The sequence below is a fragment of the Thamnophis elegans genome, chromosome 6, assembly GCF_009769535.1.
Source record: "Thamnophis elegans isolate rThaEle1 chromosome 6, rThaEle1.pri, whole genome shotgun sequence".
Classification (NCBI taxonomy): domain Eukaryota; kingdom Metazoa; phylum Chordata; class Lepidosauria; order Squamata; family Colubridae; genus Thamnophis; species Thamnophis elegans.
Window position 1 is genome coordinate 35168411 of NC_045546.1, and position 144179 is coordinate 35312589.

At 38.6% G+C, this 144179-nt stretch overlaps 1 protein-coding gene across 4 annotated transcripts; it reads right to left on the reverse strand.

The window, feature by feature from the left end:
• Positions 1-11386: 11386 nt before the first annotated feature.
• Positions 11387-95496, reverse strand: CD47 (CD47 molecule). Of its 4 annotated transcripts, XM_032220019.1 has the most exons (12): positions 95086-95496; positions 76308-76661; positions 62087-62113; positions 48793-48882; positions 32715-32816; positions 31404-31496; positions 30209-30304; positions 28579-28671; positions 24009-24040; positions 20183-20207; positions 19555-19585; positions 11387-12358 (listed from the first exon to the last, which is right to left on the reverse strand). In XM_032220019.1, exons 1-11 carry the CDS (start codon positions 95132-95134, stop codon positions 19560-19562), a joined length of 987 nt encoding a protein of 328 aa, XP_032075910.1. In that variant the 5' UTR covers positions 95135-95496; the 3' UTR covers positions 11387-12358; positions 19555-19559. The 4 variants fall into 4 exon arrangements, with proteins under 4 accessions (XP_032075910.1, XP_032075911.1, XP_032075912.1 ...); XM_032220020.1 differs by lacking the exon at positions 19555-19585 and having other exon boundaries at positions 95086-95495; XM_032220021.1 differs by lacking the exon at positions 62087-62113 and having other exon boundaries at positions 95086-95492.
• Positions 95497-144179: the final 48683 nt, after the last annotated feature.

Here is a 144179-nt window from a genome sequence, read left to right on the forward strand (position 1 = left end):
TGGGCATGGCCAATTTGTAAAATGTGGTGAAACTCACTAACAACGCTCTTGCTTAGCAACCAAAATGTTGGCTCTGAAACTCTGGCATTTGAAGCACGCAAGTCTTAAAGCTGTCAAGTTACAAGACCCTTGCAACCCTAACCCTTTCGGAAAAAACCCCCAGGGGTGTTCAAATTTGACAGCTTTAAGACTTGTGGACTTCAACTCCCAGAATTCCTCCTCTCCCTCTTCATCTTGATAATGTGCAGATGGGCGGGAGGAGGGAGCTGGAACCAGTTCTAAACAGCACTGTAGATTTGTGGAACCTCTTCTATAGGTTAGAACTGGCAGGAACCCACCCCTGCTTCAGAGAGGTTGAAACTGTTCCATTCAGAGTCTCTTATATGATGTCCACTCTTCTCTGTCCAATTACTTCCAAAGTTGAGAACCGTACAGTTAAATCTTAAACTCATTATTGTTTTAAAGAATGTTAAGTCTTCATTCAATCTTAGTTGCCAAAAAGCTTTGTTGAGTCATACAATTGCACAAGATATGTTTACTTAACTGTTTAATGATTTTTTTTTTAATACTGGGTTTTCTGTAGTCATTTTTTCTTTATTTCTAATGTTGGTTAAAGAACAAAAAAATTGATTTAGTCAAAAAGTGAAGACATGGGGCAAAATAGCTTGAGTGTAAATGGTGAAATTATAAATGTTTAGAAACTTTTCTTCATTTAAGTTCCTCCCATTTCTAATATTGATGCTATAGTACACAGCATAGTACATAGTTCATTAAAACAATTTAAATTAAAAGACACCAGATGCAAGCTTAAAATTACTGGCCAAAGCTCTTAGTTAAAATTTAACGTAGAATAGTTTTGTTCCCAGACTGCCATTGAATTTAATAGGTATACAGAAGGTGCATACTGTATGTATACAATTTAGTTATGATATATTCAACCATAAACTGCAATTGCATAAATCTAGTCTTATTAAGAAGAAATCAGTGAATGTTAAATTATTCATTATATGCTTAAGTCCTTTAATTTTCAATACATTTTAGAATTAAACTATAAATACATGTTTTTTATGCTCTGCCTGGGCAAACTATCTGAAAAGCCAAGCATGTGTTCCTGTTAAAGCTGCACCTTTGCATGTGTAAGCCCAATTCCTATTAAATACACTTCAATCTTTCCTTCTCTGGCAGCCAGAGCAGGAAAAATATATGTTTGGCTTAGCCATAATATATACAAAAAATTAACATCCAGTTCTCATGAACCAGACTTACATATATTTTACATGTAAGAGTTTCCCAAATTTCCTCCCATTGTTCATTTCTGAGTATATGCAGATGCATCTTTGGTGTCCTACTTAAAAATACTGCCCACGTCTTTTTCCTGGGAATTTCTATCTATGGGATTCTGTCTAGTGTTTCTCTATGCTTGCTGGAATCACCTTTTATGAAATCTACTATCCATACACATTAAATTCTCCAATTTCTCTTTCAATAGTACTTTGAATTTCAAAATGACATGGTTACTACCTAGTTCCAAAGTTTCTTCTACTTTCCCCCCTGGAATCAGCTCTTCTCTATTTAGATCACATGTAGGAAAATCAATCCTTCCTCTCGTTCACCTTTTTGAAAATGAAACATTACAGAACTTTAGGGAAGTTGGCTGAATTGGTCTGAGGAGTCCCACATTATCACAACATTTCTCCTCCTTGCATTTATGATTTGATCGATAAGAAATTTATCCATCTCTTATGATGTGGTTGGTTATCTCTAGCACATTAAATTGGTCTACCTTAGGTGACTAAAGGACCCAAATGGGATCCATAGAGAGTTGGAGATTACTTTTGAGAATCTGCTGCATGGTTCAACAGAGGCTTTGGCCATTATGCAGTTGAGGCTTGGACTGGATCACATCTTGCATCCTCACTCTTCCTATGAATCCCTGTGGAACTCTCTGTGGAAGAACTGAGGGAAATGAAATGGGATATGCCTAGAGCAGGGGTCTCCAACCTTGGCTGGGGAATTCTGGGAGTTGAAGTCCACCAGGCTTAAAATTGCCAAGGTTGGAGATCCCTGCTGTAGAATGCTGCTTAGGTTAATGAAAGATGAACTCAACCAAACATAAGTACGAACTATTAGGATCTACCTTGTGGTGGTAAGAGTGGCAAAGTGTCAATATCTCTTCACCCTTATTGCATCTAGAAAGCCATTCAATGGCCATGTTTCAAGCCCTTCTAGGCAGGGGGACCTTCTAGATTTATCCACATTACTGTGCAATGAATGAATGTTCAAATTCATTTCCAGATACTGTATGACAGGCTTGATTCAGATTCTGTGTAGTTGCCTGAGGCACAGTCTTATTCTGTTATCTGGGAATGGTTTGAGCCTGTTGGGCCTGAGAAAATGGACAGGTTTTTATGATTGTGAGTTCGGCCACCTGCCCATTAGATCCAGGCCTGTCCTGTTTGGCTGAGGCTGCCTCTGTGCATGTGTGTGTGCCAGTGTAACATGTAGTTGGGCTTTAGTTCTCTTCCTCATAAGGAGGCATTGGTTCACCCTTCCTCAAGAAACCATTTCTGGATTTCACCATGCTGGACAATTTTTATCCAGAACCCAACCTCCCTTTTTTAGGGATGGTCGGGGGAGAAAGTAATTGCACAAACTGTTTCAAGGGACTCTGGATTATATGAATGACTTTCAGTTAGTATTCAGGCTTGGACATAAGACAGAAATGGCACTGGTCATGCTTTTGGGTAATGTCTGGAAAGAGCAGGATGAGGGTAGTGCATCACTCCTGACTCTGGCTGATTTCTTCCAAATGTATCTTTCAAATACATTCATCCTAGCACAACACATTTTGGGCAGCACACCTTAGCTACATACATAATCCAAAAAGCTTTCCTTGGTATGATCTTTGTAACCAATTGTTCATTTCCAGTATTGTTTTTCTTTCACCAGAAATGGGTGAAGACAAATCACCTGTGATCCAGCATCTTCACCCTTCTGCCCATCGCTTCACATCCCCTTGCAGTTTCTTTAAGTTTGAGTCTTCTTGTTCATGTAAAAAAAAGTCTTTTGTATCACTTCTTCTCATTGGATAAGACTGATAAGTGAAACTCATCATCCTATCTCCCCATCCAGTTTCCTAATTAATAATACAGTGCTATTGGGCAACCATGGACCAGTGTGGTCTTTAAAAAAAAAGAATAGAAAAGTAGCAGCTCCTGTACAGCATAAACCCAATGGCGAACCTATGGCACGGGTGCCACAGGTGGCACGTGGAGCCATTTGTTAGGGCATGCAAGGTGCTGCCCTGTTCAGTGGCCAGTGCGCATGTGTGCGTTGGCCAGCTGACTTCGGCCTTTTTTAAGGCCATTTTTCTTTTGAGATCATTTTTTGAGGACTTGAAGCCTCTGGAGTGTAAAAAAACGGCCCTACAGGCAAACCGAAAGTTCAGGGATGGACTTCTGGTTTGGCCGTATGGCCATTTTTTGCTCTCTGGAGCCTTCAGGAGGCTTCCTTGAAGCTTCCGGAGCACAAAAAACAGACCTATGGACAAAGGCTCATAGGGCTGATTTTTGGCCCCCGGAGCCTTCAAGGAAGCCTCCTGAAGGCTCCGGAGGTCAAAAATTGGCCCTACAGACAAACCAGAGGTCACAATTCCCAAACCTCCAGGTTCCCTGCAGGTCCACTTTTCGCCCTCTGGAGCCTTCAGGGACGCTCCTGAGGCCTCTGGGTGGGGGCTGTTTTCACCCTCCCCAGGGTCCTAAAAAACCTCTGGAGGGCAAAAAAAAACAGTGCCAAAAGTGGGGGGAGGTTTGCTGGTCACACGCATGGGGGGTGTTGTTGCACACATAGCATTATGGGTATGGCACACCTCCACATGACCCCCCTGCACTCTCCCCGCTTTTAGCATGGGAGTAAAAAAGGTTCGCTGGTATAAACCAATCTAGCGAGGAGAGTGCATTTTGTTGTATCACATCCCATTTAAAAATTTAATGGGTTATGAAGGTCATTGGATGATCTTATATTGCTTAATGTGAAGGATACCATGTTGAGAAAAGTGCTGAATTTATTTATAAAGGGAAGGCCATTTTCTATGGTGGCACCCAAATTTTGGAATGCCAAGCTTGGTGCATTATTTTTAATGCCGTGTTAAAATGTTCCTGTCTGCAGTCACATTTTAAGAAATTGAAAATGAATATGCAGTATAATTAATCATCCTTGATTTTAGTTGCTTTGGAATATAAATAGTGATTATGTCAGATTTCATTTTATAGTTATACTGTTTTGTAGTTTTCATCTGAACTGCTATGGGAGAATTTGAAGGACACAGACATAAATTACAATGCAAAATAATCCTATGAACATTCTGTAAAGTTAAAAGAATTCCAAAACAATACTTTTTGATTCCTTGAAATCAAAGGTCACCACAACACTGTTTGTAAATTTTGACATTGCTCCTTTTGTGGTCTCAAGCACTTCTTCTGAGTAATTAGTTTCACTGCTGCTCTTACAAAATGATTTGTCTATTCACAAAATGATATTTTTTTTAAAAAAAAACAAAAAACACCACAGACATTTAATGAGAAGGAACCCCTTTCCAGCATCTAGATTTTCCAATTTGATATTGTTAATAGAAGAATTAAAAATGGAATCAGCCAAAGGGAGATGGTAGCATCAAGGCCCTGGACACAACATGGACACAACATGGCAAAGTTATACAGGCTGTTGCACAAATAAGTTATTGCATCCTTAGTGACTGATGGGGTTTTTTTGATGCCCATTTGCTTATGGAACTCTATTATTTAAAAACTGTTGTAAAAGATATCTATTTACTGTTTTAAGGTGTTTTTTTTTAAAATAATTAATGCATGAAAAATATTGTATTATAAAGATCTGCATTAAAGGGCTCGACCTGACAAACATCACATCAAATAAATTTATTCCTTGCATAAACTCCACATTGGACATATAATTAAAACCAATTTTTAAAAATAAGAAAGTTTCATAACATGAGGTGAAACATTAATATACATGGCATTAGAAAGCTTTCAATAACTTAAAACACATAATAGCATTCTCCTCATGATGTGGCAAACAGGATATCGTACTTCACATTTGGAATAATTCATTTTCATGATCTCTGCCCTGTTGCCCATAACGCCAAGGAATTTGCTTCTTATGCGTGATTTGAAATAAATTCAAACAGGTAATGTTACACAATATTTTACAATAGTACTGAATTGTTTTAGTTTTAAACAAGGAATTAATCATCACATTAATGACTGTGTTTTAATGATTCTGAATAAAAAATACGGACTGTTATGTATGCCAACTTTCAAGAAGTTTTTGTTTTAATTGCTAGACTGAATAGTTAATCCAGATGAGGTAGGAGATACATGGAATGGTAGGAGATACAATAGTTTTAGCTATTTGGGTTTTATACACTCTGCCATCTTTTTCTTTTTCCATTTGTACAAGGATAAAAGGAGGAATGCAGAATATTAGGAAAATGTTCAACTAAATTAAAATAAAGCAGACACTATACCTTTCTTGTATGAAACACAATTTATTGATAAGGGGGAAAAGTAGCAAGAGTCTGTTCTGAAAACTTATAAGGAAATAGAGCAAATTTCCACTAAACATTAAAACAAATAGAAGTAGATTCAGTATACTGATCTGGATTTACATAAGGGAGGTAACTGAAAACTAACTACAGGTAGTCCTTGATATACAACCACAATTGAGCACAGAATTTATGTTGCTAAATGAAAAATTTGTTAAGTGAGTTTTGCCCCATTTTATGACTTTTCTTGCTACATTCATTAAGTGAATCATTGTAGTTGTTAAGTTAGTAACACAGTTGTTAAGTGAATTTGGCTCCTCCATTGACTTTGCTTGTCAGAAAGTCACAAAAGGTAAATCACAGTGACCCCGGGACACTGCAACTGTCATAAATATGAAAAAGGTGCTTCCAAATATAAATCACGTGACCATGAGGATACTGCAATGGTCGTAAGGGTGAAAAATGGTCTTAAGTCACTTTTTTTAGTGCAGTTGTAACTTTGAATTGACCATTGACTAAAGGAACTGTTGTAAGCCGAGGATTACCTGCAGTTGGTAAAATAGGGTATTTATCGAAATAAAGCAGTTGCTTTTTGTAGTGAATTTATGGTAGGTGAATTCTCAGTGAGAGAGACACAGAGGGCCAGAAAGTCTTTTTTTATGCACCGTGTCGTGGAATGAATGTATTAGAGAACACTTTAAAGTACATGAAGACTAGAGATACATAGTTCCCTGAATCCTCTTGCATAAAGCCTTTATAAAATCACATAAATCATAATATGAGTTTATGAATTTGCAGTCTAATCTGGAATGCTTGGCAACTTGTAGTAAAAATGAGAACACTACATATTTCAAATCATACATTTGCATGACCACAGCAGTGGTGGGTTACGACCGGTACGCCTGCCGGGAGCACTAGGCATCGTTCTGGTACGGTGCTATGGAGGGCCCACCTGTCCGCACTCCTTACCGGTATTTGAATTTTTGGGGGCTTCCACACAGGTGCAGAGCGCACGGCACCTGAACAATGATCCGCCAAGCAGCTGGAGCGTCGCAGGCAGTCAGTATGCATGTATGCACGTTGTGTGTGCACACACACTGTTTGTGTTCATGTGGTGGGTTGCACCAGGATCAGGAACCCACCACTGGACCACAGGCTGTAAAAATGGGGGAAGGGGGGAGGATGATTTATCAAAACTGCTATAGGTTGATTCCTAGCTTTATGAATATTAAAGGACTACATTCAACAGTGTAGAAGTTGGGACTTATGCAACTAATATTCAGCTTGGCCCTTGCATTTAAAAGTATTTTAAAGAAGAGGAAAAGATACGTGGACTACAATACTGATCAGCAAAGAACACAAAGAATTACAATATATACAGCAGATTTACTAACAGCAAGTGGGTCAACGGGACTTTTGTGACAATCTGAATTTGTTGAAAATCAACCTTGTATTTAGGAATAAAAACTAATTTTTATTTTAAAAGAAAAAAGAATGTTATACTAAGAATATCTGTTCACTTAAGACCACATCCACTCATATTTATACTATATAGGCATAAATAAAGCTTATACAAATTGTTCCTTTTAATATATTTGTGTATTTATCATAAAAAATCTCAAAATACAGTCATGCAAAAAGTAAGTACACCCGATTTATTTATTATTTTTAACTTTTTTCAACATATTTCCATATACATTCAGTATATTTCATTTTCACTTCAACAATATTGATAAAGGGGATATCCTACAACAAATATCAAACCTAATTTACATTTTGTAGTTCAATGTGTAAGTTAAATAAATATAAACCCAAATTTTACATGTGGAGAAAATAAAAGCTCCCCTACATTTAGTACTACCTCAAATATTTAAAGTTAAAAATGGCAAATGATTAGAAAATAATTGGAGAGGACTGGGAGGAGCCTCTCCTATTTAAATCCCAGATATTCCGTTTGATTTGCTTTTCGTTACTGAAGTATATGGTATCATCACACTTATGAGGCATTCATAAAGATGGCTAAAGATGCCTGCAATTTGGTAGTTCAAATCTTACCAGGCTCAAGGTTGACTCAACCTTCCATCCTTCCAAGGTGGGTAAAATGAGGACCCAGATTGTTGGGGGCAATATGCTGACTCTGTAAACAGCTTAGAGAGGGCTGTAAAACATTGTAAAGCAATATATAAGTTTAAGTGCTATTGCTATTATGTGTCTGGAAATGGATTTGAAAAGATCACAAACAATAATTTTATTGTTCAGAAGATTTGTAGGTGGAACAGTTTTTAAATAACTGGCAACTTAGCCAGACCAGGCTGTTTCCACAAGTTCAGCCTGACAACAGAATTCAAGATGCTGAAAGAAACTTCTTAGAACCCCAGAATTTCATTGTATGACATACATGTACCTCTTGGCATGATTGATGTCAAAGTACATGAGGGTACTATTATTTATTAAATTTGTTTGCTGATTATTTCACCATGAGGTGATTCTGGGTGGCTTACAAGGTTAAAAAGAATAAAACTATACAAAAACATGTATGTAACAAAGAATAAAATATTATAAAAATACAAATTATCAGCTCTAATTAAAAGATAGGGGGGAAAGTAGTAGGATGAACAAGGGTGGTGGTGGGATATTTTGTTAATCTGTCAACCACCTCCGGTATGAATTTCCCCCATTGGAACCCCAGGCGAACTGGCAGAATCAGATCTTCAAGCTCTTATGGAAAGTCAGAGCGGTAGAAGCTGACCTCATTCTGGGCCACACAATGTTCCAAAGGGAAGGAGTTAGAGCAGAGAAGGATCTTCTCCTGGACCTTCCCAGGTGAAATATCCTGGCTGACAGGGACTGCAGCATGCCTCTTCTGCTGGCGTTGCAGGGTGGAATGGGGAAGGTGTAGCCAGTGCAGTTCACAGAACATCAGTGCAACATGGACCACTCTGGGGGTCCCAAAAGCTGCCTGTGTCACTACATTGTACACCAGATGTAGCTTCAGAATGCTCTTTATGGGTAGTTCCATGTAGAGCAGGTTGTAATAGTCCAAATGTGAAAAGATGAGGGCTTGAATGATTTGAGCACAAGGACTCCTGCTCCAGGAAAGGCTGAAGCTGTGCTAAGTTTCTTCTAGCTGTGACTGCTACCTGCTCTTTGAGCAGCAGTCAGGAGTCTAAGAGAACTGGAGAATTGCAGACCGGGTCTTTCTAGGATAGTGCCACCCCAACCTAAGGATGTCAAAGTCCCGGATCAATACAATACAATAGCAGCGTTGAAAGGGACCTTGGAGGTCTTCTAGTCCAAACCCCTGCCTAGGCAGGAAACCCTATACTGTTTCAGACAAATGGCTATCCAACATCTTAAAGACTTCCAGTGTTGGGGCATTCACATCTTCTGGAGGCAAGCTGTTCCACTGATTAATTGTTCTAACTGTCAGGAAATTTCTCCTCAGTTCTAAGTTGCTTCTCTCCTTGATTAGTTTCCACCTGTTGCTTCTTGGGGCTCCAGGCACCCATTCAGTCTTCCCAGGGTTCAGCTGAAGCCTATTGTCTCATCCAGCACCCAAAGTCTCCAGGCACTGCAAGACAGCAGCAACAGCATCACTTGGGTCACTAGGTGTGGAGACAGAGTATCATCAGTGTACTGATGCTACCTCAATCCATGGTGATGGATGACCTCACCCAGCAGCTTCATGTAGATGTTAAAAAGGAGTGGGGACATACTGAGCCCTGTGGCATATCCCAACAAAGTAGTCATGGGCTGGAACTCTTACTCCTCAGTATCACCAATTGTGACTGGCTTTGAGAAAGGAGCCAAACCAGGGCAATATTTTGCTATCCAGCTTCAACCCCCACAGCCAGCCCAAAAAGATAGCATAGTTAATGATAACGAATATTGCTGAGTGGTCAAGGAGAGCAAAGATGGTTGTATTACTATTAGAAAGAAGCAAATTAGATCTACACGTGAGATGTGCTACATAGGAAATCTTTACTGTCCAGAAAGAACATTAAGTCAAGACTAAAGTTTGCTCACAAACACTTGGTAGGCAAAGGTAAGGATTTATGGAACAATGTGCTCTGGACACATACAAGCCAAAGATACTTTTATTCTATTACCATAACAAAAAAAAAATATTTGGCACGAACCAAAGATAGCATTTCACCAGAAGAACCTAATAAGGAACTATAAACGGTGCATGAGGCTGCAAATCAGGACCTGGGCAGCTCATCACCACAAAATCCACTATGAATTCTTCATTGTAACAAAAGGTGTTTGAGAATAATGTGATATCATCTTGCAGAAGACTGAAAGTCAAGCATAAGAGAAAGAAAGAAAAAGAGAAAGAAATAAAGAAAGAAAGAAAGAGAAGGAGGGAAGGAAGGAAAAGAAAGAAAGATAGATAGATGGATGAATACTGGAATGGCCAAGTCAAAGCATAGATCTAAATTCCACTGAGATGCTATCAGTTTTGAGTTTTGAGTTTTATTAGAATTTGTAGGCCGCCCTTTTCCCTGAGGGGACTCAGGGCAGCTCACATAAAACTGGGAAGGGGGGAACACAAACATCAAGATAGAAGACATGTAATAAAATGGTAGGCAACATACATTCATCATTCGGGAGGGGTAACTATCCTTATCCCCAGGCCTGACGGGCGAGCCAGTTCTTCAAGGCTATGCGGAAGGCTTGGACGGTGGAGAGGGTACGAATCTCCACGGGGAGCTCGTTCCAAAGGGCCGGGGCTACTGCTGAGAAGGCCCTCCTCCTTGTGGTTGCCAGCCGACACTGGCTGGCCGATGGAATACGGAGGAGGCCTAGTCTATGGGATCTTATTGGTCGCAGGGAGGTAATTGGCAGAAGGCGGTCTCTCAAGTATCCAGATCCACTGCCATGTAGGGCTTTATGGGTGATTAATAGCACCTTGAAGCGCATCCGGAGATCGACAGGCAGCCAGCGCAGCTCGCGGAGGATGGGTGTTATGCGGGTGAATCGAGGTGCACCCGCAATCACTCGCGCGGCTGCGTTCTGAACTAGCTGAAGCCGCCGGATGCTCTTCAAGGGCAGCCCCATGTAGAGCACATTGCAGTATTCCAGCCTAGAGATCACAAGGGCCCGAGTGACTGTTGTGAGAGCCTCCCGATTCAGGTAGGGTCGCAACTGGCGCACCAGGCGAACCTGGGCGAATGCCCCCCTGGTCACAGCCGTTAGGTGGTGGTCAAATGACAGCTGTGGATCCAGGAGGACTCCCAAGTTGCGAACCTTGGTATCAGGTGATTTGAAATTTGAAACAGACCAAACACGGCACAGGTGAAAAGAAAATCTGCAAAAAAGTAGGGAAAAAATTCCTCACAGTGCCAAGCCTGAAAGCCATCTTTTCCTTTTTGGACTTTAGGCCCGCCACACTTTTTATTATTCTATTATGCATTTTCTATTATGGGACAATGGGAGGTGGGATTATACAGAGTTGGGTGATATGTAGCCATAACAAAATTCTTTCTAGAAAGCCACGGTCATCCTTTGTCTCTACACCTAGCCGGAACTGGATGGGTGGAAGCTGCCAGCATGGCAGGAGAAGATTGGACCATATGATGGACTTGTGGGTGTAGGGGGAGGATCTTGGACTTTCAAGTGGGTGGGAAAACCTGGAAGCTTTCAGATTCGGGTTTTCCCAGATGTGCCAACATGGCTCTCTTAATAAATTGGAACTTTGAGGAATTATTGGTCTCGGACTCTGATTTACTTTTGGATGCTATTTGGAACCCTGACACCCAGGCAATGTCAGGCAATAGTAAATGATTGATTGAAAAAAGGTTAAATTGAGGTTGTTTCTGTCAAAGGGCTCTACCAGGTGCAGTATTAGAGCCACAGATGTACATAATCTTTTTCATAGAAGAAAATGGCATATCTTTTAATTTTCTGGTGAAAAAATGGTTGCAAAATCATTTTTTTTCTTTTTAAAGTTCATTTAAGTCACCTTTATATATTATTTAAATAAGAAAAATATTGATATTTCCATATATATATATCTTAGAGAAAACTTTACATGGGGTGTACTTACTTTTTCACATGACAGTATAGATTGAGAAAGCAGTTGTTTTTAGAGAACAGTGAACAAAAATTCAAGAAAGAAAATCATACAATCTATCATGCATTACAAATATTCGTTTAAGTGGTCTCCTAGAAATCTCTTCTGTGACCTTGAGATACTTTCAAACATTCCAGTGCTGGCTTGGCTAAACTTTTTTTTAAAAAGTGGGGCTAGAGTTCATCACTTTTTAAGGTGTGGGCGAGAGGATTGGCAAATAAATACATACATACATTTTTCTGGAAGGAAAGGAGAACCTTTGAGCAATCCCCACTTTAGCAAAACTGAAACAAACAAACAAAAACCCTGGCCCAGAGGTGACGACAGCCAATGTATCAAGATTGTGATGTCCAAAAGTAGTCCCTCGTGATGTTTGGTCTCTATGCAAAACAGCATTTTCAAGATCCTCTGAGAAGTGCAGCACTAAAGAGAAAGTGGACCAAGAGTGTTGTGGTTTTTGCTCTCATCCATCTGTAAGGAAGGGAAAGGGGGGAACCTCACGTGCATACACTTACTTCTCTTTTAAAATTACTACAGCTGCTGTGACTATAAAGTTACATCAGGTGAGCCATTACAGCACTTTTCCAAACATGCAAAACAACTAATTTCCTGATTTTATTTCTCTTTGAGTAGTGCATCTTCAAGGCCACGGTGTATCAACAAAAGTCTCTCTCCACTTGTTTCCATGTCCATAATTGGATTCAATTACCGTATAACCAGTGCTGGAAAATAAAAAAACAAAATCCTTATTCAAAACATGAGTTTTCTTCTTTTCTTTCTTTTTACAACTCCGTTGAGCATCTTGCTCATGAATTACTTTTATACCTCCAGAATAAAAGGGAAGGCGAAAGGACAACTGTAACATTGTCATTTCATAGATAACTCTCTATGTAAAATTGCACAAAATTTTCACAATTATTTTCAGTTTCCCCAACATTTATTTAAGTACATTTCTCATGTGTGACAAGATAAAAACATACTGGATCATCTTGAACAATAAAAGGAAGAAAGGCTCTTTGTTTACATTTAAGGAAGGTTTTTGCATCTAATGCTGAGTCATGAGGCTCCTTTTTCAACCAGATTAAATGTTTGTCAACTTTCAGAGACAGCATTCAGCAACCTCAATAGATTATTATAGGAATTTAAAACCCAATGGGCATATACGTTATTGCATGACTCTTTAGACTCACCAAATGTATTAAAATTAACTATAAAATTTGAGTAAATAAATTTATTTTTTGACTGAATCTAAAATAAGAATTTGCATGTGGAACAAACTGATGAAACACTCATCATTATCCAATTGATTAATTGCTTGACTGCATAAGACCTAATTACTTACTAGTTAGGACGCAGTGAAAGATTAATTAATCTCGATCCCCATGTAATGGCTTTAGTATAAAATAAAAATCAATGAAGTCTGAAGTAAATAGCAAGTCAGAGTGAAATGCTGCACACACAATATGAACATTTATTCAATAATTTTCCCTTTCAGCTGATTGATGGCAAATATGGCATTCGCTACTACTATTAAGCCAAAAAATACATTTTACAGACTGCGTGCTTGAGTCACTGCAGTCAGCTTCACAGCTATAAATTAGTGAAATGTATCTATGTTACACAGATCTTACATACATAAAAAACAAAGAAGGATACAGTCATTTTGATTTATATAGCTTTGTTTTTTATGTCTCTATATTTCCATAGTACATAGGTTTGTCTCGCAAACATGACTGGTTAAGTTACTGAATTTAGTAATCAAAATGGCAGGTTACACCAAGTAGAACCCACAACTTAAAATTAAAATGTAAAAGGCTCTTATTCCATATACAACTACCTAGTCAGGTTCTTTAACCTATGATATTCCTTCCGCCTCTGTACCAGTCATCATATACATTCAATCCTTATTATTATGTGTTGGAAATCCCTGTTCTCCCAAACCCTATAGGTTTTCAAACTTCTTCAAAAGTTGGAGTAAGTCTATTGACATTTCTCCCTTTAAATATAGGTAGCTCAATTTTGGCCTTGAAAGGAATAATATTCAGAGAGTTAGTTTCTTCTAAAATAAATAACTTTATTTGCTTTAGACAGTGTTCCTTATCCTTTGCAACTTTAAGAAGACCAGACATCTTAAAGTTGTTAAAGTTCAGAAACATTGTTGTAAGACATCAAATCTGATTTCAAGTTTTAAAAATATAATGAAAATATTGCAGAGGAGAGATTAATGTTTTCTTTTATACATACAACTGTATTATTATAAATAACTTTGAGGATTATGACAAGAAGTAACAATGAGCACTGCAATATTTACTAGTACGAAGAATTAACTTCATACAAATAATTATACAGTTTAAGTTTTGGACAAATCTTTTCCCCAGTGCAGAATTTCCCCAGATACCAACTTCACATTTTTTTTCTATTGATCAAAACATACTAAATCTTTAAAAATTGCAAAATCTCTGAAGTTGTGATGTTCTGACTAAAATTCTTTCAAATCCTTTGGAGGGGGATTCAAAATTTTGCACTATTTGGTGCTATATTGAGATCTTAGCTATTTTAAAATGACTTTATTTTATTTTGGTGCCTCTTTCCTGCTTGACCATGGATAGAAGTAGCATTGTTAACCAAATATTATATCTAATGTGATACAGCCTGGAATACTTCAATATATCTAAGAATTTATATTAAACCTAAGAACATAAATTTTCTCTATCCAAAATGGCAGTAAACATCCCATCAAACTGAACCATTCGCCTCAAATTCCTTATATATTCTAAAGACTTGGGAAATTTTTTTTCTTTACACTAGTTTAGGAATAAACATGAGCTCTTCAGCATTATTTTCATGTGGAGTTTTGAAATTCAACAGTTTACAGACATTTGGGGAGGTAATTATGTTTTCTTGATATGCCAGAGGGACAACAGGAACACTTACTTTAACAAATATATTTCTGGAGCAATTGTGTCAAAAATAACACTGAACAACAAAGATTTTGCTTCCTGAACACTTTTGGGCATATCTAAGATTTTTGGCAGCTAATCATATACAGGTGAAACTCAAAAAATTAGAAAATCGTGCAAAAGTTCTTTTTTTTCAGTAATGCAACTTAAAAGGTAAAACTAATATATGAGATAGAATCATTACATGCAAAGCAAGATAGTTCAAGCCATCATTTGTCATAATTGTGATGATTATGGCTTACAGCTCATGAAAACCCCAAATCCACAATCTCAGAAAATTAGAATATTACATGCAATCAATAAATCAAGGATTCTACATAGAACAATATCAGACCTCTGAAGAGTATAAGCATGCATATGTACTCAGTACTTGGTTTGGGCCCCTTTTGCAGCAATTACTGCCTCAATGCGGCATGGCATGGAAGCCATCAGCCTGTGGCACTGCTGAGGTGTTATGGAAGACCAGGATGCTTCAATAGCAGCCTTCAGATCTTCTGCATTGTTCGGTCTCATGTCTTTCATCTTTCTCTTGGCAATGTCCCATAGATTTTCTATGGGGTTCATGTCAGGCGAGTTTGCTGGCCAATCAAGCACAGTAATCCCACGGCCATTGAACCAGGTTTTGGTGCTTTTGACAGTGTGGGCAGGTGCCAAGTCCTGCTGGAAAATGAAGTCAGCATCCTCATAAAGCTCATCTGCGGAAGGAAGCATGAAGTGCTCCAAAATCTCCTGGTAGACGGTTACGTTGACCCTGGACTTAATGAAGCACAGTGGACCAACACCAGCAGATGACATGACTCCCCAAATCAACAGAGACTGTGGACACTTCACACTGGACTTCAAGCATCTTGCAGTGTGTGCCTCTCCAGACGTGATGAACCGAGGCCTTGAGGCCGTTATGGACTGGATGAGGGCTAACAAGCTTGTACTCAACCCAGAAAAGACCGAGTGGCTGTTGTGCTTCCCTCCCAAAGATTCGACCAATATTCCATCACTCAGGCTGGGGGGTCAAATTTTACACCCCTCAGAGAGGGTTCGCAACTTGGGAGTCCTCCTGGATCCACAGCTATCTTTTGACCACCACCTGACGGCTGTGACCAGGGGGGCATTCGCCCAGGTTCGCCTGGTGCGCCAGTTGCGACCCTACCTGAATCGGGAGGCTCTCACAACAGTCACTCGGGCCCTTGTGACCTCTAGGCTGGAATACTGCAATGTGCTCTACATGGGGCTGCCCTTGAAGAGCATCCGGCGACTTCAGCTAGTCCAGAACGCGGCCGCGCGAGTGATTGTGGGTGCACCTCGGTTCACCCACATAACACCTATCCTCCGCGAGCTGCGCTGGCTACCTGTCGATCTCCGGATGCGCTTCAAGGTGCTACTAGTCACCCATAAAGCCCTGCATGGTAGTGGATCTGCGTACTTGAGAGACCGCCTTCTGCCAATTACCTCCCTGAGACCAATTAGATCTCATAGATTGGGCCTCCTCCGAATTCCATCGGCCAGCCAGTGCCGGCTGGCAACTACAAGGAGGAGGGCCTTCTCAGTAGTAGCCCCGACCCTTTGGAACGAGCTCCCCATGGAGATTCGTACCCTCACCACCGTCCAGGCCTTCCGCACAGCCCTTAAGAACTGGCTAGCCCGTCAGGCCTGGGGACAAAGATAGCTGCCCCTCCCGGATGATGAATGAATGTTGCTTATTATTTTTTACTATATGTGTCTACGTCATTGTTTGTATTCCCCTTCCTGATTTTTATGTGAGCCGCCCTGAGTCCCCTCAGGGAAAAGGGCGGCCTACAAATGTTAATAAACATTCAAACATTCAAACATCCATTCTTCCATACTCTGGGTCCTTGGTTTCCAAATGAGATGCAAAAGTTGCTCTCATCAGAAAAGAGAACTTTGGACCACTGAGCAACAGGCCAGGTCTGTTTTTCTTTAGCCCAGGTAAGATGCCTCTGACGTTGTTTGTTGTTCAGGAGCGGCTTGAGAAGAGGAATATGACATTTGAAGCCCATGTCCAGGATCCATCTGTGTGTGGTGGCTCTTGATGCACTGACTCCAGTCTCAGTCCACTCCTTGTGAAAGTCCCCAACACTTTTGAACGGCCTTTTCCTGACAATCCTCTCCAGGCTGCAGTCATCCCTGCTGCTTCTGCACCTTCTTCTTCCACACTTTTCCCTTTCAGATAACTTTCTATTAATGTGCTTTGATACAGCACTTTGGGAACATCCAACTTCGTTTGCAATTACCTTTTGAGGCATTCCCTCCTTATGGACGGTGTCAATAATGGTTTTCTGCACAACTGTCAGGTCAGCAGTCTTTCCCATGATTGTGATTCCTACTGAACCAGACTGAGAGACCATTTAAAGGCTCAGGAACCCTTTGCAGATATTATGGCTTAATTCGCTGATTAGAGTGGGACACTTTGAGCCTAGAATATTGCACCTTTTCACAATATTCTAATTTTCTGAGATTGTGGATTTGGGGTTTTCATGAGCTGTAAGCCACAATCATCACAATTATGACAAATAGAGGCTTGAACTATCTTGCTTTGCATATAATGAGTCTATCTCATATATTAGTTTCACCTTTCAAGTTGCATTGCTGAAATAAATGAACTTTTGCACAATATTCTAATTTTTCGAGTTTCACCTGTATTTATAACATTGCACCAAAAGAGCCATGGTGGCGCAGTAGTTACAATGCAGTATTGCAGGCTAACTCTGCCAACTACAGTTTGATCCTGACCATCTCAAGACTGACTCAGCCTTCCATTATTCCGAGCTCAGTAAGAGGAGGACCCAGACAGTTGGGGGCAATATGCTGACTCTGAAAACAGCTTAGAGAGAGCTGTAAAGCACTGTGAAGTGGTATATAAGTCCAAGTGATATTGCTATTTCTGGAAGAGGTACAGTTTGGGCATACCTAGACATACTTAGGGTGGCTGGATGCTGCCTGCAAAGCTTGCATGCATAGATGCTGCTCATTTTATTGATACCAGTTTCCATGTATTTTGATATAACTGTTTTAACACATAGGATAGTCTAGGCACATGTAATTTACATAACAAGTAAGCCAGTTATAGACTTGCTATGGGACAACTAGTGATAGCAGAAATGTCTCACTCATGTTGGAACAGTGGTGATATGTTTTACATTTGTATCAAGTACAGCTTAAGCCTCAAAGATGCACCACAACCGTACTTGTTAAGGAAGCATATGAACTTATTCTGGTTATGAGATTGGTGATCAAAACAACTGGGTTCCTCCTATTTGCTATGCAAGATGTACTGTTTATCTTAGATCTTGACTCAGGTGAACTTGGAACTCAATGTCATTTGTTATCCCAATGATAGAACAGAATGATCACATGAAAGTCTGTAACTTCTGTCTGATGAATGTCACTTGCACCTCTGCTAAAAATAAGAAATAAATTAAATACTCCAATCTGCCTTTAGCCATAAGACAAGGGTCACATGATAACAATCTGCCAGTACTGAAGCTATCAAAGAAATGAAGCTTAGACGAAATAGACGAAGATGCTGCAATGCACCAACCAGGAAGGAACAGTGACGATGATCTGGATTTTGAAGTGTGCTTGTCTGGTGACAACTGAAATTAAACGATGAAAAGCTGGGTTCAAAACTGCTAGAACGGTGTTTGCTATCACCAGTACGAAGCTTTATGTCTTTCAAAGCCGCCAAGATGATTTAACAAATTTCTTTGCACAGGTTAAAACCTTGGTTTTTGTACTGACATTGATGATTTGTTCAAAATTTTGGGTTGTGAGCATGACCCACTAGAATGGCATCTCTTTATTGATTCATCAGTGTTAAGCCTCAAAGCTGCCTTGCTACACAATGGCAATGTACATCCTTCAGTTCCTATTGTCTATGCTAAACACATGAAAGAAACGAATGTAAACAAGGAACTGCCGTTGAAGCATATCCAATACACCAAGTGCAACTGGAATATCTGTGGATATCTAAAAGTACTCACTCTGCTGCTTGCAGAGTACTGTTGTTACAAAAGAATGTGCAAAAGAATCACATTACATGAAAGAAATGGCTACTCCAAAAGAATTTGGTTCCAGGCCAGAAAAACATGAACCACTTGTTGACCCAAAAAAATATTTTGGCCTCCACTTCATATAAAATGTGGACTGAAGAAAAAAAAATTGTGAAAGTAATGAAGAAGGAAGGTGCAGGTTTTCATTATTTGAAACAGATGTTTCCATGAATATAATGCTAAGATTAAGGAAAGTATTTTTTGTTGATCCACAGATCTCTAATGGAAAACAGTTCGAAGATCTGTCAGTAGCGTGAGCTGAAATCACCTGGAAATCATTCAAAGATGTTGTTGAGAATTTTCTTGGCAACTGCAGGGCACCAGATTATATTCAATTGGTTGACAAGTTTCTTACAGCACACAAGATTGTAAAGTGTAACATGTCACTGAAGATTCATTTTCTGCAACTGAAATTCATCAATGCTGGCTGACTATTGTTGGATACTGCAGTGAAATGCATCAGACACTTAGTACAAGTGAAAATTAGCAGCAAAACACTTTTAGGCTGTTAAACTCGTGCAGTATGTTGGAAACATTATGCAATTAAATAAATTATAGCCAATAAAAGAATTTCATATTTGTCAAAATTACTATGATTTTGAAATCATATTTGTGTTCAGTCTGAAGGGGGTCTAATCCTAATCATCAAAAGGTTTTCAGGAAGCAAAACTTTTGAAAAAAAATGTGCAGTGTACCAGTAATATGCACCAAGATTCTGAAAAATAAGAAGAGCAATAGTTTGCAGCACGTTGCTGCTGCACATTAGAAAAGAAACAAGGCCTACGGTTGTGAGATATAGGAGCGTAAGTCATAATGTAAAGTCCATATCATAACCAAGCTGTATGCCATGTTGACAAAAATGCACCCCAAATACAGACAATGGCTACTCACCATCATCATTCTAACATTACTCCTTTTGCATCTTTTGAAAAAGCAAGCAAAGAGTTAGTAATTTGTCAAACAAACAACAGAATAGTTCAAGCATGCCATAGTTCCATGTAACATGAAAGGAATGGGAGCACCAGCGTTAACAAAAATACCCCTGGATAATCCAAAAACAATTAGCATTCCTCTTGATTTTACTTCAGCAGAAGTGCTTTCAAATCAGCTGAACCAAATCACCAAATAAGAAATTGGATATCCAATAGGAAACAAAGCAAAAGAAAAAAGAAAAAAGCACAGCACAATCCCAGAAATGCATGCACCCCATGCAAAAGGCAGGGTAACATCTACCTTTAAGAAGAAATCTGCTTTCACATTAAGAGACTGATTCTTTTGGCCAAGCAATATATACGGTCACTATCCCATTTATCCTAAAAAAATACCATCCAGACATACCAAAAACTACTGCATCGCAAAGCATTTAGTAACACCAGAAGACCACCAGTGATTTGATGCCATGATTCATGTTACATTATCCTGCATACATGTCTATTTCTAAATGGCACCAACAATCGTTCTCTGATGTCAATCAAACCACCAAGATCAAATCTCCCAACTAGACAAAATTACCACCTACCATTAAGTGAGTCTTCAACAGCTTTCTGTAAAATATTTAAAATACGTAAAGCTTTCAAGCCTAGTTTGGAGGTCCAAAATTTAAACAACTCTAATTGATATATACAATAAATAGTGATTCTATAAAAGAAATAAAAGAGGTAGCAAAACATTAGCAAGATTAGTGACAGGTTTGGTTATTTCCAGGTTATAAATGATGATGACATGCCTACTTCAGAAGTACTTCAGTGGCAATAGCTTCTCTTTGCAAGTTAGCAGTAATGCAGAAAACAAACACTACAAAGAACAAGTAGCTGTATTCAGCAAGATCGTGTCAGCAATGACAACTGTGGAATACATTTCATTAAATTGGCAGCAAACTGCAAATCACAGAAACAAGCTGAACAACCAAATCTTTCAAACACATCATCAAAACTTTAACAAAGATAGTAATCAGTTAAATTTATGTCAAAATATTGGAATACAACAGCATTACTGCTTTAACAGTGTCCCCTCCCCCCAAAAAAGTACAGTTAAGGAAAGGGATGTGATGACCTCATCAGGAATATACAAATGCTGTAGCTGAAAACTACCAATATGCACCCCTTTTCTTTTTATTTCAATTAATTTCAATATGTTCATTATTTTTTTAATGACATCACTAAAATGCCCCAAAAATAACCTAGATACTAAAATAATAATCTTGGGAATGCTTTATTTAACCACATTCATTTTGGCCAGGCACTAACTATTTAAACTGGACTAAAGTTTGTCTATGTATGTTGCATGAGACACAAAGCATAGATCTCAGTACCTAATTTCTATTTCTGTATTTTTTTTTCAGCCTGAATCAATCCACTGGCCTGTTTGTTCATCTAGTCCAGTAAAGATTGGTAGATATGTATTTTCTACTTTCCAGTCTAAGGCTGAGAGTGAGTGACTGGCCCAAAATCACTCAGTTGGTTTGTCTGGCTAAGGGAGGACTAAGAACCTGGGTCTCCCAATCTTAGTCCCATATTTCCCACTGTACCACACTGGCTCTCAGAGAGATAATAAGTTATGTTGGTACATTGATGGACAAGACATGCACAAACACACATGCTTTATGTACACAGAGAAAAAACTGAGTCTTTGCCAGGTAATGATTGTATTTAAATGTTTTTTTGTTTTTTTGTTTTTCTGATTACTGAATTGTACAGATAATTTAAGAACTTTCCAGAAAAAGGGCACACAATAGAATAAGATATAAATCATTTAAGAAAATCTGGTTAGCCTAAACCAGGATGCCCACAAAAGCTGTATTAACAGGATTTGTATTGCAGATTATGTTTTCATGTATTGTTAGAAAACTAGTAACAATAGACTAGAAATCAGGTTTAGGAATTATTTCAAACTTATCAAATCTAAAGATTTGGCCAATGCCATTGCAGACGTAATGCCATGCTATGGTTAAAGCAAGCCAGAAGAGATGGAGTCACAAATAGGACAGGTGTAAGAAATGTGAAACCCAATTTCTGCTCTGCTATTTTAAAGTTAACTTCTCCAACATGTCTGAGTGCAAAACCTGACACACCCACAACAGTGCACTGCACATTACACACCTGCTTTAAAGAAAAGAAAATTTCATTTGTTGCCAGACTAATAAAAAAACCAAGCCAAAGAGTGGCTGAAGTTTGATGACTGAATTTCAAGTAGTCCTTGACTTACAACCATCATGAAATCTGCCCATTTACATTTGTAAGTTGTGAACTTGTAAACTCTTGTGACCAACCCAATTTTGCATTATTATTATTTTTTTGCAGTGCTCTTAAAGCGGATGTTGTGATCACAAACCAACTGCCAGGGTTGGTAAGCAAATGCCACTGTTGTTAAGCAAACCAATGATTTGTTATAGGTTGGTTTTGGTGGAAACCAGCGGTAAATGCTGTTTTTCAAAACTCAGTTTATATGACTGCAGGATGCTGCAACTGGCTATAAATACAGAATGGTTTTCAAGTGCCTGACATGCAGTCACATGTTCATCGGCGAGACTGGCGGCCATCGGAATGTTGGAGTCATAAATATCCGAGGAAGCCCACTGTAACCTCAAATGGTTAAGTGACCAGTCATAAGTCAAGCACTACCAATATTAAAAGGATTTGTAATACAGCTTATTTTTCATGTACTGTTGGAAAACTAGTAACAATAAACTCAAGTAGTACACTGAGTTACAGCAAAGGCCTAGAACACCCTATCTATATTTTATTAGACACGGATTTGCACCAATGTTCACAGGTTCTTCCTACTTTCCATGCATATCTAAAGTGACAATCTTCCTACTTTCCATGCGTATCAAAGGGAAAGGAGCATAATAAAGGCAGCATCAATGAAAGACAGTAGAGATGGCATCTCTAATCATCTCAGGCAGCAGGTACTTTTGGGAAATTTTGCATCGTAATTAATTAATTTTTATAGCCACCCATCTCAATTAATAACTCTGGATGGCTTACAATTCCAAATCTTGTGATTTTATGAGGTCTCATTAATAACCGATGTTATTATATTTCAGACGTATCTTTTTGTCTCTGGATGGCCAGTTTAGCACACCTTCTGAAGCTGTCCATAGATTTGCATTACCCATCACTATTGTGCAGTCTGTGATTTCTAATCACTTCATAGTATGATACTGGCTTTCTTCAATCATTCAAGAATTTATAGGGGATCACGAAAGACAATAATTCACACATAACATATTTGCATTGCCTGTACCAGTTATCCAAAACTTAGCAAAATATCTATCTAAAAAATGCAAATGTTCATCCAAATCAACATAGCAGCGAATCTTTTTAATGTGTTTAATAATTAAATTATGAAGTAGAGATAGACAGCAGAAAAAAAGAAATATAGGGAATTAACCCAGAAATTAATTTAATTGTTAAATTCTATTTTAGTCAGATGGACATTTCACTAAGCTTTTACTTTGTCCAACTTCTTTGTATTAGTTTAGCTACTTTTTTGATTTGGCCACTGACATGCCACCCAAAATTGGCCTCCAGTTAGACTGGGATGGAGTGGGGGATTACAGTAGGCAGCACTCTTAGAGAATACATATTAGTTTAGCTATTCTTTCATAACTAAGCATGAATAAGTCAACTGCAATTCAATTTATTTCAAACCCTAAATTAATTAGCATGACTGTATTTTTCCAACATTTTTGGATTTTGTTTTCTAAATGGCATTTCCTCCATAAATGGTATTTTAGTTTTTTATTGTTTTAATATAAAAATGAAGAGGAAGAAAAGACTGTAAAGAGACTGTATAATGGCACACGGAGGAAAAAGAGACCAACTCAAATGAGTCCACTGGACTTGGATAGCTTATAGATTCAAATAAAATTGAATGAATGAATGAATGAAATGTAACTAATCTATTACATGCAGATAATAATTCAACCTAATTTTAAATTCCTCATTAAATCTTCACCATATGGAATAATATAATAATACTGATCACCCATTGACAGAACATCCTTATTCCAGTGGATAACTGTTTAAGCTGCAAGTCAAGTTTGCTTTTTGCAGTTTCAATATGAAACAGGGTAAGAAAAGATATTGCCAGAAAGACTTCTTACAGTGTAGAAAGAAAAATGTGGAAACCCAGGTTTAATGATTTCCAAGATAGCTGATACTGACTTGATGGCACAAAATCAGTAAAGATCCTTGAAGAAAGTATAGATAGCCAGTTGCTGACAACCCATAGTTTTCTGTGGGTTTTGCTAACTACCAACCTGCAATTATGAAAGCTCAGCATCTCATTACAAATTTCCCCAAGCCATGTAGACACCCCAAATACATTAATGGTAAGCTTACCCTTGGAGGCTGATGATCTTTCAAGTTGCAACCTAGGTTAAAAATATAGAACACATTTTCTAATTAGATAACCAAAGCACAAATATCTAATCACTTTGCATGGGTGATATCATCAGAATTTAAACCTAGTGTCTCATTAATTATTTTTAAATGAGAGATTATTTCTATCTTTCAGTTATTACAATATGACATCCTTCATAAGCTAAATTAAGGGGGGAAAGTAAGAAAAAAGCCACTGCAATGTTAAGGAAAACTCTAAATAGTTGAATTCCCTAAGACAGGAATGAAAACTTAACTGAAAACTAACAAACTTTCCTTCTACGATCATTTTTCTAAAACAGGGTTTGTTGTTGTTAGTTGTGAACTTGCATCTGACCCACTGCAACCCCTGAACAATGTTCCGCCAGGCCTTCCTGTCCTCTACCATACTCTGGAATCTATTTAAGCTCACACCTTCTGTTCATTTTCTTGTATCTGGAGCATAAACACTGGGACACCCACCTATGTTACCTTAGATAAGACATAGGAAGAAAATTGGGTAACTGAAACAATTCTAATAATGGAAGAAATGATACTGGGATACAGGAATTGAGGATGATCCTGGAATTACCATCTAATCTGACCACATGAAAGAATTATTTCCTGGTACAGACCATAGTAAATCTATAATATCCTTTACCTCCGATCTCCTAGAATTCTAAGCATGCAGGTAGAAAATTAATGTTGTGTTAAAATAGTCTCAACATTCTAAGATCACCCCACATATTTTTGTTCCTTTTTGGTGTTTGCATGAAGGGGAAAAGAAGAATTTTTGGAAGAAAATATAAAGTTGCTTTTTAGGTATGAGAAATCTATTAATACAGTAAATACTAATTACAGACACTGTATGATGAAACTGCATGTGTGAACTGGTTTTCAGGAATACACCAAACAATGCTTATTGTAGACTGTCATTCTTGATTTTTTTTTCTCTCTGTTGAATGAAGTTTGTTTTCTCATGCTATAATTTAATCATATGATTTATATTTTCCATTAGGTGCAGCTATTTGTAACAAAACAACAGGATATAAATATTTTTAAACTAACCATGACTTCATTCCAGCTGGCACTACATATAAGGGCAATAACTCTCCACATCAAAGCTGACTCAAATCATTTATTATTTAATGCAGTTTTAGATTGCTTTATTTGTTATTTCAAAGCAGTCTTTTATCAGCACCTTTGTACACTGAAATTTTGCTGTTTAAATTAAGAAATAATAATAGGACAACAAAATTCTAATTCTACTACAGAACAAAAGGCCACGTAAAGCGAACCTCTGGGATTTGCATGCAAGATAATCAGATGTGAGCCATCAATTTGAGTTCTCTGAAGCTCCTTTAAACTGTGCCGCTGAAATTCAATAGCAAAATGACAATTTTATTGGATTTTTAACTAACTGCATTTAGTTTAAACTGTTTTAAACTAAAACAGTTTATTTATTGATTATTTATTTATTTATTTATTCTGTGCTGCCCATCTCAATAGTAAGTGACTGTAGCCAGTTTACAATATAATAAAAGTTAAAAAGTGCAAAAAGCAATTTTAAAAAAGAGTAAAAATTAATGAAAAATAAAAATTAAAACCAAAATTATACACAACCTCGGGGAAAGAATCTTCTCTATCCTATCAGGCACCCCTCAATGTAGAGGACCCCAGGAGGGCCACAGGCCAAGCAGCAGAGCCAGGTTTTTAAGTTCTTCTGGAAGGCCAGGAGTATGGGAGCGGATCTCACCTCTGACAGGGGAATATTCCAGAGGGCAATTATATCATGGATTATATCATGGGTAGAATTATTTCATGCATGAGCAACCTTGCCCTACATCTAAGGCTCCAGAGTACCTATGGATTGCACTGTAGAAATTTCCTGATAACTCTACCAACATTATTTGATGTAATTTTCTCAAAAATGGCAAAACAGGTTTTGTATCTTAAGCCTTTCAACCTTGAACATTGAGTATGGTCTCCTTCTAGAAAAAAATGTTTGGATTTCATTTGATTATTCTTCTGGTTTAATATTAGTACTCTAAATACCACACTGTCCTTCCTTCTTCTCTGATCACTATTCTATTCCCTCTAGCCTTAGGAGGCCAACATGAGGGAAACTGATCATCTGCAACAGTACTCACTGCAACAGAGAGTACTAAGATAGAAAAGATCAAGTGGCTTGAACAAAAATAAAGCAAGTTGCAGTACTTCTGTCTGCTAACTGAATGCACAAATGTATTATAATTATAATTAAGTTCCTAATGGGAAATATATAACTTATAAATTGTGGGGTTACTATTAACCCAATATAGTACACCTTTTTCTCTTTGTACTATAATAGAAATAAAATTAGGTACCTGATACACCTTTGGAAGATTGTAGCATACCAATCATATATGATGAGATATGCCTTTCACTGAAAAACATGCATAACAACGCAATGCCTGAATAAATTAATGCAAAACATATACTAAAAAGTAACTCTAAATGTAACGCTTGAGTAGATAATTCTGGACTCAAATACTTCTCTGTATTTGATATAACTCAGGATTAAACAGCCACTATTGAATAGGGTTTGTTTGACTTTTACTTGTTTAAATAGTCACAGTCATGCCTTTGCTTATATTTCTACCTAGTATGATCAGTTCTCTATCTATGCAGCAGTGAAGATTTATGCACAACGAAAATCATCATTGTCTGAAGTAACTATTGAGGATGAAAGCTCCAGTCACAGCAGGTTCTTCATCATACATATTACAAACATTTTCTATAGGCACAAATTTAAATTTCTATGAACAGAAACAGAATGGTTGAAATTCACACACTAATCCAATATTTTAAATATGGTTTGCTAAACAGGCCAGGGTCCCGGTCTACACAAACTACTATGATGTTATCTCATGATAAAACATAGGCTAATAGCACATTATGCTTAGCACTGTATCTGAATCAATTAAAAATAGTAATTCCATGCAAAGTAAAGAAATAATTTATGGCATTGAATACAATGATAATACAGCAGTCATCTTCAATTTTTTAAGATACTGATTATTAGACTATTGGATAAATGTCCACAATCAGCTGATCATCTATACTCCTCTTAATGATGTTGAACGCTCCTTTAATTTTGGCAGCTTTTAATTAATTTAAGTCATAAATTAATACCATAAATGTCATAATTTTTACTCTTTCACTCTAATCTATTATAAAGTTTCCTAATTTTGCCCTAATTGCTTGAGGCTTCAAATATTCAAATGTAAAAGTATGGCATAAGTAATTAAAAAAAATGAAATGTTCCTGATCAAGGGTATATTAAAGTATATTCCAGTTGTGGATCATATGAAATATATCACATAACTGTTAATTCAGCTAAAGGTCTTAAGTGCTGTTGTAGTGTTATTATTGAGTCTATAACCAACCAAACAGTGCTATACCAACTTTCCCAACAACCAAGGCTACATTTTCTAACTGCATGTTCATTAAGCGATATCTTTTGTCAGAAGAAACTTAGATAAGTAGTAGAAAAAGCATAAGTGTGATTCATTCAGATATTTATATGCCTAAGCATAGATATATGATAATTATTTAAACTAAACTTAAAAAAAAACCATGACCCCAGATGATTGACTGGATTTAATTGCTGTATATGTGAATTGCATACAGGAGGGGAAAAAGTATGGTCTGTGGACATTGATTAAAAACAATAACCTTGTAAATGTAACCTATGACTGATGTGCCATGATAGGAAAGGCCACACATCGTATTAACTTTCTTCATTCGCAAACAATACTATGATCCAAATATTTGTTTTGTTAAAAAAAAGATTGAATAAGAATTTCTTTTTAAAAATCGATAATTTTTTTAACTGAATACTTATATCTTAAGCCTGTTGTGCCTGTTCTTGACTGTTCAGACAATCACTCACACCCTAGTCACCTCATAAATGGGTAACTACATTGTGCTCCACATCAGGCTTTCTGTAAAGGCCACGCAGAAGCTACAGCTGCCTCAGAATACAAGAACACCCACAATTATAAGCATCTTCTATTATGCCCATGTGATGACAGAACTCAAGTGCAATTCCAGGTGACAGTTATTATATAAAAAGTCTATTATGACACATAGCCTGGATATTGATACTGAATGTACTATATTGGGTTATAGCTGAATGTTTCTGCCCAATGTGATTGGGCAGAGTGGGATGCCTTCAATGAAACAATATCATCTATTGGGACCTAAGAAGTGCGTTCTTCTCTAACACCACCTGCCTTCTGGAATAGCATCCCACCAGCTGCCACCCTGATGACATTCAGAAAATCTCTGAAAATGTGGCTACACATCCAGGTATAGAAGTAATTGAGTTGGATATTGTGCCATTACACAGTTTGCCTTCTGGATGCTGATCATCTGTTTCTTTTTCTTTTTTCTTTTGTCATAATTGGTTTGTTTTTTTTAAAGAAAAGTAACCTACCCAGAATAATCTGGGAGCAAATAATCTTAGTATGAAATAAATGAGCAAACATTTTCTACAGAAATTACTTACCAATAATAATAATGTAAATTAAGCCAATTGCTGCTACAGCACTAATAATTGCTAAGCCTGCAATCAGAACAGCTCCTTTTGTCGGCTGGCATGCTGTTGAGAGAAAAAAGGAGGTCATTTAAGTTAGCAGTGAAAGATGATGAGAGAAGAGGCTGGTACTTTCACCAGCTCTGAACAATACTGTATAGATGTTTGAGTGTCCACATACTTTACATTTTTCAGACATAATAGTAAAACATGCATGTTGAAATTATATACACAAATGAGGCTTGCTTTTTTTCATGGCTTTGCTATATAAAAGTTAGGACTAACAGAATTTTTTTATTATTATTTTCATAGCAGAATAGTTTGTGCATGAGTCTGCTTAACCTGTATAGGGAAGGTTGTATCAGTTAAAACAGTTACATAACAATTAAACATTTTCAGTTGTAAGAAGCCACCCACAACCCAGAGGCCTGACAGGCATATCTGGAATTTTAAGAGACCGCAAACTCTTACAAATATATGCCATGAAGGAAGCCTGACCTGCATGCCAAAATGTCTGTCAAGGTAACATATCTGTTCTCACAAACACTAATTCATCAGATAGCAGGATATAGTAGAGAAATAGTGGAGAAAACTGTAAGCTCGAAAATGATACTATTTAAATTGTATCAAAATGCTTCACAGTTCATATTATACAGAACTTCCATATCTGGGCTTCCAAAAAAAGTGCAATAATCACTAGGTGGCAGCAAAGAGAGTTTTATCTGTTATTTGGAATTTTACAGCTCTGATATGGTAGCCCCATATTAAGGTAGTATCTTCATTTATAGCTTTATGTGTTATATTTGTATATCCCACCTGTTACACAGGCATTCAAGGTGGGAAACATGAAAGCAATGCAAAAGATACAAAATACTAATCTTGGTCAAAAGAAACAAATCGTCAAATGTAATATTTTTGTCCTCTTTGGCAGCTCCTTAAAGCATCCATGTCTTTTCCCAGAGTTGAGTATTAGCTGCTGCAGCAAAACCCCAGGAAAATCTATGCTTGGCTTTAGAAGATGCAATGGATGCTTACATGCAGGCCACTGTGCAAAATGCCTTTTCCCTCTTGAAACTGAAGCCATGCACAACCATAGCACGTAGCAACTAAAAGAAAGGGAGGAAGGGACCATACTGAAATGGGTTAAGAAGATAGGAAGGAAAGCAAAAGGGGGAGCGGGGGAATAAAATGAATAAAGAGAAGGTAAAGGGGGAACATTGGGCAAGGAAGTGGAAAAAAACAGAGACAGCAAGCTACAGAAATTAAGCTACAGCTAAGCTAATCTTCAAAGATATTCATTCTTTTCAGCAGTGATGCTTGCGATAATTTGCACTTTTGATTTATTACCTTCTTTTCAAGACCCTGTAAGATGATGCTGAGCTGCAAGGGCCAGCATTCTTTCCCATGCTAACTAGGACACTGGAAGTCCAGAAGCATTTGATATGGGTTGATAATATCTGAAAAGTATTGAATTTGATATAGACATATAGCTATGCTTTGTTGTCATTTTGTTTTAGTTTGTGACAGTCACAGTAGAAAAGTTAAGTAACTTCTTCAGAACCAAGCTGTAACACATATTACTTTGATAAAGTACATAGTTTACCTGTCACGCACAAAGCAAATCCAGCCACAGCAATTACATATCCAAGTGCTTTCAGAGCTAGCAAAATAACTGCAAAAAGTGGTTGCTTCTCAAAAACTAGGGAAAGAACAATAATGTTACTGAGAAAAGAACATATTCAGAAACAAATGAGAAATAGAACAAGTCAGGATCTTTTAAAAATAATTTAAACTTGTACAAATATGTCTCTGGCATCAGGTATGAAGCAGATAATGATATCAAGATGGACGAATGAAATAATCCCAGGGTAACTTTTTTTATGTGCAACTCCCAATTATTTTTGCTTGTGTTCCAATTGTATCCAATTCTCAAAGAGTGCCAGGAGAAGTCCCTAAGTTTTCTTGGCAAGATTTTTCAGAAGAGGCTTGCCATTGCCACCTTCTTAAAGCTGAGAGAAAGTGACTTGCCCAAGATCACCCAGGTAATTTTGTGCCTAAGGCAGAACTACAACTTCTGGTCTCCTGGTTTCCACCCTGATGCAATCACTACACCAAGGAGGCTCTCACAACTCTCAGTATAATGTAGTAGAACAAAATTTGGATACTAAAGGCCAACAAACAATGCTGGCTGGCACAAGACTATATGGAACTCCTAGGCCACAATGACTTATGGCTCCATCTTCTACTGATGCAAATATTTCTATATTTAGAAAGATTGGTATTGGTACTTTCTAAGCTTTGGTGCTCTAAGCTAGTGCCTACTTGGCCTTAACCTAATGCCAATCCCAACCACAAGTACAGTCCATAAACAGCCCATCAGTTATAGTACATCTACTTATAAGCAAACGTTTTGTACATTTTTCCCCAGTGGGTATTTTTAGCTCAAATTCTTCTCTCCCAAAGGACAGTAAAAGATCATCACTTCAAGAAAAGTTATACTTTGATAGATCAAAGGAATCTCTAACTGATGCTTTGACCTATCAACGAAAAACAAAAAAAAATCTCCTTGGCAATGTCACAAATTGGTACTTTGGTACCAATTCAAAATTCTGAATTCTTTCCTCCTTCTCCCCAAATGTTGTCTAAAACTCAATGAGAATACTGTTGTTCAGTACCAATAGATCTCTACTAATTCTATGATTTATTTCCCTTCTGCATTCCCCCTGCCCCTTCAGAATTACATTTAACTTAGTCTCTAAAAAGAAATACAGTGATGAAATAAATTAGAAGATTCTTACCTGATGTGAACAGGAAGTATAAAAGAGGCACTACGATGATTGCAGGGATGACAATGAGGCCAATACCAGTTTTAGTCAATGTTGTATATCCATCTGGATGAGGTCAATTTTTTTTAAAAAAATCAATTCAGTCTTTACTGTCAAACTATTATGTAAGAATACTATTTATATTAAGAATAACTGCAATGGGAATCACAATAAATAGACCATCAAGTTTAAGCCAAAGGATATTTCTACTTTTTCCAAGTTTTTATTTTATTTTATTCCTATCTTTCCCCACCATTAGCCATACTGGCTAGGAATAAAATTGCTACATCTGAAGAAAAAAGTTGTTTCTTAGCTCTGAAATGTGCAACTAATAAAGCTACAGTTGGAAAGTAAGAGAGGGAACAAATTTGAGTTATGACTAAATATATACCTTCATCAATTCATATTTAATCCATAGAATTTTTGGATATGTCCACTAATTATTAGTTCTTAGCTAGGATGCAATATTAACATTGGAAGAGAACATGTAAAATAGCTTATTATAAGAGTTTCATTCTTGGAAATAATTGTGATGATTGTATTCTAAAATTAGCAGAAAATTATGAAGGTGACCTACTTAAGTGCCTCCTGAGGGGAAGAACGGCACAAAGGAAATACCATTTTCCTGTTAAATGTTTACCCAATAGTAAGGGGAATGTATCCTACTAATACAGGATGAAAATATTCATGCAAATATTTTTATGTGACAAGAATTAATACTGGACATGCTTCATCTATTTGAACAATTCTATATTTTAATAAAGGATTTCTACTCTTTCTAGTCTCAATTTTGGCTGTTTATGACTGCAAATTAGCTGAACAAATAACAATGCATTCAAGATTCCATTTATTTTATATCTGTGGTGATTTATTAAACAAGAAAAAAAAGTATGTTTTATATAGTAAGGTAAAAATCAGCAAGGACAGGGAGAGGTACCATGACCAAATATTACATGTGCTCTGAGATACCTGTTTTTATAATATTTTTAATAAATAAATATTTAATATTTAGCAAGAATAATATATACCCAATATATTCAAAAGATATGTTGAACATATAAAACTAGGGCAGTTACAATAATAGAATTAGAAGTAGTAATTTAATCAGGGTTAGGAATAATATCTTTAATTCACTTGGTGACATTTTGAATCTTTCATACATTAAATTGCCTGTTTTTATATAAAAATTATCACATATTGGCTATTATCAAATTCAGTCTTGCTATATGTAACTTAAGGCCCAATTTAACTTGATGGAATACATTTATTTATTAAAATTCTTACCTTTGGCATAAAAAATGGCACCAATCACAGAAAAAAGTGATAGTAATACTCCTGTAACACTTAAGCCAATTTTCTTTTTTAATGGGATGTCAAACTTTGTAGCTAAAAGAAAAATAAAAGATAAAAACAACAATTAGAGACTAAACGCTTAAATAAATACATGGCTTTCAAATTATGCTTTTGAACAGCATCAACTGAATATGAATGATGTATGTATGTATGTATATATAACTTGGTTTAGATTACATTCCCATATTATTTATTTATTTGGACCCAATGCTCCTGTGGTTTTACAAACTACAGGAAAAAACATGAGAGCCCACACAAAAATCAATGTACACTTCCAATGTGTTTATTTTCCTCTAATGAAATGATTTTAATCTAGTACACAATATATTTTTGCACAATATGCTTTGATTTAAAATTTAAGTCAATTTAGAAATTTATCCAGAGGTGTGGAGGAGGAGGAGGGATCTTTCTTTTCCTTGAAATGCTCTAATGTAGGGTTATTACAGTAAATCATCTGGATGGTGCTTAGAACTGTGGTTACACGTGTAAGTACAAACTGCAGCAATCTGCAACTATTCTTTACTTGTCAGCTATTCTTTGCTGTTGCAGTGCCCAGGCATGAACAAGGACACGGGATGATACAATGTAATGAATCTGTAACATTCACTCATTTGAATGTATAACACTTGATTCTTTCAGTGTGTGAGAACATGCACATTCTCACAAACACCAATGATGTAATAACTAACCAATTATTGTGCCTTGGAGACTTGTTAACCAATAATGTAATAACACGTAAAGTAAGTGAGAACTAAGAAGCTGCAAATGCTATAAAAATGATGTCTCATGATTAATAAGCTGCTGTTGATTCTGTTGTTTCTGATATCCATGGAATGCTTAATGATGTTGATTCTTATGTCAATTCTGGATGCTCAATAAACTTCTGTTGGTTCAGCTATCTGGATTGGATTATTTTCATTTCATCGTCAGCCTCAGGACCCTAATGCAAAAAAATGGAGCAGCTGGACAGGCATCTGATAGGGTTGCTGTGACCTGAATTTCTGCACTGAGCAAGGGCTTTGGACTCAATGGCATGTATGGCCTCTTCCAACTTTATTTTTCATCCGCTTTGTAAAATTCTGAAAAGCATGGATTTAAATGAAATCCAGGTCACACGTAGGTTTGGGAGGTGCAAATTGTGTATCTCCAGCTTTAAAACAATCCAGAATGAATTTTGTAAGGCAAAATAACTCTTACACTTCCAGAGATCTAATCTTAAAAGATCACACATAAGGAAGATTAACAAGAAAACAATTAAGACAACTACCTAAAAGGAAAGACAGACAGGGGGGGGGGACACCACACCCAAAAAACAAACGTACAATTCTTAGGCATGCCTGCTTTTTGGAAGAGTACGCCCCCCCCCAAAAAAATCTCTTACGATCCCAATCTTGCTGTCTGTTGGGAGACTACTTAAACCATCCTAACTAAAGCTCTCACAGGTTCTGCTGTGACATTAATCACTGAACAATTGCTATGTAACTATTTAATTGTTCCACATTTTATCTTTTTTCTTCCTTGGTGTGGTTATCTTTTACACTATTCTTTCCATTGATTTTTTTAAAAGTCTCTGGCAGAAGTCTTGGCAAGTGGGCAAGCTTTAGAAATTGATTAAACAATAAAAAATAAATACATTCAGCTTCCCCATTTATTATCCAACACTTAGCATTTCCAACTGAAATTGTCACATAACAGGTAGCAGTCATGGAAAAACTTAAAACAAAAAATACAATTAAAAGCCAATTATCTAGGAAAATAGAAAAATCATGGAAAATAGAAAGGCTTTGACCCAGCACTGAACAATGCCAATGTGCATGCTAATGAAAGCTTTCTGGAGAACATCAATGATATGTTGCCTCAAAAAAATCCTAGGTTCTAAAGACCGTTAGAATTACATAAGATTCCAATACCACTGTACTTGCCATTAAATTATACCTCTCTTGTCTAAATCTAGGTAAGGCTTATCTGCTAGCTAACACTTGTTTTGGTTCTTATAATCCAGCAAGATGCAGTGTATCAAAGCTTGAAAGAAAGACAAGGAGAGTCAGTCTTAATGTAGGCATCAAGCTGTTAAGTATGTTAAACTAAAAAAAAATTAAACAAACAAGTTTGCAAACAATTTATTGAGAAATTAATGCAAATATAATGATCTTGTTTATTATTTGTATGGAATGATAGCAATTGCAGTAAATATAATGAGCAACTATGACTGATATAATGAAAACATAATAGCAATAGCAATAGCAGTAGACTTATATACCGCTTCATAGGCCTTTCAGGCCTCTCTAAGCGGTTTACAGAGAGTCAGCATATTGCCCCCAACAATCTGGGTCCTCATTTTACCCACCTCGGAAGGATGGAAGGCTGAGTCAACCCTGAGCCGGTGAGATTTGAACCGCTGACCTGCTGATCTAGCAGTAGCCTGCAGTGCTGCATTTAACCACTGCGCCATTATGAATAATAATAATAATAATAATAATAATAATAATAATAATAATAATAATAGAACTCCCAGAAGAAGCTCTCGGGGAGGAAATAATATCACCACCACTAGAACCAGTTATCACTGAACCAACTGATGAACTAACTCAAAAACAAAAAGAATTGAAGGATAAGATCATGGAGCATTTTCTGCTTAATGAGGAAAGGCAACGTTTACCATCACTAAAAACTGTGCCTAAGAAAATTTTGGCCCCTATTATGAAAATGGTTAATGCAGTGTTTTCAACAATTGAACCGGGATCCATCTTGGAAACAAACCAGTTAATGTACAGCGCAGCTGTAATAGTCACTAATGAACTAGGCATTAAAATTAAAGTACCTAGTCACACAACAGAAAAAGCATCAAAGCCAAAGTGGAAAATCCGTCTAGAACAAAAAATCAAAAAATTAAGGGCAGATGCTAGTAACTTAAAGAACATGCATGAGCAACGGCTTAAAAACAACAAAATCATAGATCGGCTAATCAGAAGATATAGATTGGATACAAGAAACATCAATGAAGCTGTAGAGATTGTAAAACAGCAGATAACAGCAACAGCTAGAAAAATTGAAAGATATGAGGCACGAATCATCCAATATAAACAAAATCAGCAATTTAGATCAGACCAACGGTGTTTTTATCAAAGTCTTAATGTGAATGGTGACACCAAAAGTGAAAAACCAGAAAAGCAGGCCACAGTTGAATTCTGGAAAGAATTGTGGGAAAATGCAAAGGACTACAACAAGGAAGCAAAGTGGATACATGACTTTGAGAAAAGCATTGGCAACAAACAAATGCAAGTATTAGAAATAACAACTGAGATGATCAAAAATCGAGTTAAAAAGATAAAGAATTGGACATCACCTGGAAAGGACCAATTACATGGTTTCTGGCTCAAATATCTGACCAGTTTACATGCAATATTGGCCAGGCAACTGAATGAAATTTTACAAAAGGGCCAAACTGATGAATGGTTGACAACTGGAAAAACATACTTGATTCAGAAAGATCGAACTAAAGGAACAACACCTGAAAACTATAGACCAATAACATGCTTGCCAACAACCTTCAAATTACTCACAGGCATTATTGCAGATAACATGATGGATTATTTGGAAACAAACAACATCTTGCCAGTAGAGCAAAAAGGCAACAAAAGAAGGAGCAGGGGCACAAAAGATCAGCTTCTAATTGATAAAATGATATTAGAAAATTGTAAGAACAGAAAAACGAACTTGAATATGGTCTGGATTGATTACAAAAAGGCATTTGACTCACTGCCACATAGTTGGATCATAAAATGCTTAGAAACAACTGGCATTAGCAAAAATATTACATCCTTTACTGAAAAGGCAATGAAACAATGGAGAACTGAGTTGGCAGTAGGGAACGAGAGCTACGGAATGGTTAATATCAAGCGAGGAATTTTCCAGGGTGATTCACTTTCACCTCTTCTCTTCATCATCGCAATGATCCCACTATCAGTAATCTTAAAAAAAATGAAATTAGGCTACCAAACAGCCAAAAAAGCTGAAAAAATTTCGCATTTACTATATATGGATGATTTGAAACTCTATGGAAAGTCAGAAATAGAAATCCAATCATTGACAAATACAGTCCGAGTATTCAGCACCGATATTTCAATGCAGTTTGGCATGGAAAAATGCGCCACTGTATCCATAAAAAGGGGCAAAATCACTGCATCTGAGGGAATTGAAATGCCCAATGGCCAACTAATTAAATGCAAAGAAAATGAAGCCTACAAATACTTAGGCATTCTGCAGTTGGATAACATCAAGCATGGAGAAGTAAAAACTATTGTCAGGCGAGAGTACACCAACAGAGTGTACTCTTAGATTTTAAAATCTAAATTGAATGGTGGAAATACAATCAAGGCCATAAATACCTGGGCAATACCAGTTATAAGATACACAGCTGGCATAGTTAACTGGACACAAGCTGATTTGGACCTTTTGGACCGAAAAACCAGGAAACTAATGACAATGCACTACAGTTTACATCCACGTGGTGATACTGATAGACTATATCTGCCCCGAAAATCAGGTGGCAGAGGATTATTACAAGTGAAGCAAACAGTTGAAGAAGAAAAACATGGACTGGCTGATTATTTAAAAGAAAGTCAAGAACATCTATTAATCGAAGTAAAGAACAAAAATCTACTGAAGGCCCAACAGACAAAACAAGAATACAGAAAAGATGTGATAAAATCAAGAATGGAGAGTTGGCAGAACAAAGCACTGCATGGTCAATTTCTGGAAAAAATAAAAGATAAAGTGGACACTGAACAAACTTGGTTATGGTTAAAAACAGGTACATTAAAGAAAGAAACAGAGTCACTAATCCTGGCTGCGCAAGAACAAGCTATCCGCACAAATGCCATTAAGGCCAAAATCGAAAAATCCTCTGATGATGCCAAATGCAGACTTTGCAAAGAAGCTGATGAAACTGTTGATCACATACTCAGCTGCTGTAAAAAAATCGCGCAGACTGATTATAAATTGCGGCACAATTCAGTAGCACAAATGATCCATTGGAATTTGTGCAAAAATTATAATATTAAAACAGCAACAAACTGGTGGGAACATCAGCCTGAAAAAGTCACCGCAAATCAGATGGTCAAGATCTTGTGGGATTTCCGTATACAAACCGACAAAATACTGGCGCATAATACACCAGACATCACACTGGTTGAGAAAAATAAGGTCACAATCATAGACATCGCAATACCAGGTGATAGCAGGGTCGCCGAGAAGGAACATGAAAAAATCGCAAGATACCAGGACTTAAAAATCGAAATTCAACGACTATGGCACAAACCAGCAGTGGTAATTCCAGTGGTAATTGGCACACTGGGTGCTATTCCAAAAGCACTGGAATTACATTTAAAACAGTTAAAAATTGACAAAATCACCATCAGTCAAATGCAAAAAGCCGCACTGCTTGGATCTGCACGCATATTATGAAAATACGTTACGACGTCCTAGGCCCCTGGGTGGGGCCCGACTAGTAACCAATGCCAAATCCAGCGAAACAACTGGCCGCTGTGATACAATTGTACAATAATAATAGACAATGCACTACAGTTTACATCCACGTGGTGATACTGATAGACTGTACCTGCCACGAAAATCAGGTGGCAGAGGATTATTACAAGTGAAGCAAACAGTTGAAGAAGAAAAACATGCACTGGCTAATTATTTAAAAGAAAGTCAAGAACATCTATTAATTGAAGTAAAGAACAAAAAACTACTGAAGACCCAACAGACGAAACAAGAATACAGAAAACGTGATAAAATCAAGAATGGAGAGTTGGCAGAACAAAGCACTGCATGGCCAATTTCTGGAAAAAATAAAAGATAAAGTGGACAGTGAACAAACTTGGTTATGGTTAACAACAGGTACATTAAAGAAAGAAACAGAGTCACTAATCCTGGCTGCGCAAGAACAAGCTATCCGCACAAATGCCATTAAGGCCAAAATCGAAAAATCCTCTGATGATGCCAAATGCAGACTTTGCAAAGAAGCTGATGAAACTGTTAATCACATACTCAGCTGCTGTAAAAAAAATCGCGCAGACTGATTATAAATTGCGGCACAATTCACTAGCACAAATGATGCATTGGAATTTGTGCAAAAATTATAATATTAAAACAGCAACAAACTGGTGGGAACATCAGCCTGAAAAAGTCACCGCAAATCAGATGGTCAAGATCTTGTGGGATTTTCGCATACAAACAGACAAAATACTGGCGGATAATACACCAGACATCACACTGGTTGAGAAAAATAAGGTCACAATCATAGACATCGCAATACCAGGTGATAGCAGGGTCGCCGAGAAGGAACATGAAAAAATTGCAAAATACCAGGACTTAAAAATCGAAATCCAATGACTGTGGCACAAACCAGCAGTGGTAATTCCAGTGGCAATTGGCACACTGGGTGCTATTCCAAAAGCACTGGAATTACATTTAAAACAGTTAAAAATTGACAAAATCACCATCAGTCAAATGCAAAAAGCCGCACTGCTTGGATCTGCACGCATATTACGAAAATACGTTACGATGTCCTAGGCCCCTGGGTGGGACCCGACTAGTAACCAATGCCAAATCCGGCAAAACAACTGGCCACTGTGATACAATTGTATAATAATAATAATAATAATAATAATAATATAATAAATCTACAGATACACTCATGATTTGTGACTGATAATTTGTGGCTGTAACTCTTTAAGTAGTTTATAACTCTTGTATAAATGGAGGATATGAAAATAACAAACGAAATGGTGCAAAGACAGTGAAGAAAAGTGAAGAACTGGAGGGCACCTGGACCAGATGGTTAAAGGCACTTACAATTGTGCACAACAGCCCAAATGAACCAGATCTTAAAAACACCTGGAAATGATGAATGGATGACAACTGGAAGGACATTTTTGATCCAAAAAGATAAAGAAAAAGGAAAGGATCCTGGAAACTATAGGCCAATCACCTGTTTGCCAACAATATACAAGCTCCTTACTGGTATCATTGCAAACCAAATTTATGGATACTTGGAAAGAAATAACTTGCTTCCTGTAGAACAGAAAGGATGCTGCAAAAATTCAAGAGGAACAAAGGACCAACTGCTGATTGACAAACTAATCCTAAAGAATTCAAAGAAAAGACGAACCAACCTGTTCGTGGCTTGGATAGACTATAAGAAAGCATTTGATTCCGTTCCCCATAGCTGGATCAAGAAATGCCTGAAAATCTTTGGCATCAGCAGCAACATACAAAAATTCATGGAAACTTCAATGAACCTCTGGAAAACGAAGCTTATAGCTAATGAAGAAGTACTGGGCGAAGTTGAAATTAAACGAGGCATTTTCCCAGGTGATTCCCTTTCACCCCTACTTTTTATACTCTCAATGCTACCACTGACAATCATTTTAAAGATGAACTATGGATATGAATTTGTAAAGAAAGGACTGAAAATTTCGCACTTGGTGCACATGGATGATTTGAAGCTGTTTGGTAAAACAAAAGCTGAACTGAATTTATTAATTGAAAGCACAAAAGAATTTAGCCAAGACATTGGTATGCAGTTTGGAATTGACAAATGTGCAACAATGGCAACCAAAGCAGGCAAGGTCATAGAAGATGATGGAATAGAACTTGAGAATGAAGAAATGATAAAGGCAGTAAAATCAGAAGAAGGCTACAAAATACTTGGGAATTTTAGAGGCCTCTGACTTAATGCATAATAAAGTCAAGGAATTAACTTCAGCCAAGTACATTCGACGAATTTGCAAGATATTAAAAGTCCAAATTGAGTGGAGGAAACATCATAAAAGCCATAAATACCTGGGCTATACCCGTGATTCGATACTCTGCAGGAATAATTGACTGGACCCAGATGAAGTTGGACAATTTGGACAGAAAAACAAGGACGCTTATGACAATGAATCATGCTTTGCACCCTAAAAGTGATGTTGACCGATTATATCTACCAAGAGCAGAGGGTGGTTGAGGACTTCTACAAGTAAAACAGACTGTGGAAGAAGAAAGACACACCTTGAATGATTACATCCAGAAAAGTGAAGAACTAATGATTAAGGAAGTAAATAAAGGACGCCTTTTAAAGACAACTAAGTCAAAAGCTGAATATAAGAAAGAAATAATTGAGAAGCGAACTGAAAATTGGAAAAACAAAGCTATGCACAGCCAATACTTGAAAAGTATTGAAGGCAAAGCTGACCAAAAGCTAACTTGGAAGTGGTTAAGATCAGGAGCACTGAAAAAAGAAATGAAGGCTTTATTTTGGCAGCTCAAGAACAAGCCTTAGCCACAAACTGCATGAAGGCAAACATTCAACATGTTACCAGCAACAGCAAATGTTGCCTCTGTAATGAGAAAGACGAGACAGTCGACCACTTGATCAATGGGTGCAGGAAAAATTCACAAACTGACTACCTACAATGCCATGACCACGTTGCTAAGATCATTCACTAGAAATTGTGTCAAAAGTTTGGATTTGAGTGCAGCAAAAACCACTGGAAACATCAGGTTCAGAAGGTTTTAAAGAATGAGAAAGTCAAGATCTTGTGGGACTTCAGAATTCAGACTGACAGGCACTTGGCCCACAACACACCTGACATAACAATAGTTGAAAAGAAAAAAGTATGGTTCATTGACATTGCAATACCTGGAGATGCACGAATTGAAGATAAAACAGCAAGAAAAAATCACAAAGTACCGAGGCTTGCAAATTGAAATTGAGCGACTATGGAAAAAGAAATTGTGCTTTCTCCTGATTGTAATTGGAGCCCTTGGAGCAATACCCAAAGGGCTACCTCGCTTTTTGGAAATTTTAAATTTATCAAACTTGAACATTCTGATTCTACAAAAAACCACCCTACTTATATCCTCCGATGTTACCCTAGCAGTTCCTAGGTCCTTGGTGAGGATTTGAGCTATTGAGCTACCAACCAGCCCCAAAGGCTGTGAATCTCACCAAAGATTAACCACATAATAATAGATCTACAGACACACTCATGATTTGTGACTGATACAGCTGGAAAGGCTGTAACTCTTTAAGTAGTTCATAATTCTTGAACTTTAAATAGTATATAAGCCACTGTGCTATTCCATTAAAGGCAGGAACTGAGATCTAGGTTGGGAAAAGAGAGTCCCTCCTCCCATCTTCATCCAGTCCAAACTATCCTGGGATACTGTAGAAGTTTATTGGTTTGACTCGGGATTTGGATTTTCCGCCTAAAAGCCTTGGGAGAACTGGAATCACTACAATAAAGCTGTCAAAGATACAAAGTCATGGGTGCTTTCCTATTTTTAAACAGTTTCCTCCACCTCACTTAGCTTTATCTTTGCTTCCTTTCCTTGTCTTTCTGTTTAATTGTCTGATCTGTTTAACGTTTAAAGATTTCTAGGTCAAAATATAATACAAAGTTCCTATAAATGGAGCCACAATGGAGCTTGTTTCATCACTGGTATTTACTTAATTTCCTGTAAACTGCTTCTGGTACATGAGTCACTTGCTCTTTGCAAGCAAGTCTGGACTTTTTATGTTGTCATGGTTATGATTACAGGATCAAAGCTACAATACCTTGTACTTCCCTCAAATAAAGGCAGCTTGAGTTACAAGATGTTAATATTGTGAAATTTACTTCAACTGAATTTGGTTGGAACTGTTAATGTTAATAAATACATCAGACTAATTTACGCTGGTTTGAATGAAATATTGCATAAGGCAGACATACAGTAGTACAGGTTAATTTAAAATATTTATTTTCTAAAATATAAGATTCGTATCACTGATTTAAACAAAGATTCTAATTTGAAAGAAAGACATAGGGAAATCAATATTGCCACTATATGGCGTTCACGTTTTTTTTTTTTTTGCAATGTACTTCAAATTATGAAACATGTTTTTTCCTATATTTTATACTAGCAAATTATTGCTTACTAGAGATAACCTATCCAAACTCCCTTGACTAACAAGATTTCCCCAACAGCAATGCAAGTCTGCCTTTTTTACCAGCAAAAGCAAGGCTTTTTAAATGGACTATTTCAACTAGTGGTTATTAAGGTCATGTAGCTCCTAAAGAGAGGTATTTGGAATTACCGAACACTATTACCAACCATTCTTATTTTTGCCAGAGGCACTTTTAACAAACTGGCCATTTCTATTCTAGACACTACAATTTCAGATATTGCATGAACCAGGAAACTCAGCACGATTTTTGATATGTACGAGAAAATACACCTTATAAATCAATATTATCGCTGTAGCTGTTGCACAAGGCGAAAAAACACAGCATGGTTTTTGATATATAGAAAGCAATCAGTTCTAAAGAACAACTTTTAACAAATGAAAAGCTACTAATAATTTCTTTCTACAACCTATTTTTTTGATGTTTTTCTTGCCTTTATAAATTCTTATAAATGACTCAAGGTGGCAAACATAACTAATGCTCTTTCCTCTTCCTATTTTCTCCGCAACAGCCCAGTGAGGTAAGATGTGACTGGCCCAGAATCATCTTTTATGCCTACGACAGTCTCCTGATTTCTAGCCTGGTATCTTAACCATTGGAACTGGATTTTTTTTTGAAGAAATGTTTGAAAATTAAAGTCATATGGATGTGGTACATAACACCACGTAAATTAAATCAAATAGATGACAAATATACAAATATTTGTTGGAGGTGCAAGAAAGAGGTCGGAACATATAAACATATGTGGTGGATTTTGATAGTGCACAAAAAATATGAGACATAGTATTTAGAGAAATTAGAGCACTTTTGAATGTAAATGTAGATATGTCACTGAGGATTGCATTACTGTTGCTGGTGGAAAAACCGGATATAAATGAAACAAAAAAGGAATTAATTGTAAATTTGATAATGGCAGCTAGATTAGTGATGGGTAAATATTGGGGACGAAATTGGAATATTCAAAGAAATCAGTGGTGTAATGAAATTTGGAGTATGGTAACAAATGATAAATTAACAATAGAAATTAAATTTAAAAAAGGGATGATTAAAGCAAACAATATAATGAAATATGAGGGGATTTTATAAAAATAATATTAGTGAAAGGCAAAGGGAATAAACCTACTCAAGAATTGTGCCCTTGGAGGGCACAAGGGCACAATTGGAATATATTGTATATCTTTTAGTTGTTATAGAAGAAGAAATATAAGGAAAAATTGTCTCGGGGAAGGGTGAACTATAATATTTGTATTTTCCCCCTTTTTTGAATTTAGCTTCATATGTACTATGTTTGCATTATTTGTATTTAAAATAAAAAAAATATTTTTAAAAAAGAAATGTTTGAAAACAGTTTTATATTGATTTACATAATCAGTGTGCCATGAAGTAAGGCCAGTAGGTATAGAGTTAGCATCTTCAAGAAAGATTATACCGCACAGATATAAGAAAAATATAAAGCAATTAAGATATTATACAGTTAACATCATAATTAATAAACCTAAATATTATAGCAAAATAATTTGCTACTGCCTTGGATATAAAGATTTGTGAGTCACATTTTAAATTTCTTTAATGTCTACAAAGGACTGTATTAGTGTGTTAAGATATTTTAAACGATAAAAGTATTATAAATACAGTAGCTTTTTAAGAGCTCCGCTTACTGTATGAACCAAAAGCAAACCGTATCTTTTTATTTTAGATTTATGTTTTATAATATTCTTAACACGCTGTTTTCTGTACCATTTGGTGCTCCTAGTGCAGTACAGCGTACTTACTACAGTGCAAATAAAAATGGTAAAATAGCCAGCACAGAAAAATGTATTTATTATTTAATTTGTGTGCCACCCATCTCACCACAAAGTTTACAAATATTTCTAAGTAAATTGGAGAAGAATATTATTTAGTAAGTAAAATAAAAAACTTGTTCTTTCTCATATATGCTACCAATTAGAAATATGATTCAGTATAGAATGAAAAGTATATTAAGATTGGCCATAAAATTTTCACTCAGAGAACTAAGTGAACATTTCCAACAACTGGGATTGAAGATTAGCTTTATTTTTTCTTTTTTTTCATCAGCAACCTGATTTAAATGATACCTTTCATTTTGATATTTGGAGTTAATGCCACATCATTCTACTTAATCTCTATTGATTCCATATAGATAGGAAGGATTACTATGATTTTTGCCATCAAATCAGATTTGACGCATAGGGATTAGGTAGACAAATCTATGCAGTTTTTAGACAACATTTTTGGAAGTGCCATTGGTATCTATCTAAGGCTGAGAGAGAGTGACTGGCCCCAAAGTTAACCAGTTTCTAGTTTCTCTGCCTATGACAAGACTAGAACTCTGGCTTCTGCACTCCTATTAACCCTTTAACTGCTGAACCAACTGAGCTCTCATGAATATGCTTATTCCATCTTTAATAAAAATTACCACAGGATTTACAATATAAATCTATTTACAAAATAAGCAAAAATTATATTAAGGAAGACATTCTTACTTAATGTTGATAAAATGATAACATAAACATAAAAATGTATCCAAGATTAAAACAAAAGAGGTTCAAAGTAAGTTCTCTTAAAGAAAGCATTAAGCATTAGATTGCCCCCACCCAAAACTCTTTCAGAAGGCACTGAAGACGTGGTTCTGCCAGCAGACCAGGGGAACCCAAAGCAGGATGGAGCACATTAAATGGTTTGTATGAATGTGTGTTGTTGCTGGGGTGGGGGTTATTATTTTACTAATCTATTATTTTATTATTATACTTTTTATTTCTTTCATATAATTTTTATATTAGTGTTAAGTCGTGTTAAGAGTGGGGAACGACTAGCACATGTGTGCACAGAGAACTTTTACCTTACCTTAAGCCCCCCTTGAGTCGCCATGTGTGAGTAGGGGGCAATATAAATTTTCTTAAATAACCAAATAAAGAAATCTTATCCTCCCCTGATATGATGTGATGATGGAATTCTGTTGGTTATACTTTTTCTGTTTTAATGGAATTTTTTGTGAACCACCCAGGATTAGCATGTATAAGACAGGCAGCTAAATAAATAATTGCTCAGCTTGTTTATAACATCAAATATAAATCGTATGATACAAAAATACTGAAACACATTAATCTGATCTAATAAGAGAGCCCTCGTATTCACAAAACAATCTGTAGTCCCAATGATAGAGTAGGAAAATCCTCAGACTATGAACCTTCATTTAACTGTAAATGAACAGCTCCTTCAATCCCTACAAATTCAAAGTAATTATGATGGCTTTATGATCATTATTTACTGACTAAACTCTATTTCTTTCCCATAAGGTAAAGGTAAAGGTTCCCCCACACATGTGTGCTAGTTGTTTCTGGCTCTAGGGGGCAGTGCTCATCTCTGTTTCAAAGCCAAAAAGCCATCGCTGTCTGAAGTCACCTCCATGATCATGTGGCCGGCCTGACTAAATACCGAAGGTGCACGGACCATTGTTACCTTCCCACCAAAGATGGTCCCTATTTTTCTACTTGCATTTTTACATGCTTTCGAACTGCTAGGTTGGTAGAAGCTGGGACAAATAATGGGAGCTCACTCCGTTATGTGGCGCTTAGGGATTTGAATTGCCAAACTGCCGACCTTTCTGATTGTCTTAGCCACTGAGCCACCACGTCTTATCTTTCCCATATCTCTCCCATAGAAAGATATAAATGTAGTATTTACTTAAATTGGAGGAAAATATACAGTAAATAAAGCAAAATCTATGTTTGGATGATATCATTTTATAAGTATGACATGAAAATATAAACTAAATGGCATAGCTAAAAACCTTGTAGAATAGATTTTTATCGAATATCAGAATTTTTTTAAAAAAATAAATGAACAATAGTCTCCTCACACTATGTTTTGAAGCTAGATATGAAACAATTTTTCCAGTTCCCAATCTAAAGAAACAAGTTATATCATTAATAACATTAAAAGCCATTAAGATATGAAGCTGAAGCAAGGGAATTACAGTTGGTCCTTCCTTCTTGCCTACTTTTTTGCCTGCCTATTAAAGTACCATGTTTCCCAGAAAATAAGAGAGGGTCTTATTTTCTTTTGACCCCCAAAATAAGTGCTTGGCCTTATTTTCGGGGAGGCCTTATTATTTTTGAGGTGCAGGAGGCAGCGAACATGGTCACCTAAAGGCTGCTGCTGTGTTGCAATATTTTCAGGGAGGGCTTATTTTAGCGCATCCGCTCAAAAGCCCAATTGGGCTTATTACCTGGGGAGGTCTTATTTTCGGGGAAACAGGGTAGTCAAAGTTCTAGCATACATCTCAATTTCATCCATAAATCCTTAGAAATGTATATCATAGGATACTTTGTAGCATATAAGTAAGTTATATTACATCAGGTAATAGTACCACTGCTTTCAGTGAAACAGTAGTTACTTATTAGATCTTCGTGATCACACCCTTTTATATGTTATTAGAAGCCTGAAAATTCAGGATTGCAAAAGAATATATACATCTGGATGCAAAAGAATATATCTGTCTGGATGATTGCAAATTTGAAATAATATTGTATAAAATATTACATAAATATAAAAATAAATAATAAAAATAAAATTTGCCCAGACTTATGTGTAAATATTATCATATTAAAATATGAAGCCTATTTTGAATTATGTTCCAAAATATTCCATGTTTTATGGGGATTTTAATACCTCAGGAAAATGGATGCTATCTATACCTCTGGTTGGGGGCTGTGACAAAGAAACTACCATGCTTCCTGGGTCCCACACAATGGCAACATTTAATAGAAGGGACCTAGAGAGAAGGGGCAGTAGTAGCAAGCATATTAGGTAGGCAGAAACAATGGGAGACCTGCAGTACCTGAGGTGATCTCCAGTTATCTCAGGCATGGGGCATAGCAAAAAGAATTATTTTAAGAAACTAACAAGACTCCCAGAGTGCACTAGACTATCTATGACAGTGTTTCTCAACCTTGGTGACTTTAAGTCCTGTGGACTTCAACTCCCAGAATCCCCCAGCCAGCATAGCTGGCTGGGGAATTCTGGGAGTTGAAGTCCACAGGACTTAAAGTCACCAAGGTTGAGAAACACTGATCTATGACAAATGATTATTAAACCTTTAAAGAACTCTACTAACTTCTTCACTTCAGGTGGCAACCTGTTCACATAGCTCATACAGTTAGGCAATTCCTACTGAACGTAGCCTGAAGTGCTTTTCATTGGTTCTGGTTTTGCCTTGTGCACAAAGTACGGTAAGTCTACTCTCTTTTCAATATGACATTCAGTTCTTCAAACAGAAGTAGAACCATTCATTAGCATTATTTGGGCATGATCACTCAACCAAGTCTTTTTAACAATAGGACCATCTTGTCCACATTTTACCATTTTATTAAGGAAAATTTCATTCAAGATACTGTTGAAGACCAAGAACTGAGGTCCAAGTACTCTCAACAAAATTCTCCTAATCTCCTAATCTAGTAATTCTATAAAGTAAATGGATTTGCTCTGGCATTGCAGAAGACACATACTGATTCCTTCTCATTGTAGCATATCTATCAAAGTTCAGAAACATATTGCTTTTATATTATTAATATAAAACTTAATTTATAGAAATAATGACATTAAAAAGAAATGACATTTTCTACAGAATGATAGTTGTTTGTATTCAACTTGTGTCACTCTATGGCCAAATGCTGAACACCCACAGCCAAGTACAAACTTTTTTTTAGTGCAGAGTGTTATAGAAGGTATTAATAAATACTCATAGATGTCACAAATGAAAGGGTAGCAGTTTTTAATTAATTACAGTGTCACCTTTTATTCTGTTATTTCCGCAGTCAAAAAAACATTAGTAAGCAATTACAAACTGCTCAAAATGAAGATGCTTACATAAGTTTTTAATTATGTAAAGCATAAACTTCTTTTGCATTATTCCACACATATTCCAAACATACAAACATTAACAAACTTTATTGATATCAGTATTAATAAAGAAAAAGGAATTTAGTACTTACCTACTGTAGCGAACTGGCACCAGTACAAAATAACAATCACTATTATGATGGAAATGATAGAGTACCGCTCCATAGGCTGAAACCAAGGTTCTATAAACAAAACAAACACAGTACAGCTTCAGGAATGAGTGCATATTTATAATATCTTTCACATTATTTTTGTGCTGACCATTTGGACATTTCTTTATCATTATAGCAAAAAAAAGCCAAATTATTTACAGTACAATTGTTATAGTTTCCACATTAAAAGCATAGTACGATTGAGTATTTCTTGATATCTTAAATAACTTCTGTTAGCAGATTCTTCATCTAACTAGCAGTGCCCTATATTTAGAGGGCAAGGGTTCTTCAAATCATTCATCCTGAAATGTGCCACTCCTCTACTATTGTCTGCCTATCCACGACAATAAACACACTTAAATCTAATAAACTTGTGTTTATTACATTCAATTTACAACTTCTGTGATTTCCAGCATAATGTAAGTAAGAGCAGTTACTAAAAATGTGAGCAATACTGAAGGACTGGCAGCACGTAACAATACCTTTGGCATCTGCAAGTGGCATTTGAAAAATATTCTCAGAATAAGTCACAACGAAACCAAGATGAGCAAGCTCATAAAACAAAGTGGACCTTTGTCCTAACATGCAATCTATTGCAGACAAAAGCAAGGCTTAATAAAACAACTCAATTTGTCATTTCTATTGCCTTAGTTCAAACCATGGAACAACTCAGTCTTTTGGTTGTGTTTCAAATTATCATGCTAGCAGTATCATCAGAGGTGGGTTGCTCCTGGTTTGGCACAGATCAGGCAAATCAGTAGTGGCGGTGGTGGGAGGCTCCACTCACCCGCTTCTGCACATGTGCAGAAGCATTGTGCGTGCACACAAGCATGGGCGAACTGGGAGTGCAGGGACTTGCAACCCACTTCTGACTATCATCCTGAAGTTTTGGAAATCTGTCCCCAACATTCTTGCACATTTTTATTTCCTTCACTTTCCTGCCCAGTCACAGACTTTTCTTATGAGAATTAGCATACTACATTCTATTAATTGCAACTTTTGCATCCCAGAGGCTTTGTAATTTTCCACTTGTGACCTTAAACTGTAACTGTAGTCTTTTGTCATGGCTTTAAAAAGCACTTTCAATAAATATTTGGATGTAAATATAAAAACACCAGTCACATTCTTTTTGGCTGCAAACTGTGGTCTGCAGAAAGGGATTCTTCTTAGATTCTTATTTAAAATCTAAAAATTATGGGGGTACCCAATAGTGTTACTTTTTGCTATTTTCTATAGCATTAGTGAGACTGTACTCTTTATTTCAAAGGCTCTTTCGAAGACTGTAGAAATAAAACTTACTATAAGCATGTCCTATTTTTTTTATCTATTTGTATATTAGTTTATATAGTTGATATGGTCAAATGACTTAATCAATAAAGACTATATTCCCTTCCCTTCCCTTCTACAATTTTAACAAGGGAATGAAAACATACGTTCTTACCTGAACGTTGTTTCTCATGGATCAGCAGGACGGCTCAGAAGTGGGTATTCTCATGCCCTGATTGGTCCAGAGACTGAGTCAATAATTCTGAAGCCACACCTATGACTCTCCTCTTCCTTGGCCCCAGTTTAACAAAGACGTAGCTTCAAGGATCTCAAACAAATAAGGGAAGACAAACAAGGGAGCTCCTCCCCACCAACTAGCTAACAACCAGCTCCAACCATTGGGAGGGACCTGAGCCATCCTGCTGATCCATGAGAAATAACGTTCAGGTAAGACAACGTATGTTCTCCATAGATGTAGCAGGATGGCTCAAGAGTGGGACGTACCAGAGTTAACATCCTGATGGGTGGGTCACTAAGACTGTTCTGTCCATCTGGATGAGTGTACTTGCTGAAGCACTCTGCGGCCAAACGACACATCCGCCGATGCAAATGCATCCAGCCGATAGTGCCAAATAAATGGAGACGGTGATGTCCAGGGCGCTGCTCTGCAGATATCCTCTATGGGGACACTGGCACTCCAGGCAGCCGAGGTGGCAGCACTCCTTGTGGAATGCACCGTTATTCCTTCTGGGACTGGAGGTGGCGTGCCTTGTAGACCCTCACAATTGCACCTCTTAACCACCTTCCAATTGTGGACGGGGATAGAAGGAAAGCTGGAAGGAGACAAAAGAGCCTCCGATCTTCGGAACAGGGCTGTCCTTTTCAGGTATATTTGTAGAGACCTACGGACATCGAATCTAAGCCACTGACATTCCCTCTCCCCAGATGACCCCAGGCAGAGGTCCGGGAGGACCACCTCCTGAGATCTGTGGAAAATAGAATTGACCTTTGAGAGGAAAGTTTGGTCCAATCGAAAAACCACTCTGTTCTCGTAGAAGATGCATAGGTGAGGTTGTGAGGAAAGTGCCCTAAGTTCCGAGATATGCCTAGCTGAGGTGACCGCCACCATTAAAGCATTAGGAACTGGAGTGAGACTGTTCTAATGTGCTCAAACGGTTCGCCCACTAGGGCTTGTAGAACTGTGGGGAGATCCCATGAGGAGAACCTGTGGACCACCGGGGGCCACAGATTGGAGGCCCCTTTCAGGAAATGACAGTTGATCAGCTGTTGGGTTAAGGGTGGAAGATGACCATCTCCCAGAACTGTGGATAGTGCGGCCACCTGGCGATGGAGCGTGTTATGCGATAGGCCTCTCTCAAGGCCATCCTGCAGAAACTCCAGGACCTGTGGTGGGGATGCTACAATGGGATCGATGACCTTCCCCACGCACCACCTAGCAAACACCGACCAAATTGCGTTGTAGATGTGAGTTGTTGAGTCCTGGAGGCCTCGATGGTCGAGATCATCTTATCTGAAATGTTGGCCGCCCTCAGGATCTGCCTTCCATGTGCCAGGTGGTCAGCTGGAACCACTGGGGCTCCGGGTGGAGCAGGACCCCCTGACACAAGACAATTTGAGCCCGAGGAATCCTCCATGGGGGGAGACTGACAGGCGGAAGAAGTCCACAAACCAGGCCCTCCTGGGCCAGTGTGGAGCCACTAGTAACACCTCTGGCCCTTCTACCTCCAGCTTCCTGATAACCCCTGGGAGGAGTGGGAGGGGAAGGAAGGCATAGAGAAGGCCTGCCAGCCAGCGGCAACAGAATACATCTATGTCCTCTGCTCCGTGTATCAGGAACTGGGAAAAGAATCGTGGGAGCTGAGTGTTCACCAGTATCGCAAAAAGGTCGACCTCTGGCGTCCCAACTTCCCATGGTCTACCATGGTCCTGCTGAGCCAATCGGCCTGTATGTTCGCCATTCCCGAGATGTATTCCGCCACAATCGACGCCAGGTGTCTCTCCGCCCACGTGCTCAGCTTCAGGGCCTTCACCCATAAGGCTTTGGAGTGGGTGCCCCAATGTTGATGTACATGGGCCTTCGCCACCACGATGTCTGTTAGAAGGAGCACATGTTGGCCCCTGAGCCGGGCCTGGAAGTGGAGGAGTGCTAGATATGCTTCTTTGAGCTTCAGCCAGTTTATATTGTGCGGGAGGTCGGCCTCCATCCACCGTCCCTGCGCGAACTGGTTTTCTAGCACTGCTCCCCAACCATAAAGGATGGCATCTGTAGTGAGCATTAGGTGAGGCGACTCCCAAATCTCAGACTCCACATTCAGGGCTGGGGACAGCCACCATCTGGAATGTAATTAGCATCCACTGCAAGGTCCAGACATGCAAGCAGGCCCAAGGCACAATGCTAATACAAGAAATCATATTTCCTAGGAGGCTGGACTACGTGAATACAGACACCGACCGAGCCTGATGTACCTGGCATATTAGTTGGACGAGGCTGTCTCTTTGGTCTGGCGACAGGAAGACCTGCCCCGCACCTGTCGATAATAGCCCCCAGATGCTGAAGTCTCATGATGGGTTGCAGGTGGCTCTTTTGAAAGTTCACAGAGAACCCCAGATTTTGCAATGTCTGTACCGTCAACTGCAGGTCATACCGTGCCCAGGCCACAGATGTTGAACCAACCAGGATGTTGTCCAGGTAGCACTGGATCCTCAATGAACTGCCCAAAGATAAGCCACCACTGCCAACACCTTTGTGAAAGTTATGGGCGCCAACGCTAAACCAAACAGGAGTGCTCTGTATTGGTAATGTATGTCTGCATATGAAAATCTGAAAAATTTCCTATGATCTGAAAAAATCAGGACGTGCAGGTACACCTCTATTAGGTCAATGGACGCCAAATAGTCTCTCTCCCTTAATGCCCGCTAGGATTAATTTCAATGATGACATATTGAATCTGCAATACACCAGATGACGGTTGAGGGATTTTAGGTCTAGGGTAGCTCTCCAACCCCCTGATGCTTTAGGGACCACAAAGACATTGGAGTAGAACCCCAACCCTTTTTTTGCTTCCGGGACCTGTTCTATTGCCTGAATGTCAGGGAGATGAGAGATGGCCGTTCTCATGAGCTTACTCTTTTCCTTGACCTTGGACATAGGGAATATTCTAAAGCAATTGGGAAAAAAGGAAACGAACTTGAGCCTAAGACCCTGACATACTGTGCTAAGTACCCAGGCATCTGTGGTGACTGCCTCCCAAGTACCCACAAAGATGGCAAGGTGACCGCCATTTGGAGGATCCCCGAAGGAATTACTTCCCCCTGCAGAAGGAACGGCCACTTTCCCTTCGAAAGGGCCTTCTGTTCTGGGACTGATAGTGGGACTGATATTGAGGGTGGTACCTCTGTTTGTCCCTGTTAAATCCTCTATCCGCCTGTCTATCCAAGTGAGGCTGGTAATACCTATGAGATGGTGTTTCCTGGGCCGGCAGTGGTAGGCCAGTCTGTGGTAGTAAAGCGCTGTCCCTTGTTCCAAATGCTTGGAGGCTGATGTGGGAAGGACTTTCTTCTTATCCTTATTCTTGACCAGTATTGGTTCGGGGGACTCCCCGAATAAGGAAACCCGAGTGGATTTAGCATCCACCTGCCATTTGCACAACCACACCAATCTTCTGGTAGCAATTGACGAAGCCAAAGCTGGGGATGTGAACTTCACCACTGTAAGGGTGGCGTCCGCTCAGAACTGAGTCACAGCCAGCAGTTTATTGAAATCCTGCTGAAGGCGGACATCCTGGGGGCGAGATCCTTTCCTGGATATGTTGTAACCACAATAAGGAAGTTCTATTAAAAAATAGAGGCAGCTGAGGCAGCTTTAATTGCCCAGGCAGCCGATTGGAAGTTCTTCCAAAGGGTGAGTTCTGCCTTTGTCCTCCGGTTTAAGATTGTCTGCAATGTCCCCTGCCACTAGGGCGGAAGATGTGGCCAGGGTCGTCACTGGTGCATCGACTGTTGGGACCTGAAGGATCTTAGAGAATGCTTGGTCCATGTTATAGAACTGGCGGTCATTGCTCCCTGGTTCTTTACTACTTCGGAAAAAGGACGTTGGTCTTACCTGAACGTCTATTTTCTGATGGGAGGAGGGAATGGTCACACGTGGGTTTTATCACAGCCTGATTGGTCCAAGACTGAGAGGAATCTATAAATACCGGTGCCTGTCCATTGCTAGCCCAGATTCTCGAACATGAACGGTACAACTGAAAAACAAGAAACAACAACACAACAACCCCGGGAAACACCCCCCGGGCCCTCCCCTTGGCCCCAACAGACAGAACTCAGGGCGGGTTGTGACCATTCCCTCCTCCCATCAGAAAATAGACGTTCAGGTAAGACCAACGTCCTTTTTCCAGAGTGGGAGGAGGGAATGGTCACACGTGGGACATACCCAAGCTAAAGTCCCAGGGAGGGAGAACAGAAACTCTAGGGCCCAAGGGGAGCCTCAGCTGCCACCCCCTGTAGTACCCTACAACCGAAGGACGCGTCTGCAGACGCAAAAGCATCCAGACGATAGTGTCGGATGAACGAGGTTGGAGTGGCCCAGGTAGCCGCCCGGCAGATGTCTTCAAACGGGGCCCTCGTGGCCCACGCTGCCGAGGTCGCCGCGCTCCTGGTAGAGTGCGCCGTGATGCCCGACGGAACCGGCCGCCCTGAGGCCACGTAGGCCTCTGAGATGGCCTGACGCAGCCAACGGCCGATGGTAGCCGAGGACACCCTCGAACCCAGAGCTCCAGGTAGGAAGGAGACAAACAAGGCCTCCGACTTGCGGAAATCCTTGGACCGTCGGAGGTAGATCCGCAAGGCACGGCGGACATCCAGACGATGCCAGAGACGCTCCCTGTCAGTGGACGGACTCGGGCAGAAGTCGGGCAGGACGATCTCCTGAGCCCTGTGAAAGGGGGTGTTTACTTTGGGGATGAATGCCGGGTCAAGGCGAAGGACCACTCTGTCCTGGTGAAAATGACAGAGGTCGTCCTTACAAGACAGGGCGCCCAGCTCGGATATACGCCGGGCGGAAGTGATGGCCACCAGGAAGACCACCTTCAGTGATAAGAAGCGCAAGTGCACCGAGCGGAGAGGTTCAAACGGAGCTCCCGTCAAGGCCTTGAGGACAAGCGGAAGATCCCACGTGGGGAATCTATGAACGGGGGGAGGCCTGAGATTTGCCGCCCCCTTGAGGAACAGCTTGACCAGAGGAGACTGGGAAAGAAAAGAAGATCCCGCCCCCCCCCAAGACCGAGGACAGAGCCGCCACTTGGCGTCGCAAGGTGTTTTGCGAGAGCCCGTCCTCCAGGCCCTTCTGAAGGAAATCCAAGACGTTGGGGATGGTGGCTCTGTCGGGAGAGATGCCCTTGGGGGAGCAGCAGCGGACGAACGCTGCCCAGGTGGAGTTATAAATGCGGGTCGTTGAGGGACGACGGGCCGCCTCGATGGTGCGAATGACCCTGGAAGACAGATGAGCCCCCCTTAGAAGCCGCCGTTCAAGAGCCAAACGGTCAGCTGAAGCCACTGAGGCTCTGGGTGAATCAGGGCCCCCTGCCGTAAGACCACCTCCCCTTGCGGAATCCTCCACGGGGAAGTCACTGACAGCTGAACCAGGTCCGCAAACCAGGGTCTCCTGGGCCAAAACGGGGCCACCAGAATGACCAGGGCCCTTTCCGTCACCACCTTCCTGACGGTCCCCGGGATGAGCGGAATGGGGGGAAAGGCATAGAGAAGGCCCGGGGGCCACCGGCTCCTGAGGGCATCCGTGCCCTCCGCCGAGCTGGATTGGAAACGGGAGAAGAAACGCGGGAGTTGTGTGTTCCCGGGAGACGCAAACAGGTCCACCCGGGGGGACCCGAACCGACGACAGATCTCCCGGAACAGCGACGGGTGGAGTTGCCACTCACCGTTGTCCAGAGTTGCTCGACTGAGCCAGTCCGCCTGGACGTTGGAGAGTCCCAAGATGTGCTCCGTCACCAGAGACTGCAGGTGTTTCTCCGCCCATGACCCCAATCGCAGAGCCTCCAGGCAGAGGGCCCTCGAGTGGGTCCCGCCCTGACGATTGATGTGCGCCTTGGTGGCCACATTGTCCGTCAGGAGGAGAACATGACTCCCTTCCACCGAGGAGCGAAAGTGACTCAGTGCCAGACGCGCGGCCTTCAGTTCCAGCCAATTGATGTTGTGACGGAGGTCCGAGGCCGTCCATCTGCCCTGAGCCATCCGAGAGCCCACCAGGGCCCCCCACCCGAACAGACTTGCGTCCGTGGTGACGGTCACCCTGCTCGGCTCCCAGAACAAACACCCCCTCCGGATGGCCGGGGAGAGCCACCACGCCAGGGATGCACGGACTCCCGCCGAGATGCGGAGAGTCTGAAGGGAATTGCTCATTCGTCCCCTCTGATAGGGGATAAGCTCCCATTGAAGGGGCCGAAGATGGAGCCTGGCCCACGGGACAATCCCTATGCAAGAGACCATCTTGCCCAATAACTGCGATAGAGAGAGGATGGAAACGGAGCTCTTTGTGCGAACGCTCTCCGCCAGCCGACGAAGGCTTACCTGCCTCTCCTGAGACAGACGCACCTCCCCCAACTTGGAATCTATGACTGTCCCCAGATGCAGGATGCGAGTGGAAGGAGTGAGATGGCTCTTTTCGAAGTTTACCGAGAACCCCAGGGCCTGGAGGCTCCGAATGGTAAGCCGAAGATCTGAAACGGCCTGAGACAGGGAGCCCGCCTGAAGCAAGACATCGTCTAAATAACATTGGAGGCGGACCGGGACTGATCTCAGATGGGCCGCCAGAGCAGCCAGGACCTTTGTGAAGGTCCGCGGGGCCGAGGCCAGGCCGAAGGGAAGAGCCCTGTACTGGTAATGGTGGGACCCGTGGGAGAACCTCAAGAACCGGCGATGAGCGGGCAGGATGGGAATGTGAAGATAGGCCTCCGTGAGATCCACGGAGGCCAGGAAATCGCCTTTTCTGATGCCCTGAAGGATGGACTTGAGCGATGACATTTTGAACCGCCTGTAGACCAGAAACCTGTTCAGGCGCTTGAGGTCTAGAATTGCTCTCCAACCCCCCGTGCTCTTCGGGACCACAAAGAGATTTGAGTAGTGGCCCAGGCCCCGTTCCCCTGCGGGAACCGCCTCCACCGCTTGGATTTCGAGGAGGTGGGCGATCGCCTGACTCATCAGGCGGCGGCGCTCTCGACTCCGGGATGGAGGGAACGACCGAAAGAGATTTGGAGGAGTGGAGAGAAATTCTAACCTGAGCCTGTAACGAACCGTGGCTCGGACCCAGGCATCCGACGTGATGTCGTCCCACCGGTCCGCATAAAGAGCGAGGCGGCCGCCGATGGGATGACTCGGGTTCGAGTCACTTCCCCCTGCGGAAGGGACGGCCGCCTCCCCCACGAAAGGGCCGCCGAGCCTGGCCCTGGAATCGGCTCCTGTCCTGGAAGGGCTGCCCCAAGAACTGCCTGTCAGAAGAGAAAGAAGAGAAGCGCTGGTTATAGCCGAAGCTAGGGGCCCTATACCGTTGCCTATGGAAAGGACGTGACTTGCTCTCGGCCTTCTTAGCCGTGGAGGGGAGGACCTTCTTTTTGTCCTTATCCTCCACTAGGATGCGAGTAAGGGCCTCCCCGAAGAGATCGGGCCCCTTGAAGGGGGCAGCCGCCAAATCCCATTTCGCCTTGTCCATTTGCCAATGGCGTAACCACAGGAGCCTACGGGAGGTGACCGAGGTGGCCAGGGCGCTAGATGCAAACTTGACCGTGTCCAAGGTCGCGTCAGCTGAGAACTGACACACTGCCAGAATCTTGACCAGATCCTGATGGATCCGGTCCTCCTGTATGGGAATGCATGCCTGCAGCTTCTTGAGCCACATGACCGTGGCACGATTAAAGTACGAAGCTGAGGCCGCCGCCTTAATGGCCCACGCTGTGGCGTTGAAGTTCTTCCGCAAAGTAAGCTCTGCGCGCTTATCCTCCGGCTTCATCTTATCTGCCGCATCACCCGACACCACCGGGGAGGAGGACACCAATGCGGCCACAGGGGTGTCAACCGTCGGGAGCTGAATGGCCTGAGCAAAGGTTTGCTCCACGTTATAATGCCGACGGTCGGTACTACCTGGAGAAGAGAAATTGGAAGGTTTAGCCCACTGGTCGGTCAGAACCTCAAGGAACAAGGGAGGGGCAGGGATCTCTTCCTTGTTGGTGGCCGTGGCAGAGAACATGACCATGTCGGGATCCCTTGGGGGGGGCACAGAGGGATCCCCAGTTCCGACCTTGGTGGTGTGCCTCGCCTTATCCAAGAGAACTTTAAACAAGGCGGGCACAAATAGGACCTTGGAAGAAGGCTCCTCCGAAACAGTGGTATTCTCATCATCTGAGAATCCCATCTCCTGGGGTAACTCCCCCCCACCCAGGAAGGAAGCCTCACTGATCATGGAAGGGGAGGAAGCCCGACACTGAGCCCTGTTCAGCCCCCCATGCCTAGAGTAAAGGGAGCCTTTGTCCCGCTGGGCAATGCCCCGAGTGATGGCTGCAGAAATAAGCCTTTTAATCCCTTCAGGGAGATTATCCAGATCCTCCACATCCCCAAAAGTGGAAGCCGGGCCCTGGGGGGCCAACCTTTGGGGGGAACAGGGGCCTCTGGACGTGCCCTCCAGAGGATCATCTATGGGGGATGGAGAACGCCCCCTCCTGGAAAAGGCCCGCGACCTACCTGGGGAGCTGCCTGAAGAAGCCGGGCTAAAACCCCTAAGGGGTGACCTCTCTGAAATGGGCCTAAGAGGGGACCTGGATCTGTCCCTAGATAAAGGCTTGGAGGGCTGGGCCTGCCTTTCTGCCCTGGCAAAAGTCCTTTCCAGCGCCCTATGGCGAGCTGCCTCATCCCTGGAGACAGAACTGGAGGGGCGCTTGAAGAAAGGGATCTTCGAGAGGGAGCCCCCCTCCCCACCTCCTGATCCAAGGCCTCCTCACGCCCAGTAGGGCCTGCACCCTGCCCCTGGGGAATCTCCGCTCCCTCGTCCATGCCCCACTCACGTGCCTGACGAAAGGAGCAGGAATCGGCCTCCAAAGTCCCACCTGAGACCAGGGCCTGAAGCCTGTGGGGAGACCTAGGCTCAAGGCCTCTCACTAGGCCGCACTAGGCCCGTCGATAAAGGCAAGGCCTCACGCACGTGGCAGCCTCCAAAATGGCCGCCGGAACTCCGTGCGCGGGAGAAAAGGGCTGGAAATAATCACCAGCAGCCCAGCCAGGCTTTCTAGCCGGCTTTACTTTAAAATTAGCAGGGAGAGTCACACGGCACACACACACGCTCTCCTCCCCCTGCTCTTTTGTCCCCAGGCAACACAAACAAAGGAGCCTGCAGCGAGGCCCCCTACGGAGCAATCAGCTGTAAGGCGGGCCGCTCGCTCCTCGAGGCTCGAAGCCACCTGTAACTTTTCTGCTGCAAAAAAACTGCTTTTAAGCAGCTTAAAGGAGCCGCACCCCCGTACCCGGGGACAGGCGAAGGCTCCTGGCCTGCGTGGGGGGGAGACTAGTGCCCCACTGGGCCCTCCCCAAGCCGCCCGAGGCAGAGATCTGTCCCTTGGGGCCACAGCAGATCAATTTAGAATTTAAAAGGATTTAAAGTGCCCAATTAGCCAAATAGGAATCAGATTGCATAGAACTCACCCAAAAGGAGAAAACGAAACAGAATCCTAACAAACTACTCTACAGAACTTGGACCAGACTGAGAGAATCTGGGGTAGCAATGGACAGGCACCGGTATTTATAGATTCCTCTCAGTCTTGGACCAATCAGGCTGTGATAAAACCCACGTGTGACCATTCCCTCTTCCCACTCTGGAAAATAACTGTGAGGCAGGAATTTCCTCCTTGTCCAGTTGGGCCTGAGTAAAGAGGGCATCGCCCCAAGCCAACTGGGAAGGCTGAGTCACTGGTGTCTGGGCATGTGGGACCTGGGAAGGTATCTCTAAATCAACTGTTCCCCAGGCCTTGTGAAGGAGGGACTTAAGCAACAAAGGAGGAAAGCAACCCGAAATGTAGAGGATCTGGTTTGGATGAATCCTCATCCTCCGATATATGTAAGTCCCTCTGAGGCTCCTCCCCCAACAGAAAACTTCACTAGCCACTCAAGGTGAAGCAGGCCTGGCCTCCATGGGAGCCCTGGCCTCCCTGCTGTGGATGGAGTTATGCCCTTTGTTCCCAAGTTGCTTGGCTGGGGCCTTATCCTTCTGGCGTAAGCCAGACACAATCTCATGGGAAATGGCCTGTGCAATGATTTTCTGCATGCGCTCAGGAATGTCCTTCATGAAGTCCTTGGGGGAGGGATTCATGCCTGGGAGGAAAATCATCTCTAAGGATTGAAGATCCCTGTGGGCCAAGGGAGCATGTGGGATCATGTTGGACACAGAGCAACCAAATGGATCCCCCTGGAGTTTCCCCACATCTCTCCCAGACAAGGGAGGAGACAATGAAATTTCCCTTCCACTCCTGAAACGTTGGGGGGAAGGACAAAGGGAAAGAACCGCCCTTCCCCTATCAGTAGATCTGGATCTTTGGACAGGTGGGCTAACCCTGTGGTTTGCAGAGGCTATTTGTCTCTCTGCTCTAGCTATCCTCTTTTCTAGGGCCCTCTGCCTGTGTTGTTATCCCTCTCCACTGCTTTGGATTGGTGTTGAACCACAGGTGCCCTGCCTTGTTTGGACTTGGACGTGGCCTTCCTGGGAGGGCTGCCCTGGCTCTGGGCGCTGGAAGTGCCTGCCTGCCTATTGGGGCTGTTGTTGGCCACGGCTGTGGCTGGCTCTCCACTCATGGTCCTTTGTGTTAACAGCGGTGCTCCAATTATGTCCTTGGCTCTGGCAGCCTTCTGCGGCTCTATCTTGCCTCTCTGCTTGTTGCCGCCGCAATTTCAAAGCAATCAGCTTATCTCTAAGCCAATCGCAGCACTTTCCACGTGGCAGAGCTTAAAATGGCCACCGTGATGTGGTCCGGCTGTCAGAGCTCCAAAATGGCCACTGTGCATTGCTGTGAAATTTGCTGAGGCTCCGCTGCTCGCTCCTGCTGCTTGTTTAAAGGAGCCACGCAACCTCCGCTAGTCTAGAGAATTCCTCTGCTCCCTAATGCCAGTAAGGTGAGGGTTTTCCCCTTTTGTGGTAAGGCAACCACATAGAATAGGGGGCTGTGTTAGAATGCTCCTCTAGTAACTCCCAATATTGTTAGAAGTTAGTTTTACACATTGATGTAATTTAAGCTTTAATCCAAAGACTGAGGAATAATTCAGAAGTGGAGCCAAGGAAAATAAATCCTCTCTTAGATCAGACTGAGTTAAACTGGGGCCAAGGAAGAGTAGAGTCATAGGCGTGGCTTCAGAATAATTGACTCAGTCTCTGGACCAATCAGGGCATGAGAATAACCAATCCTGCTGCATCCATGGAGAAAAGGGTAGACTCTTTGGACATCCTTTTCAAACATAGTGCTACGTCCTTCCACAGAACATAGCAGTGCTTGAGCTAAATCTACTGTGCTGCCCAAGGGCTGACAAAGTAAACCTCACCAATTCTCTGCTGGCACAGGGATCAGGGGATACCAGGCACTTCCTGCAGGAACCAAGGCTTCTGCATTTCCTCAATTGCAGATTTTGACCCAGTTAATGTGGTAGTATTTATACCACAAACTATGATTGGATCAAATATGCTTTTTGAATTAAAGAAGTAATATGTTGATCACCCAATTCTGCCATGACAATATTGAGTACATTATGATCCCATTCTTAATTTCTTTTTAACAGCAGCTGTGAAAGAAGAAAGGCTGATGCAGTTGCCAGGCTAACTGAAGTGGGAGGACTAATTCAGAAAAATTGTCAGAAAGAGTGAACAAGCCTTTGTGCAGCTTCATTTTCCAGATATTCTTCTTACCGATTTCTGATGACTTATTTAGGAAGGCTGTAAGGGGGGAAAAAAAAACAGGGACAACTCTAATTTCTATGTTTGGATATGGTTAATATAAGGTACAATTCATTAGCCCACTGAGTTTCCCACCGCACTTTGTTGCTAGAAAAACATGGCCAGTCTTAGGCACAGATAAATGTCTAATCTTCAACTTGTCAAACTAGTTCCGACTTCAAATCTACTTTTTTTTTAAAAAAAAAAAAGCAAAATAATATTTGGAAGTGGGCTACTATTACATTAACTGAAGCTATCTCCATTTAAATCCTTTTAGTTTTTCACTTCACTTACCCTATTTGTTGATCTAAACCTACCACCAAGTTAATCTTTGCATAATTCTGGATCAATATATAGATTCAGGCTCAATTAATGACAACGTTCTAAATTCATCTCAAATACTTACAGAATTGATGTTACCACAGTTTTCTTACCATCTGATACTTTCTCTATAATATCACTTATTCCATGAAAAAGCAAGACCTTAAATAAACTACAATAGATGAAAGATATGAAAGGGAAGTGGAAGAGGGGACCAGCTTCTGTCTATTTATTATGATATAAGAAGAATATACCGCATAGAACCTAATGACAATTCATAAAGTTTCACATATTACTTCTATCTGTTTGGGTGGATGGATGTAACATTTTTATTGAAGTTTTGTCCGTGTAAGCTGCCTGGAATCACCAAGAGTAAGTTGGATGGCCATTTATTTTTTCTTTTAACAACTCTAAATCCCTTGCATTGGGGTGGAGTTGGGGTGACTGAATGGAACTAAGAGTTTAAATGGCCTGATGTCTATGTGGAGCTCACAGCAGATATATTCTCATTATGACCAGAGAGAGAAATATCTGCTGCTACCTGGGACCGAACTCACGGCCTACTGATTGTGAGGCGAGAGCTCCACCTCTAGGGGGTGGCCCATACATGTTCTTAAATAAAATAAAATGTCAGCAAATAATTCTAGCATGCAAATAAGTAAGATGGAATGTAGATACCTCCAGACAAGACTTCAACTGAATAGTCATTGTATCCTCCTGTCTTTTTTTAAACTGAAAGTGTACTGTTTTTCAGGGACACAACCAATCCAGAAAAAACAGGACAGTGGAGGCTTTTATGCTTTTCACTATACAGCAGTTATCACTTAATAACTGTTTGAGACAATGACCCTTCACCATTGTGATGGTGTTAAAGAAATAACTTCACCACCAATGCCTCCATCAATGAGCTTTGCGGGTCTGTAAAGCAGAGGAAAGATAAATAAAATCATAAGTACATAAGTCACATAATATCTCACTTAGTGACTGCATTGCTTAATGAACGTTACCAATCCCACCTTTGGTAGCTAAAAAGGACTACCTGTATATAATGGGGTTATTTACAGCAGGCACTTACAAAAGATATATACTATACAATACTGGTGTTCACTTGGTGTCAATTTCCTTCTACTCTACCTCAAGAGTTTCTATTGTATTCTGATTTTTTAAAGACTACTTTAAGTGGTGTTTCGAACTTAATGTATCCCAATCACAACCAAATTGGTGCAAAATAGAAAACGTTTGGTCCTTCCAATATTCAAGTGTTGGGATGAGGAGGGCAAGAAATCTGCTAATTAGAACCATGCCGAGATGAAAACTCTGAAAATATACTGTCCAGTGTCCCCCAGGTAGTGTACATATGCCTAACTTTACTCTTTTATTCATGGCATAGCACTATACTTTTTTTAAAGGAGGACAATTGTTTTGTATGTAGAGTTTTTTATGATACATTTTTTCATTATTCCGAAGCACAGCTGGCTGCCCACACTTCTCAGTATAAAAAAAGCTCAATGGAAGATGCTCCTTCACGGTGGTGTTTAAATGAAGTATGGAAAGACAGAGATGCCGTACACCTTGGACAATGGAGCAGGATATTTTCAACTCTCCCCTACCATCTCCTACATGTTAAATAAAAATATAACACATTAAATTCTTAACACTCAATATTTCAAAGAAATGTATTTATTTAGGTAAAGGTAAAGGTTTCCCTCGCACATGCATGCTAGTCGTTCCCGACTCTAGAAGGCGGTGTTCATCACTGTTTCAAAGCCGAAGAGCCAGCACTGTCAAAAGACGTCTCCGTGGTCAAGTGGCCAGCATGACTAAATGCCGAAGGTGCACGGAATGGTGTTACCTGTCCATCAAAGGTAGTGCCTATTTTTCTCCTTGTATTTTTACATGCTTTCAAACTGCTAGGTTGGCAGAAGCTGGGACCAGTAATGGGAGCTCACTCCGTTACGCAGCGCTAGGGATTCGAATCGCTGAACTGCCGACCTTTCTGATCGACAAGCTAAGCGTCTTAGCCACTGAGCCACCAAATGTATTCATTTAATCCTAAAATACCCATGCTGCTCCATTCCAGACTAGCCAAATTAAATTGTTTCAATTTACATCAGAACTGATTTTAAAAGAAATATTTTTTTCCTGCAGAGTACCAGGTTTTATATTACTAAAACAAAAACTAATGAAAAAACAATTAGAAGACTCAAACAAGGACCTAATCTCTTGCCTCTCTCAAGATTAGCAACTATCAGCTCTAGACAGGTGGTCTCTGATTTGAATGAATCAAGAAAACCATAGAGGAATAAAAAATATCCTATCCACATGAAAAAATTATTCCTGGGATAAAACTGGGATAAAAATGTTACACTACAGATGATTGCAGAAAAGCGGTTTAAGAACAATCATCTGAGTTTGCTTTCTTGCTTTCCTTTCCCTTTTAAGCCTTTTTCCTCTTTTCTGCCTCATCTTTACATTGCAAGCCTTCAGGCAGAGAATGTCGTCGTCTTCTTTTTTTTTTTACTGACTTTATGTAAGCTCTCTTAGAGCCTTTTGAACTGAAGAAGATATAAATACTTTAAACCAGAGGTAAGTGCAATCTGTGCTCTTAATTTAATTTCAAATTTCTGGCCCATTACACAGAATAGGGAGGACGTATTAGGACAAAAATCAAGATGGGAATGTTGTGTTCAGCAGAGCTTCTTAAAGACTGTTCAGTAAACAACTATCAGTAAAATACCTATACTGATATAATATATATACTGATATATTTTACTGATCAGCATATAGTTTATTTGCAAGCCTGGAAGGGGCCTGTGAATATTGTTGTTCTTTAAACTACTAACTTTATTTTTACAGTATTACATCTCATAGGACACACTTGAAAGTCTTTGCAACAATAGCATGAATTCCAGGTGTCCAGCATTTTAACATTTCATGTCTTTCGCTTGTCTGAACCTGTTCTTCACCAAATCATGAAACAAACTCCTTGTCCCGAAAAAAAAACACTTTTTATTTGGCTAATGTGAATTCCTAGCATTCACATCCAGCAAAGTCTTGGCAAACAGTCTTTCAAGGGTGAATTGCAAATACAGACATTATCAGTCCTTGGATAGCTTCCAGCAGGGGTGGGTTTCTCGCCCCGTTCCAACCGGTTTGGTTGGAACGGGGCTGGCGGCGTCCTCGTGCACGTGCGCAGTGCATGCATGCGTACTAGCATCTGTGCGATGCTCCAGCTGCTCCTGGAGGATCGCGCAGGCACTGTATGCGTCCTGCGCATGCGTGGAAGCGCAGAACTTGTCAAAACCGGGTAAGAAACGCGGGCAGGCGGGTGGACCCTTCGGCGTTCCCGGAAGTTACTTACTTCCGGGTTCGCCGACCAACCGGTTCGCGGGGACCGCTGCGAACCGCCTGAAACCCACCCCTGGCTTCCAGGCACAACTTTGAAAAATGAAATACTTGAAACACAGAAAGTCTTTCTGTGAGGCACAGACTCAGATAAGCAAATCTTCACACTAATAAACGAATTAAGTGTCTCCTGCAAACGCCACTCCTTTTTTGCTTCTATTTGTTTCCTATGGGAGGCATCATTTAGCATCCACTTGTGCCTTTACTCCCGAGTCGACCCCTGTTCCTTAATTGTTCCCTTTCCCTGACAGCTCTGAGCATGCACACATCCAGGAACAAGTTCCAGCTGTTCTTCTGTCCCACTTATCTCTGACTCTGATAACTGCCAGATGGCCCTGGCCCCATCTCTGCCTCCAACACAGAGCACTCCTCAGAGCCTTCCCCACACTCCAGGACTGCCCCATGTCTCTCCCCAACCCCCTCACTGTCTAAATCTGCCACCAGCTCTGCTGGCTGCTAGAGGGCCACAATAGAACCGCAGACTATATAGGAAGCAAGAAAGGACTTCGGGAAAGAGCTAGCTTTGAAATGCCTAGGTGTTTCTAAATATCCGAAGCATCCTGTGGCCAACCTGCTTCTTACCTTCTCAAATGTTGGAAGAAGAGGCCAAAGACTGAACCAGACACACAGTAACATGGATGAAGTTTTATAAATGAAAACTTATTTGCATTGGGCCCAGAAAGCACATTGCTGATCTGCTGCATCAGCCCATTCATTAGCAGGAAGGCCAGAAAGTGCAGATATTCTGACAACTGCCAAAGGAGCGGGCAAGATGAGAGATTCCATTAGTCGGCAATAAGAGCCTCATGTTTAATACGAGTGCCAGCGGAAGCTAAGAATTTCCACTGTTTCTACAATTGATCAAAATCATGTAAAACCTCAAACACAGATCTAGTATCAATATATATACTGGCCCAGTATATATACTGGTATCAGTATATATACAATCTTCAGCAATTTCACAAGCCCTATTAAAAGCAAAGATGTCTGCAAATTAGACAGCCAGGCTAGCTACATCAAAGTTCTCCCCATACTTTAAAAATTGCTGGAAAGTGATTAACTGCAACCCTTTAACTCAGGCAATAAAAAGCCAATAGGTCCTCAGCAAAAACTCTCACCTTACTGAGAGAAAGTCTTTCAGAAAGCCTTTTCTTGTTTCATTCCCCCAGTGTCTTTTCTTTTCCTGATAAATCAAACAGTTGGGTAAACATTCAAAGTGTGTGTGTGCACACTGCCTGTCTTGAGTGCTAAAAGAGAATGGGTGAAAAGGGGCAGGAAGAAGGGAAGTGTATAAAAAAAGCTGAATTGATTTTGGAGGTTTGACTTAACCATCTCTTCTTTCTCAATGTATTGTAGTTTTAAATTAGTATGTTTGCTTATTGTTTTTCAATTGGCAATGGCCTTTTTGCTTGCGACACTGAGGATATTTTTTCAGATAAATAAGTTTTTGAACCATTTTTCTCCTTCGTGCACCTTTCATTTAATAAATTAAAAATCAATATAAGTTCCTTGCAGCTATATATGTACAGATTCATTTTTCAATGTTTCTATCATTTGGTTGAGTTTATGTGAGTTGTTTATATTGTATCATAAACAAAGTTTAATGATTAATAAAGTTGATGCGAAAAGAAGCTTTAAACCTTCGCCTTGGTAACTGGAAATTTGCACATGCTCAGCTATTATAATAGGGATTTTATAAATGCCCCTCTCCTCCAACCCTTGCACAATTAAACCTTTTAAACCTGTGAAACCTCCTAAGAGGGATTTACTGCATACAATTGGATTTAATTTTGTTTTATTCTTGTGGGAGATATACTTAATTTTTTAAATTCATGCTCTCACTAAGAAAAAACAATGGATTCTCCCAATGGATTCTTCCAGTGGTCACAGGAAGATTTCTTTCTGACCCCACATTTGTAGAGATCCTCTTTTTTATATGGTAGCCATGAGATTCCAACAAAGAGGAAGATAATACAAGAAAAGATTTCATCTCAGGAAACATTTTTAGTGTGCTCTTTCTCCCTACAAACTTCTGGCACAGAGAAATCTTAATATTTACTGTTTTATCTTGTAATACGTTCCTTCCTTCCCTAGCCTAGATGGGTGGAAAAGAGGGATACAATTTCAGGTTTGTATTTATTCATTGGATAAAATAATTTTAAAGTGGGTTTTCATCAAAGATTCTTTTATTACATTTTCATTTTCCTTTATACAATCACTTAAATGCTGTGCAGTTAAAAAAAAAAAAAGAAACAATAAACAACTCATAACACTTCTATCCTACATACACCCTTCCTTCTACCCCTCCAACTTTCATTTCCCCCTTCCAACAATCCCCTCTTCTACTTCCCTTCCCCCTCAGCCATTCCTTTCTCCCCTTCCCACCATCTCACCCTCCTTACATTCCCTTCTCACTCCCTCTTAATTCCCCCCTCTTCTTTCCCTCTACACCTCGCTTCGGTGTATTTCTAGTATTCATTGGTCTATTTGTTTTATACTAAAACAAAAGAAAAATAAAAGGAAAAGAACGAAGAAAAGAAAAAAAAAGGAAAAAAAAGCAACAGTATCCAAGTGCATTCATTGTTCTGAAAATTGAGTCTATATTTCCACCCTCCCCCCCCCACCCCCTGAACCCCCCTACCTGACCCCCTTCCGACTTCCCAGGTCCCATTCCCGGCATCATTCTTTATCAAGCAAAGTCTGGAGTATATTGAAACCAAATAGATTAGAAGTTACAAAATAAAAAAATAAAAAAAATAAAGAACAAAAAAGAAAAGAATAATAAAAAGAAAAAAAAGGGGGGAAACCCCCCCCCCAAGAAAGAGAAGTCAATATACTCTCTAACATTAACCTCAGCTTCTCATTATTTTTAAAATCTTAAACAATATCTTTACCTGCTTCCGCATATAAATTCTATACCTCCCATCCTGCCTTTACCCGTGTCCGCATATATATTTTATCCTCATCCATTGCTCCTCTCATATTTACTCCACCCTCGTGTAGACTCTCCAGATAATCTTTCTTAACCTTGTATTCAAATAACAATTTATACAAAAATCAGCTTACATTCTGGATCAAGGTAATCTAATTGAACTTTCACTACCCTTCCATCTACCCCACGCCACCCGACTCCATTCATCCCAAACCACAATCCAAAAAAAACTACGATCTCCGCTCTCCTCGCCCCAAAGAATAGATCATGCGCAGTTTAAATTAAGATTCAAACAAGTCTTATATAAGTCCCATACAATATTTGTCCAAATTCAGCACCGCTTCTTTCAGTCTCAATATCTCTTCATCGGTATACAGCTTTGTCATTTTATACCAGACAGGAGTCCTGAAATTTTATTCAAATTAAAAATTTAAGAAGTATTTTAAAGGCATAGCTGGATCTTTATTCTTTACTCTTCTGCCCTTCCGGAAGGGGAAAGCAACACCCTCCGCCTTGTAGCCACATGTCCCGCTACTTATCTTCTCCTTCTCCTTGTCTTTCTCCAAGTCCGGGTGAGTCAGGAAGTCCCGCCTTCAGAGTTTTGTAGTAAAAATCTCGGGCTTCGCAAACAGAATTGAGACGATATTTTTGGTTCTCAAATGTGACTGTGATACCAGATGGCACTTCCCATTTATATTGTATCTGAGAATCTCTGAGTTTTTCAGTTAAGAAAGTGTAGTCTCTCCTTGCTCTTAATATTTGAGATGGTATTTCTTTAAAAACAATCAAGTCCTGTCCATCGATTCGCAGCCTGTTATTGTAGAACTTCTGTATTATCGCATTTCTGGATTCTCTTGTGGTGAAATATATAATTATGTCCCTCGGAAGCTGTCGTTGTTTTGCTACACACGAGTTCTGGCGATAAATTTTTTGAATCTGCCAATCAAAGTTAAATCCCGGACTTCCCACCGAACGTCTGAAAGCCTCAAAAAAGGTCTGTTTCAAGTTCTCCTGTTCCTTTTCACGCAATCCTCTGACTCTTATTGCAAACGCAGTCTTATTGTAATTTATCATAACGAGTTGTTTTTGAGCATTTTCAACTTCCTGTTGTAACGTTTGAATTTTAGATGTCAAATTAGAATTAGTTTTTTCCAAAAGTTCCAATTTGTCCTCCATTTCAGAAACATAATCTGTCATAACAGTCATAACTCTGATCGTATCTTCCCTTGTTTGAGCAATCTTGGCGTCCAGTTTATCATATAAGTCCGATAAAAGTTGTTTAATTTCCTGTCTGAACTCTTTAAGGGTTTCAAAAAGAAATTCTTGCGTTAAGAGATCTCCAGTAGAGGGCGTGGGAGGCAAGGGACAAAGCACTGCATGGCCAATTTCTGGGGGGGGAAAAGATAAAGTGGACAGTGAACAAACCTGGTTATGGTTAACAACAGGTACATTAAAGAAAGAAACAGAGTCACTAATCCTGGCTGCGCAAGAACAAGGTATCCGCACAAATGCCATTAAGGCCAAAATCGAAAAATCCTCTGATGATGCCAAATGAAGACTTTGCAAAGAAGCTGATGAAACTGTTGATCACATACTCAGCTGCTGTAAAAAAAATCGTGCAGACTGATTATAAATTGCGGCACAATTCAGTAGCGCAAATGATCCATTGGAATTTGTGCAAAAATTTTAATATTAAAACAGCAACAAACTGGTGAGAACATCAGCCTGAAAAAGTCACCGAAAATCAGATGGTCAAGATCTTGTGGGATTTCTGTATACAAACGGACAAAATACTGGTGCATAATACACCAGACATCACACAGGTTGAGAAAAATAAGGTTACAATCATAGACATTGCAATACCAGGTGATAGCAGGGTCGCCAAGAAGGAACATGAAAAAATCACAAAATACCAGGACTTAAAAATTGAAATTCAACGACTATGGCATAAAACAGCAGTGGTAATTCCAGTGGTAATTGGCACACTGGGTGCTATTCCAAAAGCACTGGAATTATATTTAAAACAGTTAAAAATTGACAAAATCACCATCAGTCAAATGCAAAAAGCCGCACTACTTGGATCTGCACGCATATTACGAAAATACGTTACGACGTCCTAGGCCCCTGGGTGGGGCCCGACTAGTAACCAATGCCAAATCCGGCGAAACAACTGGCTGCTGTGATACATTTGTATAATAATAATAATAATAATGTTTATGTTTATGTTTATTATAATTTATAGGCCGCCCTTTTACCTGAGGGGACTCAGGGCGGCTTACAAAACACGGGAAAGGGGGTACAAAGACAAAAAACATAAGACAATACATAATATTAAAAAATAGGGCACAACATTCATTCATCATTCGGGAGGGGACGAACTAAGATTTTTTATCCCCAGGCCTGACGGGATAGCCAGATCTTAAGGGCCGTGCGGAAGGCCTGGGCGGTGGTGAGGGTGCGGATCTCCACGGGGAGATTGTTCCATAGCGTCGGAGCTGCAACTGAGAAGGCTCTCCTCCGCGTAGTCGCCAGTCGGCACTGACTGGCGGATGGAATTCGGAGGAGGCCTACCCTGTGCGATCTGATGGGACGCAGGGAGGTAATTACTACTACTGCTGCTGCTGCTGCTATATTTGATAAAATTCAGATTTCTTCCCAAAGAAGTTCACCCCTCACAAAATAACTTTTACACAAAATGGTGAACACATTATCTAATGTCCAGAATTATTAAAATGTTACTATATCATTTTTATAATTATGCATTCATATTTCTAAATGCTACATTTGGTACAAAATAAAATAAAATAAAAATAAAGATGTTCACAGTCATGTAATTTTAAAAGACTGCACATTTTAATCATGGGTGGGTTCTAGCCAGTGTTATGGCTGGTTCGCTCGTGTGCAAACTTCATGCACATGCGTGTGCTGGATGCATGCTGCATGAGCATGCACATTCAATGGAAATTTAAAAAGGTGATGACAGTGACCGATGAACCGGTTCGGGGGTGTGGCCAGCCTGGGTTGCTGCCAGTTCTGAGACCCAGGCAGGCATATCACTACCAGTTTGGCCGAACTGGGCCGAACCGGAAGGAACCCACCTCTGATTTTAATCTAATAATCCAGATACAACCATAGTTTGAATGTGAAAGAAAGTCAAAAATCTAAGTTTTGCTCTTATCAATTTATTCATCCATAAAACTTATTTTTCTGTGTCCTGATTTTCAGATAGGCAAAAGGAGGCGACACAGCATGCATTAAAATCTCAAAAGACTTGGGGAAGTTCAAGCTTTGCAGAAATATAAAAGGACTTTTAAAATGAACTGGAATAAACAGCCAGCAGCTGCTGAAACACTTGCTTTATTGCTTCAAACTCCATAAAAATCATATTTTTCCATTTTAGAAAAAGTAAGGGGGAAGAGAGAGAGACAGAATTAAGGAATTTATTTCAAGTTCATTTAAATATCTCTAAAAACCAAAGATGAAACATACTTTAAGTTGCTCCTGGCTGCAAGATTATTACCTGCTTCCTTTTCCATTGAAGGTAAAAGTAGAGACTAGTTTGATTTAAAGTTGACTCTTAGTGACAACGTGGAACTATTCATGTAATTTTTTTGACAAATATTCTGAAGCACTGTAGTTTTTGGCTACTTTCAATAGGATGTTTTATAATCTTTAGATTCTATCCTATACCCCAGAATTAATGATAATCCTTCACATAAATAATTTGACTCTCTTAAAATTCTGGAAACTAAGCCATCTAGGTTCTGAAGCCTACTTTAAGCCTCAAATTCCAACTAGAGTTGGTTAATTAAAAAAAATTAGTATAATGAATGTAGATGGGAAAAAATCTTGTTGGCTGTTATCAGAAAAAGAACTGGAACAGGAACTGAGCAAAAAGGAAGTTTGGCCCATATAGTGTAATCTGCAGCTACCATCCTTAAGATAATTGTTTCTCTTAGGACTGGAGGAATATACTATCACTTCCACTTCCACCTTCTATATATTATGTGTAATTTATTAATCTCAAACGACTTACTTAGCATATTTTGTCTAATATGTGGTTTTATTTTAAGGAACTTTTAAATTTTGCTCACTAGCTACAGTTCTTTGCAGTATCCAAAGTAATTGCAACATGATATTTACTGAATGGTATTACAGTTCTTTGAATCAAATATATTCAGTTGCTATGATGTGTCAAAACACAGATAGTCCTTGACATATGACCACAATTGAGCCCAAAATTTATGTTACTAAGCGAGACAATTGTTAAGTGAATTTTCCCCCGTTTTACAACATTTTTGCAGTTGTTAAGTTTGTAACACGGTGAATCCCATTGGTTTTGCTTGTCAGAAGTTTGCAAAAGGTGATCACAAAATCCCAGGACACTGCAGCCATCATAAACATGAGTCAATTGCCAACTGTTTGAATTTTGATTATGTGACTCTGGAGATGCTGCAATGGTCGTAAGTGTGAAAAATAGTCATAATCACTTTTTTCAGTGATATAACTTTGGAGAGTTACTAAATGAATTGTAAATCGAGGATTACCTGTAGTGCAAACAACAGTACTCCTTGTGACACTCTATGGAACATTGGACTTTAAAGAACCAGAAAAGAAATAATAGTGATGTTTGGAACTTTGATGTTGGAAAAAACAATCCCTAAGAATTACATAGACAGCTAAGGAAAAATCCACCCACAAATGACCAGACTCAAATTATCTGACTTTGGACACATTATGCAAGAACTTAATTCTCTACCGAATGCTGAGAAAGATGGAAGAAAGAAAAGAAAAGGCTGACCAGCAGCAAGCTGGACAGACTCAGTTACAGTACTATTAGGCGCACCATGGGAAGACTTGAAAGATCAGATTAGGGAATGATCATTCAGTATTGCACAATTATAATCTGAAAAACTGGCTAACATTTTATGTTTTTTTACATATTTCTATAATATGAAATTAACTTGTACCAAGCAAGCTTGTGGGTCTATCTAGTCTAAGGGGGTCAAACTTGCATCATCACATGAAATATCATGACTTTTTCCCCCTTCATTAAACTGGACGTGGCCAGCACGTGACGCATCAGGGCCGTGGGCTGTGTGTTTGACAGCCCTGATCTAGTTGAAGTACAGCCAGAGGAACAGTAGCAGTAGTAGTACAAGGTTCCACAGAGACAGAAAATCTTTGCACCAGCAGCTTTTGATCCAAATGCACTAGGAGAAACCTTTCTGGCATACTATTACAAGAAACATTTGACTTTTTACAGGCTTTCCTTCCTTGGACATGCATATATTATAGATAAATCACAAGTGCACTCGAAAATATTAGAAATGGTTTTAAGAAACATCCAGCTATAGGTCATTTATTTCTGGTCTTAGATACAGTTAGGATTAGATGCTAACATTAAGATTATTTAAGGTGTTCCTTAACACAGATTGTACCGCATGTAAATTAGATAATATTCCAACATTATGCTAAAATCATATAATGACAAAGAGTCAAAGTTAGCTAAAAGATGAAAAGACTAAATGGAGCAAATGGATGATCAGATAAAGAAACAAATTTATGAACAAAGAGCTTTTATTTCTTATGATTATTAATCATAATTGGTGGACTGGTTCTCTCAAAAGTTAGCCTAACCATTTTCATAACTATTCCAATGATAATTACACTATTGTGCAGAACTGCATTTGATCACATAATTAAGTATCATTAGCTACCATTTCCCTTCATTCTGATTCTTCTCTACTCATTCAATATATTCCAATCTTTTAGGAAAAATACATGTCTCTACATATTTTCTTCATGTAAAAATACTTATTTTTAAAACAACTGACTTTATTACTCTCAAAAATATTGATTTGCTTGGGAAATACATTGAAAATATTGTTCAGTTTCAAACCTGCAAAAATTTTCATTTAATTCCGTTCTTCTCCTTTCGGTCTTAAGGAGCACATTCATCCTGTATGTCCAACGTACTATGTCTAATACAATATTTCCTGGAGTAATTTCATCTTACCTTTATCATTAAAGAACTGAACCTCATTCATTCATTCAATTATGTGTATACCTCGTCTACAATCATTTCACCTTTAGGCTCAGAGAAACTGAAAACAATATCTGGAGAATATTGTGTCTATGATGGGTTTATCTTCATCTCCCTAATCCTGGTTGAATATTTTTATCAAAGTTTTCTACAGAGAAGAATTTGTATTTGCTGGGCATTTTAATTGACTTTTCTTTGCATTTCTGAAGTATGGCTGCAAAATTATATGGCTGAGAATAACAGCATGGCATTTAACCACACTATTTTCCCCATCCAACAGATTTACCGGGTACTTCAACATTTACCAAAAAGTTTTCTTCCTAAGTAAATAAAGAAATAATCCTATTGACTTGTGGGAGAAAATGTTTTTTTAGTCTTATTGGAAAATGGCATGGGATAGTCTTAGCTAACAATTAGATTTTACGTCTATTTTCAAGCCTTCGTAGCATGTGTCAAAAATCACCTTACTCTGCCTATTTTATATACTTCTCATATTACTTGCTACAAACAGGCTTCAGGGAAATGGATATTATGATTGATAAACCCAAATTAGGACAAGCTATATTAAGCCATAGCCATTGTTCAGTTAAAGTTTTCATGGTTCTTTACAGTTCCAAAGGGACTCAGGACAGCTAAAGTTTGGCAAACCAAATACTTGAAGATGGAGGAGAAGTGGAGAAACCTTATATGAGAGTATTCTAATTTCAATTATTTGCTAATGATTCATTTCCAGTCAATTTTCCACTCTGAACAAATCTCCAAGGAGAGAAGATCATTTCAAAACCAACCAATCTATATTTTTGGGTTAGAGTTTTTGTTCACCATTGTTAGTTTACCTGTTTATATTAAATGCAAATCTTTATTCCATTGATCTATTATTAGATGACATGACTCAGGCCACGGAAAGTAGAAGATTAAGCCTGCAAAGTCAGACTTTTCAAGCAGAGTGTAGTGATGTCCTCTGAAAGGACAGGATAAAGACAGTGCATATGCACAAAACAGTCTGCATGCCCTTCCTTTACAGCAAAAAGTCCTTCCTTTAGCAACATTATTTGGCATAGGAACACATACAGGAGGGCAATGAAAACTATTTCTCAAACACCACCTGAAAAGTAAATTGCATTCTGCTGTGAAACTACCAAATTTGCCCTAAGTGGGGAAATTTTTAGATTCTTTAATTCACATTTCTTTATTTCCCTGTCCTACTCATGGATATGGAGTGGTAGAATTTCTGAGATTTGAAAGAGAGAAAAAAAATCACCTTACTCTGCCTATTTTATATACCTCTATTACTTGATACAAACAGGCTTCAGGGAAATGGATATTATGATTGATAAACCCAAATTAGGACAAGCTATATTAAGCCAAGCCTAACATCTGTATTCTTCTGATGATCGCATGATCTTCTCCAACATCTGAATAGTTCATGGATAGATTTTAAAAATCAAAGTTTCAATGGATTCCACAGAAAATTTAAACAAGTAACTTACGTGAACTCGTTATCAGTTCAACTCTTGTTTTTCCTTCTCTGTTTCCTTCTACTACTTCACAAGTATAATTTCCAAGAGCAGCCTGGTTTGTTGATATATTAAGTGAAGCAATGCCATAGGGTACCATCGAGCGGTTGAGAAAAGTTGCAGTATCGAAACTACTGTTTTTGGTAATGTTACCCGAAGCTCCATCATAAGTGAAAAAATGATTTCCTTGATATTGCCATGACAGAAACATTGAATTTTTGTCATGGTCTTTCAGATTAGTTACCACACAAGGGAGGATGACATGGGGTCCATTGCAGTAGTTTATTTCAAGAAATGGGACACTCTCAAAGAACAGCTGGGCTGAACCTAAAAGAAAGAGAAATAAAAATATTAATGTTTGTGTTTTAAGAAGGAAATGTAGCTAATGCAGGAATACATGCATTTTATCTTAGCTGAAGATGAGCCAAAAGTCTTTTGCTGGAAGAGGCCATTCTCAAAGCTTGAATCTTTGCTTTATCTCAGCAAAGTTTTTTTTCCCCAAAGGTTTTATTTCTTTTAAAACACAAATATTTCATCATTCGTCAATCATTAAAACATCGAAGTACAATTTTTTTATATGCCCCTCCCTCCCTCCCCCCTCCCCCCTCCTTCTTCCCCCCCCCCGACTTCCCAGAACCCGTACACGGTATGGATTTTTAACAAACACAGTCTAAAATCTATTGAGAAAAAAGAAATAAAGAAATTAATGACATTCTACATTGACCTTAGCTTCTTCTTGCTGAACTAACTTTAAACAATTTAAATCATTCCTGATCTTAAGCATAGGCTAACTGGAGTTTCTTGGTCCCGTATTTATTTTGTATATAGTCAATCCATTTTTTCCAGTCTCGTTTATATCTCTCATTTGAGTGATCTTTAAGATATGCCGATATTTTAGCCATCTTGGCTAAGTTTGTGACTTTCAATGTCCATTCTTGAATTGTAGGCAGGTCTTCCTTCTTCCAGTGTTGCGCCACCAAAAGTCTTGCTGCCATTATTAGGAGCAGAATCAAGTTAGTCTCTACCACTGTAAAGTCAGTACATATACCTAGTAAAAATAACTGACGAGTAAACTTTATCCTTCTTTTAAAGATATTTTGCATAATCCACCATATTTTTATCCAGAATGCTTTAACCTTTTGGCAGGTCCACCATATATGATAATATGTAGCATCAAGAGAACCACACCTCCAACATTTAGGCTGTACATTCGGATACATAGAAGCCAACTTTTTAGGATCTAAATGCCATCTATAGAACATTTTGTAAAAATTTTCTCTCAGATTTTGAGCTTGTGTAAATTTCACATTTCTTACCCAGATTCTTTCCCATGTATCCAATATTGGTTCTTCAATATTTTGAGCCCATTTTATCATACAATCTTTAACTAATTCTGTTTCCGAATCCATCTGTATTAATACATTATATATCCTCTTTATATGCATTAAGCTTTGATCTCTTATTTGTTTAAACAAATTATCCTCAACTTGGATAAAACCAATTTTTTGATCTATTTTCCACCTAGCCTGTAATTGCCCATACTGGAACCATGTTTGAACTACCTTCTCCTCTTTTAATACCTCTAAAGATTTTAATTGTAATACCCCCCCTTTCCAAGGTAAGAAGCTGTCTGTAAGTAATTCTGTCCCGTTTTTGTGCTATATTCATATTTTCAATTGCATGTCTAGGAATTGCCCACATGGGTATCTTGTCATTTAATTTATATTGATATTTTTTCCAGACCCACAGTAAAGCATTTCTTAAAATATGACTTTTAAAATTCTTATCCAATTTTTTGTTGAATAACAGGTAAGCATGCCAACCATATACCAGATCGTGTCCCTCAATATTCAATATTCTATCATTAGTTAAATGAGTCCAATCACTAATTACAGATAATGCCACTGTATCATAATATAGTTTTAAATTAGGTAGTTTCAAACCTCCTCTCTCACGTACATCTTGCATTATTTTCATCTTTCCCCTCGGCTTCTTTCCTGCCCATACAAATTTGTTGATACCCTTCTGCCATTCTAGAAGATTCGCATCTTTTTTAAGTATAGGTAACATTTGGAAAAGAAATAAAAATTTTGGTAAGATGTTCATTTTCACTGCCACTATCCTACCCAACAAAGATAAGTGCAATTTCTCCCATTTTTTCATCTCTGTCTGTATACTATGCCAAAGTGGTTCATAATTATGCTTATATAATTTCCCATTTAAAGTTAAGATGTTAACTCCAAGATATTTGACTTTTTTAACTACCTCACATCCTAGCATCACTCCTAATTCTTCCTTTTGTTTAGTATTCATATTTATAACTAATATTTTTGTTTTTCCTAAATTTATTTTAAAACCAGACACTTGACCATATTGATTAATCGTATTCATTAAGACCATACTGGATTCCTACGGTTGTTCCAATATTATGACTAAATCATCCGCAAAAGTGCGTACTCTATATTCTTGCTGCCTAATCTTGATCCCTTTTAAACCATCCAAGCCCCGTATTTTATTCAACAATACTTCCAAAGTTATAATAAACAATAATGGGGACAAAGGACAGCCCTGTCTTGTACCTTTTCCAATTTGAAAAGTGTCTGTTAAACTTCCATTGACTATGATTTGTGCTGGTTGCTGTTGGTATATTGCTTTAATTGACTGTAAAAAATTATCTCCCATCTGCATTTTTTGCAATATCTTCAACAGAAATTGCCAGTTAACTCGATCAAAGGCCTTCTCAGCATCCAAAAATATAAACGCAGCAGGGATCTGGTTGTTCTTTCCCAAATATTCTAATGCATTAATAATTAATCTGACATTACTTTTCATCTGTCTCCCCTGTATAAAACCTGTTTGGTCCGTGTGTATCAATTGTTGAATTACCAACATTAACCTGTTTGCTAATATTTTAGTAAAAATTTTATAATCTACATTCAGTAATGAAATAGGTCTATAATTTTTGGGTTGGGTAGCATCTTGATCTTCTTTGGGTATCAAAGATATAAACGCTGTCTTCCAAGATGGAGGCACTTTACCTTCCATTTGAATCATATTAAATAATTCTCTAAGAGGTTCTACCATTTCTAACTGTAAGTTTTTTTAGTAAACTGCTGTCAAGCCATCTATACCCGGTGCTTTCCCTAACTTTAATTGCTTAATTGCCTGCAAGATTTCCCCCGAGGTTATTGGTTGATTCAATTTTTGCCTGTGCTCTTCTCTAACTGAAGGTATTTTCTCTTTATCTAAATATTTGTCTATATCTAAACCATTAATTTTATCCCCTTTATACAGTTCTGTAAAAAATTCCCGAAATGCCTTTTGAATCTCTTCCTGTTGAAACACCTCCTTCCCTCTGTAAATCAGTTTAGATATATTTCGAGTTTTCCTTTTTTTCCTAATCTGATAAGCTAACCATCTGCCAGGTTTGTTTGCATTACAAAAAGTATTGTGTTTTGCATATAATAAATTAGTGGCTACCTGGTCAGAGATCAACATGTCAAATTGAGATTTTAATATGTTAATAGCTTCCTTAACTTTTGTATCGCCTGGGTTCATTGTTAACTCCAACTCTTTTCTCTTAATTTCCTCTTCCAGTTCTGTTCACCCGAATGCTGAATGAATGTTGTGTTTTATTGTTTTATTTTATTATATTCCACATTTTCTTTTTGTGTTTTGTCTTGCACTCCCTTCCTACAAATTGTAAGCCGCCCTGAGTCCCCTCAGGGAAAAGGGCGGCCTATAAATGTCAAATAAATGAAAATGAAAAAAAAATGTTCGTTTTAACCCTTGTTTATTTCTATGTGTTTTATTTATATTCATCAGCACTCCTCTCATATACGCTTTGCTTGCATCCCATACGAATTCCATAGATGTACCCTTATTCATATTCAAAACAAAATATTCAGATAGCAATTTTTTACAATCATTAATATACTTTTCATATCTAAATAAGTTTTCATTCAATCTCCAAGACCTTCTTGCCTGCACTACCCTTCCCAACTCCATCCAAACTGGGTTATGGTCCGAAAGGACCCTAGCCGCAATCTTTGTCTTCTTAACCCTAGAAAGCAAATCATTAGTGGTTAGTATAAAATCAATCCTTGAAAAGGATTGATGCCTGTCAGAGAAGAAAGTGAAGTCATATTTCTCTGCATTTCTTTCTCGCCAAATATCTCTCAATTCAAAGTCATCCATGATGTCAAAGAAAGGTTTGGGTAACTTTGCTCGCATCTTAGTATTTAGGCGGGAAGTCTTCTTATCTCTCTTAGTGTCTATCACTCCATTCCAATCACCCAATAGTAAACAGGAACTATAGTCCCACTGTACTAATTTAGCATGAAGATTTCTATAGAATCTATCTTGCTGTTGATTGGGGGCATAAATTCCCAAAAGTAATGTCTTTTTCCCTTCTAGGATTAGGTCTAAAGCAATATATCTTCCGAAGGGATCTGCTTCTATTAATTCAGCTTTCATATCTTTTCTTAAGTATACAACTATACCATTCTTCTTTTCCATAGCGGAAGCTACAAAATGTTGACCAAGTTTTGAGTTAATCAAATATTTTTAATCAGTTGACTTGATATGAGTTTCTTGCAAACAAATTACATCATTCTTAAACTGTTTGAGATAGTGAAATATTTTCTTTCTCTTCTGTGGAGAATTCAGTCCATTGACATTCCATTTTAAAATCTTAGTTGTCATCTTTGGTTGGCTGAAGCATTTTTAGAGCTTCCTGCATGGCCTGTTTAACCTTAGGTCTAGCTCCTCCCACTGCTTCCAGACTTGTTATTGTAGTTCCTTGATCGATGGCCGGTGATTGTTGATATTGTTGCTTTTTAGCTTGTTTCTCCATTCGTCTAGTAATCATGCGGCTAGGTCTTTGTTCCATAACACCTTGCGCTTCTAGAAGAGAGAGATGCTCCATCTTATCTGGTGGTTGTGTAGTTTGCTGTCTATCCTGTCCTTCTTGAGGTCTTTCTCCAGGTCCAGATGGTGCAGGATGTCCAGCCTTCAATATATTATAATAAAAATCTTGGGCTTTCCATACAGAGTTGAGGTGATATCTTTGCCTATCAAATGTAAATATAATGCCAAATGATGCATCCCATCTATACTGTATCTGACAATTTCTGAGTTCTTCGACCAAAAAAGCGTAGTCTCTCCTGGCTCTTAACATTTGAGGTGGTATCTCTTTCAAAACAATCAGGTCTTGACTGCCAATTTGAAGCTTAGTGTTATAAGACGCTTGTAGTACCATATTTCTAAGCTCTCTTGTAGTGAAGCATATAACGATGTCTCGAGGAAGCTGCTTCTGCTTTGCCAGCCAAGAGTTAACGCGATAAGCTTTGTCGATTTGCCAGTCAAGGTTGGTCCCTGGTCTTCCCATCAGGCGGTCAAAAGCTTCTGATAGGATCTGTTTCAGGTTCTCCTGTTTCTCCTCACGCAGCCCCCTTACTCTTAATGCGAACTCCATTTGTCGATACTGTATCATAATAATTTCTTTTTCAGCATTTTCCACTTTTTGTTCCACCACCTCTGTTTTCAATGTCAAGTTGGTATTGGCGTCATTAAGATCCTCTAGACTATCTTCAATTCCAGAAACATGTTCTGTCAATACAGTTACAAGTCTCAGCATTTCTTCTTTAATTTTAACAACCCTGGCATCGATTTTCTCATACAACTCCTGTTTAAGTCCTTTTATTTCACTTTTGATTTCTTCTTTCATTTGTTTTATTTCCTCTTTTCTCTCCTGCTTTATCACCTCTCTATGATCTCTAAGCTTATCTTCCATTTTAATTGTCTGTGCATTAAGAGCCACGCTTAGTTCGCTCAGGAAAAATTCTTTCGTTAACACATCCCCAGCAGGGGGCGTAGGAAGCGGAGGCTGCAGCCTTGTGCCAGGCACTGGGGATGTGCCCCTGGGAATAGAGGGTGGCGACTTCAAATTAATATTTAGTTTTGAAGCCATTTCAAAATTTATCTTCCTGCAATTAATAAAACTCTACTGCTTGACTATGCAGCTTTAAGCAGCTTTAAGTAAAGAAGCTGAATTTGTGAGGCTTGGCAAAACTTTCAGTGAGTAAACATTGTAACAAGACAGTTCAGCAGATTCATCACCATTTAACTTCCAGATAAGCAAGATTAATGAGGGAGTGAAAGTCATGTAAAAATGAAACTAGTTAAAAAGCTTCTGCTGGCCAATTGTAAAACAAGTGATAAGCATGCTCCTTTGAAGTTTTGAGTTCTTGTGATAATTAGCAAAAAGTATTCATTATTACCGGAGAAACCAGCCTGCTCGGCGCCATTTTAAAAGCCTCTAAGTAAATAGATTTTCAGAGGAGAAAAAGAAAAGAAGCTAAAATCTTGATAAACAATTATTGTGCACGCAAACGGATCCAGCTCGTGATAAGATTAAATCAATCAAAACTTTGAACTGAGTGGGGGAGACCTACTTTGTTCCGCACAAGGCAGTTTGAAGTTCCCAGCACGGAGGTCGTTCTGCTTTGGGCTAGCCCCCCTCTCTCTGCAAGCACAAAAGCTGCAAAAATCGAAGAGCATTTGCCAGCAAAACTATTTCTTCTTTCCTTCTTGCCTGAAGGGTAAGAAAACCTGTTAAGACATCAGATGGAAGATCCTCTAAACAGGTACGTAGCCAGGAATTCAGAGGAAGCTGGTTTTTTGCTGCCACCAGCAGCAGGCTCCACCCAGGAAGTCGCTTTATCTCAGCAAAGTTTTTGAGATTTCAACGATCCACCCACTCCCACTTTGGTGAAGGAACCAATTAGAAGGCAAAATTGTCAAATAGAAAATGAATTTAAGAGTTTTAAAAGGAAGGGAAGATGCTGCAAGCAGAAAGGATAGTTTTCTTCTCTTTCATCAAACCATATCTTTGAACACATCAACTACAAGCCACAGGAGACATTTGCTTCCTGTTTGACAAAAGAAGCTTCCCTTTCCTTAAGCTTCCTTCTTAAGCTTTTTTTAAAGGAGGAATTTCTTGACAGTGAGAACAATTAATCAATGAAACAGCTTGCCTCCAAGAGTTGTGGGTGAAGAGAAATTCCTCCATTGCTGGAGGTTTTCAAACAAAGATTGGACAACCATTTGCCTGGAATGGAATAAGGACCCCTCCCTCCAAGGTCCCTTCCAGCCCTATGATTCCCCCCACCCTTTTGCCTCTCTTCTCCCTTTACTATGCAGTCTTCTCTTTCCTCTCCTTTCCCACTGATATGTATAGAGCAATTAATAACCATTAGTTGACCTTCAGGCAGAGATAGAAATAATTCACTGTATGAAAAACATTTCTGAGCTTCAGAAAAGAAACAAAAGATTAATCCTGGTTTGGTTCTTGAAAAAGAACAAATGGGAATATAATTTAAATGTACACAAATTGGATTGCCAGAGTGATAAAATGTAGCATACATATGTACAGTTGGGTGCATGTATGAATAAGTCATTGTTCCCAAGGGAAGGAAATGTTAGCTCCATGCAACAGGCAGAAGATGATCAGTACCTCACTGTGACAATAACACCCAAATGTGAGAAACTGACAATCTCCAGTTAGAGGGTAGAAGACTATCAGTCCCCTGGTGGCAAGGCCTATTCAGAGAGCTTGAAAGTGACAGATCTCAATAAGAATCCAGAAGATCATTAGTTCCTTGAGAGTAGAAAGCTGGTAGTCAGCACTTCTTGGCACCTTAAGAAGTGGGCAGAGGGTGGAGTGTCCACATATAACCTGAGCCTTTTTAAGGTTTTCGGAGCTGTATTGGGCATAGCAATGTAACAAAATCTGAATGTTTTTAAAATCATTTTTCTTAAAATCCTAAAGCAAAAAATGTAAGGCACCTGGCATACCTGTTCTCAATTTGTTTTATAAAAAGAAAAGAAAATTTTTACATGCAAAGTACCTCTTATCCATTCCTGTTGAAGTGTCTGTAACAGAAAAAGAAGAGTGTTCTGTACAAATACATTAAACATGATTTAAGAACAAATCAGGGCATGTTATGCTATTTATTTTATAAATGTTCAACCTGGCCTTCAGTCAAAAATATGCTTAAGTAAATTATCTACAGGTCAGGGAATGGCAGACTAATACTATGGCTGGGTGAGAAACCCAGGCCAAAAGAGCCTCTCCTCACAATGAAAAAACAAGAATCAACAAGAAAAAACAAGATCATTCACATGCTTCAGACAGCTTCTCCTTGGAACCCAGAATCTGAGAGATGGGAGTAAGAGAGAAGTCAATAAACTCACACCTGCAGTGTAGTCTGTAAGGAAACTAGCTCCCCTAAAATTCTCACTTTCTTAAGCATGTTTGGATTATAGCTATTTTACAGCTAAAAGAGATCTCTGAGACACGGGAAAAACAAAAGCACTCTTTATTCCAGATTAAAGATTAAAGAAAAGGTTGCAAAATGTATGTTGCCTCACTTAGCAACATAAATTTTGGGCACAATTGTGGTCGTAAGTTGAGTACTACCTATTTTGAGAAGTTATTTTAGCTTTAACTAAAGAAGGCTTACAATAGGCTCATTTGAACTTTGGAGGCTACATAAGATTAAGCATTCGATTACTCTATTCAGGCTCCAAATTGAGTTTGGTATAAAGTGGGATAGGTGTCATATGGTTGTTATATGCAGCTGCTAACAAGCTAATGTCATATTATTCTACATGAAAATGGGAGAGAATATTTCATAAAAGAAAAGTACTGGGAGTTCAAATAAGGAAGTGTCCTTTGGATGGAAGAGCCAAGGAAAAAGAGAGCAGGAATAATTATTCTGCCAATAATTGGCAGAATTATTCCTGCCAAAAGATGGATTGAGTAAAATGCCCTCAGGGGTAGCTAGATTTGTCAAAATAGGGACTGGACTATTCAACAGCATGACTGTCAGGTTTACAGTTAGGTGCAAAAGTTTAGGCACCCCTGGTCAAACTGTACACTTCAATGAATCCTTAAGTGAATAGAAGCTGACAGAACTCCTACATAATACAAAATGAAGATAATTCACTCTTACAAAGCAGGGTGAGGGTATAAACAATTTTCTAAAGACTTCTGGCTACCAATTTCAGCTGTGACAAACAGAGTTAAGAAATGGAAGTTATACTGAACTGTTGAAATCAAGACAAGAGAAAATTTGGAAAATCAAGAGAAATCTTCACTAAAGCTACCTGAAATCTAGTTAGATCTACAAAGCAGAATCTCACAGATCATGTCAACAACCTGCTCAAAAGTGTAATTGCACTGTAGTACATGTCTGTAGATACACAGTACAACACTGCCTATACACAATGAACTGCATGAGAGAATCTCAACCTTTCCCTCTCCTTCTCTCTCTCTCTCTCTCCTTCTCCATCTCTGACGTCATTACAGAAGTTGTTTAAAATATAGAGGGGGGGACTTCAATAAGTCTGAAATAATTTTATCTGATTAAATTCAAATTGAAATGTTTGCCTACATCAAATAAGTTTGAAGAAAACACCATCTTTCCAATTGAAAGAACTACCAAGGAGAATCGCATCAACTCTGGAAGGCCAAGCTACTATATATAAATAGAAAGCAAATCCTACCCTCATTAGCAGTGATGGTGTTACCTAGTTAGGTAGTCTGCAAGCATACAACCCAGCTCAGAAAGCATCAAGGACTCAACAAAAGTTCTATTATGCTTTGGGGTTGTGTGACATCTAGTGTCAAGGAAATGTGCTGGTAAAAGGAAGAAATACATTCATCTTGGTATCAATGTATCCTAGAAGTCCTGCAGGCAGGGAAGATACTGAAAAAAAAAGGTTGACTAGTTCAACAAGATAAAAATGTGAAACACATTTCCGAATCAATTGTGAAATAGGAAGGAGAGATAAAAGATTTTTGGATGTCCTTCACAGTTCTCGCAGTTGAATACTATTGAAAAATCTGGAGAGAAATATCAAATGTATAACATAATCAAATAGAAGAACATTTCTGAACTAGAAAGTTCTCCAAGGAAGAATGGACGAAAAACCCTAAAAGCAAGAATAGAAGGATTCTTCTTTCACTACAGATATTGTTTGAAATCCATTAATTGTGCCAATGAAGAGTTGGAATTTAGTAAGTGAAAAAATGTCCAATATTCTGCACCTGCCATTTTACTTTTTCTTATCTGTAAACAACTGCACATAAATAGGAAGTACCAGTATATACTCATATTTGCATAGAGACGTCATGTTTAATCTTGTACCATATAGAGGTTATGTCAGCTTCTATTAATTTAGGGATTTAGGGATTTCAAATGCTTTGAAATAAGCATTTCAAAGACATATCTAAACTTTTGCATACAACTATATCTTTTTTTGTTTGTTTGAGCTGAGTTGGAATGATACTTCTTTACATTTTCTTGTTGTCTGGTTTGAGTTTTTTTTTTCATAGTATTCATAGATCTGTGTTTAGGTAGGAAGTAGATTCTTCTTTAAATATCCAAATCACCCACATCCATCCTTTTCCTAATACTTTCTTTCACTGGGATTCTTATATTGTGGTAAAGTGATTTTAGATGTTCATTTGTTCGTAATATTAAGTTTTAAACCCAGAATGCTGGCTGGGGAATTCTGGTAGTTGAAGTCTGGACATCTTCAAGTTGCCAAGGTTGAGAAATACTGGTTTAAACCATTTGTTCCAAATTGAATAGCTGAATGTGCATAACTCAAGTCGTAAACTAAAAAAAACCCTCAATTTGGCAGAATATTGAAATCCAGTTTTTGCCTGTATTATATAGTGCACAACAACTGTCCTCCTTCTTTGTTACTCTTCTGCCATATTGTTCTGTATATTTACAGTGATGAGAGACAGTTTGTGAATGTTTGTGGCCTGCAAAATTCAATATTGTATTGAATGCTTAGGGCAAGTTTGTTAGACAAACAATCCTGGAAAGAGTAACAGTGGCGCCACGTTTCTCCATTTATACACACTCTATTAGCTGATAGAGCACTTTCTATGGCAATGATTTTGTAGGCTTTTTCAGCAAATTGAAACCTTTTTTCTGAGCTCCACAGAAATATTTTTGATTGGGGCATGAATTATTTTTATAGAAATATACATCCAGAAACTCATGTTGTGAATAGTAGATTGCAATGGTAGAAACCAATATGTTTTGTTTTATTTAATAAGAGAGAGTTCTCCAAATCACAGATATGTCAGAACATCTATAAGTAGTTCTCAACTGATGACCATAGTAACATTTAAACAGTTATAGTTGTAAGTACCGTGTTTCCCCGAAACTACAACATGTCTTGATAATAAGGCCATGCCATATTTTTCCTGTGGGCAAAACTATGTGCCCTCCCCCAATAATAAGCCCCCTGGATAATCCCCCCTCCAGCCAGGCAGAGCGCCACTCACCAACCTAGCAATATCCTGAAGGCGCCAAGCTGCAGGAGCCGGTGGGGGCAAAGGCACTCACATTGCTTGCCGCCTTTGGGATACCGCTAGGTTGGTGAGTGGCGCTGTGCCCATCTGCAGCGTGGGGTTGCCGGGCAGCTACTCTCGTGAGCAGCCACCTGGCAATGCCCCTTTCCAGCCAGGGCAGAGCGCCACTCACTGACCCAGTAATATCCCAAAGGTGCTAAGCTGCCCGGCTGGAAAGAGAGGTTGCGCAAGCACCTGTTCTGCCCCCAGCTTGCGTGCCTTCCAGCGTCACCATACCCTTGCCCAGCTCTCCCTGCAGGGCCAGGCCGCTGCCACCGTGCTCCAAGCATAATCGGCTTCCAAACTCTAAGACCCGCTGCCAAGTCTTCCAGCAGTGGCCACTCTGGGACTACGCTCTATGGTTGTGGGCTGGCTGTTGGAAGACTCTGGTGGGACAGAGAGTCTTCCAGCAGCCAGCCCACAATCATAGAGTGTAGTCCTAGAGGGGCCACTGTCAGAAGACTCGGCAGCGGATCTCCGGAGTTTGGAAGCCGGTTATGCTCGGAGTACGGCGGCGGTGGCAGCAGCACGGCGGTGGCGGTGCCCTGGCCCTGCAGGGAGAGCTGGGACAGGGCATGGTGAGGCTGGGAGGCATGTGAGCTAGAGCAGATTTCCAGACGGGCAGAGCACCACGCAGCTTAGTGCCTTTGGGATATTACTGGGTTTGTGAGTGGTGCTCTGCTCGGCTAGAAAGGGTGGTTGCCGGACGGCTGTTCATAAGCATGGTCACCTCATGGCAGCTTTGTTGAGCTGCTGTGACAGTGCAACACAGCCGTTTGCCCCTGAGGCTGTGCCCGGCTCTTTGGGTGCCTGCTCCCAAGAGAGCAGCCACCCGGCAACCCAAAACCAACCCTCCCCAATAATAAGGCCCAAGCAACATTTGGGGGGGGGGGGAAACATGGTAGTGATGGTTATTAAGAGGATCATCATATTCCAGCATTCATTAAGAAAAAACAGCTGTTACTCAGCAAATGTGGAAGTTGTTAAACCAACCCGTAGTTTGTTATGGGGCATTTTTTGCCAGAAACCAAAAATAAATTCTGGTTTTCAACAAAAACAATACAAATCATAGTTACATGATTTCAGGATGCTGCAAAGAGTTGTAAATATGGGTGAGTTAACAAATGCCCAAAATGCAATATATAACTGCAGGGTTGGGGTGGGCAGGTCAGTTTTTGGAATCTCACAACTTTGTTGTAAGTAGCTTTTTCAGGATCTATCATAACTTCAAAAGCTCACTAAGCAATCAGTCATAAGTTGAGGGCTACCTGTATCTCAATTGATCTCCTGCTGATTATCCCTGGGTTAGGGTTTCTAATAATAACATAGTGAAAGTTGGCTCAGTTTCAATACAGAGATGGCACAATACATTGCTTGGGACATTGTTTACTTTAACAAGAATATCTTGATGTATTTGACTTTTTTTGATGTTTGTATCAACTTGCAGGGCACACTACTACACAATAGTTTACCATTATTTCCTCCATGCTATATTAACTTGCTCTTTAGGGCTAATTTTTTAATAACCTTCTCCCAAATACTGCTTGGCTTTTATCAAAAATATCAGAAGAAAAGTATCTTTTTAATTCAATGCAGTTTAAAAAGGTGGGTAAATATGTGATCTATGTAATCAAGAGTGTTACTATCACATTTATAGTAGAAAATAAATTCACTTTTTAGGCATTTTATACCAATTCTTCACTTCAAGGAATCACCACATCAGCAATTCTCAATTCAGACCCAAAAACTCATCAACATAATAATTAACTTTTCAAGCTATTAAGTTGTAATTGTGTCCTGGCACTGTACACATTTAGAATTCATGTCCCAAACTTCCTTCATAGTTCAACTATGTATTTACAGCATACATTGTCATGGCCTGGAATCAGAGTTTGATTATGCTACAGCTGAAACAGTGGAATATCAGCCCCAGGAGACACCAAACAAGGAATAAACTTTGATTGTTTAAACACAAGGACCATCAGAAAAGCTGGATCAGTGGGATGCTGAGGCATGTTCTTCCACTCCTTTGGACTGGCAAGCAGAATGAAGATGCTCAATGAGACTCCTTGCCATATAAGGGAATAATTGTCTTAGTTAAGGATAACTGGCTGCACTCTGATTTAGGAACACTCCTGACCAGAGGTGAAATCCAGCAGGTTCTGACAGGTTCTGGAGAACCGGTAGTGGAAATTTTGAGTAGTTTGGAGAACCAGGAGCGGAAATTTTGAGTACGGTAGTTCGGAGAACCGGCAAATGCCACCTCTGGCTGGCTCCAGAGTGGGAAGGGAATGGAGATTTTGCAGTATCCTTCCCCTACCACGCCCACCAAGCCACACCACACCCAAGCCATACCAACAGAAGCTGTAGTAAAAAAAATGAATTTCACCACTGCTCCTGACCCATGTTTCTCTATTGAAACAACTGACTTATCTCCTATTTCAATATCTTGTTCTTATAAAAAGTTCCCGAAACTCTGATCTTTGGACTGGCTGATAAACTGACTTGGAGGTTGGACTTTTAGCTTGGATTTTTATTTTTCTGTGTGTTCCTGTTAAAAACGAAACTGCTCAGGCAAGCTTCCTTTCCAAAAGACTCTGTTTTGATATAAATCCCTTTACTTAGTACTGTTTATCTAACCAGCCTAAGTACTAAATTGCTATTAGCAACAGCAATAGCACTTAGACATATACCCCTTTACAGCCCTCTCTAAACAGTTACAGAGTCAGCATATTGCCCCCAACAATTTGGGCCTTCATTTTACCTATCTTGGAAGGATGGAAGACTGAGTCAACCTTGAGCCTGGTGAGATTTGAACTGCCAAATTGCAGTAAGCTGGCAGTCAGCAGAAGTAGCTTGCAATACTGCACTCTAACCACTGTGCCACCATGGCTCATTATCACTAACAACAGTGTCTGAAAGTTTAAAACCTAAAACAGGCCACCCATCCACCCTGGAATCCATTCAACTAAATACAAGAGAATCATGTCTCATGCTTTCCCTATAATGACATTTCTCCTGCAGCAGTTAAATTGTGCTCCGATAAAGGCAGAATGAGAAATTATTGGCTGAAATAAGTCTACAAGCATGTTTTTAGCTCAGTTTATCCTAGTTGAGAAATTCATCTGTTCTTGGAAGAGGCAAATAACCGTTGAGTTGGCTAACAAGGACTCTCACCTCAACTTCTGCTTATGATAGCAGTAGAAAAAGAATGGCTGAAGGCAAGCAAAGGATATTCAACTCAGATCTGTTAGCCAATAAAACCAGTTCCTCACATTGCTGCTACTTTACTTTCATTGATGCGCTATATGCCACTCCAAAATACCTCTACAATGTCCTCCCTGCCAAACAAGGACAGGCATTCACCCTGGCAATAGTTGATATCTTACCTTCACAAATAATAGAGGCACGGTTTAACAATATCCCTTTTCAAAAATGCATTTGTATCTATGCACAGTGCATCTTTTTTCTAAGCTACCCCGTATCATTGTTTGCAATTAGAGTTAATGACCCCACATATTAGCTGATGCTTCAAATGGCTTCCCTCTGAAACTCTGCTCTTTCCACTAAGGGATCAGTCCAGGGCAATCACCACAAAGATCATAAAATTCAGCACTATTGAAATTAGAAGACAGTAAGTTTAGCTTGGAGCCCAACTGTAGGTATTTGACTGACCCTTCACAGGTAGTCCTCGACTTACAACCACAATTGAGCCTCAAAATTCTGTTGTTAAGTGGGACAACTGTTGTGAATTTTTCCCCATTTTATGACATTTCTTGCATAGTGAATCACTGCGGTTGTAAGTTAGTAACCCAATTGTTAAGTGAATCTGGTTTCCCCGTTGACTGTTTTTGTCAGGTCACAAAAAGTGAATACATGATCCCGGGACCCAGCAATCGTCTGTTGTAACTTTGAACGGTCACTAAATGAACTCTTGTAAGTTGTAAGTTGAGGACTACCTGTATGAAGTCAAGCTGGGGTGAAGTATGTATATAGGTAGTCCTCAGCTTATGACTGGTCACTCAGTGACTGTTCAAAATTATGATGGACTTACCCAGAACGACCCAGTTCTGACATTCCAAAGTCTGCCTCCCCAAGGTCACATGACCACATCTGAAGCACTTGGCAATCGGCCCACTCTTACAGCTGTTTGCAGCGTCCCATGATCATGTGATTGTATTTTATATTTTTGCTGAAAAATGACATTTACTACCATTCTTTGGCAAAACTGCCCCATAGCCAATCAGTTTCCTTAACAACTGTGGCATTCACTTAACCACCACTACAAAAAAGATCATAAATTAAGTCAGTTACATGACTTAATGTGTCACCCTTTATGACCTCAGGACTTACAGCCATAACGGGCAGGCTCCATATATCATAGGGCTTGACTCAATATATATGTAAATGACATGAATGGCCAGAAAACATGATTTTCAAATTTGCAGATAATATCTTAAAGCAGGGGTTTCAATCTCGACCACTGCGGACCGGGATAGCAGAATCAGGGTTTTGTTTGCCCTTGAGAGGCCGGGGTGGGCATGGCCTGGTTGTTGCAGCCAACTGGGTGGACATGGCCAGGGTGGGCCAGGGCCAAGGCGGCAAGGGCTGGACCTGTCACAGGCCAGATCCGGCCTAAGGCCGCATGTTTGACATGTCTACCTGAAAGGATATGAACAAGGTTGTAAGTTGTAAGTTTGACAAGCTGAAAAATTAGCCCCCAAAATAGCAGAATGAATCTCAGTTCAACAGGGACAGTGTACAATATCCTAAATTTGTATAGGAAAAATCAAAGACATGGGAATAAAATGAGAGAGATGTAATACTTCGCCATGCAAAAAGGTTCTGAATATCTCAGTGCATAATATGAGCCAATAGTGTATAATGCAGCTGCATAACTAATTAAATGTGATCCTGGTTGAACCTGCAATTCAGGAAGAACAGCAGACAGGCAGAACATGTCCAGAGAAAAACAGTCAAAATAATAAGAGGCTAGAAGAAAAATTAATTTTATGAACTATTTAATCTTAATATCTACAAGAACCTGAGGAGGCATCATGCAGCCCCTGGTACTCTCCAGTTATACTGTAGATCCATTATCACAATTAGTTTTGTTTGGAGACTTTGAAACTGTAAAGTTATAGAATTGGTATGGGTAGTCCTTGACTTACAACTATTTGTTTAGTGATCATTTGGCACTAAAAAAAAGTGACTTAAGGCCATTTTCACCCTTATGACCATTGCTGCTACATCCCTATGATCAAAATTCAAATGCTTGGCAAGAGGAGTGAATTTATGGCAATTGCAGTGTTCCAGGGTCATGTGATTTTTGCTATCTTCTGACAAGCAAAGTCAATGGGGGCACCATATTCACGTAAGAACTGTGTTACTAACCTAACAACTGCAGCACTTCACTTAAGATCATAAAATGTGGCAAAACTCACTTTACGCCTGTCTTGCTTAGCAATGGAAATTTTGGGCTCAATTGCGCTCATAAGTCAATGGAAACAAGGTGTCTACCACCTTGTACTATTTTTCAAGGTGTATATATATACCTGTAGCATATTTCAGTAGCAAGTCCTATCCTGTTCAGACCAGAAATTCAAATTAAGGCAACCAAGAGAAATAGCTCACTAGACTCTGCTTGAATATATCTAGTAAAGATCACTACCCTACTGATTTATTGGTTCCACTGTCAAACTACTGTAGTCTTAGTTGTGTTCAACATATCTGACAGGAGTACCAAGCTCTGGAAATCAATTCCTAAGGTGACAATCTGGTGGTCACCTTGCATTAGAAGGAAAAAAGCTCATTAGCATTTCCAAATGATAGAAATAATTTTTGGGGGAATCTGAAACTGATTTGTCCAATAAATGAAGCCAGGTTGTCAATAAATCTTTAAAGATAAATGTTAAAATTACCGCAGAACGCTTACCAATTTCAGTTATTCTCAAAAACCTGGAAAGTGTCAAAGATAATTTATTACTTCCATTTCCTACAGAAGAGCTGTGTGAAATGCATAACTTGAGCTTTCATAATCCCCACACATCTCAACAATCTGTTTGCAACAAAAATCTTCATTAACAGTCTGATTAAAAAGTATGCTAGCGCAATGTTGTCACTCTGCATGATTCATTTAATCTCAAAAGCTAGGTTTGGGGATTACATTAGTCGCATCCTGTGTTGCTGGAAATGTGCTGTGTACATGCAATACTGCAAGCCTGAACTAGATTATTCAGTTTTTCTGCTCTCTTTCCCGCAACGATATATGGCAGGGGTCCAGGTGAAACAAAATACTGGTTACTTTCACCCACCAGGTTACTCTCCCTTTGCTACGTGTATATCAGAGTGTGTGGGAAGTTGCTGTGCACACGTGCTCCGAAGTTTTAACGTCAAAAAGAAGAGGCGGCTTCTACACTATCACAATCCTTGAGCAGGGTTCTTCCAAGGGCAGCACAAGCAGCCATCAACAGTAGCCATTAACCCGAAGGAAAGGGAGAAAAAACAAAACAAAACCAGGACTGTCTCGCAAGCCAAACCAACCAGAAGGTGGGAAAGCGTCACCCCAGAAAGGTTTTCTGCATATTCCGAAGCAGGGCGAATGCCGGAGTCACATTCAACACCTCCCCCCCCCACCCAACACACACACGCATACACCCGCCAGCCTGCTGTCACTTCTGCCACCGCACATTCGGAGCAGCAGGACTCCTGAAGCGAAGCGTATGGGAAGCATCAGGCTTTAAAAGAGGTAGCCAATCCCAGAGCTCAGCACCCTACGCCTGTCGAAATAATTGGGCTCGCTCGGGGGGACGGGGAGGGAAGAGAGGGGAGAGGAGGACGTGTGGTGCAAGGCAGCGGCACACTCCAGCCAAACAAACCGAAAAGCCTCAGCTTCGTGGCGCAGTCAGTGGATAGGACGGGAAGCTAAAAGTCTCACCAGCTCCCCGGGTGGGTGGCTGGGGATAAGGGAGGAGGCAGCTTCTCTCCCTTCCTCTCCTATTATTTTTTTTCTTTTAAAGGGCCGTACTCTGTCGTCCTTGGAGCCCCAAAGACAACCCAGCTCCCCCTCCCTCTCCCGGGGGGCTTTAGGACACGGCCAAGCAGAAATGGGGGAAAGGAACCGCGCAGCTTACTCCAAAACCGCCACGGAGGAAAAAAAGCGCGGGGTATCTGCTAGCTCTTTTTTTTTTTTTGACACGGGGGGAGGCGAAAGGCCGAGAGAGAGAGAGAGCGAAGCGAGGGATAGCAGCAATTGGAGCGGGAACAACGCCGCCGAGAGCGAGAGTAGCAAAAGAAGCGAGAACCGACACTCACCGGTGCCCAGAGTGCCCAGCAGCACCCACCACACGCATAACATCCACATGTCCAGGCTGGCTCAAGGGAGGGCGATCCGCTTTCTTGCCGCGACGATCCTCTCGCAGGCCAAAGGGAAAGACCAGTGGGGGGGGGGGGAGGAGGAGATCCGGAGCGCGGATCTGGAGCCGCCCAGCCCGCAGCCTGTGAAGCTTCGACGGTTCCCTCCAGCTGCAGCAAGCGGGGCGGAGCCACACCCGGCTTTCGCTTTCGCTCTCCGCCGCAGGAGGGGAGACGAAGGCGTAGGTGGAAGGACGTCCCCGCTCCGTAGCCGGCTGCCGGACTGATGCTCCGCGCTACAACTTGAGAGCAGGTGGGCTTTTTTTTCGTGAAGAGCCGGGCGAAAGACCTCCAGGTTCTCCCCCTCTTCCGGCTTGGTCCGCGGTAAAACGCAGGAAGGAGCTACGGTGGTCCTCGAGAACCGCCGCACCCCTTTAGAAGACCTTGAAATCGTCCACCGAAAGTTTCCAACTGGCGAGGCGACGTTTTCGGCAGCTGCCGTGTCTTCTAACGACGCAGGAATTGCGCAGACTTGGAAATGAACGCTGGGCTCTTGGCGTGACAAAGGAGGAACTCTGCGTCATACTGAAGCTTGCGATCGTCAGGGAAAGCCGACGCCGCCAAAGAGAAGTCTTCGCCCATCTTATGTACTGTACAGTATGTGCAAGTCTGAGATGGCGCAGCAGACTGGCCCTGAGGCTCCGGAGAAGCCCGAAGCCAAAACTCCCAGTGAAATCTTTACAATGCTTTTCCATGAGTGTTTCCGCTCAGCCTTTTGATAAGGCGATGTTATGAAGTGAGGTTTCTGGAGCCTTGAAACACGCACAGTTGCAGAAAAAGCAGTAGCCATAAATAAGAGATGTATGAGTTTCCTGGTCTCATCTGAGGTTTCTACACCGGGGAATTAAGATTGCAGGGGTTTTTTTTGGCTGGTGTCTTTTCAGCCCCCCTGCCCCTACTGTGCTGGTGCCTATCATTTTTCATAACCTATATAATAAATGCATCATGCTTTAGGAACATTTGAAGTTAAACCCATATAATCATTATAGAAGCTGGCATTTTAAATTCAACTATAAATCACACTAGATAGCATCACAAGTAAATTAATTTAGAATAACAGAGATAAATATGGCCTTTCTACAGCCTTTTCAATATGCTGCTATATAATAAATACCATGCTGTCAACATATTAGGACTTACACTCAGACATGTGGAGAGAATTGGCCATCTTTCAGAAAATCATTCTTGATGCTTCCTTCATCAAGAGCAATTATTGGTGGCAATGTTAATAATAAGCCAAAGCAACTGTTCGTTTAAATCATAGCATATAAATAAAGACAAATTAAGTAATCCAGGTTCAACAGAATCTAGAGGCAGCCTTATCTTCTTTTTAACCCAGAATATCCTGGATTTTTTAAAATACCTTTTGTTTGAAGAACACTAGGGAAATCATTTCTTCTCTAAATGCTCCTGACTGAATTTTTTTTTTTTTTTTGTGGCTTTGGAAAATTCAGGATTAATAGGCAAGATCACAGAGATGTACCAAGTTGTATCATTGTTTAAACAATGACTGTGACAGGTGCCTATGTTTGGATATCCTTTCAGTCTTGACTTAGTAAAAACTCCTTTGCCCAAAAAAACAACCCCATCTTCTGAGCATTTTTGTAGACAACTGACAGACTATTTTTGCTTTAAAACTCTTTTCCTTGCAAAACACTAATAGCTTGGAAATATTCTTACATAAACTTTGTTTCAGAACTCCACACAGATTTTCACACAATCCAAGTCTGGGGATTGTGAATGTTATTCCAAGACTTCATATTTCCTTCATGAAATTACTTCATGGTTAAATTGGAGATACTTTTCTGAAATATCCAATCTACTTTCAGCTTCATTTCCCCCCACCCCACCCCCACCCCCACTGACTCTGGGATTCTTCCCTAATTTTAGAATTTAATTGTCTTATCTTGGGACAGGGACAAATATTGCATTGAAAACTGATGCCTGACATGATAGAAAGTTTATTTATTAATGGCGTTCATATCTTATGCTTTTTTCTAGTAAAACTCGTTAATGTGTGTTTCTCTTTCCTTTTTACATTCTCAAAAACTAATTTGAATAATTTGCAAATGAACTAGACCAGACCTATTTTTATTTTCAAATAATGCCACATTGTCTTGTAAATAACTTCCTTATACTAGATGGATATTTGTTTACACCTGGGAACAACCTATTTATTCATGCAATTTAGCTACTTCCTTAATCCTTATGGACTCTGGGCAGTTTGAGATATTAAAATATTAAGAATAAAATACATTTAATTTTTTCAATAATTAATTATAACAAGAAATAATAAACATTCATACATGCATGCACTCATTCGCACACAAAGAATAAATTGTGGCTTTATTATCAGTTCCCAAAGGCATTCTGGAAAAGCCAGGGTTTTGCTAGCTGCCAGAATGCCATAAGGATGGGGGTTGATAGTCACCTCAGGGGGCAAGCTGTTCCATAGGAAGAAATCTGCCCTTGAGAACACCTGACGTTGTCATCTTCTCTTGCCTTATCTTCTAATAGATGGAAACTCTTAGAAGAGGCTATTGGGCCATCTGGTTCAATAGTTCTGAAGCTATTTTATAAAGGGAATCTCTTAGATACCCTGGTCCCAAGCAATATAGGCCTTTAAAAGTAGCACCACACCTTCAACTGCACTCATAAACATGCTATCAAATAGTGCAGCTCCTGCAGCAGTGGTATGACAATACAGATGCTGTATTAGCTTTTGAGTGTGTGGAGCAGAGTGTTTTGGCCAGCTGAAGGTTCTAATTGATCTTCATCCCCATGTAGAGCAATTTACAATAATCTAAACGGGAGATAACAAAGACATGAATGGCTGTGATCAGAGCCTTGGGTTTTTTTATTATCTCACAAGATGCTTCAGCATCAAAGAATGTACTGTGTTAGATGAGGCAGAGGAAGGTCAGTTGAAAATGATAGAAGTAAGGTGTGTACATTGATAACACAGAACACAATATAATTAAGGATAATAAATTTTCTAAATTAATCCTAAATACAGCATCAAATATTTCAACTTGGGAAGACTGAGAAACCAGTGTATTCCTATCCATTAGCAATTTGTTCTGATTTCTTACTAAAATAAAGTTTGTTAAAACACCTGACCAAAAATATTGACTTAATTTTCTTCCCCAATACATTAAGGTGGGTAATTTTTGTATAAATAAATCTGTAGCTTCAGACAAAAATCTATGACTCCTGTGATTTTTTTTAATAGTCCAAACTTTTGTGACCAGCAGTCTACTTAATTAAATTCATGAAGAGCAGTTTTCTCCAGCTAAGGATAATCATGCATTTGTTGAAGCTGCAGTATTTACAAAAACTTATGCGACAATATATTTTCTGTCCATAAGCTGCCATTTTTAATTATTGCCAAAACAAACCATTACGTTTAGAAATAGGATAAAATAAGTACTGTTTCATTGTTTTTCTGCTTGAAGAAGGTTAAGTGGGAATATTCACATAAGTGTTTGAGTTCTGCTGGCAGCCTGGCACATTTGCAAAAGTGGGCTATGTGTTGTGACTGAAAATTAAGTCCAGTGGAGCTTTCTGATGCATAGAAGTGTAAGTGAGATAAATGTAAATATATTCCAGCAAAGATGTGCATAAAGGAACGTATTAAAATATGATGAAATTATAGCTGTTAGTTTTTTTAAAAATCTTCCTAAAAGCAACAATTAATTGCTAAGGATCAAGATTTGACTATGTTCAGTGAGGGAATAGAATATTTTATCTACTTGAAAGGACTTCTTTGTTTTAGAAATAAAGACTAGTTTGGGGGCTGAGCCCAGCCTGATGTGTTAGTACTCATTTTCAATATAACTCTTAGCTTACAATTTCATGGTGTGAAGTGTGTGCGTCTGTGTGTGTGTATCTATCTGTGAAGGAATATTCTATTCTCTGTTCCCATCTAGTAAATGCTTTGAATCCTTCTGCACCTTGACCCTAGACAAAACATACTTTCTACCTGAAAAGTCATAACACAGTCAGAAATCTGCCAGTAATCAGGATTTCCTATAGCATTCCAATCCAGCTGGCTGTGGAAAAGAAATCAAATAGAAAGGGTAAAGCTTTCAAAGGGGTGGAGGCAGATATAATACCCAGTTAGTCTCCTCTCTGCAGAGGGAGTCAAAAGGCACTCATTTATAGCCAACAGAAACTAACTGAAGCTCAGGGAATATACAAAGGGAGAAATTCTTGATTCAGTTCTCTAGATAATAACCGAATAGACCGAAACACAGGCTGGCTTCTTTCTGGCAATACTGGCCTTGCATTCAGGTGCACAGTGTCTGAATGTGCAATGACTGTGCAATGCTACCTCTGCGCTGCTGAGTCCAGATCGTTGCAGCTGCAGCACACCCACTCATCTTTTGGCTGCCAAGGCAGCTCTCAGAGCACACCCACTCCCGGCTGCCTAGTACACCCACACTCTGCTAGAAGCAGCCATGGCACGTCCACACAACCAGTTACTGATGCTGCCTCTCAAGAGGGTGTGCTGCGTAGGAAAGCAGATGTGTAACAAACATGCTGAGTTCTCTGCAAAAGGAGGAGGGGAGTGAAGCTGTATTGTGACAGCTACTATGGAAAGATGGTATTAGCAGCAGCATTTGTTCTGTATAATACTGAAGTTGGTTACTGATTTCCATCTGGATGTTGTTGTGAAACTCTGAAACACAGCTCAGTCAATCCAATGAATATAGACCTAAACTTAAAAAAGGAATGCATAATCACAGCATCTGATAATTACACTCAAAATTTTGACAGTGGAGCTTTGGACAATTGCACATACATGTCTAAAACTTCCTTTACACATAGAGCAATATCAATTAATGTGTGACAGATCGTGTTGGCAAAGATAACTGGGGAAAAATAAGGAGTCTCTGCACCATGGTGAGTGGTAGGTCATGGTAGTTATACCTACATATCCAGGAATCAGTTTTTAACACAATAGAACTAAAACATGTCCAAAGCTCTGCATACATAAGGCACACCATCAAATATGGCATGACAAACCTATTTCCTCTGTATGGACTATTGCATATTATAGGTTCACATATCCATGAGAATATTGGTAGTGTGCTCAGAAGTAGAAAAATTCAACACTATCCACCGTAGAAGAATGTTTGGTGAGGATGATTAACTTGCAGAAATGGCTAAATTGACTTTCTTGATTACAGAAAAAAATTACATTTATGGCTGATTACAAATCCCGTATTGCATAAACTTTTGTATGAAAAAAAAAAAACCCCGCACAAATGATTTGCACTTTTAATGAATGGAAAAAATGGTAACACAAGATAGTGAGCGTTTTTACAGTCAAAACAGTAAATCATAACTTTGTAATTATATTTACTGCAAAGAAAATTTTAAGTTTCGTCTATGTACAGTATATCCTTTCTGTACAATTTTTTTCATTTCTTTGTTTTATTTTATGTTAGGTTATGTTAGTTTCCATGTTTGATATATAGTTACCCATTTATCCATTTTCTCATACCAAATTGGAACAAGTATTCAGATCTACTAGTTTTACCCATTGCTGAATTGTGAAGTCTCTTTCACTACCAGGTAGTAGTGAAAAGTCTTCACAATTCAGCAATAAGTAAACCTGGTAGATCTGCATGCTTGCTCCCTCCTGCTATCAGAAAATGGATAAAGAGGGTTCCCTTTATTTCTCTATTTCTTTCTCTCTCCCCTCACATACATATTGAGATTATTACAATCCAGAACCATCAAGTGATACTAATTTATAGAAGAATATCTCTTCACCTAACACATAATTAACATTTGAAATCTGCAACAGCAAAGTATATACTACCCATCAGGTTGGATGGCTTCAAAAGGAAATTAGTCAAATTCAAGGAGGAAAATACTAACAACTACTAATTATGATGACTAAATACTGCTTCTGATATAGAAGACTGAGTCCCAATACTATTTATTAGGGAATATGAGTGGGAGCATGCTATCTTAACATACTTTTGAACTTCCCACTGGTTTGGCCCCTGTGATAAAACAATACTGGGGTAGAAAGGCTTCTTAAATGTCATTATTCAAGGAAGAAAGTAAATGATATTGATAGTTTATTCAGCTGTAGGTGAAGAACTGTAGATGACTACATTTTAAACCCCGAAGGCTCGGAAACTAAGATAATACCATAAAAAGGAAGTGAGAAGTCAAAGGTGATGGAACAGATCTATGTTATACAAGGTGTTTTCTTGAGGAGCACATAAATCGATGGGAATATACCATGCGTGCTCATGAAATCAAGACATACTTCACAACATAAAAGCACTTGAGAATAGGTCATAGCAATTGACAAACAACAAATAGCAGTTAAATAGCTGCTTAAAAAAAAATACTGAAAATGGCCCCAGTCACTCAGATAGAATTGAACATTAGATTAGCAGTTTTAGTAGGTAAAGAAAAAAAATACATTTTTAAAATATTGTTCAGGTAGAAGAAAAGAGTATTAGTTGTTAAGACTACAGCAAAGACCTGCTGGATCAGGTCACCACACTATAGGTTCAGAGACCAGTTGATTAAGAGTTATTGATATACTTCTCTTTTTAAGGTTATCTTAGCTGGATGAGGGGGAGAAATCACCACACTTTTTGGCAGTAGGTATCATCAATCAGAAAGCATTAAATGTAGGATTGATTTATATTCTCATTTCTTAATTTATTGCCAGCTTTCCTGGGTGATTCTAACATGGTGATTAGTTTTATTCCAGGTAACATTATTTTCTAAAATTCACATTTCTATCACAGTATATTGGATCCTTTTATGCATAGTTTTGTTCCTTAGCAATTTCTCCCTGTCTCCCATTCTCTGCAATAATTTAAAAGCACATTCCTGTGTCTAGCCTGAGATTTCAAAGAAACTAAAGTAGTTTGTCATAGGAAAGTGTGGTTACAAAAATCTGAGAAATCAGCAGCCAATCTTCAGCAAATTATAACAGTCAGAGATTGTTTTAATTGGGTGATAGTCTGCTGAAAGAAAATGATGGAAATAAACCTTCTCATGCTCTTGTCTTCTGCCAGCTTGCCTGCTTTACAAATGCCTCACTGAAGAAGTGAGTCAAAAGACAGCTGCATTTTAGTGTTTCCAGTTATTACTTCCCTATGTAGCATCTGTCAAAAGGAAAATAAGTATCTTACAATTATAAACATTGCACTTCCAATATTTTTCATGCTACTTCTGAACCACTTGTTTTTGAAACAGCTAAGTGTGTCACAGGGTAGAGGTGAATAGTGTAATAAACAGTTCTGTATTCACACAATGTGAAGGCATTCTATAACAATTTAAGTACTAAAGAACACTTATAGTTGCTGTATTAGAACAGTCAATCTTACCAACAGGATGACTCTCTTATATCTAATATGTTGCATGCAATTGTCCATCTTCAGATCCTAGTTTTACAGAAAGATGCTACACAGATAGCACCATTGAAGACTATGAGACATTCTGACATTCTAGATACAGAGCCTATATGAAACAGATGGAAGGATCAGGCCTGTGAAGGGTGCATGTGAATTCATGTTTGCCTAGTTATAGCTAAGAGAAGATTTGCTGATTCAAATCTCTTTATTTTTCTCTTGATGAATGTTGGCATCCCTAACCACAAAATGTCCTCCAGCTGTTTTCTTCTCTGCACAACATTTTGTAGTCATGCACGCAATTGTAAATGACTGCATGGATGAGTTTCCTAGTATACAGAGCCCCTAAGAATCCCATATACAACAAGAGGCATGCAGGTGCTTATGAGACTTGCTTGTGTGTGTATGAGAAAGAGAGGAAGAGAAAGTTTTACCACACATTTTTAACCACTCCACATCTTTTTGTCATGCTAACATACGCATAATGTTAAAGAAGTAGTATTTTGGATTCTCTCCCCTCCCCTCTCTCTCTCTTACACACACACACACACACACACAGAGAGAGAGAGAGAGAGGAGAGAGGAGAGAGGAGAGAGAGATGAGAGAGAGAGAGAGAGAGAGAGAGAGAGAGAGAGTGAGCAAAGACATTCTCAGCTGGAAGAAGCATTTCAAATGCTAGTAGCATTTCTCTGCCATAGAGCTCATTGTAAAGCAAAACAACTTCCCCTTTATTTGCATTCAAAAATATCAGCACTCCAATAGTACTGTCCCTGCCCTGGGAAGCTTGTCCATCTGTAAAGAGGACAGAAAACTTAGCAGCCTGACAGGCCAAATGGGCCTTGAACAATGACAAAGGCTCCTTCTTGTGTAGCATGAGAAAGCTCTAAACAGAACTGTGCTAGGCAAAGGAAGACAAGCAATGCCGGTACAGTATTAAAAAGTAAAAGGAAATTAAACATTAAGCTGCTGCTATAAGACTCAAAATTATTACGAGACTTACTTATCCTGGTTCATGCAATACTTTGTTATTTGAAATGATAGAATATAGCCTGTGTGTGAGAACTTTGATAGGAACAATTCTAGGATTAGCAGCAATGACAACAGCTCTGTGTGGCCCTTATTGCAAGCACATTGCACACAACATCAGACAAAAGTTTAAGCCAGAAGGTGTTCATCATGTAAGCTGTGTCAGGAACTGATAATGATATTTCTACAAGATATCTGCCCTGATATGTTAATATGTGGCTTATTGAGCCATTTTTCCCTCAAAAATTAACCCAATTGCCTATCTTTGCATCACATACAGAACCATAAATTAATTATACTGGCTAGGTATTTACCACACACCGAGCTACAAACTACATTACCATATTTTAGCCTTCTGTGTTGAGCAAGCTCAGTCATAATAATGGCATCAAGAATCATGCCTATGGTCTAATAAACACTTGCTGAACAGTGTGAAACCTAAAATGTATGACTTTTTGTGAGCCAAATAAGATATTTTAATGTTTAAATTATATAATTCCAAGCTTCAACAGCTTTAGTTTTTTTAAAAAAAATATTACTAAACAGAATGGTACATATTCAATTAAGATGTAATTAAATGATTACATTTCATTCAAAGTCTCAGACAGCAGTGTCCCAGGTTCTCTGAATGTCTTATTTGACCACCACAGCCTTTGGATATTATCTTACAAGTCATATAGTTCTTGCTGAGCAAAAGAAAAAGTACTAAGATAGCTGGTACACACAGAACTAGGATTTACAATCAATTGAATATTCAGAATAGAATAGAATAGAATAGAATAGAATTCCTTATTGGCCAAGTGTGATTGGACACACAAGGAATTTGTCTTTGGTGTATATGCTCTCCGTATACATAAGATTAAAATAAATTTGTAAAATTGTGATTCAGAAAATTCTGTGATCCACCATTATCTTAAACTATAATATGGATTTGTTTGTTTATTGTTTAGGAATAATAAGATATATTTTAGTAACTCTTCGAATTTAATTTATTTATTTAACATATACCGTTTTTGGATAGTTGTTTAAAAACCACTCCGATCCTAAAGAAATCTGGGAAGTGAACAAAGAAATGAAAATTACATTTAGAAAACAGAAATGAGAAGATAGTTAAAAGAATCTTATATTCATACTTCTTATAATATGCACCTTCGTGAACTATCAAATATGTTCTACATGGGGCTGCCCCTGAAAAGTGTTCGGAGACTACAATTAGTCTAGAATGCAGCCGCACGAGCGATACTGGGTGTACCAAGGTACACCCACACTAAACCTATCCTCCGTGAGCTGCACTGGCTTCCTATCGGTCTCCGAGCACGATTCAAGGTGCTGGTTATCACCTTTAAAGCCCTACATGGCCTAGGACCCGGATATCCGGGTCATAGCACCCGTATATCTACGAGACCGTCTTCTGCCGCACATCTCCCAACGACTGATAAGATTGCACAGGTTGGGCCTTCTCCAGGTGCCATCAGCTAGACAATGTCGGCTGGCAGCGCCACGGGGAGGCCCTTCTCTGTAGCTGCTCCAGCCCTATGGAATGAACTACCCTCAGAGATCCGGACCCTACCCACTCTCATGGCCTTCCGAAAGGCTATCAAAACCTGGCTATTCTGGCAGGCCTGGGGCTGTTGACCTCTCGACCGAGGTCCAGCCCCGATTAGACTGGGTGCATGATGCATTTCTTTAAATCCGCTTCTTCTATTTGTTTTTAACCCTTCTCTTAAAATTTTATTTTCTGTAAGCCGCCCGGAGTCCTTTGGGATTGGGCGGCCAATAAATTTAATAAACCCAATCCAATCCAAATCCAATGTTATCGCTTCCTAGTCAGGGGTTTTATCTCAATTAGGCAAGAGTGAATTCCAGCTTCTTTTCTTCCCTTCCTCTCAAGATTTTGTTTGCAACCAAAGTATAATATTTTGCCTCAGCACCCAGGCATATGCTCATTAAACAAAGCCAGTTCATTCCTGTTCTTTTTCTTCCCCCAACTCCAACACAGAAGAGTGATTCTAGTACTGATTCTTTTCCCTGTCCAACCCACGCAAATATGAAGAGATTGAAAGCTCTTCAGCAGCCTAGTAAAAAGATAATTATTCTAAGGCACACTACACGTGACCTCCCATCATGAAGGGCTATCCTCCTGCAATAAGCAGAAGAAGCCTAGAAGACAGCCCTTGCGTTGGCCTGGATCATACACAAAGGTTCAGCACCAAGACCCAGTGTGATCCATCTCAGGTAGAAGCTTAGCAGAAAAGAGGAGAAGACATTTAACAACTAATTCTTGCAAACTAATTAGGATTATCTAAGTAGCATTCTCAACCTAATCAAAAGAGAAGCAACATTAATAATTTCAGTCCCAATTCTGTGTGGCCCTTGTTACTTACTTCAGGATGGCTTGCCTAACTTTTGACAAATCAAAATGGATATTTTGAGCAAAGGCATTGGGAAAATGTACAGGGAATATAAATGACATAAAAATACACGAACAGAGAGCTAGCATGCCTGAGCTGTTCTGAATCACAGCATCAAAGAACTTGCCATTTAAACCATTGAGTCTTCTCAGTGAGGGAATCCAAATTAAGGCATTGCTGGCAGGTAGCTGTCCAGCTTCTGCCTGAAGACATGTAGAAAAGAGAAGCTCACTATTCCGCTTAGTAACTGGTTGCAGTATTGAACTGTTCTTATTGTTGGAAGGCTTTTCCTAACATAATCTGCCTTCCTATAACATAAGGCCATTATTCCACAATACTGGTGTTTGAGACAATAAAGAGCAGGCCTTGGTCCTCAGTGATACATGTTTCAAGTGTTTGAAAATGTGATCCTATCTTTTTTCAGTGATCATTTTTAAAGATCAAACACACACAGTTTTCTAAGTGTCCTCTCATAAGTCTTATTTTTCAGTTCTCATTTTCCTTTCTTTGCATGAGCTCCAGTTTCTCATATGGGTGATCTTGTTAGAAACTTAGAGTAGGTGAATAGAAGGGGACTGGCATGTCAAGAATTATATGCAGATGTTCTGAACAGCACTGATTATAGTGATAATTTTATTTAGAAAGCTATATGTTTACTTAATACAACCAAAAACTATATGTGCAGCATATCAGTGTTTCTTGTATTGAACTGTACTCAAGTTTGCTTTCTAGGAGAAAAGGATATCACAGGATCAGGGGTGCAAACACAAACAGAGAAAGTTGGGAATAAAGCAGCTGTACAAGCTTTGGAAACAACATGGCTCCTTTCACCTTGCAAAAAGAAATGCTTTATTAAGTTCTTCAACATTGATCAACGTTCCTTTGAATCTTTTTCACAGACCTACTGTGAAAAATGATAGATTTGGTACCTAGACATTTTACAAAACTATCAGTTCTAGCCTGGTTGGTTTAGCTAGGTAGCTTCTCATTAAACTGTCCAATGACTAAAACAAGAGACTTTATCTCATGTATTTCCTCCTGTGAACTTCTGCTACCTTGGTGTGATTTTCTGGGGGTGTCTTTAGAACATATTGTGCGTATCTGGACAGTTTTATAATGTTAATGGTAAATGGGCATATGTGGGCACTGTGACAAAATGACTGTCATACCAGATGTGACTAATCATCATTTTATCAGAAAAGAAATGGAGAAGCTCTGTAGTTAATCTCAGCCTTTTTTCCTAAGTAAATGGGCTTCCATACAAAATCTTAGAAGCAATTACTTCCACTTATAAACATCAGGCCCAGGGGCATCCTTGAGAATAAATAATGCTTTTAATTAAAAACAATATCTAGAAATATTTTTAAAAGTCAGGTGGAGCAGTACTATTCACTGAAGTATCTCCTGCTGTCACTGATGTTTTTTTTCTTCATCACTATGAGCACACCATGAAGTATAATAACCCTGGATATTTTTTTCTTCACTCTTCCAGACCTGACAACAGCAATAAATTATAAGTAGTCTTACTATAGATTAAAATTAACTGCCATTAATTGTCATTTCATGTTTAGGCTAGCTGTAATTTTTTTAAAATAAATACAAAATATTGTCTTGGCCTCATTTGCATGCTTAGTCATATTTATTTAGGCAAACAGATTCATTATGAAATTTCTCTGTGCTTAGTCACTTCTCTCAAACTTTTTTTAAAATTTAAAAGTGCTTTTTTCTGACTTTTAAAAAAATGTTGCCTTAGTTACTTGGTGTCTTCTTTCTTTCTCTCATCTCCCTCCTCCATCTCTTCTTGGCATGGTGTTTAATTGATTATAATGTTTGAAAATGCTTGGCATGATTCACTCAAATAGAGGAATAAAACTGAGTGTTCCTATTTTCCCTTCCTCCAAGTTAGTTTACAAAAATGATTGTTGCTTATGCCAAGCAGGAAATATCTAGATTTTAAAATTCTAAGTAGGATCAGTGAGCTAACGATAACATGAGCCATTGTTCCATCAATAATTTTATCCATTGTTGCCACAATTCAACTTAAGGTAAACCACCTTTTCAGGCAAGTTTCTACATGCCTGTTATTTTCTGGACCAGAAACCATCACTGTAAATTAATGGTTATACAGTCACAGATGTCAGCTAACTACAGTGCATTTGTTTCAAAAGCATGCACATTCTACTCTGTGTTTAAATAATTGATCTTATCAACATTCTGGCACAACTTTCTAGAGTTGCTAGCGCTGGACTGAAATCGAAGCCAAATACATATTATAAAGGGCCTCTTTGCATAACTGCAAGTTCATGCTCTGATGCAAGAAAGAGCCATATCAACCCATGTTAAAAACTTACATATGGAAAAAGCAGTATATATTGTCAATGCTCAGAAAAATGCTGTTTGTGCAGAAGTTCAAGGTTGGCTTTTGCACATTATTGCAAATAACTGAATACTGTTGGAAGAAATGTCCTCCTTGGTTCAGTTCCAAATGGGAAAAAGACACTGGAAACATGGAGGCTGCTTGGAAAGATGGTTTTAATGGTGGATAGGACCACATGGTTTGAGATCCTGGGGAAAAAGGTGATCACATGCTTCAAGATGTTGGGTGAAGAAGAAAAAGGGCCAAGATGCTGAAGGTCCCTGGTTTTATGCCCTCTCTGGGCTGCGAACTTGAGCTTGTACTCTGATCGGTTGTCAGACTCCTTGGGGCCATGCAGGAGCAACTCTGTAGGCTGTGTTTTGAATCCAAGTTAATTTGAGCATTGCTATTTCCAAGGTGCCATGTGGTGAGAATGGGTAGAAGGCTAATCCTACCTTTGTTATGTAGAATAGACTGGTCCAAGTCTCTAATGGCCCATTGACAAAGGTGATGATGGCAAAGTTTCTGCCTCTCTTGAGTTTTTATTTCTCTTTTTAAGGGAAATATTCTGTCTTTTTAATATTTCCTAGCATATTTCATTCTTCTAGGAGACCTACTACTAGAAGAATGTGGGTTGGACTGCATCACCACCAGATGGAATAGTAACTGGCTGACCAACCGCACTCAATGTGTAGTCCTCAATGGAACTGCATCAACATGGAGGGAAGTATGCAGTGGAGTACCCCAAGGCTCTGTTTAAGGCCCAGTACTCTTCAACATCTTCATCAATGATTTGGATGAGGGAATAAATGGGGAATTCATCAAATTTGCAGATGACACAAAGCTGGCAGGAATAGCCAACACTCTAGAGGACAGACTTAAGATACAGAAGGGTCTTGACAAACTTGAACATTGGGCACCATCTAATAAAATTAAATTCAATGGTGAAAAGAATAAGGTTCTACATTTAGGCAAGAAAAATGAAATGCACAGGTACAGTATAGGTGGTACCTTGCCAGGGGTGGGTTCCTGCCAGTTCTAACCTTTGGTATAGAAGAGGTTCCACAAATCTACAATGCCGTTTAGAACTGGTTCCAGCTCCCTCCCCCCGCCCGTCCGGACATCATCAAGATGAAGAGCGAGAGGAGGAATTCTGGGAGTTGAAGTCCACAAGTCTTAAAGCTGTCAAGTTTGAACATCCCTGGGTTTTTTTTTCTAAAAGGTTAAAGGTGCATGGGTTTTGTAACTTGACAGCTTTAAGACTTGCGTGCTTCAAATGCCAGAGTTTCTGAGCTAACATTTTGGTTGTTAAGCAAAAGCGTTATTAAGTGAGTTTCACCACATTTTACAAGTTGGCCATGCTCACCTAGTCACGTGGCTGGCAAGCCACTCCCACCCGGTCACGTGGCTGGCAAACCACTCCCACAAAGCAGGCCACACCTACAGAAGAGGTTCTAAAACATTTTGAAACCCACCACTGTATCTTGCTCAATAGTAGTAACTGTGAGCGGGATCTTGGAGTCCTAGTGGACAACCATTTAAATATGAGCCAGCAGTGTGCAGCAGCTGTCAAAAAAGCCAACACAGTTCTAGACTACATAAACAGAGGGATAGAATCAAGATCACGTGAAGTGTTAATACCACTTTATAATGCCTTGGTAAGGCCACACTTGGAATACTGCATTCAGTTTTGATCACCATGATGTAGAAAAGATGTGGAGACTCTAGAAAAAGTTCAGAGAAGAGCAACAAAGATGGTTAGGGGACTGGAGACTAAAACATATGAAGAACGGTTGCAGGAACTGGGTATGTTTAGTTTAATGAAAATAAGGACTAGGGGAAACATGATAGCAGTGTTCCAATATCTCAGGGGTTGCCACAAAGAAGAGGGAGTCAAACTATTCTCCAAGGCACCTGAGGGTAGAACAAGAAGCAACGGGTGGAAATTAATCAAGGAGAGAAGCAACTTAGAACTCAGGAGAAATTTCCTGACAGTTAGAACAATTAATCAGTGGAACAGCTTGCCTCCAGAAGTTGTGAATGCCCCAACACTGGAAGTCTTTAAGAAGATGTTGGATAGCCATTTGTCTGAAACTGTATAGGGTTTTCTGCCTAGGCAGAAAAGGTTGGACTAGAAGACCCCCAAGGTCCCTTCCAACTTTACTATTGTATTGTAAGAGTGGATGCTAACTTCCTACAATACCTTATATAGTGATGATAAGAAAGTAGATCAGATAGCATTACTAAATGTACTGCATACATTTAATTAGCTTAGCCAATCTTTATTCAAGTGCACACAGGATATGTTTATTATCAAGAGAATCAGTTGTGATGGTAATAGCAATTATTAAGAAAGAGGAAACACTACCTTCATTGAAGCTTACTGGGTGAGTGTCAGCTACTCTCATTCTTGAAATCATATCTTCATAACAAGACCAGACTTGTTGTGGAGATAAAATGTAAATCATGCATTCAGCCTTGAGCTTCCTAAGGTGAACTATACATATAAATCATGAATAATAAACATTGCATAAATTTTCCACTTTGTTGTTTATAATTCATTAACTACGTTACTTGGCTCATTAAATGCATGAAGATTCTATGGACTGGATCTGATTTCCTTCAGTGTGGAAAGCTATGTATTCTATCAGTTCAGTATAGTTTTCCCCAGCACGTATTATATGCAACAGATAATATTAAGTTAAATGTAATTGTTTTCTAACTCCTTGTTAAATTAGTTAACAAGGTAATTTAACAAGACTTTCTAAAAGTCTGAATCTATTCTTTGTTCGAAGAAATGTCCTTCTGGGTTCAGTTGCAAGTGGGGAAAAAGACACTGGAAACAGGAGGGTGCTTGGAAAGATGGTTTAATGGTGAACAGGATCACATGGCTTGATTCCTGAACAAAAAAAAAGATGATCACATGCTTCTTCCTGAAGAAGAAAAGAGACTGAGATGCTGAAAGTTCCTGGATTTATGCCCTCTCTGGCTTTTGAACTTGATCTTGTATTCTGTTTGGTTGTCAGACTCCCATGGGGCCATGTTGGGGCAACTCTCTAGGCTGTGTTTTGAGTCCAAGTTTGGTTGAGCATTGCTTCTTCCCAGGTGCCCTGTGGTAAGATGGGTAAAGGGATAATACTATCATGCCTTAATCCTATCACCTTAGAGCTGAAGTGGGAATATCTTTGTTATTTAGAATAGACTAGCTCAGGGCTTTTAATGGCCCATTGACAAAGGTGGGGGCTATTACCGTAAGAGTGAGTGTGTTTCCTGCCTAAAAACATGTTTCTCCATTTCTTATCCAGGGAAATATAATATTCTGCCTTTTCAATATTTCCCAGGATATTTCATTTTTCTAGGAGAGGGGTGGGCGTTAACGTTCTACATCCTAAAGTAAATAAATTAATAAAGCTGTTTTCTATTTACTTATAATCAAAAATTGTTCTTTTTCTGAATCAAACATTTTTGAGTAGCTAAGTATCTCCCAAAACAACAAAGCATTCCACTCCACAAAAATGAATTTTAATAGGAAGTGATTTAAGTGTGTAGCTTTTGCAAGTTGTCATGTTTTAAACAATATTTTTAAAGGAAAAGAAGTTCAGAATGAACAACTTTTTTCTTTCTTTCTGTGTAGTCTTTTTGTCTGATGGCCCAACATATTTAGTTCATTTGATGAGCTTTTATAACATTTTGTACAAATACTGTCAGATTGCATTATAGATGCTTATGTGGATCTGAAAGACAGAATCATTTTGATGTTTTTGTTTTATTTCGTTTATTTTTATTTTATTTTTTTATTTCTTGTTTTTCTAAGCTCAACATCAAACTGCTGGCTAGTAAATCCCTACATGATTTATGTAATTAATGGACAGTACATAAGCTGAAGCTTTATTGCCAATTGCTGCCTTCCCTCCAAAGCCTTGGTTGTGCCCCTCACAGCCCCTTCAAAAGCTATTACAGTGTTTCACAGCCCCTTCAAAAGCTATTACAGTGTTGTCAATTTGGAGGCAATTCCATACCACAGGCTTTGCTATTTCTCTCCCATTCTGCTTCCATTTTTCTAGAAGATGACTTTAAAAATTCCAGACCATATTGTAGAGGATGGGATATCAAACTTGCGTCATCACAGCACCAACACATGATGTGTCAGGACTTTTTTCTCCTTCGCTAAACCAGGCCTGGATGTGACCAGTGAATGATGCATCTGGCTCGTGGGCCACAAGTTTGACAGATTCTTCAATTTTAGTTGAATCAGAAATGTTTCTACTAATGCATCAATGGAGAGATAGCAATTAGCCAATCAACATGTGACAAAGAAAAAAAACAGTGCAGATGTGGAAAAACCCAAAGAAATACAAGAATGCAGATTGGATAAAGTAGGTAGATAACTATAAAAAATAACTTGAAATGAAAAAACTTGTAATAAAGCCAAAATGGTAGAGAAAGGGGGAAGGAAGATCAAGAATTGGTCAGCACCGATTGAAGAGGAACTTTTTGGTTGAAATATCTGATTGGTCTACACCCACTTGTTGACAAGCAGTTTAACAACATACTATAAAGAGGTAAAATTGATAATTGGTTAATATCTTGAAAACCATACCTGATAATGAAAGATCCAACAAAATACATAATATGTATATTACTGTTGTTGTTGTTGTTGTTGTTGTAATAATAATAATAACAACAACAACAACAACAACAACAACTCCGCCAGTGCCGGTCCCAAGCCCGGATGAGAAAGGAGGAGGGTTGGGGTCAGGTTGGCAACTGGCCCCATAAAAAAACCCCGCCAACCCATACAATATGGTGAAAGAAACGAATAAAGATTTTATACCGCATCGGTCATCGCGCAGGTTAACAAGGGCCGCGGCGGATGTTGGGGTCCCTGGACATCCGGCGACAAGTGGGCCAGCCAACAAAACGACAAAAATATAGTGCAGATGAAAACCGTGCCATAATGGCCTGTTACTACAACTCAGAGTCAGAAAAAAGAGGTTATTTAAAGCGAATGTATGAATTATGGAAAGAACAATATCCAGATTCAAATGTTAGTGAACAACGACTAGCAGATCAAAGGCGATTTATTATACGGAATAAAGTGTTTAGTGAAGTTGAACTTGAGGAAATTCAGGCAAATTGCAAAACCAAAAAAACAATATCACAAGCAGAAATAACTAATATTCAAGACACAACTAAAGACATTATAGTAGAACTCCCAGAAGAAGCTCTCAGAGAGGAAATAACACCACCACCACTAGAACCAGATATCACTGAACCAACTGATGAACTAACTCAAAAACAAAAAGAATTGAAGGATAAGATCATGGAGCATTTTCTGCTTAATGAGGAAAGGCAACGTTTACCATCACTAAAAACTGTGCCTAAGAAAATTTTGGCCCCTATCATGAAAATCGTTAATGCAGTGTTTTCAACAATTGAATCGGGATCCATCTTGGAAACGAACCAGTTAATGTACAGCGCAGCTGTAATAGTAACTAATGAACTAGGTATTAAAATCAAAGTACCTAGTCACACAACAGAAAAAGCATCAAAGCCAAAGTGGAAAATCCGATTAGAACAAAAAGTCAAAAAATTAAGGGCAGATGCTAGTAACTTAAAGAACATGCATGAGCAACGGCTTAAAAACAACAAAACCATAGATTGGCTAATCAGACGATATAGATTGGATACAAGAAACATCAATGAAGCTGTAGAGATTGTAAAACAGCGGATAACAGCAACAGCTAGAAAAATTGAAAGATATGAGGCACGAATCATCCAATATAAACAAAATCAGCAATTTCGATCAAACCAACGGCGTTTTTATCAAAGTCTTAATGTGAATGGTGACACAAAAAGTGAAAAACCAGAAAAGCAGACCACAGTTGAATTCTGGAAAGAATTGTGGGAAAATGCAAAGGGCTACAATAAGGAAGCAAAGTAGATACATGACTTTGAGAAAAGCATTGACAACAAACAAATGCAAGTATTAGAAATAACAACTGAGATGGTCAAAAATCAAGTAAAAAAGGTAAAGAATTGGACATCACCTGGAAAGGACCAATTACATGGTTTCTGGCTCAAATATCTAACCAGTTTACATGCAATATTGGCCAGGCAACTGAATGAAATTCTACAAAAAGGCCAAATTGATGAATGGTTGACAACTGGAAAAACATACTTGATTCAGAAAGATGCAACTAAAGGAACAACACCTGAAAACTGCAGACCAATAACATGCTTGCCAACAACCTTCAAATTACTCACAGGCATTATTGCAGATAACATGATGGATTATTTGGAAACAAACAACATCTTGCCAGTAGAGCAAAAAGGCAACAAAAGAAGGAGCAGGGGCACAAAAGATCAGCCCCTAATTGATAAAATGATATTAGAAAATTGTAAGAACAGAAAAACAAACTTGAATATGGTCTGGATTGATTACAAAAAGGCATTTGACTCACTGCCACATAGTTGGATCATAAAATACTTAGAAACAACTGGCATTAGCAAAAATATTACATCCTTTACTGAAAAGGCGATGAAACAATGGAGAACTGAGTTGGCAGTAGGGAATGAGATCTACAGAATGGTTAATATCAAGCGAAGAATTTTCCAGGGTGATTCACTTTCACCTCTTCTCTTCATCATCGCAATGATCCCACTATAAGTAATCTTAAAAAAAATGAAATTAGGCTACCAAACAGCCAAAGAAACTGAAAAAATTTCGCATTTACTATATATGGATGATTTGAAACTCTATGGAAAGTCAGAAATAGAAATCCAATCATTGACAAATACAGTCCAAGTATTCAGCACTGATATTTCAATGCAGTTTGGCATGGAAAAATGCACCACTGTATCCATAAAAAGGGGCAAAATCACTGCATGTGAGGGAATTGAAATGCCCATTGGCCAACTAATTAAATGCAGTGAAAATGAAGCCTACAAATACTTAGGCATTCTGCAGTTGGATAACATCAAGCATGGAGAAGTAAAAACTATTGTCAGGCGAGAGTACACCAACAGAGTTAGGAAAATTTTGAAATCTAAATTGAATGGTGGAAATACAATCAAGGCCATAAATACCTGGGCAATACCAGTTATAAGATACACAGCTGGTATAGTTAACTGGACACAAGCTGATTTGGACATTTTGGACCGAAAAACCAGGAAACTAATGACAATGCACTACAGTTTACATCCACGTGGTGATACTGATAGACTGTACCTGCCACGAAAATCAGGTGGCAGAGGATTATTACAAGTGAAGCAAACAGTTGAAGAAGAAAAACATGCACTGGCTGATTATTTAAAAGAAAGTCAAGAACATCTATTAATCGAAGTAAAGAACAAAAAACTACTGAAGGCCCAACAGACGAAACAAAAATACAGAAAACATGTGATAAAATCAAGAATGGAGAGTTGGCAGAAAAAAGCACTGCATAGCCAATTTCTGGAAAAAATAAAAGATAAAGTGGACAGTGAACAAACTTGGTTATGGTTAACAACAGGTACATTAAAAAAAGAAACAGAGTCACTAATTCTGGCTGCGCAAAAACAAGCTATCCGCACAAATGCTATCTGCACAAAAATCGCAAAATACCAGGACTTAAAAATCAAAATTCAACCACTATGGCACAAACCAGCAGTGGTAATTCCAGTGGTAATTGGCACACTGGGTGCTATTCCAAAAGCACTGGAATTACATTTAAAACAGTTAAAAATTGACAAAATCACCATCAGTCAAATGCAAAAAGCCGCATTGCTTGGATCTGCACGCATATTACGAAAATACGTTACGACGTCCTAGGCCCCTGGGTGGGGCTCGACTAGTAACCAATGCCAAATCCGGCGAAACAACTGGCCGCTGTGATACAATTGTATAATAATAATAATAATAATAATAACAACAACAACAACAACAACCATTGATACCTATTGTCATCGGGCCACTTGGCACCATGTCCAAGAATTTTATAAAACACATCAAGAAATTTCAGTTTCCTGCAATAACACCAGCAGAACTGCAAAAAACTATGCTACTTGGAACATTGTACATCTTAAGAAGGTACTTGGTTGATATCTAGGACGCTGGCAGCAACCCGTATCAACCATTAGCAACAGTCAGTGGATTTGTGATGCGCTTTTGAATGTTCAGTTGACTGAGTTTCATGTTTAATGAATAAAGTATAGAATAATAAATTGATTAGATTTTATAAATTAGTCATATAGGATTACCATGTTTCTTTTTTACAGTCACTATTTACAAGACCCAATTACTCATGTTATACATGTAGATTTTATTGTTACCAATTATCATTCACACCAGCAGTATTTTAATTGTTTACTTCCAATCACTTGGAAATGGTCATTTCTTTCCCTCAGTGATGGGATTTAAAATGATGGTGGAATGAATTTAATTCATCAATGACACCATCAAGATCATTACCTGATTTTACATGTGACAGAGTCTTCTCGTATGTTCAAATTCCAAGTGCAGACATTGGTTTAAGGGATTGCACACTTCTTCTATGCAGCCCCTTTCACAAGAAGGAACTTGTTTTCAGTGAAGCTGACTCAGATTAGTGTGCACAGAATTACAATTGCCCACCTACTTAAGACTAAGATCCATTAAAATTAATGGGGACCTCATATAAAGTAGTTTTATATTCAATAGTACCATAAATCATTATGTGATAGATCAATGTGACTTATTTATTTATTTAGTGTATGGCAATCAATGTGACTGAGAATGTCTATCAGCATCTACAAATGAGCTCATACAGATGCATTACTATTTTTTTTTTGCCATTTGAATTGTCTGTTTAAATAGTATGAGGATTGACTCACAAATTACTTGCATCACCAGGTGGTCCTTTTAAATCAGCAGTCACTAATGTGGAAGCTCATTGGGCCAATGATCTGTTGCCATAAAAATTAGAGTTTTTCTTGTTCTTACTTTTAAGAGGTATATGGTTAGCATAGGGGGGTTGTCTCCATCTTTACCAATATGCCGTGTCTCAGAAAGGATTGATTGGCAAACAACCACTCCTTTTTAGTGTCTACTTTGCTATGGCACATTGCTACTCAGGCAAATTTACATCTGGATTTTTGGGCATAAATTTGCTAATCCTTTTAGATGTAATGTGATGTATTTATTTTTAAAACCTATGAAGTAGCTTGGGCACACAGAGTCTACCTGCAAATGATAATCCAGTAAATCAGCAAATCAACATTTGACAAGAGGCTCATACTACTTTTAGTATGAGAAGGTTAATTTCACCAACCAATTGCTAAGAAATACAATTGGAAATTGCCAAGAATAAAAGAGAAGCCAAAGAAAGACAAAAATCTCAACTTACCAAAAAGTTTCAAAGAGTTAGGAGAGACAGGTATTACAACATTTGTAATGACATTGACAAGGGAAACAGCATTGGAAAAATAAGGGAATACTTCCAAAATATCTCTGGAAACTCAAAAGGAAGTTTCAACTTCAGATTCGAAAGTATGCCAATGATGATAATTGAATCAAAGAAGAGCAAAGAAAGATGGTAGTTGTATATTGAAATACGGTACAGTAACGATCCAATAGCTAAGATACGTAGGAAGATATTCCCTGCTTACAAGAACCTCTAGTATTATAAAACATAATTATATCAGAACTCCATTCTGCTGGAATACCCACAAAAATCTGACAAACAGTAGCAAAAGAACCAAGAAGGATAATTACCAAGCTGTAATGGCAAATCTGAATAATGACATAGTGGTCAATAGATTGGAAAAAAACAATTGACATTTCAATGTAGAAAAAGGAGACTTATCAGAAAATACAAATTATTGTACAATATTCTTAATTTAGCAAAATAATGCATAAAATTGTTCAACACAGATTAGAGTCCTACATGGAAAGGGAGATGCCAGATACTCAAGGTGGCTTTTGAAAAGGCGAAGAAACATGAGACATTATTGCTGATGCCTGCTGAATATGTGAAAAATCCAAAGAATATTAAAAAGAAGTCATTATATGCTTCATTGTTTGTAGAAAGGCATTCAATTGTATTGAACATGTCAAGCTGTAGATAATGGGGGTCATAGAATATTTTATTGTCTTCAAGTAAAACCTATATACAGGTCAGGAAATCAAAATATGGACAGAGCATGAGAAAATACTGTAAACCAACTCTAGTCACTGCTGTAATTTCAAACAGTTGGCAAATGAAGCAGCTGCTAAAGAAGAACTAAAAAATTGAAGAAAGAAACATCAATAACCTGCACTATCTTGTTGAAACTATCCTCATAGTCAACAATGCAAAGAATCTGCAAGCTCTAATTGTAAAAGTCAAGGAGTGCAATGAAAAATATGAGACTGTTATTAAATGTGAAGGCAGCAAGGAGAAAATATAATGACAACAGGTAAAATAAGCACCATCAGAATTTATAATGAAGATATCAATGTGGAAGAAAGCTTCTGCCTTTCGGGATAATGTAGGAAATGTTGATGTAGGTGTTGGAGAAAACTCCTGAAAATACCATGGACAGCCAAATAAACAAACAAATGCGTCATCAAATAAATCAATCCGGCTAATGATTATTAGCTCTCTAGAAAATAAAACTCTAATGCTGGAAAAGGTAGAAGGAAAGAAAAGAAGAGGATGACCAGCAACATGGTGAATGGACTTAATTACAGTGGCAATGAGTGCACCATTAGAAAACCTGAAGGAGTTAAGGATAGATCATCATGAAGAAATTCTATCTGTGTGGTCACTAGTAGTTGAGAACAACTTAATTCAATCTTTATTATGGTCACAGACCGAACAAAAAATTGAACATTAAAATAAAACTGAACAGAATCGAAGACAACAAGCCATAATAACATATTACAAATGATGGTGAAATCAAAGTCTGTGTAATTTTACAGAAAGTGTAACAAAACTTAGTTATGTCTAGTTATGTCTACAAAGCAAAGGAAACTGAATCATACTGATCCAACAATAATAATTTAACATAAAAATGATCAGAGTATCTAGGATATTTAGTCAGGTAAAGTGTTAAGATGAGTTCATGAGTCCTGATAGAGCAGGCAATATAACAGGACATAACAGGGCAGAGCATTACAATGTTCAAAAAGATAATGCCTAAGTTAATGCCTTATGAAATTTAGAAATAGTTACAGAATATAAATATTTTGCTGGTTTGTGCGGGGAAAGGCTATCTATTCAAAATATGTTCTTGGGACTTGTTGGCACATAAACAAAACAACCAATCAAAATGTTCATGTAATATCCATTCATTTATCCAAAGGGTTGACATTTTTGTCATGCAACATTAGGACAAGCAGAAATAGATTTGTGGAGATATGATCAAAATTATCCAATCCATATAATTTGGTTAAAGCATTTTATTTGTGCATGATTTAGCAACAAACAACACTATTCTTTCCAGATTTGAGATTAGCAATGCTTAGAGTTCATCTGAAGTGTAAGACTTAATATTCATCAGATACTATATAATAATTAAAATTTTTAATCAGATTTTTATTAAAATGAATTTTATTCAAAGAGGCAAAATTTGAATTATTTTGCCTGAAAGTAGAAGGATATACAATATTTTAATCTTTCATGATTCTGAACTTACATTTATTTACCTATGAATATTTATGTATTTATTTATCATATATAAGAAGTGTCCATATCCTTCACAGAGGGAGGTTTAATAACAATATTAAAGTTGAGTAAACTTATGGGCTCATCTAGAAATAATGTGGATGATGTGCAGCAATATCTCTTTTCCATTTAGACAGACTATGGAGTTAGTTTAAGAGGGTTAAAAGTATCAAAAACATTGTTAAAACAAGTGAGGTTAAGGACAAGCAAAATAAAAAATGGGTGTAAGGATAGAAAAATAAAACCATCTGTCCAGAAGTATGCAATTTGTTTTATATGCAATTTTCTGTCTTAAAATTATAAAAAGATATTCCCACAAAGATATTTCATTTAATTAAGCATTTTAAAATAAACAATATTCCAAATAAAGTTGATCTCTTAATCCATTTTAGATTTTTGTAGTTCAAACTTAATAGGCTTCTTGATTTAAATTAATTTTAAATAATAATTATTTCTTTACATATCACTTTACTTTTGTCCCAACTCAAAGGAACACTCACCATGTAATCCAGTTGCTATGCTGTTCCAAAGAATTTGGATTTAGCCCAATGTGCTTTGATTGATTTATATTCCTCGCAGTGCACTAGTGGTTCACCTATAATTCTCTACCACAGATACTGCAGGTTTCCTTGCAAAAAGCAGCCTTCAACAGTACATGTGGCCAATCTCTGAAAGAGTGTCCTCTATTAATTAAGGGTGCTTGTTTCTCATGTTTCATAAAATTTAATAATTCTTGTATCTGAACAAACTAAAATATATCGAATGTGTTATGGTTATATAAGCTACCTTGCAAGAAGTCCCAAAAAGCTGGACTATTTTATCATTAAAATTAGGACTAGCAGTAACAGTAATTATGTTAGCATTATCATTTATTTCAAATTGTTCTGATGATCTAATACTTGTTTTGCTATCAAATCAAAAAGGAGCAGATGTACTTAAACATTTGAGTATTAGTATATTAAATATTTGAACATTGTTCTCTTGAACAATTGAATTCCATAAAAGCAGCGGTTGTATCTATTGAAGTGGCAGACTGTGGGATTTCAAGAAAGTCAGGGTGGCATTTGTGCCAATAAATTGGAAGACATTCCTCTTTTATGGCTTCCCCACAAAAATGAGGTTTTGATCATGATGAATCAATCTACTTCTTGTCTTTTCTTACTCTTCCTGCAGATACCCTTGAAGAAGATACACATCTTGGCTTATTAGACTTCTTCAAACTCATTCTAAATGTAGTTTTATATGGGTATCTTTGTTCTCAATGGATTGACCTGATAGAGGTACCGTAAATACTCCTTAATCTGTGCTACACTTTGCAGCAAACTCTCTTCGTTCTTTATTTCAATAGATTAACATAGTTCTTTACCTTAGATCTATGGAGTACTAGGTATATTTTCTTTTCCCCTTTCTTCATGTTATCACCTTAAGACGTCTAATTTGTCACTCAGAATTGCTGTCAATGGAGGTAAAATAAAAGATAATTCCATACAAATCTCTTCAAGCTCTTGAAGGAAAGGATTTAAATCTAACAAACATGTAAGTAAACATGCCTGAAAGGTGACAGATTGAAGAACACTGCAGTTTTGCCTCTTAGCTTGAGAGACTGCCACTCATTTGTTTGCTTATTTTGTATTTCATAATCACACAATATCTCAGCTTGACCATGATTTTCATAGCTGGCCTGTTCTCCGAATTTATTATCTATGATGATGATGACCTGGGTAACTATCCTTTTTTTAAAATAATAATAATAATCTGCTACCCTAGAGGAGTTGTCAACATATGTAACCTCTCCTGCTCCCCTCTTCTTTTGCACTGCTTTTATCAATGTCCTTGAAACATCATTGACAAGAAAAAAGATAAAAAACATCTAATGCATTAATAAACCATTTTAGACAAATCTAAGAGGGAAAAACCCATAAGTGATATAATCTATGCAGTTCTAATGAATAAAGATAAAATATGTTTTAGCCAGTCTGTGCATGGTGGAGTAATGAACTATGTAAGAGTGTGTGGGTGGATCAGAGATTGAATTGCTTGGAAAATGGAATGGCATGAAAATGGGATGTTAAAAACAGAGGAACTGAGTGTAGTATATTGGAGTGGCATTTGTCACTGGCATTTGTCAGTGATACGTTTGACTGCTAAGATCTTAGTATGCAGAAACGAGAATTTGAATTACTAAATAATTATAAAAGTAAGTTCACTGTATGCAATTCACAATTACATGATAAGTTGAGAACAACTTTCTTGTCATATTCAAGCTTCACATGTTGAGTGGGACACCTACTCTTACATTCTTTCTGTTGCTGACTTGCTTACTTTATTCATCTTGAGAGATTTTAGAATAGGAAGTCTTCTGTATACATATGATATTTCAGATTAATCAGGCATCTTCAAAGAGATGCCATCTTCTACTAGCAAAGCTTTAGAATGCATGGGCTTAAACATTAAGCATGGCATTCATACATCAAACATTAATCTATGGATGCTAGTTCTAATAAGGGTCAAATAATAGTTTATATATAGAAACAGATTTAATGTTCTGAAGGAGAGAAAATTCAGAATCCAAAGTTAATGCAAAATGCTTTTGGATTGTGAGAAAGAGATGGAAGAAAGTAAGGAAGGAAAGAAAATGAAAATGTCCAATATCTGTCACCTATCATTCTTCATGTGTTCAAATCAGGTTGTAGAATATTACATAAAAAGGCAAGATAGAAAGCAAATAATACAGGTAGGCCTTGATTGACAACCATTTGTTTAATGACTGTTCAGTGCTTTTATGAATATTCAAAGATACAACAGCACTGAAAAAAGTGACATAACCAGTTCTATACTTATGACTGTGCAGCATCTCCACAGTAACATGATCAAACTTCAGGTGTTTGGCACCTGGCCTGGATTTACAATTGTTGCAGCATCCCAAGGTCCTGGGATTATTTCCTGAAATCTTTGTAGGAGCTTCTGACCAGCAAAGTCAATGGGGTGGGGGGCATGGGGGAAAGCAAGATTTGCTTAATGACTGCATGAATTACTTTCGACATGTAGTGATTCGCTTAGCAACCACAGCAAAAAGGTTGTAAAATGGGGCATTTCTCAATTAACAACTGTCTTGCTTAGCAATAGAAATGTTGTGCTCAATTGTGATTGCAAATTAAGGACTACCTGTAAAAACATCTTTTTTGGTGGGGGACAGAGGTGGGTGGGAGAGAAATTGAAAGAACTGTAGTTATGTGCTCTGATCAATACTATCCAGAGACACTTTGGAATTGAACAGCATTTTAAAAAAAATTAAAGTAGAAAATAAAGACATTCTTATGAGGATTTCATTTGTTTAGTAAAGTTGCCAGTGAGTTTCAAGTCAGATTTGTTTCTCAAATGTATTAGAATGGGATTGCTAGAAAGAATACTTGGGTGTCACACAACATGTGTTATATGTTGGAATAAACATGGGTTGCATTACTGTGGCCATGCTCACCCAGCAACTGGGCAGACAACCTGTTGCTGAAATTTTTGAAGCCTAACCCTATGGACCAAATCCAATATCTAAGGGGCTGCCACAAAGAAGGAGGAGGTCCACTTATTTTCCAAAACACCTAAAATCTGAACAAAAAGCAATGGATGGAAACTAACCAAGGAGAGAACCAATCTAGAACTAAAGAGAAATTTTCTGGCAGTTAGAGCAATTAATCAGTAAAACAACTTGCATCCACAGGGTATGGGTGTTCCATTACTGGAGGTTTTTAAGAAGAAATTGGACAACCTTTTGTCTGAAATGGTATAACATTTCCTGCAGGGGGTTGGACTAGAGGATCTTCAAGGTCCCTTCCAATTCTGTTATTGAATTATTTTCATTCCCAAACCTGAAAAATAGTGCATACAGTAATGCAACCAAGTGCACCATGGGGGATGGGGGCACATTTCCTCCCTTCCCTGTGTCTGCACATGGGCCCTACACTCACCTCGCATCCAAAATGGACCATGTGGAGATTCCTGAGAGGGGTGGGCTGGGCTGGGAGGGTAGGTGGGGTCAGCCAGGGGTGGGGTTTGGAGGTTCTCCGAACTGGCCATTGTTATTTGATGGAATTAAAGGTATGGTCACAGGATGTAAGGTGTTCCAAGTACATCTGCTTCTTGCAGTTAACTGATGGTTATTTGGTCAATGCCAGAGGTGTTCTAGTGGTGCTCCATTGTTTTGGATTGCACCCAGGATGTCTATTACTATTGGTACTACCTTTGCTTTCTTTTTACCATTCTATTTGTCATTCTATTTCTATTTGCAGGTCTTTGTATTTTGTGATTTTCTCCAATTCTTTCTCTTCAAATCTGTTATTTTCAGCTACTGCCACATTCATTCTCCAGACTTTTTTCTCTTTCTAATTGACAATTGTTAAGCCTGGGCATTGTGCGGTAGATGTTTGTATGTTTGAATTCTAAAGTCCCAAATCACTTTAGCTTCTTTGTTTTATATGCCTTTGTTTATTTTGTAGTCCCACCAGTTTTCACTTGTAGGCAAATGTTGCTATTTCCTTTTTCAATCTCTGAAATAAAAGTATTTACTGGAAAATGTTTGTGAATGTCTTTCTTTTCAAGTACCACTGCTTTTACTCATAAATATATGTCAACTCTGAGACACAACATAGTGCTCTTCATCTTTCAATGTAGGGTTTGGTGTTGAATAATAAATAAATATATAAATAGATGTTTAGCTGTCTAACACAGAAGGAGTTTAGAACCTTTCTTGGAGCACAACCAAGAATAAGTAGATGATGTAAAAATGTCAGCTGATAATAAAAAATAAAATAGCCCATTGTTTTGTATTTTAGAAGTTTGTTATTTATAAATTCTTGAAACGTCATGCTTACAAGATAATTCAGCTCACTCAAATGCTTATTGGTTTAGAAATTGATATAATGGTTTTATATAAAGGTTGTGTTTTTTATGTATTTCGTGTCAGTGTTTGGGGGGGATAGTTTTAAGTTAACTTCTAAGATAGACTTATAACAGCTGTGCACTGATTTGGATTTGAAGGGAAAAATCTGTTTCAGAGTATGTGTGGATATACATGAATTATTTATTGGTAGATCCTTAAATCAGATTGGCTTTTTTCCAGGATTGCATGGGAACTATAGAAGATACTCATGTAACTTGAAAAAAGATGCTGCTGCATAGGGGTTTGATGACAGATGTTATGTGAGTATCTGGCACATCTGAAGCACCTTTTCCAGGGGTGAAATTCAGCAGGTTCTGACTGGTTCTGAAGAACTGGTAGCAGAAATTTTGAGTAGTTTGGGGAAACAGCAAATACCACCTCTGACTGGCCCCAGAGTGGAGTGGGAATGGGAATTTTGCAGTATCCTTCCCCTGCTATGCCCACAGAACCAGTAGTAAAAAAAATTGAATTTCATCACTGACCTTTTCCTTTCAAATCCCAAGGTGCTTTTGCAGCCCCAATTCACAGAGGATTTTCTTTAGTTAGTTTCGTCTGAACTAAAATCACAATTCTTGAAACATAAAGACTAGTATCACCATTTAAATTTCTGAATTTTTCCAATTCCTTACCATTTAGATTGATTAATGATCTAACTTTCTTTATACTATAGACCAAGGCCATTTCTTCAGCATTACCATTTCTTTTCCCCAATCCCTCAAAAGCAGCTCAAAATCTATCCTCAATTGTCTTCACTTCTGGCAAACTCAAAATGGCTGAAAACAAAGGAACTATAACTCTGCAGGGGAGAGAGGATGAATTCTCACCACAAGGAAAATGGACTGCTTATAAGCTCCACAAAGCTGCAGCGCTTCAAGTGAAAAGATCAACTGATGTGATTTAAGAAACACTGCAGTTAAGCCAGCAACAAATCAATTTGATTTCCAGGCAAAGCCAATATTTAAGATTGAACAGATCCAGGTCTGGTGCAAACACCTTTATGGAGAGCTTCTTACAAGTTTTTTTTGCTCTTTTTCTCTTGAGAAAAATCACTTAGAAAGTCTTTTTCTCTTGAGAAAAAGACTTTCTAAGTGATATTACTCCTGCTAACTTCAATTATCAGTCACTTGTATCATACCTCACCCAACACCTCTACCACATATAATAAAAATAAACAAATAAATATGTCATAGACTGGGGTCATATAACCTGCTAGACTCGAAAATAAGCTGAACAAATATGTAATTGCTGTATTGATCTAATATTCTGTACTCAAACCAATAAGCTGTATAGTGACTAGCTGAATACCCATGCTCTGCTACCAAACTATGTGATTGGGCTTGATAAATCAACACTTCCAGCTTGAAAATTAATGAGCGGTTACCATTGACCTTTCCTCTCCCCTTCTCTCCCTCAGCCTGGGCTATGCTATTCTCTTCTCTTCTTCAGGCTTGTCCCACAGAAGCCCCACCTATCCTATCCCCTTATCTGCCTCAGGCTTGCCCCACAGAAGCCCCACTTATCTTATCACCTTCTCTCCCTTGGGTTTGCCCCACAGAAGCCCCACCTATCTTATCACCTTCTTTCCCTCAGGCTCCTTTCCAAACTCCCAGCCAGCAGATTGGCCACACCCACGTCCAAATTTTCAGGTTGGGAGGGATAGTAGTACATCTAACTCCTGTGCATCAGAGCGTGTTAATAATAATATACAAAATACTAATGCTCTGATGATCATTTCAAAAAATCCTTTGTTACCAAGCACCTAGAAGCCAGGAAGAACATACGTGCCTAATTTCAAGTTTGTAGGCTTTATGGTTCTGGAGATTTCGTGATTCCTGCGTGAGTGTTTTCACGTTTATGTTGGCCTAATTTTCATAGCATACTAAGAAAACAGCTGAATTCCAACAACACATTAATTACAGTTATCAAGTCCACTGTAATCTCATTTAGTATGTTATGTGGTGCCAGCCATTATGCAATAGTTCACTCCAAACTATACAATAATAGAGTAAAATTTACAATTAACAATTGCACAATTTTTACAATTAAGCAGAATCACTACAACTGGTAAATGTAGAGGATTTATAAATTCTGTTTTTGATCAAATTATTTGTTGCTAAGGTTTTATGGATCTTGTGCGTCTTAAAGTGAACATGGAGGATGAATCTAATAGAAAATCAAATTTGAATTAACATTAAGTTGTAAGTAACTATCAATTAATCATTCATATGAACTGATTGATCATGAGCCATCATGTTACTTTTGATGCTTAGTGACCAAATAGATAATTTTATCAAAGGCGATCTGTCTGTAAACTGTTCTTTCAAGTATTTCAATGTTGTACTCATCACCACTGTCACTGAATCAGTCCATCTTAGAATATAATAGAATAACAGAGTTGGAAGGGACTTGGAGGTCTTCTAGTCCAACCCCCTGCTTAGGTAGGAAACCCTACACCACTTCAGACAAATGGTTATCCAACATTTTAAAAACTTCCAGTGTTGGACCATTCACAACCTCTGTAGGCAAGTTGGTCCACTAATTAATTGTTCTAACTATCAGGAAATTTCTTCTCAGTTCTAAGTTGCTTCTGTCCTTGATTAGTTTCCACCCATTGCTTCTTGTTCTACCCTCAGGTGCTTTGGAGAATGGCTTGACTCCCTCTTCTTTTTGGCAACTCCTGAGATATTGGAACACTGCTATCCTGTCTCCCCTAGTCCTTCTTTTCATTAAACTAGACATACCCAGTTCCTGCAACCATTCTTCATATGTTTTAGCCTTTTACATCGTGGCAACCAAAACAGAATCTTGCTCTTTCACCTTTCCAGCACTAGAGTTTTTCCACAGAGCTGGGTCCTCATACAATGTGTTGGAAGTAGGATAATTTGAATCTGATCATTTCAGTTTCAAGTGAGAACTCTGGATAAAAATGTTCAATGTTTCTTTAAAAAAAAAAAAAAAGTAATGTTTTTTATTTTATAACATTAAAAAATTCCATTTTCAATTAAAAAGTATGTTGTCTGGGTACAAATAGTTTTAGGAAATTGTAGAAAATATCTACAACAGTGTTCATTACATTAGTATTGATTCTATAATAATAATAGTAGTAATAACATCCATTTTAACATACCTCCTTTATATCATTGATCCTTTCTCTATATTTCTGTTTCTAATGACTGTTTTTATCAGCAAAGTTATGTTCAATGTTTCATTGGTTTGTTTTCTTAGCTGTATGCTCAGGAGTATTCTCCAACACCAAAAACTTGTAATTGCTTTTATCCAAAATATCTTTGTTGCCTTTGAATGTTATTTATTTATTATATTTTGACAGAAGAGGCTGATACAGTATGTGTATATTAGCTTAATACATTATATGACCCTAGAACTTTGTCATTCTCATTCATAACTGTAAAACCTATGAAATGACCCCATTGGCAGCATTATCTTTTGTTTTTATTGTTTGAAATGAGAAAAACTTGTACAAAATGAGCATGATAATTTTGTCCTCCAATAAATAACATTCAAGAGATAAGATGGTCTTTAGGTTGCAATATAGGAATGATTTCATAAGTATGATTGTATGGAAGAATAAGATCTGAAATAAAGGAAAACCTGAATTCACAAGGATATTTATTCCTACCTTATATGAACTAACATTAGGTGGGAGGAGGAAATAGATAGTACCTAAAATCTATACGATTTGCAGAATTGAAGTTTCCATGCATCACAGATATAATTGCAGGCAGGTAAAGAAATCTAATTCATCTTTTCAAAGTGCTTCAAGGCCAGAGGCTCTGAGAAATATGGCAGTCTGCCAACAAAAGACAGATATGTCAGAGAAAAAAAGTATTTGCCTTCCTATTTCTTCTCAGCAATTTTGTATTTTAAAAATCAATTTTGTCCTATGATTTGTTGAGAAGTTAAATGTGAGAGATGCTAAGAGATTCAAAATCCTTCTCAGTTTTCCCTTTCTTAATACTAGTTCCAGATTTTTCTGCAGACAATTCCAGGTCCATAAAATGTTTACAAAATTACATTTAAATTGGAAATCCAATATTGTAAGGTTCTATTTAAATTTGGAAGGTTTGGATTGCAAGTAATGCATAGCAAACCACTGTTAGCTGAGATTCAGTTCAATAACAATATCGGTTTAATAAGACTCAATTTAAGCACAATATGTTGTTGAAAAATCCTCTTTCAATGCTCAGTGTCTATATTACAGGAATGGGGAATACAAGGCAGTCCTTGACTTACAACAGTTCATTTAGCGACTGTTCAGTGTTACATCACTGCTGAAAAAAGTGACTTATGACCATTTTTCACATTTACGACTGTTGCAGCATCCCCATGGTCATGTGATTAAAATTCAGAGGCTTCGCAACTGACTCATATTTTTGACGGTTGCAGTGTCCCCTGGTCATATGATCCCCTTTTGTGACATGACAAGCAAAGCCAAGGGGAAAACCATATTCATTTAACAACTATGTTACTAACTTAACAACTGCAGTGTTTCGCTTAAGAACTGTGACAAGAAAGGTTGTAAAATGGGGCAAAACTCACTTAACAAAAATTTTGGGATCAATTGTGGTCGAGCACTACCTGTATAATGCAAGTTTCTGAGTTATCCAGCAAAAAAGCTGTAGAAAAATTGTTCCGAATTATTATAGAAATTCTCCTACAATTAAAATAACTGTTTCAATAAAAGTAACCTCAAACTAAAAATTGAAATGTGTGTCATCTTTTGGCCTACTTGTTTTCTTAGGCTGACAGTTTTACTAGCATAAATCATAACCTCATCTGAGATAGATGTTATTTTCTAAATGTACAGCAATTAAAGCGAGAAAAGTGTGTTTTATCATTGCTACATATAACAGTCAATATTATAAACAATAGCCCAACGGCAAGCATACTATCTTGGACACATTCCTGCAGTGAAAAAGACACACTCTGTCTTTATAAAATAAGAAAGAGACCGTTAAGTAACAGTATGAAAACAGGAACTTTGAAGAGGGAGTATAGAGAAAAGAATGAATGGTAGGGAAAGTGCTAAAGAATTACAATCAGACTGCTTATTGAGATGAATAGGAAATATATTACAAGATAGACAAACAGACTAAAAATTAATGAAACAAAAGGATAAAAATGATTGGATTTGTGTAAAGGTAGAAAACCATTTATGGAAGGCCAACCAAAATTTAAGTGGCAGAATAAATCTCACTTTCCATTTCCTGTCTTTTGATCCCTCCTCCAGGTGAACCTGATAAATTAAATATTAAGTAAGACACAAACTCTAAATTAACATTTCCCCCAAGAACTCTAAGTTAGAGTTTATGGAGGTGATAAAACTCATTGACCACCCATTCATATCAGCATCAGAGAGAGCCCATTGTGCTATTTCATTCTCCCAGTTGTCCATTATCGAAGAAAAGATGCAGTGATGATTGATGCTTTTGAAAGCTTAAAAAAAAATCAAATCTCTGAATCACCTTCAGACTTGCCAAAGAGGTTTTTTAAAAGTATTTGATTCAATTCAGAGCTTTGAAGTGATTCAAAGATTTTGTTCAAAGATTCAGTCAGAAAAGATGATTCAACACAATCTACTTTAAATCTAATTACCGCTTCAAAGATTTGCATAGCCCAAGGAAGGGTGTGCATAGCTCTGTCCCTGTCCTTCCCTGTATGATTCTGTTACATTTTGGAATAGTATAGAAATAAATAGTATATTGTGTTCATTTAAGATTACATTATCTGAGATCAAAAGAGGAAAAAATAGTGAGGGATTGGCGAGAAGGTCATTCTGTGTGTAGGTTATTTGATGATAATATTCAACTCTTTGTAAACCGTTTTTTATAAGTAATTATAACATTTGCATAATTCATAATGTAATGATGTTTGCTTTTTTTCTAAAAACAAACCTTTTAAAGAAGAAAGAATTAAACTGACAGAAACAACAGCAATAGTGACAACAAAATGATTGCAGATAATTATGGTAAATAACCAGCTACGTAAATCCAGCATCTAAAGGCCAACTGTCTGTTCTAACCCATAACATAGAAGAAAGGCAGGATGGAGACCCAAATTAATTCTTATAGACCAAAGTTCAAAAATATGAAAGGCAAGACTTGACCTTTATTCTCTCTTGGCCAAAATAAACAACAGTTGGAGCAGAGGATAGTCTCCTAACATACATTGCAGACAGCCAAGAGTGAAACCTTCAAATGCAAATCCCATTTGAAGCAAATCAACATTCATGGAAATGTATCCTTGTTATTATATGTAATTCTCTGCTATAAGCTTCTGACAATACTTTTTGCCATTTCCAACTCATACAGCCTGTGGCATTAGAATGACTGATTTCACTGGCTTAAACGACTCTGACCATATCTCTCTCTGGGTGTCCTTTCCACTGATTGCCTGGAGGGCAAAAGAATTAAATTCAGCATCACAGGATTTCTTATTAAAGCCTTGCATAAATCCTGGCTACCTTGTGCCTTGGAATCCCAAATTATACACAGCTACCATATTTTCTTTGGGGATCCTGCCATCATGCCAAACAACCTTACTATAATTTTAGGTTGCGGTCTTAGAAATGCTGATTTCAGAGTAATATACATTGAAGTCAGGGCCCTTTCTCTTATATGTAAATATTAATAAAGCTAAAGCTCTTCTCATGACCTTTACCTAGGCAAACAGTGCATCGTACAGTAACCATTTTTAAGCCAAGTTATCAATGGACTATCTTGCAGAACATGCCCAAAATCTAGGACCCATGACTCCCAAGAGAATGAATTTTGAGAAAGAGGAGGTTGTTTCAGTGCTATCGACTTCAGTGCTGCTGCAGGCACTTGATCTTCATTTTCACTGTTTAGTGACAGGTTCTTCTCAGTCAATCTTGTAATCCCCTGCTCCCTTCCCCACCCAGCAGCAAGGAATTGATTCATCATGTGGCTCTTAAAGAAACGACAACTTTAAGCTCATGAAGAAAAGCTTGGATATTTTTATTGTGTTATGTGCCCCTCCCTGCCTGGCACACAAGCATGCATATGAATCTATAACCCATTGTTCAGAACATAAAAGCACACATGTAGTGCTCTAGCCTCCTATATTTCTTCACAACAACCCTATGAGTTAGGTTGGATTAAAAGTTACCAAGTGAGCTACTAGATGGGGTAGAAACTGGATCTCGATGATGTCTACCAAATGTATCAACCACTGTACCTTAGACCTTGCCTAACCTGTTTCATTTTTCAACTGCTTTCTATTCTGAAAGTGTCAGTAGCAATAGCTTTTTCCTCTCTATTTTGCTTTCCCCCCACCACCAGGGGTGGGCTGCTACGGGTTTCCCAGGTTCGGGAGAACCCATAGCTAATGTTATGGTCGGTTCGGAGAACTTCCAAATCCCACCCCTGGCTGGCCCTGCCCACACTGCCCCTTCCCTCCCAAGAATCTCCATGTGGCCTGTTTTGGATGCAAAGTAAGTGCATAACTCACACGGAGGCTCTGGGGGGGGGGAAAAATGGGCTTCCCGGAAGTTCTGGAAGGCCAGAAATGGGCCTGAAAGGTCTCCGGAACCTGGGGGAAGCAGTTTTTGCCCTCCCAGAGGCTCGGGGAGTAAATTTATAAAGCTGTCTCTCTGTTTATCTCCTGGATGAGGGCTGTAGCAAAGCATTTCTGAATTATTGCCAATAAAATGGTACAAATGTGTCTAGAAAGTCATTTGGAGCTGAGTCCACCTTTAAGGAAAATTCTCTTTTAAAGCCTTTTTATTCCCTAGTTACTGATTAGGCTAGTGATAGTTATCCCTCACTTTGTTCTCTGCCTTATTCTTTTCTCTTTATTGTTTATTCACTTATTTTTAAAAAAATATTTCATTGGTTTAAAGGAAGATTCATTGACTATATTACATCTGGTTAATATCTTAATAAATGCATAGATAGAGAGATGTTCTCCCTAATTTATGATAATCCTTCATTTCCAATGATGCAACTATCACCCCTGTGACTGTGTTCTTCCCTCTTCTTCCACTTTTTCCAGAATAATAGCACTCCAGAGAGCTAGATCTTCACATAGTATTCTCAGAGTAGGATAATATTACCTTGTACGACATTTGTACCTTGAGTTACCGTAATTTCTTTGATTATTAACCTGTGTCTTTTTATTGGATGTCCATATAACTGAAGATCACTACCTACTTATTCCAAGAACAAGAACAGTTAAATTCTGATGTGAGGCATATGTGGAAAATGATGACATATGCATTATAGCTTTAGAATGCAAATGCTTATACATATATCAAACACTTTGAAGCCTGAAAATAATTATGATAATCACTTGATGATGTCATCATGCAATATATTATTTTGAACCAAGTGGGGATAATTATCAATATAGAAACAGTTGTGCCATTCAATATTGCTCTCCCTTTTTGCTACAGAGAGTGAAACATTTTGGTATAATATGGACATCACTTTTTTTTTTTTTACAATAAGAGACATCCCCATCTAGATTACTCTGGGTGACAAAGAATGCAGTTGAACTAGAAAAGGTACACAAAGAGGAAATCAAAATGATTAATGGGCAAAGCAGCTTTCTGTGAAAAGAGAACAAAATGTCCAAGGGTTTTGTTAGAATTTAGGAAAAGTAAGAAGAAACATGATAGTGATATATAAAAAATCATGCACAGAATGGAGAATGCCCATTCAGAGAAAAATTTCTGCCTATTGCAGTGTTAGATCTGTCATGCTTTAAAACTCAGTGCACTGAGATTCAGGACCCAGCAGGGGTATGAAGGGAGTTGGATTTAATTACAAGAATGGATAGAGAGATCTATCAGAAGGGATGATGACCACCAATTGAGACATTTTTAAAATTGGATTGGCTAAATTTAGGAAATGCTATCAATTATTAGCTATCTTAATAGTTGTTCCTACTTTTGGAACTTTAGCAATGTGCTTCAATCTTAGCTGCTAGGATACTAGATTAGAAGAGATCCAGGGGTGGGATTCACTTAGGTTTACCACTGATTAGCAACTATGAGCACGCATGCACCTTCTGTGCATGCGTGCAGCCTTCCATGCATGTGCTTTGCTCATGTGCACGGCATGCATGCATGCATGCGTGCGGCATAAAAAACAAAGCTACATAGGATGTTTTGGAGCCCGGGTGGGTGGGTGGCCCCACTTCATCCCATCTACAGTTCAGCACTAATGGTTTGTGCGAACCAGTCTGAATCGGCTGAATACCACCTCTGAAGAGGTCAATCATCCCTTGATCCACTTTTGTGATCTTCCTGAATGCATATTATTGTCCATTACAAGACAGAGAATGCTGGTTTAGATGGGGCTAAATCGTTCACATTTTAATATTTTTAATAATATTTATTCATGAAGTTTAGCAAAAAAGCAAATCATAGTAAGACTTCAATGAAAGGTTAAAAGAACCTCATACATTATAGAGAAACATAATGAATAAAACATAAAAGGAAGGGAAAAAAACTAGGAAAATCCATATAATAGCAATATAACATGAATTTAGTTCTTAAATTTGTCATTAAAGTCAGACCATATAGAAATATGTTGCTCCAACTTCTAATTTGTAGACTATAAAGACATTTTAAAAACTGATAACAAATAAGAGTCTATTCTTTAACATCAGGATACTTGATCCAGCAGGGATATTCACACATTTTGTTTTGTTTTTATGGCTACAACTCTCAGACTTAGGAGTATAGTGGGATTTTTAAGAAGGCTGTGTAGAGCTTAACCTGCATTTAAAACAAATTATATAACACAATAAGTAAAACCAAAATCCACACAATCCCAATGTTAGAAACTCTTGGGACTAATATTACAATATTGTTGGCTTTGCTACAGTAATTTAATATTATAGTGTACTGTAGTGAGATCTCTAGTCCTTAATATTTAAGCTACAAGGCTCTTCATTACTTTAATTGCTACCCAGAAAGTAGTAGTGACAGGCAACTTGAACAGCATAAGAATGGGCACATACTGTTTATGTGTTATGCAATGCAGTTATACTTTCTGCATGAAGTATTCCAATGTGGTTTCATTAACATTTACATTGTTGCACAATTTCCTTTTTGGGTATTTGGGTTGCCTGAAATATATTTTTATTAGACAAGACTCCAAATTAAGCTGTTTGGTAAGCTGTTATAAAGAGGTAGGAATAAACACTGGGGAATCTCCTGTAAGTGATAGGGACAATAACAAGTGTTTAAAGAAGACTAAAGAGTTTTGCATCGATTTACAATAATCAGCAGAGAGTTAGAAATATCAAGAAATGAGGCTGTAGGGAACTACAATCCTAGGATGGTCCACAGCTTATCAGTAAAATGTGAAATCATCCATTACCACAGGATGAGGTATTATCAGTATATGGATGATACCCAGGTATACATCTCTGTCCTGAGTGAAGTCAGGGATGCTGTGGAGGTCTGTTCAGTGCTTAGAGGATGTGGGGGATCTGGACAGGGAATAGACTTCAACTGAAATCTGGTAAGATGGAATGGTTATGGGTGGGAGGCTCTTTTGTATCTAGGGTATCCATCTTTGGTCTTGGTTGGGATTGTACTACCACACACAGAGCCTGGTATGTAATCTGGAGGTCTTCGTAGAATCATAATTCCTGTTTAAGGAACAGATGAGAGTTGTAGCTAGGAGAGCTTTTGCTCAATTTTATGTTGTGCACCATTATACCCTTTCCTGGATCAAGAAGCCCTTTTTTCAATTACTCATGCCCTGATCAACTCCGATAAAAAGTTCTGCAATATTCTCTATTGATAAACAAATAGATATGGCCTATGTAAAGAATAATTGATACTCAATCTTGGCATCTGGAAGAAAAGGATGGTGGGAAAACCATGAAAATAGGAATAAGGTAACAGAGACTAGGCACCAGGGAAATTGAGGGACAAAAGTAATTTGATCTATTTTTGGTCTCAGGCAATGTGGAGGATTAAAATACTTTTAAAAGAATATTTGATGGAGCACTTTTGTAAATTTAGGATGTGATGCTTCTTGACTCATACAATTCATGCACAGATTTGCATTTACATCATGATGGTTTTATGATACGTAGACAGCACAAGCATGGGAAGTGCACACATGCAATTTAATCCAGTAGAAATGAACCATCCTAAGGAAAAAGTAAGCTTTACAAATTAGTTCTAATTAAAAAAAAACCATACCCAGCTAACACAAGTAAATTGAAAGAATGACTTATTTCTTCAGATAAAGAAACTGGCAATTTTCATACTGGAATTTGTCCCATCCCTCATGGAGACAGGTTCTGCACATGTTCACAGATGTGTTTGCTTAGACATTCGCCATCAGCCATCAAGAGGCCATTCGCCATCAGCCATCAACAGTTTTGTTCATCAGTTGGTTGATTAGCTATCAAAAGGCACACAGAGATAAACAATATTCACACACAATTCCAAAGGTACCATGCAAAAGCTAAAAAGGAACAAGAAGACCAGAACACATTTTTGCCAGCAATCAACACCCAGATAAGCAGTGATTAACACCAGGATTAACACCAGCCAAACAATCAAGCAGTGAACAGCCTAATCAAGGAATATCAAGGAGAACACTATATGCCCACCTATACTGGCAGGGCAAATTAGTATATATAAACAGAAAGAAAACTTCACTCCCTTCTCACACTGAAAATATTACATAGTCAGATAACAAAACATTTGCAAGCAAACAAACAAACTCAGAGAACACCAAGAACTCCATAGTTCAACTCTGAGCTACCTGTATTATCTTTTATTGGTAATATTCTCCAATATGGTTGCACACCTTGCCTATATTTCCCAAAGGACTAATAAATGTCTCCATTCCTAAGCAAAGATGGAGGTAAACACTAATTCCTTTTTAGTAAGAAAGAGACTTTTTTTTTCTAATTTAACACTTAAAAGCTGTTGCCTGAAGCAGCCTATTCCTTGTTTAATTGTTTAGTTGATTGTTATAGACCAAAGCTCACATGGGCTTAAATACATTTCTGTCGGTTTCATAGGATGTTCTCCATAATGACAATGATGACAATGCATTTTGCTTCAAATGAAGGGTTTTTAACAGAATTAATAGAATTCTGTTTTTATTCCTTAGAACCTCTATAAGAATAAAATCTGACTTTACAGCAGCAGAGATTAATTTGGTTCTGTACTTAATAACGGCAGCAAGACTCTTGGTGGCGCAATACTGGAAGAAGAAAGACTTGCCTACAATTCAAGAATGGACTCTGAAAGTTATAAACTTAGCCGAAATGGCAAAAATTTCAGCATATCTCAAAGAACATTCAAACGAGAGATATAAACGAGACTGGAAAAAATGGATTGATTATACACAAAGTAAATATGGGACTAAGAAACTCCAGATAGCTTATGCTTAACATCAGTAATAACTTAAATTGTTTAAAATTTGGGTAACAGTAAGAAGCTGAGCTCAATGTAGAGACATTTTAGACTGTGATTGTTAAAAAGTTATACCGTGTATGGGCTCTGGGAAGTCGGGGGGAGGGAAGGGAGGTGGGGTTCTAGGGGGAGGGGGGAGGGGGGAAATATAATATGTGTTAAATTCTAAAGTACATGATTGCACTTGTATACTGTGGCTTTTTAATGTTAGTGTTAAAATAGAACAAGCTGAATATATTGGAAGGTAATAGAAGTAAACCGAAGGGAGGAGTTGAGTGAAAGAAGAAGGAGGGTGGAGAGGGTGAGAGAGAGGAGGAGGAGAAGGAAGGGAGGGAATGGATGAAGAGAGGGAGTGATAGAGGGGGAGGGGAAGTAGGTAGTAGAGGGGTATGTAAGAAGGAAGAAGGAAAGTTGGAGGGGGTTGAAAGAGGGTGTATGGTGGGCCAAGGTGGTATATTGGGTTTGTATTGTAGGGGGCATTTTCTATATAAGTGAAGGCTGTGTTTATTACTCAATGTTACATGCTCAGTAAACATGTGATTGTATAGAATGAAATGGAAATAAAAAATATTATGTGGATAAAAAAAAAAGAATAAAATCTAAATTCTCCAGAGCATGCTTGCTCTAATTTTATTATCACCTTCTCCAGCTGAATCTATGTGGATTTATTTTTATAAAGCCAAAGTGGAGTGCAAAGATACTATTAATGCCATGTGTAATTTGGACAAATAATCCCCACCCATTGCAGGAGAATCAGAAAGTTACAGTGTTACCATCTTCCTCATTCTTGGGGGATGTGTTAGTCTAGATTATTTATTTATATGTTTATTTTATTTTACTTTATTTGTTAAATTTATTTGCCCTTCGGGCTACTCTAAGCAGTTTACAACAATAAGAAGGAAGAAATGAAAAGAGTGTATAAACAAAACAGAAGTAAAATAATTATAATAATAGAACAATAAAACAAACAATGAAAAATGAAACAATGAAAATAATCAATATAACAATCATTATGCCATATAATGCATGAATGTTAAACCCAATTAATCATTAATACACCAATGAATGATGTAATGCTGTGGTAGTGCTAAATTGAATTATATATTTCTATAGTCATAATTCTGTAGTTTTATTGGAAATGAAATCTAGATTGTCATCTTTTAGTTGATATTGTTTTGCTGAATAAAGCTGCAGACTGTGCTTTTTGGAAGCATGAACTAATTGTAGGGCAAACATTTTAGACTTTTTAGCAGTGCTCTGATGAGGAGCAGAAAAATGAAAGAAAACTAGCTAGGTGAAAGTGCAATTGAGGAATTCTTCCCCTTTTCTTCCTTTTAGGGAAAAGGGGCAGAGGATCAAGCAAACAATGGGAGTGTTATCCCAATTTATAGACACTGCAAAAAGGCTACATTTTGTATCAGCCAATGTTGCATTAGGGTCCCGAGGCTGAAGATGAATGAAAATAATCTGTTGGATAGCTGAACCAACAGAAGTTTATTGAGCATCCAGAATTAACAGAAGAATCAACAGCATTAATCATTCCATGGATAGCAGAAATAACAACAGAATCAACAGCAGCTTATTGATCATCAAACATCATTCTTATAGTTCCTCAGATTCTTACTCCTCACCTACTTTACGTGTTATATCACTATTGGTTAACAAGTCTCCAAGCCACAATAATTGGCTAGTAATTACATCATTGGTGTTCATGAGAATGTGCATGTTCTCACACACTGAAAGAATTAAGTGTTATCAAATGAGTAAATGTTATAGGTTATAGGTTATACTTTGTATCATCCCGTGTCCATGTCCTGGGAACACTGCAAGCAAAGAATCGCTGACAGTTTGCAATCACGTGTAACCACAGTTCTAAGAACCATCCAGATGATTTATTGTAATAACCCTACAAGCCAACACTTATCTTAACAGACTCTTTGTGATTGTGGAAGATACGTAATACCCCTCTTCACATCAACTGGAACGTTTTCAGCTATTCAGAGAAAAGAACTGAAAGAGCTGTGTGAAAAACATCCTTATTGCTCAGGTTTTTTTTAGCTTTTCCGTTTCTTCTTTCTTTACTTATGCCTTTTACTTCTGTTTCTCTCCCTCTGATCTCTGATGGTATCTGTCCTAACTTAACCTCCTATATGTTTTCACTCCCTTTCATAAGCGTTTCCTTTCACACGCTTAACATCTTCTCTGCATTTCCTATTGCAGCTCCTATCTGCAAACAGAAATTGCACCAATTTATGTTTGCTATTCTCTGAATGGTCATGTGTTTTTCTCTTTCATTTAGACTCTTCTGTGCTCTCTCAACACCCTTATACAAAAATAGATTTCAGAGTTAATCTTCCATAGCTTACATAAAAATTGTATTTTCTGACTTCAGTCCTCTTATTATTATTATGCATTTACCAAGCACCATCAGTGTGTATGTTGCTATAAAAAAACATCAATTCAATGGATAGAAAAGAATGTGGACTGGTAAAAGATAAAACTGGACTACTAAGTAATTTGTATGAACAAAGTCACACTGTAAAGGACATTAAATAATGACCTTCAACAGAAGGAGAAACAGTTGAATGTGAACAAGGCAACAAATGATGCCTCACTGTAGAAGTCAGACCTGCAGAGCTTAGAGATCAACAATGGGGAAAAAAATAAAGTTACATGAGAAAAATTGCTAACAATGCATAGGATTGCATTAGAATGGTGAAAAATATTAATTATTTAGATAAACAGAAAAGAGGACAAGTTGGTTCTGAGTGAATAGGACACTTTCATATTGCAGTGTTTTAATATATTTATTTGGTTTATATAGCCACCTAACTTGTATAAGTGATTCTGGTGGGCTTACAATCAAATATATAAAAACAATAAAATACATAATGTATTTAAAATAAAATAAAAACACACAGCAACCAAGCTTCATAAATAATCATCAATAAAGTCAAGGGATAGGTTCTATCACATTTCCAGGATCCCAAATCTGCATAGAATCTGCCAACCTTGAAAGCATGTAAAAATGTAAGTAGAAAGATAGGAACCATCTTTGGTGGGAAGGTAATAGCGTTCCATGCGCCTTTGGCATTTAGTCATGCTGGTGACATGACCACGGAGACATCTTCGGGCAGTGCTGACTCTTCGGCTTTGAAATAGAGATGACCACCACCCCCTAGAGTCAGGAACAACTAGAACATATGTGCAAGGGAAACTTTACCTTTAACCTTTATTCTGTTTAATGCAATTTTAAGCCTAAAATCTGCTTCAGACTTGTCAATGTTATGATATAATTAATGTATTTCTGACTTTTCTCCAGTCTATATGAAAATATTAAAGCTGGTATTTTTCTTTAAATCACCATCATTCTTCAGATTTTGTGGGTAATCTATATTCTCAGGCCTCAATGGCCTCCTAGGTTCATGCTTCCCATTAATCCCTCTACCTTCAATGTCTGGGTTCAATTCCTAGAACTTGTCTCTTCCTGTTTATATAGTTTGAATTTATAGAGCCCTCCGCAGTTGAGATGCCAAAAAACTGTTTCTCAACCTTGGGAAATTTAAGTTGAAGTTACAGTTTTACACATAATTTAAAGTTGCCAAGGTTGAGAAACATTGCCATAAAAGCATACAATGATGGCCAAAACTATTTCAAAAAGCATCTATTTGCCAAATTGCAAGCATGTCAACATGTTACTCTCATAATTCAAACTGACTTTTAAATGCACCAGAATAACAGCAGTGAGGTTGCTGGGAACAATTTGCATTGCTTATATTTTTATGGGTTCTCACCATAGCAATCTCTCAGTTTTTGGGAAAACTCCAATTTGCAGACAAATACAAATACCAAAAAGCATAGAAATGTTTTAAATAAAAAGGAGAGCTACTAACAATTAGGTATTTTTGAGAGATGTGGACAGATGATGAAATTTATGTTACTCAAGAATTAATGATAACTATGGGTGTAGGGCACAGGTTGAGTGACATTCTTTCCTAGGCATACTAATCTGGGCTGCAAAAATCCAGTCAATAACTCCATGGTTGCAAAGAGAATCATAAAATTCTGTCCATTTTGTGACATCTAGAGATAGTTTAGTGCTTTGCAATCCAGAACTGGTAGCCCTAACCAAACACAGTGGTACTGATCTTAGAGAGAAGACCAATAATTGTTCTGGGATTGATTAGACCAGGGGTCTGTAACCTTAAATACTCAAAGACCCATTTGGACCTGTTTCCCCAGTAAAGAAAACATTGGGAGCCACAAAACCTCAGTGGATGTGTCCAACTTGACATCACTCACTCCCACCCAGTCACCACCCTAGCCACCCCTACCCAGTCATTAGGGCAGAGAACTGGTTGTTAAAAAACATCTGGAACCACAAAACCTTTTTGACATCTCTCTCTCTCTCTCTCCTGCTTCTGCATCCCCCACCTTTGCCCTTACCTTCTCAGCCCAGGCAAGGAGTGACTGGGAGGGGAGAGCGAGGCTAGCCAGTGGTGGCATCACCCAACAGGGAGCCACAGCAGGGGGCCCAAAGAGGCTCCAGAGCCGCAGGTTGCAGACACCCAGATTAGATCTACTCATTTACCCACTAACTCTTTGCTCCCATCTGATAAGTCTGTCAGAATGTTGCAGCCTAGAAATGATATGCCTTTTCTTTGGTCAATATCAAGGAAAATAGATGAGCACTGACTGAGTTGTGCAGGTCTTTGCATATTCTCTGTATTTTAAGGTTACAAGGGAGATTTCAACGAAACAGATGTGTTTCAAAGCAATTCCACACTGTCTAAGTCTTGAAATAAAAACAATTGATTGGAAGCAACTGTCTCAGAGGACACTGTTTTTTTGTAAATGGAAAACATAAATAACAACACCAGGAGGAATAGCAACAAATTTCAGAACAAAAAGAACAAAGGAAGGAATCATCACAGGAAGAGCTACTAATCTTTAACATCTACCAAATGCTCTAAACAACTCAAAATAGATGAGTTACTGCAACACAGAGAAGCAACAAGTGACCTTAATGGTTTTTTTATTTATCTAACAGACATGCAGGGCAATTGAATTGGGGCATTCTGCCATGGCTCATAGGATAGCAATTTCAGTGTATGGCATATTGTAAATGCAATAGTGTATGGTGAAATTAGAAGAACCCCAGACACTAAAAACAAGTAAGTCTGGAAATGGAACCATGGTTTCAACTGGGAAACTGAGAGCATTTTAGAGCAAGCTGAGTTCAAAAGTGCTAAAGAATTCCTGGAAGCCTTGCACTTAGACAAATCGCCCATCATAGGCACAGACAGATAAATAACTTCTACATGCCATTCAAAAGAGACAATCAAAAAGCCAAAAAGGAAACAAAAAAGATAAAACACCTCCTCACCACCCAGATGAGCAGAGATTAATATTAGACCAGCAATCAAGAAGCAAATAATATCCCAGTCAAGGAACTATCAACTATCCCATCAACAGGGCAAGCACTATGGAATCAGGAGAGAAAAAGAGATGGCAAGTTACAATAAGAATTATCCCTTCCTTCACGTTCCTTAACCATATAGGTTGTTACTTCAAACCCTTACACAGAATGCAACACTCATGTATTTCAGTTAAACAGTGTGAGGCTTCAGATGGTCTTGAAAGATACGAACAAGGGCATATGGCACAACAGGTGAGCGATAATATTCCCTTACACAACCACAGCAATGTCAGGTCCATCCTAGTAATTGAACAAAATCATATAGCTGCCTAGCTGCTCTGAATTGAAGATAATCATATTAATATTTAAACATTTTACTTTGTCATTAATGATCATAGAGATGAAAGAATTTCTGATGGGTATTCAAGTCACCTCAACTGCCTTTGAATGTTTAAGAATCATTATGTTCCCCTTTGCTTTAGGATACAGAATACAACCCAACCAAATGACAATGGCAGGGGAGACTGTTCCTGTAACGCTTCTAATCAGGTAGACATAATGTGTCACTTAGCAACTCTTTTAAGGCCAGAGAAGGCTAGACCTAACTTAACTGGGCAGAAAAGAAGAGAGGAGGAGGAGGAGGTTTAATTCAATCATTTGAAACCTTCCCTACAGAGATTAGAGACATTAAATAGTTCATTAACAATCAGCACCATAACAGAATCACTTAAAGAGATCTCATAAACAAGCCAAAGTGATACCAAAGATAATAATTAGCACTATATAAAAATTAACAACACTACAGATTGCATCAAAGTATTTGTTGTATAATAAAAATATCAGTCTTGAGCTGATTAGTGTTAAGATCTCCATTGTGTTATTAATATCATATCATATATCTCATGATGTATAATTTCATATCATAATAAAATATTGGGAGTCAGTTCAGTATAGTGTTTAAGGCATCAAGAATTGGGAACCCATGAGTTCTAATCCTGTTTTAACACTACAGTACATTTCAGCTGCCAATAAGCTTTACATGAATAACCTGCAACATTTATTTATGGGATGGATTTGGGATTAGGAACTTAGGTATTTCTACCTGAGTCTTTCCTGTCAAGGTTTTAAGAAAAGTGTTCCAAGTGAAATTTCTGCAGGCATTCATGTCCAAAGTCAATACCAGTACCTGGGTAAGGATATAAAATATATGGTTAGGGTTAAATTTTCTGGTTCAAGGCTTAGGCTTACTGATATAGACACACTCCATCTATGTGCACTGGTAAGTTAGGGTATAGCAAAAGATGGTACAATTTACCATTTGTCCCCCTTTTTGATACTCTTGGAAATGGGATATGACCAT

Coding starts and splice junctions, on each gene's coding strand:
- CD47 (XM_032220019.1), bottom strand. CDS start 95,134: ATGTGGATGTTATGCGTGTGGTGGGTGCTGCTGGGCACTCTGGGCACC. Junction 32,817..48,792: donor GTGCCAGTTCGCTACAGTAG/GTAAGTACTAAA, acceptor TTTTTCTTTTAG/CTACAAAGTTTGACATCCCA. Junction 20,208..24,008: donor AAGATCATCAGCCTCCAAGG/GTAAGCTTACCA, acceptor AATATTTTACAG/AAAGCTGTTGAAGACTCACT.